General features: G+C 41.0%; 2 protein-coding genes and 1 long non-coding RNA gene across 19 annotated transcripts in view; 2 read left to right on the top strand and 1 right to left on the bottom strand.

Moving 5' to 3' along the window:
- LOC100494472 overlaps positions 1–22,027 on the top strand; it is a 34,585-nt gene extending 12,558 nt beyond the window's left edge. The window contains exons 4-14 of the mRNA XM_031892146.1: positions 131–193; positions 832–882; positions 4,593–4,643; positions 5,810–5,869; positions 6,505–6,555; positions 7,376–7,432; positions 10,765–10,866; positions 12,909–13,217; positions 16,854–17,105; positions 17,987–18,096; positions 20,157–22,027. Coding sequence (XP_031748006.1) covers positions 136–193; positions 832–882; positions 4,593–4,643; positions 5,810–5,869; positions 6,505–6,555; positions 7,376–7,432; positions 10,765–10,866; positions 12,909–13,217; positions 16,854–17,105; positions 17,987–18,096; positions 20,157–20,300 — 1,245 coding nt within the window. The 5' untranslated portion in view covers positions 131–135 and the 3' untranslated portion in view covers positions 20,301–22,027. The remainder of the gene's footprint in view (positions 1–130; positions 194–831; positions 883–4,592; positions 4,644–5,809; positions 5,870–6,504; positions 6,556–7,375; positions 7,433–10,764; positions 10,867–12,908; positions 13,218–16,853; positions 17,106–17,986; positions 18,097–20,156) is intronic.
- Positions 22,028–38,003: 15,976 nt separating this feature from the next.
- On the top strand, positions 38,004–113,337 carry LOC100496185. 17 transcript variants are annotated; one of them, XM_031892141.1, is made up of 30 exons: positions 38,004–38,528; positions 42,659–42,686; positions 50,053–50,115; positions 54,574–54,744; positions 54,863–54,925; positions 58,361–58,423; positions 65,862–65,900; positions 66,765–66,788; positions 67,339–67,362; positions 68,058–68,081; positions 69,933–69,956; positions 70,696–70,713; positions 73,230–73,253; positions 73,833–73,856; positions 75,267–75,290; positions 76,023–76,040; positions 77,135–77,158; positions 81,276–81,299; positions 82,032–82,055; positions 83,696–83,719; positions 86,078–86,224; positions 88,248–88,298; positions 91,192–91,254; positions 91,884–91,934; positions 101,293–101,355; positions 103,671–103,772; positions 105,870–106,178; positions 108,072–108,323; positions 109,685–109,785; positions 111,839–113,337. In XM_031892141.1, exons 3-30 carry the CDS (start codon positions 50,088–50,090, stop codon positions 111,980–111,982), a joined length of 1,947 nt encoding a protein of 648 aa, XP_031748001.1. In that variant the 5' UTR covers positions 38,004–38,528; positions 42,659–42,686; positions 50,053–50,087; the 3' UTR covers positions 111,983–113,337. The 17 variants fall into 17 exon arrangements, with proteins under 17 accessions (XP_031748001.1, XP_031747990.1, XP_031747999.1 ...); XM_031892130.1 differs by lacking the exon at positions 42,659–42,686 and having other exon boundaries at positions 38,393–38,528; XM_031892139.1 differs by lacking the exons at positions 42,659–42,686; positions 50,053–50,115 and having other exon boundaries at positions 38,393–38,528.
- Positions 113,338–123,839: 10,502 nt separating this feature from the next.
- On the bottom strand, positions 123,840–127,816 carry LOC116406772. The gene is made up of 3 exons (XR_004219809.1): positions 127,681–127,816; positions 125,893–125,936; positions 123,840–123,999 (listed from the first exon to the last, which is right to left on the bottom strand). It is a non-coding gene; the product is annotated as an uncharacterized LOC116406772 (long non-coding RNA).
- Positions 127,817–144,179: the final 16,363 nt, after the last annotated feature.

The following is a 144,179-nucleotide window of genomic DNA, read 5'->3' as shown; positions in this document are numbered from 1 at the left end:
ATTTCAGCATACACATACACACAGAGTAGAATTTATCGAATCAAACATAAACTTTGTAATGCAGAACACAATCCGTTTTTGCTGCCTGTTTTCTACTGTATTTGACTGTATTGTGTATTTTTTTCCCCAGGTCAAATGAAAAAAAGAAATAAGAGAAAAATTGACAAATTTTCATGGAACTCCCAATCAGAAGGTGGGTTTTAGAAGGTTCTGCATTCATTTTAAATGCAAGAAATCTGTACTTAGAGTTAGAAATGATCTTGCAAGGCAACGCGCAATTTTTGGAAGGTGGGAATCCCAAAAGGATATATTTCTTTAAGCATAATAAACTAGACAGGACACATATTACATCAGACACATTGGTATTATCCCAGACAGGCTGTTGATACAGTGCAAATAATCCAGCCCAAAAAGGATTCTTGTTTTCTCCCACCCAGTTATTTTCCTTACATCCACTCTACTTGCACACTAGTCTCCATGCACTAGTGGGGCGGGGTGGAACTACATTCTGTGGATCCTGTCTTTAGTCTAATTCACATTATTGTGTTTTTGTGCAAAATCTACCCAGTGTGTACACTGGCGGGCAGATATATTACAGATGGCAGATATATAGATGGGATCTTGTAGCAAGACAAACACACAACCCGATTACAAAGCCCCCTACTGGCATCTTTGATTAAAGGGCTTCTCTGTCTCTTGGGAAAAAATGTGCTTAGCTTAACCCCTTTCGTGCTAGAGCATCCCTCCTCTGGCCTGATATTAAGTATAGGATTATTTTTCTAAGCATGGACTATAATTTGAATTGTTCTTTAGATTTATAATTTTTTTCAGGGGACAAAAGAATTGCAGATCTGCTGTCTACTGATCCAAATGGAGAAAAGAGTAAGTTTGGATCTACTATTTGCACACCATTTGCAGCAACAAAACCTGGGTGCTAGTACAAAAAAATGCACTGGAATAAGGACAGCACTCCTAGGATTTAAAGAATTGTGAGCAAAATGTAAATGCAAAAATAGAAAGGTTTATTACTCAACGTTTCGGTCTCACACAGAAACCGAAACATTTTCACTCCAGATGAAGGTTTCTGTGTGAGACCGAAACGTTGAGTAATAAACCTTTCTATTTTTGCATTTACATTTTGCTCACAATTCTTTAAATCCTAGGAGTGCTGTACTTGTTCCAGTATATATATATATATATATATATATATATATAGTGAATAAAGTACCCCTTATTCTAAAATATATAGATATTATTAGTCACCAAGGAGTTCAATGCCCATATAAAGGGACGAAGCTGAATGCCAGGTGCTTGGAACTCAGAGGTGACTTCTAATATCCTCATATACTTTAACTAGCGTGTTATGAGGATGTAGCACTTTAGAATAAATGATTTAAACTGTAACTTGTCATTTTCTGATGTTGTTCTGATGAATTAATAAGCAGAAGCTGTGCTTTTCTGTATCACCTTGGGAGAGTAATTTAGCCAATCACCAAGAAGAGGCGGGGTTGTGAGTCCAGCAGACAACTTTTCTGTTGGTATTGTGTCAAGAGGACAAAGATGATCTCTGAAGAGAGGGAGTGGCGTGTTGCCTAGGGAAATCCATTTTAAGGCCTGCAGGCTAACTAATACATATATTTATAATTATGTAGGGACTCATAGGGTTAATATGCCCCTATGGCTTTAAACCCTACCATTTCCTTCATTATGCTGTTACTGGACTGAGGCCCATGTATCTAGTGTTCCGTTAGCACAGGGGTCCCCAACCTTTCTTACCCGTGAGCCACAGTCGAATGTAAAAAGACTTGGAGAGCAACACAAGCACCATAAAAGTTCATGGAGGTGCCAAATAAGGGCTACAATTGGCTATTAGGGGCCTCTATGCACCCTATCAGCTTACAGGGGGCTTTTATTGGGTGTAAATCTTGTTTTTATTCAACCAAAACTTGCCCCCAAGTCAGGAATTCAAAAATAACTACCTGGTTTGGGGGCACTGAGAGCAACATCCAAGGGGTTGGTGAGCAACATGTTACCCCCGAGCCACTGGTTGGGGATCACTGCATTAGCATATGTACCTTATTGGTTTATAGGTAGACCACTCCCTCTGCACTCTAATATTGTGTTGAGCAAAGGGGTGGGGTCTTCCTCTTTGGCTGCATCTGTTGACTCGGGTGGAAGTTCCACTGTTCCTGGGATCAACAGGGCCCCAGTAAACCATTTTACCCTAGAGAAACCTCTGACTCAAGTGAAAGTCAGGGAACAGGGACCCTGTGAACGAGGAAAAGCTAGAATAGAAAAACATCCTAAGAGCCCTTTCGAGTAAAGTGAGGCAGAAAGGTCTGATAGAAAGAGCAGTTTCTGGCTCCAACCAGGAGGGATTAGCTGGAAGTACTTTTCCTTACAGGCAAGTGCAGGACCACGGTTAAGACGCAGGATTCAGGTTAGTTCCAATCCCTGATCCATAGTCAGCTGTTTGGAATCCTTAACAGCTAAGGTGTACATCCTGAGATAAATGTCCAGACTACTCTCCATAGTGGTGCTGTGCTGTTTGGTGTCTTTACCCTGCCCAGACTCATTAGAGGTGGAATAAAGCGGTGGACATCCTCTCTTTCTATCCTCAGTGCTTCTAACTGCTATCTCCTCTGTGTGAGTATATGCAATAACCCTGACTGATAATTGTCTTGTACAATAAACAAGTTACATTCTGTTTCATCACAAAAGAACCTTCTGGCTCTCATTCTTTTATATTAATTTGCTCACAGCCTAAGTGAGTTTTACTTGCACTACACCCCAAGGATATTTCCACATAGCGAAAACCCATCTGATGTGTAGAGTCCTATGTACCCCATGCTCTAAATGCCAATCTAGCTGGTGTTGCCTGTTTTTACAGCCAAATAGGGGTTACAATTACTTGCATTACAAGAGATATGTGTTTTTCTTCTTACACTTGAAATACAATGTGAAACAAAATATGTTGCTGCAAGCCACAGCTTTCAATTTTCTGTCTGCATTATGCCGGAGCTTTCCTGAGAGACTCATTTGCAATGCCTTAGCAGCATTCTGTTGGGCCCCCCTGTTCTTAGCGTACCACCATTTGCAAAGCACCATACTGAAGCATTACATGTACCCTTAGGACAGTCAAAAGTTTGTATGAAAGGGGTAGTTCATTTTTAAATTAACCTTTAGTGTGATGTAGAGAGTGCTATTCTGAGACATTTTGCAATTGGCCTTTTCATTTTTTACTATTTGAGATTTTTTAATTATTATTAAGCTTTTTGTTCAGCAGTTCCCCAGTTGGGAATTTCAGCAGCTATCTGGTTGCTATTGTCCAATTCAACCTAGCAACCAGGCAGATGTTTGAAAGAGAGACAGGAATGTGAATAGAGGAGGGCCTAAATAAAAAAAGATAAGTACAGGTATGGCACCTGTTATCCAGAATGCTTGGGAACTGGGGTATTCCGAATAAGGGATCTTTCTGTAATTTGAATCTCCATATCTAAAAGGAGAAGGAAAGGTAAAAACTAAGTAAGCTTTATCAGAAAGGTCTATGTAAATACAGCATAAGCACTTACAGAAATGCTGCACTGACTTCTCTGTAAAAAGATTACTTGTGCCAGAGACATGCAGCTTTCTGCTCTCTCCTGCTCACCCCTCCTTCAAGAATGCTAAGAACTCACCCCCCCCCTTAGGAATGTGGATCTGAGCCAATCAGCAGGAAGCTTCCTCATAGTCTAACTCAGTGCTGTCCCCCCTCTGTGTGGCCCCCCACCTGTCTGGCTGCTTTGATGGCTTACCTTTGTGTAAGCTTTAAATGGTATCAGTACTGAGACTGACTGGCCCCCTGCATGGTTCTCACCTCAGATTCAGGCTGTAATCCCCCTGTATTCACACCTCAGGCTCAGGCTGTAATCATCCACATTGTTCCCCTGTTCACACCTCAGACATAGGTACTGCAGGGAATATAGGGTAGGCAGAGTATGGCACGTAGGCAGCATAGGGCATGGAGGGTATGGCACACACAGGCAGGGTAGGACAGGCAGAGTATGGCACACACAGGCAGCTAAGGGCAGGCAGAGTATTGATCCCAACTAAGATATAATTACCCCTTATTGGGGGCAGAACAGCCCTATTGGGTTTATTTCATGTTTTAGATGATTCCCTTTTCTCTGTAATAATAAAACAGTACCTGTACTTGATCCCAACTAAGATATAATTACCCCTTATTGGGGGCAGAACAGCCCTATTGGGTTTATTTCATGGCTAAATGATTCCCTTTTCTCTGTAATAATAAAACAGTACCTGTACTTGATCCCAACTAAGATATAATTACCCCTTATTGGGGGCAGAACAGTCCTATTGGGTTTATTTAATGGTTAAATGATTCCCTTTTCTCTGTAATAATAAAACAGTACCTGTACTTGATCCCAACTAAGATATAATTACCCCTTATTGGGGCAGAACAATAATAAAACAGTACCTGTACTCGATCTCAACTAAGATATAAATAATCCTTATTGGATATTAAGTATAGGATTATTTTTCTAAGCATGGACTATAATTTGAATTGTTGTTTAGATTTATTATTTTTTCAGGGGACAAAAAAATTGCGGATCTGCTGTTTACTGATCCAAACAGAAAAAAGAGTAAGTTTGGATCTACTATAAATTATATAATCATATTTATATATAGTGAATAAAGTACCCCCTATTCTAAAATATATAGATATTACCAAGTCACAGATGAGTTCCATGACCATATAAAGGGACAAAGCTGAATGCCAAGTGCTTTTATACAGGTCATGGAACTCAGAGGTGACTTCTAATATCCTCATATTTTACAACTAAGATATAAATAATCCTTATTGGATGCAAAATAATCCTATTGCGTTTAATTAATGTTTTATTGATTTTTTAGTAGACTTAAGGTATGGAGATCCAAATTACGGAAAGACCTCTTATCCAAAATACCCTTGGTCCCGAGCATTCTGGATAATGGGTCCTATACCTGTACTAAAAGTTTACCTGACGGTGAACCTCCCCTTTAAACAAACCAAACGAACAATGTGAAATATTTAATACTGCTGGAGCTTACAGAAGAGTTTGCTTTTATACTGAATAGAGTAAGCAGTACAACAGGCCCTTCTCTGATATTAGCAAATCACATGTAATATTACATTAAAAAAAAGTAAAAAAAAAACTAAAATGCTTATTAAACTAAAATGTTTAATTTGAATTTTTTTTTTCTTTTTGCCCTGTGCTCAGTCAGTGGTTTTGTTGAAGCGCTTTGGATACAGCAATAGTTGGGCAACTTAGGGAGTGTGGATTCCTGGCGCTGGTAATGCCCCTGAATGCTCCTCAGCTATAACTTATTTGATCCAACGAACAGAAAACCAGGCCCGGATTTGTGGTGAGGCCACAAAGGCCCGGGCCTAGGGCGGCATGCCCACCGCTGCAACAAAATTTTTAAATTTGGTTCCCATACGGACCAGTCGGGACCTCTCCCCACTGCTCCGTACGGGAGTTTAAAGGGGGCCAACAGGGGCGGCCTCAGGGCGCCCAGAAGACAAATCCGGCCCTGCAGAAAACTAAAGTTAAACAGCCAAATCTGTACATATTGACTGATTTGTATGATAAATCTTCTATCGGCCTGCAATCACATTGATGTCATGAAAGTTTTTCCGTGTAGGACCCACATTTCAGCATACACATACATTCAGAGTAGAATTTAGCAAATTAAATATAAACTTTGTAATGCAGAACACAATTCATTTTTACTGTATTTGACTGTATTGTGTATTTTTTTTCCCCAGGCCAAATGATAAAAAATAACAGAAAAATCGACAAATTTTCATGGAACTCCCAGTCAGAAGGTGGGTTTTAGAAGGTTCTGCATTCATTTTAAATGCAGGAAATCTGTACTTAGAGATAAAATGATCTTGCAAGGCAACGCGCAATTTTAGGAAGGTGGGTGTCAGGATCAGCCAGGATTTGAACACCACTTGGGGTGTTCCTGGCAGCATGTATTTGCCTCTAGCCACTGGAGGCATTTGGGCTGTCTGTCTGATTCTTCTCTTGTTTGTCTCCTACTTTCTGTCTGCTCTTTCCTCCGCCTACCTCATTAACCTCATGTGTTTCCCATCTCCTAATCTTCTCCCTTTATAAGCCTTTCCCTGACCATTGCCCCTTGCTTGGTCATTGATTGTTTCTCGTGACTCTGCCTCCGTGTTCCCTGTTCCTGTGACTTTCTTGTTCTTGCTGGTTCCAAGCTCCAGTTCCGTGTCCTGATCCTGCTTTCTGCCTTGTTCCTGTGCCCTTCCTAGTTCTGCCTTGATTTCCCGGTTTTGACCTTGGCCTGTCCTCGACTTCGCTTGACTGCCGCTTGCCCTGACCTTTTGCCTGTTTTGGATTCCGCCTCTGCGGATGGGATCTTGTAGCAAGTATAGGATTATTTTTTCTAAGCATGGACTATAATTTGAATTGTTGTTTAGATGTTTTACTTTTTCAGGGGACAAAAAAATTGCGGATCTGCTGTCTACTGATCCAAAGGGTGAAAAGAGTAAGTTTGGATCTACTATAAATTATATAATCATGTCTATATATAGTGAATATAGTACCCCCTATTCTAAAATATATAGATATTACCAAGTCACCAAGGAGTTCCATGACCATATAAAGGGACAAAGCTGAATGCCAAGTGCTTTTATACAGGTCATGGAACTCAGAGGTGACTTCTAATATCCTCATATTTTACAACAGGGGGTACTTTATTAAAGTTTACAAGTTTCAGTGAGTCATGTGACAGTAATTACACTAAGTAATTATCACTAAGCACTGTTTATAAAGATATAATGAATTTAAGGTATTCATGGCTCTTGTGTATTATATATAAATATAAACAAATAAAGCATCATCATATTCCACACCAGTTTATAGAGATTATGCATCATTCACATCAGTAGAGCTTAAAATCCATTTTAAGGCCTACAGGCTAACTAATACATATATTTATAATTATGTAAGGACCCATAGGGTTAATATGCCCCTATGGCTTTTTAAACCTTACCATTTCCTTCATTATCCTGTTACTGGGCAAAGATGCATGTATCTAGTGTTCCATTAGCATATGTGCCTTATTGGTTTATAGTTAGACCAGTCCCTCTGCACTTCAATATAGCGTTTAGCGAAGGGGTGGGCAACTCAGGGAGTGTGGATTCCTGGCGCTGGTAATGTTTGTGTAGGACCCACATTTCAGCATACACATACACTCAGAGTAGAATTAATCAAATCAAACATAAACTTTGTAATGCAGAACACAATCCATTTTTGCTGCCTGCTTTCTACTGTATTTGACTGCATTGTGTATTTTTTTTCCCCAGTCCAAATGATAAAAAGAAATAACAGAAAAATCAACAATTTTTCAAGGAAATCAGAAGGTGGGTTTTAGAAGTTTCTGCATTCATTTTAAATGCAGGAAATCTGTACTTAGAGCTGAGAATCATCTTGCAAGGAACACGCAATTTTGTTTTAAATTGCCAGCAACTGGCCAAAAGATAGGAATCGTTGTTGACATAATGAGCCTGATTCACTAAAGTGCGATAAAAATTATTGCACGCTTTTTTGCGTTAAATAAGTCGCGATAATTAGCGCGCGATTCACCATAGTATTATCGCGTGCGGTAAGTCGCCATTTTCGCATGCGGTATTTTTCGCGCTAGTTTTAACGCATGCATTAATTTCCGCGCTGAAAAGAATACTATCGCATGATTCACTATCACTTAGGCGCGCTAAATATCACATTCGGCTATGCGAAAATTAACACCTACTACAGGCAGGCGGCAGGCGAAAAATTATAGAAAAGTACAGTAAATGAGTTTTTGGCAATAAAATATGGACTTACAGTGTTATTTATTCAAGTCTGTGTCTTTTTACTCAATTTTACTAAAGTCTTGGCATGTATGGAATTTCGCTACTATTATACAGTACTATAGCGGTGAATATTTTGTCGCGATAATATACAGTACTATAGCGGTAAATATTTAGTTGCGATAATATACAGTACTATAGCGGTGGATATTTTGTCACGATAATATACAGTACAAAGCGGTGAATATTTTGTCGCGCAAAATACATTACTATGTATATTTTGGCGATTTTTTTTTTTTTTATTTGTTAAATTAAAAGTTTTTATTTTTCTACTTTTGAACTGAGTAATGTGTAATTATTTATCCTTCCTTGATATGGTATTCTATACTTTCATGTAGTTTCCCCTACACTCTTACATTTATCAGTAACAGCATCAATATGCTATATGGGTTAAATTTTTGCAAATATTCTGGCAACAATTTTATCTTTAGCCCATTTTGCTGAATAGTAAAACTTGCGTTAATTAGTACGTAGCGTATTTTCTGCCGAGTGTGATAACTGCCAATCCAATGTTTTGTTGCCAGAATAATTGCAATATTATATTTGTCCCCGTATAATAAAGTGCCCATAAAATATTTGCCATTTATTCTGTGTCTAAAACAGGGTCGGACTGGGGGGTGCAGGGCCCACTGGGGCTCCCGCCCCAGGGGCCCTGCAGGTGCCCCAGCCGCGTCCCCTAACCCCCCCCCAGGGGCCCCCCACCGGGATTTTTCCCGGTGTCCTGGCGGCCCAGTCCGACCCTGGTCTAAAATCTCCCACTTAATTTAAGCCACTTTAGCAAACGGACCCCTAAGTATTTGGCTAAATATTCTTAAATGCCCCCCCCCCATTTTATTATCTCTAGCACTTTTTTTTTTCTTACTTATATTTTTATTGGTTTTTGGGTTTTTTTTTTGCAAATAAACATTTATACAGCACCTCTGTAGCACTCTGTGCTCTCCCAGGGCAAAATGTCGCCAGTTTTATGCTGCCGATTGTCGCGTGCGTAATGTCGCGACAATTTGCGCATACGATAAATAGCGTGCATGCAAAAAATACAGCGCACGTTATTTATCGCGTCAAAAATATCGCATGAAATACCGCGCGTAAAATAGCGCAAGTATGATTATAGTGAATCGTGCGAAAAGTCGCGAAAATTAAGACGCGTTAAAACGCACTTTAGTGAATCGGCCCCAATATGTAGTTCAATCACTGACACAGTAGTCACATGACTGTATTTAATTTAATCATGAATCCTCCCACTATCCTAAATTCACAGATTCCCGTAGTTAGTAACATAGGCGTCCGTTTACTAAAGTGCATTAAAATTGTCTATGACTTTCTGCAGGTTATCACAGAGAATATTCGCCGTGTCAAAGTTTACTAAACAGCGATGTGTGTGGAAATCACTGCGATCATTTGCGTTAATTTTAGCAAGTTGAGAATATTCTGGCGACAAAATTAAGTTTGCGAATGTTTCTCCTTTTATGGCGTTTATTATGCCAATTTTTAATGACAAATATATATGGGCAGATATGCTTCTTCAAAACTAGAGCAACTTTCTTGAACTTTACACCCTGTCAATAAAATAGAAATCAAAAACAAAAATGCTTCTTAAAAACTTTATAAACTTGATTGAGTGAACTTACACTCTGCAAATAGAATCTAAACAAATGAAATATAAAAATTTTTACCAACCTTTTTGCATCATCTAAATGCGGAGTATAGCCAATCACTATGAAACCAAGCCCCTGCCAATAGAATCATACACATACATAAAAAAATAGTGGGTTGTGGGATATTTCCTGTCCCCTTGATAATTTTATGGCGAAAAAATAAATAAACGCCACTACATAAGGTCGCCTTTTAGTAAACTGGCGATAACATATTTGGCGTTTATTCTGTCTATAAATTGTGCAACTAATTTTAATGCACTTTAGTAAACGGACGCCATAGTGTGACGGTGCCTGAATCACTGACATAGCATGCTTGTACATAAAGGGCTAGTTTAAGCTATAAAGTGTCCTGCTCTTAGCAACTTTTTCAAATGTTCATTATGTTTTTATTATTATTTTTAATTCTTTATCTTCCCCTTCAGCCTATTTCCATTTTCCAGAGAGGGGTCACTGATTCTGGCCGCCAAAAACCTATAGCTCTATGAGGCTACAATTTTATAGTTGTTGTTACTTTCTATTACTTATCTTCCTATTCATGTTACAGTCTTCCACTCAAACTACTGCCTGGTTGCTAGGGTTAATGCAGCCTTAGTAACCAGAAAGCTGCTAAAATTACAAATTGGCGTTAATTCTCCAGTCCAAAAACTTGAATAGATATCTCAGAATATCACTGCCTACAGCATACTAAGAGTTCATTTAAAAGTACAGTACATGAATAACTGACATACAGTTCTGTAGTGTAATTACTGACATTGTATTCCATTGACTGTCCTTACAGTAGATAGGTACTATAATACCATCCAGCTAGACTAGACTAACTGGTAGAGTATGATGAAACCATATTTGATTCAAGATAGTTTGCCTCAGACCTTTCGATCCTCTTCTTCGATATTTACTCACACGCCTTTAGCTAATGTTTCCTGCAAGGTGATGTCCCCTTTTCCTTTGTGCTAAGGCAGGACATTTGATAATCAAAACTTATAATGCCAGGGTCATCCAAGTACAAGGGCAGAAAGCCGCAGAATTATCCTGCTAATGGTCAAAAAGTGAATTATATTCAGATTGGTCTGCGGACTGCGAATGAGATTACAGGGTTCTTCATAGGTGCAGGTTCTAAGCACAAAAATATATTTGGTTTCCTGGGACATTGATCCAGTATTTTTTCCATTTTTCACCTCTTTTACCTAGGTACCATTGGTATAGCGCATAAACTGAAGGGGCTTTTCCTTTTTATGAGAGACATAACATGGCTTTTATGTTTTCTTATTGCATCTTCACATGTGGTAGTCGGTGAGTATCTCCTTACTATATGGTTTTATAGACAGCTTTTCCTTTTTGTGAGTGCTGTGGCATCTTTCTCTTCCCTGCTCTCTCCCCATCTCTTTCTTTAAATCATATTAGTTACCTGATTTTTACCACCCTTTCTGGTTCTCTGGTTTCTGCCCATTTCAGCAGCTTGTAGTAAAGGACAAGTCTGCCATCTCATATTGATAATGTCCTTTTTACCCCCTAACATCACTAGTATGTCTGTAATTTCTTTCAGTGTGACCAGGTTAAACCCAGTGTAGAAATGTGTCTGCCTTGATTCTAGCAGGTGTATTCCCCCAATCCACCCAATTTTTCTGGTTGCATGTAATTCGAAGCAACTACAGGTATACAGTAATTACAAATTTTCACGGGTTTTTTGTCAATATAATTGCAATTGACCATCTCTTTCTATTGTTTACACTGACTCTTGAAACAATGTCTCAGAGGCCAGTTATTAACAGACCTGTGAAAAACCACACACAACTGGGAATTGGAAGAGGAGAGCTGGTTTACTACATTGCATTTAAGAGACAATACACCCACTTTTTCAACATTGGTTCAATAAATAGGATTTGTACCGAGCATAAGTTTTGCCTCTTGTTTTGATTAGGACATATCTACAATATTTGTTAAACTTTGAAAAAAACTAAAGCCACATTCAACTTCCTGATCCCAAAGACAAACAAACTAGTAGCCTCTGTAAAATGAGCATCTCTTCATCTAAAAAAAGGTAGGCTGTAGCTGGGAGAAGGGAAGGGTTTGTTTATACAGAAGCTTCTTAGCTGATTTGTTGAACTTTGCTCTTTGGGATCAGGAAGTAGATAGAGTGTGACGACCAAAAATGTAGATACTTTCTAATTAAAACATTAGGCATCTATATTCATGTTGAAAAATGGGGTATATTGCCCCTTTAAGGGTCAGAACCAACAGTGCTGATAAAAAAAAAGTTGATGATAAATTTGCCCTTTAAAAAGTCAGCTTAGTTCAATTCTTGCCATATACATTAGTTTGTAAAATATATTCAATGTCCCTCTTGTAGATTTTGACTTTAAAGGAAGGAAAAGTGAGATTCACTGGTGGGTGGCAATATGTTAGGCTCCGGCAGTTAATCCAGTTGCTAAGGTTTCCCCAGAATTGTGCACTGTCCCGGGGGAAAACATTTTCCTTTCCCAGACATCCCTTCTGCTGGTTTAAACTGACATTTGCACAGTAGAGTGAAATCAGAAAATCTTATTGTACTGTACAAGCCCAAGCCGTGGATGTACAGTGTGATGTTGGTGGGCACTTTTCCCCCCCGGCTGGTGAATTTTTCTTTTAAAAGGTCCAGGGGAAAATTGAATTCAAGGGGCGTTCCACACATTTTGGCACCCCTTCCCCATGGGAAATAGCTTTTCCTGGTCCTTTATATGTCTTCATCTACCTGTTTCTTTTCCTTACAAATTTACATTGGTTGGTGCTTTACCCTTTTATATTTATTTCTCATAGCAGTGAATAAAGAACAGGATTAGTTGGTCAGCATGTACCCAGGATGAACATTCAATAAATTAATACAATGATAAAAAGCTGGACCAAAATACACAAGTATATAAATAGGCAATGAGCAGGCAGCTGGGGGAGGAATACTGGCATGCTGAGAGTGCAGGCAGCCAGGGCTGAGTTTGGCCCAATACCTGCCACGTGGGTTTGGGCCATCCTGCACATTAATATTAATGACCCTAACTGTCTATTAGAGATGTACAGTTAGACCTGAACCCCGTGTTTTGGTCAGGTTCAGACTCACTATTTCCAACTCTAGTGGCGGTTGGCGGACCTGACACCATCAGCCCTTGCGACCTTCCCCACCCTGATCCAACCCACATCTGTCACCAGCAAAACTGGCTTTTGTGATGATTTATATAAGCAAGCCCACTCCAGTTATGTCTGATGTTCCTAAAGCTGATAGGTGTGTAAAAAAAAACTGGAAGGGGTAACTGGTACATGGTTTGTATACCCTAAACATTGTTGTTTGTTTTTTCTGTCTCAAGCGGAAACTGCCTTCACAAAGCAACTCTCAGTGGCTGTGTCCTCTGATATCGAGCTCTGTGGTCTGAACTGTGACAAGAGCGGTATGTACACTCTGGATCGGGCAGTTGGTGACCCTATTCTGGATTATTTTTGCCCAGAAAAATCTATTTTCTACCATGACTTCAACAGAGAGCGCCTGCGAGTGAATGTATCCACTGGCTGCTGCATCATCAAAAATGCTCTGAAGAATGATACTGGTAACTACCAATTGATGTTTCACGGCATAAAGAAGGAGGTGTGGGTCCAGGAAACATCATGCTTGGTTATGGGTAAGTCATCTGTGGCTCTAAGTAGGATGCAAGTAAAGTTCCCATGACCTTGGTTAATGGTTATCTTTATGTAAAATTCACTTGCCATGTAAAGAAGCACACAAAACTAATTTGTTAAATTGGGGATATTAGGGCTGATTCACTGAAGTGCGTTAAAACGTGCGCTATTTATAGCGTGCGTTAAAAATGTTATTGCGTCTAAATTTCCGCGACTTAACGCACGATTCACTATAAGCATACTTGCGTTAATTTACACGCGATGCTGCATGCGGCATTTACCGCATGCGCGCTAATTAACGCCTATTATTATGTGCAATATATGTATAAATAGTATGTAATAATGTATAATGTATAATGTAATAGTATAATATTATGTATAAATAGTAGCATGTAAATATTTATATGCGGCTACTATTTATATGCTACCATTTATATGCTACCATTTATATGCACTATTTATATGCTACTATTTATATGCGGCTACCATTTATATGCAGCTACTATTTATATGCGGCTACCATTTATATGCTACTATTTATATGCTACCATTTATATGCGGCTACTATTTATATGCTACCACTTATATGCTACTATTTATATGCTACCATTTATATGCGGCTACTATTTATATGCTACCATTTATATGCTACTATTTATATGCGGCTACCATTTATATGCTACTATTTATATGCAGCTACTATTTATATGCGGCTACTATTTATATGCTACTATTTATATGTGGCTACTATTTATATGCGGCTACTATTTATATGCTACTATTTATATGCGGCTACTATTGATATGCTACTATTTATATGCAGCTACTATTTAAATGCGGCTACTATTTATATGCTACTATTTATATGCTACCATTTATATGCTACCATTTATATGCTACCATTTATATGCTACTATTTATATGCTACCATTTATATGCTACTATTTATATGCAGCTACTATTTATATGCTACCATTTATATGCTACTATTTATATGCTACCATTTATATGCTACCATTTATATGCTACTATTTATATGTGGCTACCATTTATATGCTACTATTTATATGCTACCATTTATATGCTACTATTTATATGCTACCATTTATATGCTACCATTTATATGCTACCATTTATATGCTACTATTTATATGCAGCTACTATTTATATGCAGCTACTATTTATATGCTACCATTTATATGCTACCATTTATATGCTACCATTTATATGCTACTATTTATATGTGGCTACCATTTATATGCTACTATTTATATGCAGCTACTATTTATATGCTACCATTTATATGCTACTATTTATATGCTACCATTTATATGCACTATTTATATGCTACTATTTATATGCAGCTACTATTTAAATGCGGCTACTATTTATATGCTACTATTTATATGCTACCATTTATATGCTACCATTTATATGCTACTATTTATATGTGGCTACCATTTATATGCTACTATTTATATGCAGCTACTATTTATATGCTACTATTTATATGCTACCATTTATATGCTACCATTTATATGCTACCATTTATATGCTACCATTTATATGCTACCATTTATATGCTACCATTTATATGCTACTATTTATATGCAGCTACTATTTATATGCAGCTACTATTTATATGCAGCTACTATTTATATGCTACCATTTATATGCTACCATTTATATGCTACTATTTATATGTGGCTACCATTTATATGCTACTATTTATATGCAGCTACTATTTATATGCTACTATTTATATGCAGCTACTATTTATATGCTACTATTTATATGCTACCATTTATATGCTACCATTTATATGCTACCATTTATATGCTACTATTTATATGCAGCTACTATTTATATGCAGCTACTATTTATATGCAGCTACTATTTATATGCACTATTCATATGCTACTATTTATATGCTACTATTTATATGCTACCATATGCAAATTTTTTCATCCGTTTCGCGAAACAATCCGCTAATGGTGAAACACGGAAATTCGCCGCGAATCTATGCCTGGCAAAACATTTCGCCCATCACTAGTAGCCGCATATAAATAGTCGTGCGAATAAACGCACGCCATCTTAGCCATACATGCCAATACTTGCGGAACATTACTGTATTAAAAATGACCATTTCCCTGCAAACTGGCGGATGCATCACTCTGGGGCCAACACAGACTGAATAAATAACACTGCAAAGTCCATATTGTGTTGCCAAAAGCTCATTAACTGTACTTTTCTATAATTACCGCCTGCCCCAAGTAGGTGTTAATTTTCTCACAGACTAATGCGATATTTAGCGCATCTAAGTGTTTGTGAATCATGCGTTAGTGTTATTTTGGCGCGCGAATTAACGCATGCGTTAAAATTAATTGTTTGCGCGCAAATTAACGCACGCGGTAATATTGTAGTGTATCGCGCGCTAATTGTCGCGTCTATTTTAGCACAAAAAAACATGTGATAATAATTAACGCACTTTAGTGAATCAACCCTATTATGTTTTAAATTGAACCAGTTCAATTACAAATAGTAATCAGTTAGCAATTAGTTTTACTCAGTCTGCAGCAAGTTAGACTTTAAAAGCAGAGATTCTGATTTGTTGCTATGAGCAACTGCATTGGTGCAGTGTAGTGCAGTTTCTGGCTGTTCCCTTCTCTTTAATGCACTGGTGGTTTTGACTTTTGAAACCACATAGCAGTCACTATCTGATCTAGACCATCCTATTGAATTATATTTGGTATTTCCAGACATAAAAGTTTGATTGGCTGATGTATGCACTCTCTGGTGCATTGGCAAATGAAGACATGGGAGGAGCCTTGGTTCCTCTTCATTTTTTGTCAGATCCAATCGTTATGGCCATTGCCCAGAATTCTAGCTATCATGGTAACAAACTGTGCCTTCAGGAGTTCCAAACTGTTTGTGTGTGTGATGTCATGTCTTTGGTTAAGTGCTTAATATTACATTACATGTGTAAGATGTTTAGGAATACATTACATATGAAAAGTTTCCAGGCTTTTCTCAAATAGAGCAAATTTGTTCTACTAAGAAATACATAGGACAAAGGGCCCTAAGGCAGTGATCCCTAACCAGTGGCTCGGGGGCAGCATATTTTGCACCTTCCCCCCTTTGATGTTGCTCCCAGTGGCCCTAAAGTAGGTGCCATTTTTAAATTTCTGGCTTGGAGACAAGTTTTGGAAGCAAAGAGACAGTTTAACTCCAAGCAGAATGTCCAGCGGGCCTCATGGGGCCACCAAATAGCCAATCACAGCCCTTATTTGGCATTCCCAAAGAAGCTTATTCATTGCTTGTGTGGCTCACCAACATGTTTCACTTTTTTTTCACTAGTATAAAAGGTTGGGGATCCCAGCCCTAAGGGTTCCTGTGCTGAACAGTGCATTTCATATGTCATTGAGTAACAATGTGATAGCAAAGTGGCAACAAAAAATATGCAGATAGCAAAAAATGTAAAGGGGATATTAACAACGGCGATATGTGTATCCCTATAGCTTACATAGAAAAGGTTTACTTTTTAAAAAAAAAAACTTACCCTACAGTTAAATGAAACCCTGGGTTAGGTTATTTTTTATGATAAATTGAGATTTTCATGTACTGTTTTCCCTCCCCAGATCCAGTCTCTGTGTCCAACATAACTTCTAACCTTGATGAATCAGGGATGAAAACGATTCTGAGTGTTTCCTACAGTGGGGAAGAGGCGACAGTTGTGTGGGCATGGAACGGGGGAGCCCTGCCTGAGAGACACCAGCTGAGTGACAGTAACAAGACTCTCACTGTACCCAGTACTGACACCGGCACATTCACCGCCCATGTCTCCAACCCAGTCAGTGACGAGATAATTGAGTGTTTCTTCGAACCACTAGGTAAGCAGAACTGTTATATTTGAAATTCTAAGAGTATTTTGTGCAACTGTTAATTAAATGGTTACCTGTTTTTGAGTTTAATATGTATACATTACAAAGGAAGGGTGCAGTTTACAGTCTTTTTTTTGTATTTTATGAAAAAAAAGTTTTGTTGAATAGGATTTCATTAACATCCCCAACCTTATTTTATGGAGATATTATGAAGTGAATGTACAATTATTTACTTAAATGTCACACTGATCTCATTGCAAGGCAGTCCAGCACCCCGTAAGCAATAGTTTGTAATAATATCATAGCTTGAGAAGAACTGTAGCTTAAAGGACATGTAAACCCCCCCCCCTCCGAAATCTTTAAATATCTGCCTTCTGGTTGTTCAAAAGTAAGTAAGGCTGCAGCATCCCCTAAATGACTTAGATTTCCTAAGATTGGTTAATTAGTAGCCCAGTGGGGACTGGAAGACTACTAGAGGCTCTGTTGAGCAGTATACATGGTCTTTATGCCTCCAAAACTTGCCTCCAAGTCAGAAATTCAAAAATGGGCACCTTCTTTGAGGTCCCTGGGGGCAACATCAATGGGGTTGGGGAGCAACATGTTCCTCCCGAGCCACTGGTTGGGGATCACTGGTCTACAACATACTATAAGTTAATTTAAAGGTGAAAACTCCTTTAATTTGGCTATCTTGCCTTTTTATTATCTTTCCCTCTCCGTCCCACTATAAATCTCTGCCCACCTTTATCCAATATGTTACTAGATAAATTCCTCATTTTGTGTTAGTAGTAGTGGTAAGTTAGGTTGAATAAAGACATGTCCATCATGTTCAACCATAATGCCTATATGTAACCTGCCTAAACCCCATCTGAAGCCTCTCTAATTTGCCTCAGAGGAGGAAGGATTCCTTCGTGTATTACGTGAGAGAAAGTTGGAAATTGGAATTTGCGCTGCACTGACGATAGTTAATGGAATGGCTGCCGTGGCTCTCGTGGCTATCAAGGTGAGTTACATCTCATTCATTGATAAAATGTTAGGGAGACAGAAGTTATTAGCTCTGATCAGGCCCCATGGGAACAATATATTAAATCACCATAGAAGAATAGAAAATGCACGTCGCATTATATTATGAATCAATATATATTTGGTAAGTTAACATTAACCGCATTCAATAATTGATAAACCACAATCAAATCACAAGGACCCAGAGGAATGGGACAGCTAGGCACCTATATTAGTTTATATATACCCTTATCAGACAGGGTTTCTGGCAGGGAGAGATGTGAAAGACAATATTTTGAGAATACTGAAACTCATAGTAGTGTGTTGGAAAATGGAATCTCAAAAACATTTACAAGCTTTCGACAGGGTGAACTAGAATGAAAAATAAAACAGAGGGCGCCAGAGGTTCTTGCAAAGAACAAAACAACAAGTGTTTATTAAACACCCACAGGGTTACTCACAATACAGCTTCAGAGGCCAGTGGTACAGGCAACACCCACACAGAGTGTAATACAGACTGACACTCCCCTGCGGGCAGACTTGGCAGGAATCTCACTTCCCCTCTGCCACACCCCATAGTGGATCCCTTCAGGGAATTCTCTATCCTGATTCCCTATTCACTGGGATCCCTACACTACAGGCAATATGGCCTGGTAGAGATACCTCCAACTGCAAGTCCTATGAAGGAGCTCAGAACTGCTCTTTCTAGCTCAACCCTAACTGCCTTACACCCCTAGAGTGGTACTGATACAGGGAGCTACACCTGCCACTATCTAATGCCTCATTCACGGGGCCCTGTTCCCCGACTTCAACTCACAGCAACACCCTGTTCCTCAGGTGAAAGCAAACAGGAAGGTGCCACTCTTCCCAGCACTATACCAAAGTGAGGCAGGAAGTGGTCACCATCCCTGCTAGCCAATAGCAGACATATGTTAATGAACTCACTTAGATACACTCCCTTCTGCCCAGTAACTAAGGGAACTGAACCTGTAGGGATTTACAGCCATAGGGGCCTCTATGGGTCCCTACACATTTTACAGCAGAAAATACTGTTCTGTCATTAGTGGCCACCATTAGCTATTGGACACACAGACACAAAGTATTTTGGAGCAAATGTCATTGGGCAAATGTAATGTCATTACAAAGGACACTTAATAAAATAAAATACTTATTTTTTTATTCTAATTTTAGCTTTTCAATTTTTAAAGCATTTAAAAAATTCTAAAGTCAGAGTTAAACCTTTACCAGATTGAGGTACATTTTAAACAGCCTCTTTAAAATCTTTAAATACCTGCAACTCTGGTTGTTTAAAGGTTAATAGTATTTCCCTTAATCACTTGGGATTCCTTCTCCTCCTCTAACTCACTCGGCCTCCTCCAGGTTACCAACACACAGCCAATGAAGAGATGGCACTGCAGGTTTCAATAGAACCTCTGCCCTAGCTGTGCACTCTGCTGGGGAAACATGTGTTTTCTCCTAACCCCCTCTCCTGAGTTCAGTTTAAGCACTATAGGGCACAATCCAAGCAGGACTTTTTATCAAAGTAAGTTCTGCCTGTGTAAGCCAGCATTCATCATTGCATGAACTTTACAGAGCACATGTGCTGTATGTAGATGTAAATGTCTCTGATAATGTCAGAGGGAAAATGGCCAATTGGTGAAAGCTGCTATTTGTTTTAGGTGTTGGCAGTCTCCCTCTATTTATACACCCACTCCTGCCCCATCACTGACGTCACAAAGGGGGTGGGGCGGGCCGGCACTTGCTTATAAATAGAGGCTGCCAAAGGCAGAAGTGGGGCACAGTAAGGTTGCAGGTGGAAATGGCAGCTCAACCCAAACGCGCCTGCGATGTGCAAATATTGTGCGGATGTTGGCCCACACATTGGTGCACATCACTAGGTAATAATTCCAAGTCCCAACACAACAGGGAAATCCTGTTCCATAGGAACCAATAAGATGTTTGCTTTTAAACAGGTGACCAGTAAAGGCTCCCTGGCCAGTAGCAAATTTTATTATGTAACCCTATTCACTTAATATCTTGGCCTCTTTCCATTTGTTTTAGGGTGCAGCAAGGAAAAAATTTGAAAGGTTAAAGCGTAAGGCAGCAAATGAAAACTCGGCAACTGCTGAAAGTCTTGTGAGCCAACATTCCTGCGCAGTTTCAGTTGATGGTCCAACTAAGGAAAAATCAGATATGTTTCCGTGATTTACCAAAGAAGTTCTGTTTGTTCATAGGGTGAACCTTGACCTGCTAATCTTAATACATTAGATTAATTCTTAATTCTAATAAATAATCATTAGGTAATTAGGCAACAGAAGTAAGTTCATATAAGTATGTGTCTCTCTGTCCTTTTTATAACTGCCACTCCTATAATCCCTCCTGTTCAGATCATTCTGTACATGAATAAGAGAAATATATAAGATCGTATAGGTTGGGCATTAATAAGAGCAGAGATGATAGGATTAACATAAAAATTGCTTGTTATTACTAATTATAATGCATAGGGGATTATATATTTCATAATTGCAGAGATATATAATGGTTACATATATCTAGTGGTTTACTTACATTCACTTTCCTATTATATACTATGTGCTTATGATTAGTGATGAGCAAATCTGTCCATTTTGCAAAACAACAGCAAAATTCACCCCCCTTTTTTGATGTGCCCACGCCCATTTTGACGCGACCACGTCTATTTTGACATGCCCACGCCTATTTTGACACGACCAGATCTATTTTGACATGCCCACGCCTATTTTGACACGACCACGTCTATTTTGACATGCCCACACCTATTTTGACGTGACCACGCCTATTTTGACACAACCACGCCTATTTTGACACGACCATGCCTATTTAGACACGACCACGCCTATTTCGACACGACCACACCTATTTTGACAAGACCATGCATATTTTGACACGACCACGCCTATTTTGACGCGACCACACCTAGTTTGACACGCCCACGCCTATTTTGACACACCCACACCTAGTTTGACACGCCCATGCCTATTTTGACACGCCCACACCTGTTTTGACCAGACCATGCCTGTTTTGACACGACCACGCCTATTTTGACGCAACCACACCTAGTTTGACACGCCCACACCTAATTTGACAAGACCATGCCTATTTTGACACGACCATGCCTATTTTGACACAACCACACCTAGTTTGACACGCCCACACCTATTTTGACAAGACCATGCCTATTTTGACACGACCACACCTATTTTGACGCAACCACATCTAGTTTGACACGCCCACACCTATTTTGACAAGATCATGCCTATTTTGACACGACCACGCCTATTTTGACGCAACCACACGTAGTTTGACACGCCCACACCTAGTTTGACAAGACCATGCCTATTTTTACACGGCCACAGCTATTTTGACGCGACCACACCTAGTTTGACGAGACCACAACTTTTTTTGACACACAATGAATTTTACAGCAGCAAATTTTCTCAGAAGTTTCACGAAACAATTCGGCAATGGCGAAATGCGGAAATTCACTGAGAATCTATGCCTGGCAAAAAAATTTGCTCATCACTACCTATTCTCTTTTTATAAATAATCATTAGGTAATTAGGCAACAGAAGTAAGTTCATATAAGTATGTGCCTCTCTGTCCTTTTTATAATTGCCACTCCTATAATCCCTCCTGTCCAGATCATTCTGTACATGAATAAGAGAAATATATAAGATCGTATAGGTTGGGCATTAATAAGAGCAGAGATGATAGGATTAACATAAAAATTGCTCGTTATTACTAACTATAATGCATAGGGGATTATATATATGATTCCAGAGATTTGTAATGGTTACATACAGTATATCTAGTGTTTTACTGGCTTTCATTTTCCTATTATATACTGTGTGCCTGTGTTTACTTAAATCAAAATAAATTTTGTTTCAAAAATTGTTCATCTGATTTTACTGTGGAAGAGAGAAGTGTATGTTGGTTCTGGCATTGCCTGAATAGGAAATATCAAAAGGTCTATGTAAATACAGCCATAAGCGCTCACAGAAAAGCTGCATTGAGTCCTCTATCAAAAGAAACACAGGATTTCTTGTCTTCTTTTGTGTAAACATGTTCTTCTGTGTCAGACCTGCTTTTCTCAGAAAGGGCAGGGGCACCAATCTGCTTTAGTTTGTTACTCTTTCCCCCTCCCTTTTCCTGCTCCCCCTCCAAACAGAATGTATGATCTGAGCTACCAGCAGCTAGAGCTGCAGCACGGAACCTACTGAGACCAAGCTAAAATGGCAGCTGCAATCTTAAACAAACGGAGGGAGCTTCTTGGGCTCTTTACTCAGGTATAGTAAAGCTTTCTGCAGAATAAATATAGCGTTCTAGGCCAATTTGGCCAATCTATTGGCAGTAAAATGCCAAAAATGTCCTTCTCCTTTAAAGGGGGTGGTTCAACTTTAAGTATGTTATATAATGTCCTATTCCTAGAAACTGCAATTGGTCTTCATTAATCTTTATATTTTTGAGTTATTTTCCTTCTTCCTCTTTCCAGCTTTTAAGAAGCCAAAAACTATTACTCTGTGAGGCTGCAATTTTATTGTTATTGTTACTTTTATCACTTATCTTTCTATTTAGATATACATACATCTTTTATTCAAGACACTGCCTGGTTGCTAGGAAAAATAACACCCTGGCTACTGTCTACATCTTACTGAATGTTCATTTAAAGGTGAACTATGCCTTTAAACAAGGTAGTTTATCTTAAAGTGTTAATGTAATCTTGGCAGTGATATAAATATGTGCAACTGGTGTTCATTTTTTATAGCTTGTGTTTTTGAAATATTTAGCTTTATGTTCAGCAGCTTTCCAGTTAGGAACTTCAGCAGCTGTCTGGTTGCGATTTAACTTGGCAGTGGTTGGAGTAAGAGACTAAAAGACAAATAGAAGAGGACTCAATTGAAAGAAAAATAGTGAAAGCCTGTGACCATCAGCTGGATAGCATTTTAAACTCAAAAAGCAGAAAGGAAGGCAGATAATTACGTTGCAAGAATAGGACAAATAGCAATGTATTCAAATAGTCATAATAAGTGAATTATCTAATAACAGATATACAGTAGTGGACAGTTCATAATTCAGCATTTAAAACAGTAATGTATGTGGTGCATTGTCCCAAACCAAGTCCCTGTGTACAACCCTATTGGGCAATCCTGGTGTCCATTTAAGTTCAAGTTTCCAAACACAGCTCACCCTCGTATGGTCAAGTACTCAGACCCATCAATCTTACAGCCCCTGTTCTCAAATACAGCCAGACTAGTAGTGGCGCGGTACCAGCTCTGGGTGGGCAAAGAGTCAAACTCCCTGCAGCCCTTTAAAAAAGTATGTGTAATGCTACAGGTTGGGAGAAAACACATTCCATAAACAGTACAGATCATACATTAGTGCACAGATCATACCATTTTGTCTGTCCCTCTTTGTTTCCCTGCAGCCGCTGTGCATGGATTATTGACTCTATGGGGGGAATTCACAAAAGTGGTGATATTGAGACAAAATAAAAGTGGAGATAGATTTGTCGGATTTTCCACCTAATTCACAAACCTTTATCTCCACTTTTGTGAATTTGTCTTTTAAACAGACAGTTTTCAGATTTTGTCATTTTCCCAACATTTTTTAATAAATTTGCCTTTAGCTGTTAGTAAATGTGTCGGTGCCACAAACCCAGTCCCACAGCTAAAGGAGCCTCGGGATAAGGATTTTACCAGCAGGATTTTGCATTTCGTTTGCCATTTGCCATTTCACTTTGGGGGCATTTCCTGAGGGGTCATTTTACTTTGCCCAGGGAAACTATACATCATTTGTTTCAGGACAATCTGGGCTTTCTAATGTTTCCTATATTTCCACTTCTGTAACAAGATTTAAGGGTCTAAATACCTTCTTCTCTATCCCCTACTGATTACTGGGCAGCAGCAATCCGGCCCCCACACCAACATGCCCGGTGAATAGAGCTCCAACAGGACTACGGCCCACTGGGTTTATATTCAATGCCCTGTTGGGCCAGTCCAACCCTGTACCCCAATATCCCAGTTTGGGTGCCAGTGTGCATGTGCTGTTTACTAATCACCAAGATGGCGGCCAATGCTGTCAGGCAGCTCTGTAGTTCTGGGCACGCTATGGGGGCACAGATAAGTTGGGGTAAATGTCAGTGAAGTGGTTAAAGAGGGGGCACTGCTGCTAAAACTAAAAATTTGCCTGGGAGGCTTTACTTTTCCTTTTAATAAAAATGTTTACAATATATTCACACAAAATGCTACTATTGCCTCATTGATTAAGCTAAAACTAGCATAACAATGCAAATGTGAGGGGAAAACTTTTTATGTATAAGATAAAAATTAAACTTTTTTTAATCAGTGTTTTACTTGTTTATAAAATGTTAATGAGGCTTTTTGCACCTATTGTTCTAGGGTGAGACAGAAACTTGTCCCCTCACAATAGGCTGCTAATCCCCATTAATATGTTACTGATCCCCCAATGGGGCCCCTACCAGAGGTGTGAAATGGAGACTGGGGGGAAAATGTTGTTAAAATGTCGTATAAATGTCATTTAAACGACAAATTCACAAAAGTGTCTGTAAACTGTCTTTCTTTCACCAAAAACGGAAAAGTGTCAGTTGAGTCGGAATTTAGGCGGATTTCTGTTTGTGAATCTGGAGAAAGTGTTTTCCACCAGTTTTTCCACCACTTTTACTCCAAAAAAGGGCTCTCTCCACTTTTGTGAATTCCCCCCAGGGGTAAGTGACTTTTATTCACAGTCTTTGTTGCTCAATAGTTTACATAGTTAAAGTGGCCAGTCTGAAGCAGCCTAACACTGGGTACCCACCAGACATATTTCCATCACCAGTTAGACAAAACTGGCCAACATCTTTGCCTGGAAAGTGGAAACAATAGAATGAAACCCAACAGATTCCAGCTGAGCCGGTATGTGAGAGTACTCTGCTCATACACATTGACAAGTGTAAACAATAACACTGAATGGCTCTTTAGCCTCATTCTCTTGTTCAGAAAACTGCACCAGCTTCTTTTGCTTACGCTGACGTCTGGTCTATTGTTGTTATGTTTTTAGAGAGCACTGAGATGTATTATTTTTGATTTGCTATTATAAATAGACACTACCGCTGTTTTTTTTTTATTTGACCCACTAAAGCATCTTTGCCTTCCGGCTGCTCACTATTAAACTATGAAACCCACCTATTGTACAGCGCTGCGGAATATGTTGGGGCTTTATAAATAAATTTTATTAATAATAATAATGTAGATTGTAAGCTCTTTTGGGCAGGGCTCTCTTCACCTCTTGTATCGGTTATTGATTGCTTTATATGTTACTCTGTATGCCAAATGTATGAAACCCACTTATTGTACAGCGCTGCGGGATATGTTGGCGCTTTATAAATAAATGTCAATAATAACTAGAGAGGTACATTTCCTGAAGAAAATGTGAGTGGTGCTTGCCATGGCAAAACTCGTGCCCCTGCTGGGGCAATTAACCGCCCACCCCTCAGAAAAGTCATAGCACCCCATTCCCGAATAAGCCGCACGGTTTGACACCTCATTCATGGGTCTACAACAAACTAGTTATTCGCCAAAATCCCCATTATAAGTCAATGGGGCAATTCTGGGGACCTCTCTTGCCCCGGGGGTAAAACTTATACCCTTGTGCGGGGTATCTTCTGACACAGGTTGCAAACCTCTTCAAATGTGGTAAATTTCACGTTTCTAAAAAAAATCCCTCCCTGCGCTACAATCCATCAAAGTTGGCCTCAATGTTAAGTCAATGGGATTTTTGGCCCGGTTAATTGTCCCCTGCGGCACCCCATTCCCGAATAGGCCGCACGATTTGACACCTCACTCATGGGTCTACGACAAATGGTGCGGGACTAGTTATGCACCGAACTTTTGTACGGAAGAATAATAATAATAAGCCTGTGAGATAACAATAGCTCGCTTCGCAAGCACCACTAATAATAATGCTTGTGTTGCTCCCTATCTCTTTTTACATTTGAATGTGGCTCAGGGGTACAAAAGGTTGGGGATCCCTGATCTAGTTGTTCTGTGTATATTCTGTAGTAGTACAGGGATGCAAGGACAAGTCTGACATCTGAAGTCAGTAGGTTCCCTGTTGGAACTACCACTTAATGGTTGTCAGTGAGGACCAGTTCTGGCAGGGGTTTTCTGGACTCAAGGATAAGTAAAACAAGTACCAACATTTTCACCTTCTTCTTTTCCATCTCAGGTGAAAAAAAGTCAGCAGTACTGTATATATTTTGGGGGAAATAGATTTAGTGAGATGGGTACCTGAGCATCAGTTCTCCTGCTTCTTGACTGTTCTACTTCACAGTCTGAAAAAAATACAAGATTTGTGTATAAACAGTTTCCATGTGTTATTAAATTGTATTAATACATGAATCTAACATTTTAATGCAGATTTTCTTGCTGCCAAACAGCTAATAGCAATGTTATATACAATATATGTTGATAGAGTTCTGCAATCACGTGGTCATACAAACACAGACATTGGTCAAGTTCTGCAATGTTTTATAGAAATCATATTTTGCTAAACAAATTTTCACTTGCAATTTTGACCTCCGTTTGTAAAGAACTTTGAATTTAAAAATGCCTTCCCCATCTCATTGCTGGTAAAATTCATTACAGGTATGGGACCTGTTATCCAGAATTCTTGGGACCTGGGGTTTTCCAGAAAAGGGGTCTTTCATAATTTTGAGAGATATACCTTATGTCTACTAAAAAATTATATAAACATTAAATAAACCCAATAGGGCTGTTCTGCCCCAATAAGGGGTAATTATATCTTAGTTGGGATCAAGTACAGGTACTGTTTTATTATTACAGAGAAAAGGGAATCATTTAACCATTAAATAAACCCAATAGGGCTGTTCTGCCCCCAATAAGGGGTAATTATATCTTAGTTGGGATCAAGTACAGGTACTGTTTTATTATTACAGAGAAAAGGGAATCATTTAACCATGAAATAAACCCAATAGGGCTGTTCTGCCCCCAATAAGGGGTAATTATATCTTAGTTGGGATCAAGTACAGGTACTGTTTTATTATTACAGAGAAAAGGGAATCATTTAACCATGAAATAAACCCAATAGGGCTGTTCTGCCCCCAATAAGGGGTAATTACAGTGGTGTGAAAAACTATTTGCCCCCTTCCTGATTTCTTATTCTTTTGCATGTTTGTCACACAAAATGTTTCTGATCATCAAACACATTTAACTATTAGTCAAAGATAACACAAGTAAACACAAAATGCAGTTTTTAAATGAGGGTTTTTATTATTTAGGGAGAAAAAAAATCCAAACCTACATGGCCCTGTGTGAAAAAGTAATTGCCCCTTGAACCTAATAACTGGTTGGGCCACCCTTAGCAGCAATAACTGCAATCAAGCGTTTGCGATAACTTGCAACGAGTCTTTTACAGCGCTCTGGAGGAATTTCGGCCCACTCATCTTTGCAGAATTGTTGTAATTCAGGTTTATTTGAGGGTTTTCTAGCATGAACCGCCTTTTTAAGGTCATGCCACAACATTTCAATAGGATTCAGGTCAGGACTTTGACTAGGCCACTCCAAAGTCTTCATTTTGTTTTTCTTCAGCCATTCAGAGGTGGATTTGCTGGTGTGTTTTGGGTCATTGTCCTGCGGCAGCACCCAAGATCGCTTCAGCTTGAGTTGACGAACAGATGGCCGGACATTCTCCTTCAGGATTTTTTGGTAGACAGTAGAATTCATGTTTCAATCTATCACAGCAAGCCTTCCAGGTCCTGAAGTAGCAAAACAACCCCAGACCATCACACTACCACCACCATATTTTACTGTTGGTATGATGTTCTTTTTCTGAAATGCTGTGTTACTTTTACGCCAGATGTAACGGGACACGCACCTTCCAAAAAGTTCAACTTTTGTCTCGTCGGTCCACAAGGTATTTTCCCAAAAGTCTTGGCAATCATTGAGATGTTTTTTAGCAAAATTGAGACGAGCCATAATGTTCTTTTTGCTTAAAAGTGGTTTGCTCCTTGGAAATCTGCCATGCAGGCCGTTTTTGCCCAGTCTCTTTCTTATGGTGGAGTCGTGAACACTGACCTTAATTGAGGCAAGTGAGGCCTGCAGTTCTTTAGAAGTTGTCCTGGGGTTCACCACTGTTCCATGTTTTTGCCATTTGTGGATAATGGCTCTCACTGTGGTTCACTGGAGTCCCAAAGCTTTAGAAATGGCTTTATAACCTTTACCAGACTGATAGATCTCAATTACTTTTGTTCTCATTTGTTCCTCAATTTCTTTGGATTTTGGCATGATGTCTAGCTTTTGAGGTGCTTTTGGTCTACTTCTCTGTGTCAGGTAGCTCCTATTTAAGTGATTTCTTGATTGAAACAGGTGTGGCAGTAATCAGGCCTGGGGGTGACTACAGAAATTGAACTCAGGTGTGATAAACCACAGTTAAGTTATTTTTTAACAAGGGGGGCAATCACTTTTTCACACAGGGCCATGTAGATTTGGAGTTTTTTTTCTCCCTTAATAACGTAAACCTTCATTTAAAAACTGCATTTTGTGTTCAATTATGTTATCTTTGACTAATAGTTAACGGTTTTTGATGAGCAGAAACATTTAAGTGTGACAAACATGCAAAAGAATATTATTACAGGGAAAAGGGAATCATAACCATTAAATAAACCCAATAGGGCTGTTCTGCCCCCAATAAGGGGTAATTATATCTTAGTTGGTATCAAGTACAGGTACTGTTTTATTATTACAGAGAAAAGGGAATCATTTAACCATTAAATAAACCCAATAGGGCTGTTCTGCCCCCAATAAGGGGTAATTATATCTTAGTTGGGATCAAGTACAGGTACTGTTTTATTATTACAGAGAAAAGGGAATCATTTAAACGTGAAATAAACCCAATAGAATTGTTCTGCCCCAATAAGGGGTAATTATATCTTAGTTGGGATCAAGTACAGGTACTGTTTTATTATTACAGAGAAAAGGGAATCATTTAACCATGAAATAAACCCAATAGGGCTGTTCTGCCCCCAATAAGGGGTAATTATATCTTAGTTGGGATCAAGTACAGGTACTGTTTTATTATTACAGAGAAAAGGGAATCATTTAACCATTAAATAAACCCAATAGGGCTGTTCTGCCCCCAATAAGGGGTAATTATATCTTAGTTGGGATCAAGTACAGGTACTGTTTTATTATTACAGAGAAAAAGGAAACCATTTTTAAAAATGTGAATTATTTGATCAAAATGGAGTCTATGGGAGATGGCCTTTCCATAATTCTGAACTTTCTGGATAATGGGTTGCCGGATAAGGGGTCCAATACCTGTACTATAAACAAACATCCTCTTAGAGAGACCATAAAGGCATATGGGCCCCCCAATTCAGCCCCCTCCCCTTCTTCCACCTCTCTCTGTATCCTGCATTTCTGTCACACATAACCATCTGCTCCACACACACTGCCAGCATAGGGATAGTCACAGCAGCAGGCAAGAGGACTTGAACACATTCAGCAGAGATACCGTAACTTTATAACATTTTATTGATGTGCTCCTGTGGGGGGAGCTGTAAAACAGTAGGGAAAACGCTGCCACTCTCAGGGACATCACAAACCCACCAGCCTGCCTCTTCTGTGGGGCTAATGCACTGAGGAGGGACCAGACCAAATGACAGAACAAGGGGGGGGGGTTAGGGAAAGTCCATTAAGAGTTCCAGTCTGGCAAAGATTCTACTCAATGTTTGGCTATGATTTTTACACAGAAATTAGCCTATCTGTCAGAAACTATTCATAACTTAATTAGAATCTAATAAACAGTAAAACATAAAACTTATATGTTGCATTGCTGGTCAGTACATTGGTACAATCCAAATGGGTTTTTTTCCTGTCAGAAATCAGAGATATATAGGGGAATATTCATATATTTAAGTTAACTGTGTTACATCTTCATGTTATTCTAATATCTGTTTCTGGACTGTTTTTATCTATTGTGTTGTAAACTTTGAAAATGTAATAAAAACTATAATCAATTAAAAAAAAACAGATAACAGATGAAGCAAATTGGTCAGCTGGTAATAAAGGGTTAACAGGGAGATGGTGGGGCAGAAGCAGAGGGGCTTCACAGACACCACAGGGAGCACAAAAGCATATACCAACTCAGTGCTGCTACTGAGATAAATAAAATAAAGGAGTAAATTATGCAATTAGTGTGTTCTCTTCTTCTATAGGAAAGTGTGCACCCCAGTGATTGCGCCCCAGGTGCCTAACACTAGTTCCGGCACTGACCGTCAGTTATATTTACTTCTATATAATATGGCAGCAGTGAAGGAATGAAATGTGCTTAATGAAAAGGACCTGATCCTTAGGTGTACCACAGTGGAACAGCAGCCATGGGAGCAGATAAATTACAAAATGGGGAGACTGTCTTGTCACCTCCCCCTCAACACTTGCCCATTTTGACATCCCACCAAATTGAAAATATTTATTTTGCCAACGTACTGGACCTCCCTTGTCTTTGTCTCAAGACTCCCGAGTCTTTGTCGCAAGACAAAAAGAAGGATTTATTCAAATATATGACTAGATATAAGCATCAAGCCCCTTTTAAACCTTGCACCCCTTTAATTCTATAATCAGGAAGAGTTTTTCATGTCCCTGGTTTATGTTAAAACTGAATTTTATAAAACTAGCAAAATAATACAGAGCCAGAACAACTCACCAAGAACATCTAGTACTGCAATCTACCTTTTGAAGTCAACAGGAAATTTAAAATATATGCCATGCCGGCACCAGAGTTGGATTGGTGCACTACATACCATAGAATATGCTGTTGAGCCCTCTTTCCTACTTTATCCCACATTATAATGCCACAAACTCTCTCCGTGCTGTTTCATTTTGCTGTACACCAGTGATCTTAGCAGTGCAACACTGCTGCTCAATGACGTAAAGGGAAAGAATGCACAGAAATAGGAAGTATGCAGTTTAATTTTACAGTTTTTATAATAATTCTGTCCTATAACAAAAATAGTTTGTCAATTGTTATGTATTTGTAAATTCTTTGCCTTTCATTTCTGTCATTTTCCCTCCCCAGACCCAGTGTGTGTGAACAACATAAGCACCAGACACAATGGAGAAAATGTGAGTGTGAGTGTTTCCTACAGTGGGGAAGAGGCGACAGTTGTGTGGGCATGGAATGGGGGAGCCCTGCCTGAGAGACACCAGCTGAGTGACAGTAACAAGACTCTCACTGTACCCAGTACTGACACCGGCACATTCACCGCCCTTGTCTCCAACCCCGTCAGTCATAGCAGCGCTCAGTATACTGTCGTACTAAAGGATAAGGGTAACATGTTATTCCTTTATCTCACTTCCTTAATCACAGTAGACTGACTGGCCCTTTTTGTAACTCTTGGCCCTTCCGTCTAAAGGCTTTATTTTATAATTATATTCAGACGCTCTGATACACATGGCTGCTTCCCTGTTATGAGGCACATACTGTATATGTTTAGATGCAGCATAGCTAATCACTTGCCCCTAATCCCTCTGCGTGTGCATGTTATGCTCCTGTGTTGTCTTTGGGTTGAATGTTCCTAACCAATATATCCATTGTATTTACTGAGTGCATTTAGCAGATACACCCAGTGATGTGTAGATCCATATGTTTTGTTGCATTATTGCATTGTGCATTGCAGCAGAAGAAACATTCTGACTTTGGGGTCAAAAGCAAAACTGGAGTCATGGCTGGAATCATTTTTCCAGTAGCAGTTTCTTTGGGCCTCTTTTCCTTTGCTCTCTGGGTACATCCCCTATAGTGATCGGGAAAGTGCACTAGTGTCTGGGGAGTGAGGAAGCTTGTGTCCAACCTTCTAGCAAGGCAATAGCCGCTTTGCAAGGCTGAAGCTGTAAGCTAAGCCAGTAATACTTGTACAAAAGCCTAGGGGTTAAAGGGAAACTATACCCTTAACATAGGTCTCTATAACAATATATCACATTAAACAGTCCAAATTGAAAACTGAGAGCACACATACTTGCTAGGCCACATCAGCCAATGAATGGACAGCGCTGTGTACTTTACTCCCACACTTCTTCCTGTTACAGAACCTTCATTATTAACTGTCAGTTAGTGACACACAGAGCATCACAAAATGGTGACACAAGGGGAAAATAAAAGGGCCATATTTACTGATATGTACATATGTATGTGCCAATTTGGTAAGATTCTTTAGTAATTATTATAATAATATACATTATCTGTTGGTCAGGTTTTCACTCTGAAGGTATAGTTTTCCTTTAATAGAGCACACGTAGCCTAAATACTTATTCAGCTGTTAATATTACCATTGGGCAGAGACTAAAGCATAGTGGCTCATTAGGCACAAAGCTTGTTATGAGCTTAATGGGACACAAAATTAAAGTTTATATAAAAATATTTTTCTTTTTTTTATAGAGTTGCAATAAGAAGGCAAGGTTTTATTTAACCTAGTTTAGAAGGAAGAAAACCGTGGATTCTGTAGACGTGTGAAGCAGCTTAACCAATAAAACATTTTCCTGACGCATTTACCATGGACTCTAGGTCTTTGCACAAGAAGAATCTCACTGTTTGAGCAATACATTTATTTTCTATTCGATTTCTCTAGTGCAGATTAGTGCTAAAAGCTCAGAGAATCCTAGGGATTATACTGAGGGATACCAACACTGTTACTGGTGCCAGCAAGTTAATGGGAGTACGATCTTTTCTCAGTTCCAAGCCTTCACTTTAGTGAAAAGAGATATTCAGGGATATAAACAAGCTTTTATAATTCTAGTTTGTATTTAATTTAAATAGGATTATAACTGGTTGAATGGATGGACTTTATAGAAGTCACTTTTACATATTTTGCTCCTGTTCCAACTGGAGTTGGCAGTTTATTTTACAAGGGTATAAATACAAAGGGCACGGGCATAAAAAATGAGTTTTTGTGGACATCAGACTGTGTAAGTCTAAGCAGTTTCATTGGCTACTAAAGTAAGTAAACTGCCATCTTGTATAAAAAGAGCATTGACTCAAGGGATGAAAACATAATTTTGCCCCTTTATAGGTCCCTGGAAAGGCCTCACCTTGAGTATGGGGGGCAGTTTTTGGCTCCAGTCCTTAAGAAGGATATTAATGAGCTGGAGAGAGTGCAGAGACTGCAACTAAACTGGTAAAGGGGATGGAAGGGTTAAACTATGAGGTTAGACTGTCGAGGTTGGGGTTGTTTTCTCTGGAAAAGAGGAGCTTGCGAGGGGACATGATTACTCTGTACAAGTACATTAGGTGGGATTATAGGCAGATAGGGGGTGTTCTTTTTTCCCATAAAAACGATCAGCGCACCAGAGGCCCCCCCTTTAGATTGGAGGAACGGAGCTTCCATTTGAAGCAGTGTAGGAGGTTCCTCACGGTGAGGGCAGTGAGGTTGGGGAATGCCCTGCTGGGGGATGTTGGGTAGGGGGTTCCTCACGGTGAGGGCAGTGAGGGGGTTGGGGAATGCCCTGCCGGGGGATGTTGGGTAGGGGGTTCCTCACGGTGAGGGCAGTGAGGTTGGGGAATGCCCTGCTGGGGGATGTTGGGTAGGGGGTTCCTCACGGTGAGGGCAGTGAGGTTGGGGAATGCCCTGCCGGGGGATGTTGGGTAGGGGGTTCCTCATGGTGAGGGCAGTGAGGTTGGGGAATGCCCTGCCGGGGGATGTTGGGTAGGGGGTTCCTCACAGTTAGGGCAGTAAGGTTGGGGAATGCCCTGCCGGGGGATGTTGGGTAGGGGGTTCCTCACGGTGAGGGCAGTGAGGTTGGGGAATTCCCTGCCGGGGGATGTTGGGTAGGGGGTTCCTCACGGTGAGGGCAGTGAGGGGGTTGGGGTATGCCCTGCCGGGGGATGTTGGGTAGGGGGTTCCTCATGGTGAGGGCAGTGAGGTTGGGAAATGCCCTGCCGGGGGATGTTGGGTAGGGGGTTCCTCACGGTGAGGGCAGTGAGGGGGTTGGGGAATGCCCTGCCGGGGGATGTTGGGTAGGGGGTTCCTCACGGAGAGGGCAGTGAAGGGGTTGGGGAATGCCCTGCCGGGGGATGTTGGGTAGGGGGTTCCTCACGGTGAGGGCAGTGAGGGGGTTGGGGAATGCCCTGCGGGGGGATGTTGGGTAGGGGGTTCCTCATGGTGAGGGCAGTGAGGTTGGGGAATGCCCTGCTGGGGGATGTTGGGTAGGGGTTCCTCACGGTGAGGGCAGTAAGGTTGGGGAATGCCCTGCCGGGGGATGTTGGGTAGGGGGTTCCTCACGGTGAGGGCAGTGAGGGGGTTGGGGAATGCCCTGCCGGGGGATGTTGGGTAGGGGGTTCCTCACGGTGAGGGCAGTGAGGGGGTTGGGGAATGCCCTGCCGGGGGATGTTGGGTAGGGGGTTCCTCACGGTGAGAGCAGTGAGGGGGTTGGGGAATGCCCTGCCGGGGGATGTTGGGTAGGGGGTTCCTCACGGTGAGGGCAGTGAGGGGGTTGGGGAATGCCCTGCCGGGGGATGTTGGGTAGGGGTTCCTCACGGTGAGGGCAGTGAGGTTGGGGAATGCCCTGCCGGGGGATGTTGGGTAGGGGGTTCCTCACGGTGAGGGCAGTGAGGTGGTTGGCGAATGCCCTGCCGGGGGATGTTGGGTAGGGGGTTCCTCACGGTGAGGGCAGTGAGGGGGTTGGGGAATGCCCTGCCGGGGGATGTTGGGTAGGGGGTTCCTCACGGTGAGGGCAGTGAGGGGGTTGGGGGATGCCCTACCGGGGGATGTTGGGTAGGGGGTTCCTCACGGTGAGGGCAGTGAGGGGGTTGGGGAATGCCCTGCCAGGGGGATGTTGGGTAGGGGGTTCCTCACGGTGAGGGCAGTGAGGTTGGGGAATGCCCTGCCGGGGGATGTTGGGTAGGGGGTACCTCACGGTGAGGGCAGTGAGGTTGGGGAATGCCCTGCCGGGGATGTTGGGTAGGGGGTTCCTCACGGTGAGGGCAGTGAGGTTGGGGAATGCCCTGCCGGGGGATGTTGGGTAGGGGGTTCCTCATGGTGAGGGCAGTGAGGGGGTTGGGGAATGCCCTGCCGGGGGATGTTGGGTAGGGGGTTCCTCACGGTGAGGGCAGTGAGGTTGGGGAATGCCCTGCCGGGGGATGTTGGGTAGGGGGTTCCTCACGGTGAGGGCAGTGAGGTTGGGGAATGCCCTTCCTAGTGGTGCTGTAATGGCAGATTCTGTTAATGCCTTTAAGAGGGGCCTGGATGAATTCTTGAACAAGCATAATGTCCAAGGCTATCGTGATACTACAATTAACAATAGGTCTGTATAAGTTTGAGGGGTTGGACTTGAAGGTCTTTTTTTCAATCTAAATTAACTGTTCAGCTACCGTGTAAATATGAAGCACCAGAGAAGGGGACAACTGCAGTGTAACAAGCTTAATGCCAGGAGCTGCAGCTGTACAAATGGAAGGCAGCAGGCTGAACATCCCTGATTACTGTATGTGACACGACAACCTGTTTCTGTTTTACTCCTGAATGATACTGTGTAAATCCATGAATGCCCTGTAACAGTGTTGCCCTGGGGGTAGACATAGCAGGCTTATTAGTTCCTGCAACTCATGCCCCCCATGATAGATTTAGATATCCCCACAAGTCCCCAGAGTGCCATAAAGAGGGAGCCCTCTGATCTCCGTTGTTCCCCAGAAGCCATGTGTCTAAAGCTGGCCATACACGGGCAGATCCGCTCGCTTGGCGATGTCGCCAAGCGAGCGGATCTTCACCCGATATCCCCACCTACGGGTGGCGATATCGGGGAGGAATGTCAGTGAATTCGATCGTGGAAATGGTCGAATTATGCAAGCAGCAATGGGGCAGTCGGTTCGGGGACCGCATCAACGAGCCGATGAGGTCCCCGATCCGACGGGATTTTCTAACCTGGCCGACCGATATCTGGCCAATTTCAGGCCAGATATCGGTCGGCCAGTCCGATCGTTTCTGCCCCTACACGGGCCGATAAGCTGCCGAGTCCGTCCAAGGGACCGATATCAGCAGCTTCTATCGGCCCGTGTATAGGGACCTTAACCCAGCTAGACCTTATCCCAGTCACTGAAGGCAACAAATAACACTTAACAGGAGACTGTTTTCATAAAAGATGTCTGTCTATATAAGATCTGCATAAATATATTCTAATAAACATTTCTTATTTATACTAAACGTCCTTATTTAAACTCAGGATTTGTTGGTACATACCTGTATATATGAAAACAGAACTCTATTATGAAAGGAAGTCATGTAGCACTTAGAGGGGTCATTAGTATGTTATAGAATGGCCAATTCTTAGCAACTATTCAATTGGTCTCTATTATTTTCTATAATTTTTGAATGATGTGCCTTGACCCCGGCAGCCAAAAAAACTACTGCTGTGAGGCTAAAATTTTGTTGCTACTAGTTCTAGTGGTAAAATGGACGCACTGCTGCACCCCCATAATGACATGGTGCCAGCTACACAATATCCCTGTGCAGTAGGGGCAGCAGTATGTATGAAACTCACAGAGATCTGATCAAGTAGTGCAGGTATAGGGAGTAGCTTGGGGAATAGATTCAGGGTGCAGAACTAGGAGCCTATTTGCCAGGGAGAGTTATACACTTTATTTGCAATACTGCAACTCCCAGCGGGTCAGTGCCGGCAGTGGGACCCTAGTCCTAAAGGTCCAGTTCTCTGGTGGGTTTCAAGGTCTCCCAGTCCAGCACTGGAGCAGGGTGTGTCTGCCTTTTCACTATCATGATTACATGATAAATTGCTCATTATCAGCTTTTTGGACAGGAGACCCTTGGTGTTCGTATGCATTATATTATGGCACCATGGGGGGGTCATCCATTTATAAATAACTCTAACACCAACAGTTCATGCTGAAAGATGAATAAAGTAATATATACATTAAAAAAAGTATATGTAGATGCATCCCATAAGATTTGCCTTTTCCTATCTCTGTATGCTATACAAACTGACGCTAAAGTCCTCTGCCAACTATTCATGTGTATAGCCCATTGTTCTGTACCTGTCCATTTGGTCAACAGCAAACTTTCAAGGAAAAAGCACTGCTAAAAAAAAATGTATTAGTCTGTTATATAAAATATATAAACCCCACACATTCTTTTGCCTTACACGTTTCGTGCCCATATTACACCATATGACTATTACCAGAATTTAGTACATACATGATTATTACTATGTATTTACTGAATTCTAATAAATTCTGGTAATAGTCTTATAATGTAATATAAATGGTATTGGGGAGATAAATGTAACCCTGAAAGCTGTATAAATACTACCCCACTGGCCTTTTTGCCATTAACCTAAAATAATTGTACCACTATGTACCATCCTAAGGAGTTATTCCTATTGGAGTTTTTTAATTGGTGGGTGGGTGGTTTGCTTCTGTAAATGTGTTTGGGGATTTAGTACTGCCTATGCCTGCCACATGGGCAAAATTGAGGGGGTTGGAAATTTTATATGATGGTTTGCTGCGGCTCCCCTGCCATACTGGGGCTGTGTTTGCACTCCTTTTGAATAGTAAATATCCCTCAGTTCAAGAACTCTTTTTGTATAACTTATTTGGTCCATGGGATCAATTGGTTGGATACTGCATGGATTTGGCTGTGTATGGCTACCTTTAGCCCATGAGCCAAACAATCAGATCCAGAGATATGTCCCAGCGTGTGTGGTCAAAACAGGCAAAAAATCCACATGTTCAGCAACCTCACCAAACAAGGTCATCTTTAGGCGTATGGTCAGCAATGCTAGCTAGAAGCTGCAACACATAAAACTCCCACTAGATGTCACCATTTAGTTAAATATATGTGTAAGGCTGCCATTGCTAATCCAAGAGATTCCATTCTAGTACAACTGCGCCACTTTACCCGCCTCACGGCTTTCCCTTCATAAGCATTACTTGAAGAAAAAAGGGCGATAACGGATTCATTAGTTTCCTATTTCCGCAGCCGGACCCACAATGATACCGCTACTGCTGCGCAAACTGCTTCCTACTCTATGTGACTCGGCTTTTATAGTGACAGCCAGTGTAGCCGGGGCGGGGCCAGTGCGCTAAATGGCCGATGAGTTGTTGTGTTACACGGAAGCTATAGGCACTCGGTATAAGTGTTAAAACTTTGATTTGGCAGTCTTGGCCTTTCAGCCTCCTTTTCGCGGGTTGTTGTTACAAAATTAATTACATTGGCGGGGAGTGGGAGTGGGGCGGGGAGTGGGAGTGGGAGTGGGGCGGGGATGAGTTCCTTCTACTTTCTCTTTCTCTTTCTTTTTCTTTTTGTCTTTTAGTCTCCCCTGCTTCCCCAGAGCAGAAAAGAGGTAAAAATGGCCATCCTGTCGTTGGATTCCCCTTCATCGGGTAAGTGAGGCTCGGGCTAATGTTAGAGCTAAGGGGGTTATTTACTAACAGAAGTGCAAAGTGCCACTTTAAACACAATCCAGCGTACTTTCAGTCACAAAGGGTAAGTGTGCCTGACACAAGTGTGGCTAATGCTTCAAATTAAAAGAGAAGGACAGGTACAATCATTGGGGGGGTACGTTAGGCACCCCCAGAGGTTATAATCTCTTACCTGTTACCCCAGGTCTGTGCTCCTGTTAGGAGAAACCTGCATCAGCCTGGGGTACCTGAGTTCCAATTGGTCTTCATTTTTTTTTTTATAGTTTTGATAGTATTGTGCTTAATTCAAGCTCGATTATTATTATGGTGATAATGTGACTATTATGGCTTCAGTTAAACTCATAGGTGGATTTTCAATAAGGCTAGAGGCTAAGCCTCCTCAAACCTGCTTTGGCACCTTAAAAAAAACAAACAAAACCTCACTGTTTCTGCACTGTCCTGGAATCGTCTCCTGTTCCTGCAAGCTCTGTTCTGCTGTGCTGATTGGATCTTTCTTCTTGTGGATTCTCCAATCAGAACACAGCTTTCTTGACAGACAGTAAGGGCTCTGGCACACGGGGAGATTAGTCGCCCGCGACAAAACTCCCTGTTCGCGGGCGACTAATCTCCCCAAGTTGCCATGACCCGCCATCCTGTCGGCGAACATGTAAGTCGCTGGCGGGATGGCACACGCGGCGGCGCAATTTCCCGAAATCGCGCCGCTGCTGTGCCATCCCACCGGCTACTTACATGTTCACCGGTGGGATGGCAGGGGAAGGCAGCTCGGGGAGATTAGTCGCCCGCGAACAGGCAGTTTTGTCGCGGGCGACTAATCTCCCCGTGTGCCAGAGCCCTAAAACTGACCAATCAAGGCACAGATGCAGACAGGGCTGGGGAGATATTACAAACTGAAGGCAGTGCAGAAATGAAGACTGAAAACTCTGAGAACTTTTGCTGCAGATATCATCCCTCTCCCATATCTGCCATCAGTGCCCACTGCTTTTCCATGCAGGCCCCTTAACTATTCATATTCCCATCTCTTGTTTAAACCACTACCTGGTTGCTAGGGTAAAGACACTAGCAACCAGATAGCTGCTGAAATACCAAATGGAGAGCTGCTGAACAAAAAGCTAAATAACTGAAAAACCATTAAAAATAAAAGAGGACCAATTGCAAAGTGTCTCCTAATATCAATGTCTACATTATATTAAAAGTTAATGTAAAGGTGAACTACCCCTTTACGCTAACTGATCACAAACACAAATGTATGGAGAACCCCTCACAGAAGTGCCTGTATGAATACTTTTACATCCTAAGCATTTTAGGGTAAAAAAAGCCCTCACACCCGCACTTTTGTACAGAATCCCTTTAAGTCAGTGGGAACCGCCAGAAGTAGTTGGGAGGTTAATTTTTTACACCAGCAGCGAATCTCACATTAGCTGTAGGTCAGTCTATGTATGTCCCATCTTTAGCCTCCCCAAACAAAATATTCACCCTCCGCCTATAGTTAAACAGGAGTTTTCAGTAACACAGAACAATAGCTGAAATGTGTCACAGAAAGCTTCAAATGAGACCCTGAAAGTCTTAGCCTTTTATAGATCATAATATACCTTATCTCAAAAGTATATAACACCCCTGTTATAACTGTCTGTGCGCTCTGTGGTTATAGCTGTGCAAATAGCAAAGTGCACGTAGGGGCTTAGCTAGTCTGCACTATCATGTCTGGCCCTTGTAATTTTATAAGATGGTATACTAGGCTTTTATATTCTGTTTTATACCTTGCATATATAGCATATTTATACCTTTATCTCCTACCTCACCTGCCTTGGGTTGTTTTTATAGGGGACACTGGGGCTTTTATGTGCCCCTTTATACAGAACTTACCCGTCATAAGTCAGTGTCTCAACACCACTGCCTTGTTTGCTAGGTTAAATGGGAGCTTAGCAACCAGATAGCTTCTGAAATTCCAAAGTATAAAGCATGACAACCAATCACAAACTGTCACGGAGTAGCACTCTACATCATAAAGTTAATTTAAAGGCGAACAACCTCTTTAATTCCCCCATTTTCTTTTCAATTTAAACTAAGACAGAGAACTTTTAATATTCACATGCCTTGTTTTTAAACAGTGTATCTTATCAGTAAGTCACAGGTGCCTTTCACGTGTTCTTGAACAGGTTGTGTATCTTTTGATGGTATCAGTAAGAGTGTCAGCAGGGAACTGCATTTGTTCAACTGAAGCGTTGGATACATATTAAAATGTGATGGAATAAATGTATATTGTTATATTGTATATGTTCTGCCCCCAATAAGGGGTAATTATATCTTAGTTGGGATCAAGTACAGGTACTGTTTTATTATTACAGAGAAAAGGGAATCATTTAACCATGAAATAAACCCAATAGGGCTGTTCTGCCCCCAATAAGGGGTAATTATATCTTAGTTGGGATCAAGTACAGGTACTGTTTTATTATTACAGAGAAAAGGGAATCATTTAACCATTAAATAAACCCAATAGGATTGTTCTGTCCCAATAAGGGGTAATTATATTTTAGTTGGGATCAAGTACAGGTACTGTTTTATTATTACAGAGAAAAGGGAATCATTTAACCATTAAATAAACCCAATAGGGCTGTTCTGCCCCAATAAGGGGTAATTATATCTTAGTTGGGATCAAGTACAGGTACTGTTTTATTATTACAGAGAAAAGGGAATCATTTAACCATTAAATAAACCCAATAGGACTGTTCTGCCCCCAATAAGGGGTAATTATATCTTAGTTGGGATCAAGTACAGGTACTGTTTTATTATTACAGAGAAAAGGGAATCATTTTAACATGAAATAAACCCAATAGGGCTGTTCTGCCCCCAATAAGGGGTAATTATATCTTAGTTGGGATCAAGTACAGGTACTGTTTTATTATTACAGAGAAAAGGGAATCATTTAACCATTAAATATACCCAATAGGGCTGTTCTGCCCCCAATAAGGGGTAATTATATCTTAGTTGGGATCAAGTACAGGTACTGTTTTATTATTACAGAGAAAAGGGAATCATTTAACCATTAAATAAACCCAATAGGGCTGTTCTGCCCCCAATAAGGGGTAATTATATCTTAGTTGGGATCAAGTACAGGTACTGTTTTATTAATACAGAGAAAAGGGAAATCATTTTTAAAAATTAGAATTATTTGCTTATAATGGAGTCTATGGGAGATGGCCTTTCCGTAATTCAGAGCTTTCTGGATTTCCGGATAAGCGATCCCATACCTGTACTATTTTTATTTTCATTTCTGTTTTTATTTTTATGCTGTCTCAAAACTGTAGGTGCTAATATCTCATTTCAATGTTCTGTTCTTTTTGTAAATTAGTGGTAACTTTCCCGGTGCTACATTTTTCAGATGGGGATCATTTAATACTATTGGCAAATATTTTTCTATTGCCCTGATTGTTTCTTCTGATCTATAATGATATCTCGCCACCATCGGCAACTTGCCATACTCACAGGATGGCTCATTGGTGGTGGCCTGTCTGATTTCCGTTTCCCCTATTTCCGAGGTCGGGAACCTTTTTGGCTGAGAGAGCCATAAACACATATTTTAAAATGTAATTCTGTGAGAGCCATACAATATGTTTGGCTGCTGGGCAAGGTAGGGTGGGTGCCAAGGATGCCGCATGCGGATGCAATGCAGAGGAGGGTGTGGCCTGTGCTCGGCAGATGATAGAAGACATGTTCTAAGGCTTAGAACACGTCTTCTATCTGCCAAGGGCAAGGTAGGGTGGGTGCCAAGGATACCGGATGCGGATGTGATGAAGAGGAGGGCGTGGCCTGCGCTCGGTGGATAGAAGACGTGTTCTAAGGCTTAGAACACGTATTCTATTTGCCGAGCGCAGGCCACACCCTCCATTATTTTTTTTATTAAAGATTTGGCAGCGAGCCACATGCAGCCATCAAAAGAGCCACATCTGGCTCCCGAGCCATAGGTTCTCTACCCCTGCCCTATTTTGTTGACATAAAATTTCTTATGATTCAACCTATTTTTATTTTCTAAGCTTTATCTCTCCTTTTTATTATCTTCATTTGTCCTTTTTCCCATCTTTTGTATTTTACAGATTTTCCCCTTCTGGTCTCTAAGGGTTGGCAAGTAGTGGTCTTTAGATTTCTTATTTTCTTTAATTATATCATTCTCTTTATTCAGGAAATTGGTTAAATAATCGTCTCCTGATATTTCTTGACCTAATAATTGGAAAACCAGGTCAATCTGGTCTGTTCTATATATTTTTTCCAGTTTCAGTATATACACAAAAATCTTTCCCTGCTATTCTTAGAAATTCCCCTATTAGATGTCCTTAGATGTCCTTTTCCAAAAATCTATTATATTAAATCTATTATACAGTATATGTGACAACTTTGTTCAAAAAAATTTGTGGTACAGTTCCTACAAATTCTCATAACTTGTCCTCTAGGGACATTATCTAGCCATAATTCTGTATGATGGCTATTCTTCAGAATATAAGTATTCTAATCTGCCCCTTTAAAAAAGGTCCTGGTATATAATTTCTTTTTCTACATAGATCTCTATAGAAGTCTAGAAACTCTATGTTTTGGTCACTCCATTTATAGGTAAATTTCAGGCCTTCCTTATTTTTATTGATATTATCAAAAAAGGGGGCTATAGGAGAAATATCTGTGTCCCATATGATAAATAGATTATCTATATAGTGACGATAAACTTTCAGGCCTGGGGGCCAGTCAGCAGGGCTGTGGAGTCGGAGTCAATTTTGGGTACCTGGAGTCGGAGTCGGCAAAAAATGAACCGACTCCGACTCCTACTAAATTTAAATGGTAATAAAAAAAATAAAATAAAGCAAGATTAAATCTCCCAATTCACAAACAGTCATAATTAATTACTTCTCTGTTATAAGAATAAAGCCCAATGCACGCAGTGCATAAACGAACACGTTGAGCGACTATGAAGCTTTTTATTGACTGTATGCTTCACTAAATGGGACGTAATGCACAGTTAAGGTGCGGCAGCTCCACTGCGTCGGGTTCCTCTGTTACTGGGAACACAATGCCCACTGTGAACCTAGCCTAACTCTCACTGATGACTAATTAAGTAAAAAAAATTTGCAGGACTAGAAATACTTGTATATGTGAAGGGAATGTAGCCCCGGGGGCAGCCATTCCTGCACTGGTACAGCTGGGGTGTTTGCTACAGAAACCCTACTATAGTTTATATAAATACCCCGCTGTGTAGCCCTGGGGGCAGCTATTCCTGCACTGGTACAGCTGGGGTGTTTGCTACAGAAACCCTACTATAGTTTATATAAATACCCCGCTGTGTAGCCCCGGGGGCAGCCATTCCTGCACTGGTACAGCTGGGGTGTTTGCTACAGAAACCCTACTATAGTTTATATAAATACCCCGCTGTGTAGCCCTGGGGGCAGCTATTCCTGCACTGGTACAGCTGGGGTGTTTGCTACAGAAACCCTACTATAGTTTATATAAATACCCCGCTGTGTAGCCCCGGGGGCAGCCATTCCTACACTGGTACAGCTGGGGTGTTTGCTACAGAAACCCTACTATAGTTTATATAAATACCCCGCTGTGTAGCCACAGGGGCAGCCATTCCTGCACTGGTACAGCTGGGGTGTTTGCTACAGAAACCCTACTATAGTTTATATAAATACCCCGCTGTGTAGCCCCGGGGGCAGCCATTCCTGCACTGGTACAGCTGGGGTGTTTGCTACAGAAACCCTACTATAGTTTATATAAATACCCCTCTGTGTAGCCCCGGGGGCAGCCGTTCCTGCACCAGTACAGCTGGGGTGTTTGCTACAGAAACCCTACTATAGTTTATATAAATACCCCGCTGTGTAGCCCCGGGGGCAGCCATTCCTGCACTGGTACAGCTGGGGTGTTTGCTACAGAAACCCTACTATAGTTTATATAAATACCCTGCTGTGTAGCCCCGGGGGCAGCCGTTCCTGCACTGGTACAGCTGGGGTGTTTGCTACTGAAACCCTACTATAGTTTATATAAATACCCTGCTGTGTAGCCCTGGGGGCAGCCATTCCTGCACTGGTACAGCTGGAGTGTTTGCTACAGAAACCCTACTATAGTTTATATAAATACCCCGCTTAGTAGCCCCGGGGGCAGCCATTCCTGCACCGGTACAGCTGGGGTGTGTGCTACAGAAACCCTACTATAGTTTATATAAATACCCCGCTGTGTAGCCCCGGGGCAGCCATTCCTGCACTGGTACAGCTGGGGTGTTTGTTACAGAAACCCTACTATAGTTTATATAAATACCCTGCTGTGTAGCCCCGGGGGCAGCCATTCCTGCACTGGTACAGCTGGGGTGTTTGCTACAGAAACCCTACTATAGTTTATATAAATACCCTGCTGTGTAGCCCCGGGGGCAGCCATTCCTGCACTGGTACAGCTGGGGTGTTTGCTACAGAAACCCTACTATAGTTTATATAAGTTAGCTGCTATGTAGCCATGGGGGCAGCCATTCAAAGGAGAAAAGGCACAGGCACATAGCAGATAACAGATAAAACACTATTGTATTCTACAGAACTTATCTGTTATCTGCTATGTAACCTGTGCCTTTTCTCCTTTTTTCCAGCTTGAATGGCAGCCCCCGTGGCTTTACAGCAGCTTATTATATAAACTATAGTAGAGTTACTGTAGCAAACACACCAGTTTTACCAGTGCAGGGCAACAGTGCATTATATTTTTATTACTATAAAGCTCTTTTATTTTTTGGTGTTACTGTTCCTTTAAGACTGAAGCTTTAAAACATTTGAAAAACTGCTGTAATTCAGCTGTAATGTTAGCTTAAACTTTAAACATGACTATGGGATTCTAGGTAAATCATTAGGAGTATGAGTATAGATACAATTGTCTATCAGTTTATTATCAGCTCAGTTGTGTTTTAAGTGCCCCTTCCCCTTCCTGGATGTATAAAATACATTAGCATATTAAAACATCGGAGTCGGAAGTTTCAGAAACTGAGGAGTCAGAGTCGGAGAATTTATCTACCGACTCCACAGCCCTGCCAGTCAGGGCCCCAAATGTGCTGATCTTCCCAGTTCCCCAAATATAAATTTGCATAACTGGGAGCAATAATTGCATAATTGGGTCCCCTGGGTCTGAAGGTAGAAATTCTCGCCAAATTTGAAATAATTATGTTGTAAGATGAACATTATACTTTGACCTCTGGGAAATTATACTTATCTTATATATCCATTACTCCTTTTACTCCTCTAGAATATTCTATAGAAGTATAAGGGGCTAAAATATAAGCAGTTACCAGTATTAAACCTGGTTCCCACTTGATGTCATGTACCAATTTGATTACTGAACTCGAGTCTTTTAAATGTGAGGGTATACATGGTACTATCGGTTGTAAGAATAGAACAATAAATAATGACAATCGGGATGTTAAGGAGGCTATCCCAGATATTATGGGGTGGCCTTCTGGGTTTATTAGACTTTTATGGATTTTCGGTAGATGGTAAAATATTGCTATGCTCGGATGTCTTACCCTTTAAAATCCTTTTGTTGTATTATACCTTTACAATATGCCTTTCTCGGTATTGTAAATAATTCCATTTTAAACACCTCTGTAGGGTCACTTTTCAGTTTCAGTTTTCAGTTGACTCATCTCCCAACAGCCTATAGGCTTTGACTAAATAATTTCTGGCTCTGGATCACCACTCCTCCTCCCTTGTCTGCAGATCTAATAATAATCTCTTTCTCTTTCGTTTTAAAGAGAAGAGTGCTTCTCTTTATAGAGATGTTAAGTTGTCTCTCCAAAATATTTCCTTCATTCCTAATAGTTCCCCCATTGCTAGTTTCTCATACAATAAAATATGAGGGCCTTTATCTCCATTCGGAATGGATTTCTGCTTATTATTCTTAATGCAAAAAAATCATTTAAGATTAAGTTTCCTCACAAATAATTCAAAATCTATAAACAATTCAATAGACCCATCTCCTTAATAAATGAAGATGTCAAACTACTTGCATAAATCCTTTCCAACAGACTAAAAAACATACTACATAAAATAATAGACCCAGAACAAGTGGGCTTCACACCAGGCAGAGAAGGTAGAGTCAACACTAACAGACTAATAAATATCCTATATATGGCTAAAAAATAAAACACCAGGCTAATAATGCTACCAACAGATGCAGAAAAAGCCTTTGACAGGGTAAACTGGACTTATATGTTTACATGCCTGCAACACATTGGATTAGGTCCCAAAATAATAAAATGGATACAAGCACTATACAATAACCCCTCTGCCCGAATACGAGTAAACGGCACCCTATCTAACTAGTGCTGGGCGGTATACCGGTAAAAACCGATCACCGTTTTTTTTTTTGAAACCGATATGAATTTTCGACATACCGGTGTGCTGAATACTTCCGGGTGCGCACGTGACGTCAGCGCGCACGTGACGTCAGCGCGCACGTGACGTCAGCGCGCACGTGACGTCAGCGCGCACGTGACGTCAGCGCGCACACTCTACAAAAGCGCCATCGCTAGGACGCATTCAGAGTCGGATACCAATGTGAGCTGTCGGGGGTGCCTGGCCAGTAATTATATTTTATGTGAAGGGGATGGGTGGGTGGGTTATACTTATGTGAAGGGGATGGGGTTGTGTTTGGGGGGGGTGGGATGGGGTGGGGGGTTATATTTATGTGAAGGGGATGGGGGGGTGTGTTATATTTATGTGAAGGGGATGGGGGGGTGTTTGGGGTGGGGGTGGGTTATACTTATGTGAAGGGGATGGGGTTGTGTTTGGGGGGGGTGGGATGGGGTGGGGTGGGGGGTTATATTTATGTGAAGGGAATGGGGGGGTGTTTGGGGTGGGGTGGGGGGTGTGTGTGCGGATGGGGGGGTGTTTGGGGTGGGGGGGGGTGCGTGCGGATGGGGGGGTGCGTGCGGATGGGGGGGTGTTTGGGGTGGGGTGGGGGGGTGCGTGCGGGTGGGGGGGCTGCGTGCGGATGGGGGGGTGTTTGGGGTGGCGGGGGGGGGGTGCGGGTGGCGGGTGTTTGGGGTGGTCACCTAATCATGCATGGGGAAAAAAAAATACCGTCAAATACCGTGATACCGATATAATTTTGAAAAATACCGTGATATAAATTTTTGGTCATACCGCCCAGCACTATATCTAACTATATAAATATTCAAAACGGTACACGACAAGGGTGCCCTTTATCACCAACACTATTCATTATAGCACTAGAACCACTCTTAGGCCAAGTCCGCTTAAACCCTGATATACAAGGGATAACCATTGCCAACTGCCACCATAAAACGGCAGCATATGCAGATGATCTGCTATTCTTTATCACCCAACCTATCATATCTATACCAACGCTTAACCATCTACTAACAAATTTTGGTTACCTCAGCTATTTCAAAATAAACTTTGCAAAATCTATGGCCTTAAATATATCACTCACATCGCAAACTATACAGGCCTTATCCATGGGCCTCCCATACTTTAACATAGCTAGGAATAAAAATTTCCAAAGACTACGAAAATTGGACATCAAATAATTTAAAAAATCTCTTAGCATCCATTAAAAAAGACTTAGACAACTGGCTAAACAAACCCCTTTCATGGTTCGGACGGATGAATGTTATTAAAATGAACATAATACCTAGGATTTTATACGTATTCCAGAACCTCCCTCTACATATTCCAGAATCCATATTAGATTTAATTCAAACCACTATCACCAGATTCATATGGCAGGGCAAAAAACCTAGACTTCGCTACAAAACACTAACAAAAGATAAAACACAGCGAGGGGTATCGCTACCCGACCGTAGACTATACTACCTAGCCTCTGTACTGGGGCGTATTATTGATTGGTCCCACCATGCTGACACTAAGCTATGGATTACAATAGAACAACAAGCAACCTATAGCTATCTAATACATCTTCCATGGCTAGATAAAAGATACAGAAGAATCAGATATACAGACCACCCCTTACTAATGAATACCCTAGCAATCTGGGATAAGTGTCGCCTAAAACATAAACTTACGCAATTCCCGTCTCCCCTTCGGCCACTAATTAACAACCCAGCCTTCCCTGTGGGACAGCAACCAAATTACTTCACACACTGGTTGATAGAAGGAAACCTACAACTAATCCACTTTATTGATAAGGGAGGATTTATAGATAAACAGAAATTCCAAGCAATTAAACCATTCTCAAGCATAGACCACTTGAAATATGCACAGATAAAACACTATTACCAAAGCTTGGGAGGCACATCTACAATGAGTAGACCTTTATCCCCCTTTCGAAGCACTAACTGCTATGTCATTACCACCCACACATACCATCTCCCAATTATACAAAAACCTTAGACAATCACATACATTTACAAAACCTACCTTCCTTGAATCTTAGTCCATAGAGACCGGTATACAGTTTCAAGAGAAACAATTCAGCAACCTAATGAACAAATTACTTAAAAGCTCTAGATGCAGCAGAATTCAATAAACAAATTACAAAATCACCACAAGATGGTACTATACCCCCTCTAAATTGAAAATAATTTATAAACATACTAGTATATATGCTGGAGAGAGAAAAAGGCTCACTGCTATACATATTCTGGACGTGTTCACTTATCCAACCCTACTGGGAAAACACCAGAAAAGCAATATACCATATCATAAATATTGAAGTACCTAATGTTCCTGAATATGTTTTACTATTCCACATGGAAAAACCACTATCTTTAAAAACTCACTTGAACCGCACCTATTAAACGCAGCCAAAATACTGATTCCGCAAAGATGGAAACTACTACTCCGACACTACAAGACTGGTACAAGAAAGTAGAAGAAATATACAAATTCGAAGAAATGTCTCTTTCATCCCCAGAACACTACAACGCTTACAGCACAACCTGGTTCTACTGGCTTACCAAACAAACAGTCCACAAGCTAACCCGCTAGAGGGACATCCCCCCCCACCCCTATTCCTTCCTACACCTGCCCCCCCCCCTTCCCCCACATGTTCTGTTCTGACAATATTTAAACAATGTATAACTTGAAAGACTGCAACTTGTAAGACACAATTATATGTACCTGCCCCTCCCTGTTTACCACTGTTACTTAAATCAATAAAAATCATATTGAGAAAAAAAAACCTATAAACAATTCAAATTTGTCTAGATCTAGGGGCAAAATTCAGCCCCTTATTTAACAGACTAATTTGACCCAAGGTCAGGCATATCTGGGATAGATTGAAAATACCATATTTATACAGTTCCTCTGGATTAATATTTTTCGTATAGTCTCGTAACCTGACTCTGCGTCCAGGTCTGTTTCCTCTAGTTCGTAGTGTGGGTTGTTCTCCATTACTCTCATCCTCTTTAATTGTGGTTCCATTCTCCATGTTCTTTCTTTTCCTCCTTTCATATTTCCCATCCTTGATATTTTCTTTTTTTCCGGAAAAGGGGATGGTGTAATCGTCTTAGAATCATCTTGGGACATGGATCTCTGGAGTCTATCTGAAAGAGGTAAGTATCTATTAGATTTCCTCTTATTACTCGCCATATCCCAACTCCCCACCATTCTCAATTTTTCGTAGTAACCCTTTCTATTGTTTTTGTGTTTGTATCCCTTCTCTCCACTAATTCTATTTATATTGTGTGTGGACATATTGACTTGGTTTCCTTTCCGTTGATTCCAGTCAGATATACTGTATTTTCTTTTTTTATTTTCCTGTCCCAAATTTCTTTTGTTTCCTTTCTGCTATTTCCGTATCTACTCCATTTTTTTTTTCCAATTCTCTCTTGGAATCCTGATATTGTGACTTTTTCATCTCTACCATTTTTTCTTTCTGTTCGTTTAGTTCCTTCTCTATTTGTCTTAACCTACTTTGTTTTTCTTTAATGATTAATTCCATAAGTTGTATTGAGCTCTGATTAAGGATTTCATATTTTTATTGAAAATATATAGTAACATAGTAAGTTGGGTTGAAAAAAGACATACGTCCATCGCGTTCAACCATAATGCCTGTATATAACCTGCCTAACTACTAGTTGATCCAGAGGAAGGCAAAAAACCCCATCTGAAGCCTCTCTAATTTGCCTCAGAGGGGAAAAAATTCCTTCCTGACTCCAAGATGGCAATCGGACCAGTCCCTGGATCAACTTGTACTAAGAGCTATCTCCCATAACCCTGTATTCCCTCACTTGTACTGAGAGCTATCCCCCCTACCCCTGTATTCCCTCACTTGTACTGAGAGCTATCCCCCCTACCCCTGTATTCCCTCACTTGTACTGAGAGCTATCTCCCCTACCCCTGTATTCCCTCACTTGTACTGAGAGCTATCTCCCATACCCCTGTATTCCCTCACTTGTACTGAGAGCTATCTCCCATACCCCTTTATTCCTTCACTTGTACTGAGAGCTATCCCCCATACCCCTGTATTCCCTCACTTGTACTGAGAGCTATCCTTCTACCCCTGTATTCCCTCACTTGTACTGAGAGCTATCTCCCCTACCCCTGTATTCCCTCACTTGTACTGAGAGCTATCCCCCCTACCCCTGTATTCCCTCACTTGTACTGAGAGCTATCTCCCCTACCCCTGTATTCCCTCACTTGTACTGAGAGCTATCCTTCTACCCCTGTATTCCCTCACTTGTACTGAGAGCTATCTCCCCTACCCCTGTATTCCCTCACTTGTACTGAGAGCTATCTCCCATACCCCTGTATTCCCTCACTTGTACTGAGAGCTATCCTTCTACCCCTGTATTCCCTCACTTGTACTGAGAGCTATCTCCCCTACCCCTGTATTCCCTCACTTGTACTGAGAGCTATCCCCCCTACCCCTGTATTCCCTCACTTGTACTGAGAGCTATCTCCCATATCCCTGTATTCCCTCACTGGCTAAGAATCCATCCAGCCCCTTCTTAAAGCTATATAATGTATCAGGGGAGGGAATTCCAGAACTTCACAGCTCTCACTGTAAAAAATCCTTTCCGAATATTTAAATGGAACCTCCCTTCTTCTAAACGGAGTGGGTGCCCTCGTGTCCGTTGGAAGGACCTACTGGTAAATAAAACATTAGAAAGGTTATTATATGATCCCCTTATATATTTATACATAGTTATCATGTCACCTCTTAAGCGCCTCTTCTCCAGTGTAAACAGACCAAACTGGGCCAGTCTTTCCCCATAACTGAGACTTTCCATACCCTTTACCAGCTTAGTTGCCCTTCTCTGGACCCTCTCTAACTCAATAATGTCCCGTTTGAGCACTGGAGACCAAAACTGAACAGCATATTCTACCAGCGCTCTGTAAAGGGGAAGAATAACCCCCTCCTCCCGTGAATCTATACCCCTTTTAATACAGCTCAGAACCTTGTTTGCCCTTGCAGCTGCTGCCTGGCATTGCTTGCTACAGCCAAGTTTATTATCTACAAGGACTCCAAGGTCCTTCTCCATTATGGATTTGCCTAGTGCAGTCCCATTAAGGGTATACGGGGCTTGCATATTTTTACATCCCAGGTGCATGACCTTACATTTATCCACATTAAATCTCATCTGACACTATGGGGCGTATTTATTATGCTGTGTAAAACTAATTCGCCGAAAAAATGGAGTAAGATCGCCATCTGAACGCCGGATATTACGCCATTATTTTCCATAAGTTCCGGTGGAAGAAAAAACGCGTAAAACAATTACGCCGATTTTACGCCGTTTTTACGCCATTTTTACACGGTGAAGCCTGCCGATGTGGGGCGAATTTTCTCACCGTTTTTTACACAGCATAATAAATATGCCCCTATATGTGTCCCAGCACACTACTACAAAATATATATAAATATATATCAAGGAAGATTACCTATGCCTGTACTTGAGTAATTTCCAAGGCTATTGTGATCTTAAAGAGGAACTATCATGAAATTTATAATGACTGAAAAGACTCGAAAGACCATCAAATTATGAAACTTTCTAACATTTTTATACAGTTTTTAAAATATTCTAGTTATCATAGTGGTCCCTATCCAGCTGGTTCCCTCCTACCTAGCCTCTGGCCAGCTCTGAAGACGGGGTCAGGTTCATTTAACTGACAGGTCGGCCTCTCCCTCATTGGCTGTCAGTGCAGTCAATCATCAGCTCTGCAAAGCCTACATCAGTAGTTCAGTGGCTTCACAAGTTTTGTTCTTGGTCAGCTTTGCACACAGCTCCTTTCCTGTGTAGATCTGACCAAGAACGGAACTTTGGAAACCACTGAACCACCGATGCAGTCTGAACACATAATTTGGAAGGGGGGGGGGGGCTGGGTCTGTCTCTCAGGGAGTGTTGTCAGGCAGGGAACAGAGAACAAAGCCACTTTGCTCTGAGCTACCAGTGCTGGCTTTACATACAGCTTTGGAGGGCGGAGGTGGCTGGGTCAGGGCAGGGAGAGCAGGAGTTTAGGGTGAATCTATCAGAGAATGGAGCCTTTGGAAGTTGGTGGGAGGCAGGCAGGCAGGCCAGGAGAAAGCAGGAGTTTTGTGAGTGGGTCTGAGAAGGATAATGAGTTTTTATATTCATTCTTTATTTTGGTTATCCCCATTATATTGTGAATTTTAATTTTAAATTGTATATATTAAAGGTTAAGTTTTAAGTGGACAAAACTATATTCTGTGCATATTGGGAATACTGAGGCGGCAAACACCACGCACACATGATTCTCTCTTTGCACACGATAACTATTATCCAATAAGAAGGAAGCCACTGAACGGCAAGAAAATATAATACGCTACAAAACCTTAACCTTTGAAGTGCCATAGATAGCAGATTCTACGTTCTGCAGTACTTCCAGGTGGAGGTGCAGCTTTTAAAGGAGACATATCATAAAATTAAGAATGTACCTGTAATTTATACTCCTCCAAATATAGAAAGATTATGCTTAAAAGAGTTGTGTTTCGGACTGAAGGGTATATAGTTGGTGGGAAAATGCTTTGCATTCAGCATAAGGGAGGGCGGGGCATAGCTACTGGTTTTGTGACATCACAGCAAGGTGTTGCCCCTCCCATTCAGCAATGACTTGAACTGGCTCTCAGAGAAAGGATCCTAACAGTCTGTAATATTATTTAAAAAGTAAGAATATTTGGTCAACACATATATTTGAGTATATTATTATTTTTATCATATTTTTCCATCTGGACAATTTGATTTTCATGATAGTTCCCCATTAATATCTACAGTTCATTTAACGTATGCGTCTGTATATACTCATGTATATGCAGGTATACTGGATCTGTATGTGGGTATATGTGTGTGTGTGTGTGTGTATATATATATATATATATATATATATATATATATATATACAGTATATATATATAGCAAGAAAATGAGCTGCACTCACCAGGACTTGGCAAAAATATAGTAAGTTTATTTAAGAAAAGAGATCCAACGTTTCGAGCACAGTCCCTGAGGAAGAGCACAGTCAGTGCTCGAAACGTTGGATCTCTTTTCTTAAATAAACTTATTATATTTTTGCCAAGTCCTGGTGAGTGCAGCTCATTTTCTTGCTTTATATTTTTTAGCTAGCACCCTGGGCATTTGAATTTCAATAGGGTGTGCTCCTTTTGTTCTTGCTATATATATATATATATATATATATATATATATATATAGTATAAAACATATAGCAGGCGCACTCCAAGGACTTTCATAAAAAATCAAAAATCTTTATTTTCACATTTCACAATAAAGATTTTTGATTTTTTATGAAAGTCCTTGGAGTGCGCCTGCTATATGTTTTATACTATGTAATATTTCCCTGGCGGCACCCGGGCACTAAGAGACCGATTGGAGAGTTTGGAGTGCGGACCGTTATGTGGCTTTATATATATATATATATATATATATATATATATATATAATATATATATATACACATACAAGATACAAAAGATATTAATTATAAAATTATTAAATTATTTGAATCTAAATTGGCATTTTTTTCTCATAAAGGAACCGATAACACTGAAAATGCAAAGGATCCAACTGAAGAAGATGAATTTGGTTCTGGACAGCCAAAAGAGCCAATGGGAAGCCTCCAAAGATGGCAGGACAGCAGTGTTAGGAGTATACTCCTGACCAGGGAAGTTTTTAATGTAGAGGAGCACCCGCTCAAAGAACAAGGTCAGTGCCTGACAAATACTCACCCCCAGTGATTTTTTAGTTTCCTTGTCCTTTAATGTTTTAAGGCAAAGAAGAGAAATATGATTTAAATCTTAATTTAAATGTTCTTCTCTTACAGGAGAAATTAATATTGAAAATACAACTGAGAATGAGGCCCTAACGAAAGAATGCAACGACGGAGGTAGGAATGTGTATATTACAACCATCTTGCGAACGCCATAACATGAAAAAGGGCTTGTTCCCCTTCCAAACACTTATTTTGGTTCTGTTATTACAGAGAGTACACCAGAAATAAAGACTTTTTCAATTGCCTTCTGTTTTTTGTTTTTCTAATTTTAAGGTGAAGTACCCCTTTAAAAAATGTATGGGACCTGTTATCCAGAATGCTTGGGACCTGGGGTTTTCTGGATAAGGGATCTTTCTGTAATTTGAATCTCCATAACTTAAGTCTGCTAAAAATCATTTAAATATTGAATAAACCCAATAGGATTGTGTTTCCTCCAATAAGGGGTAATTATATCTTAGTTGGGATCAAGTACAGGTACTGTTTTATTATTACAGTATAGTGTGACATTTATATTGTATATATACAGTATAGTGTGCCATTTATATTGTATATATACAGTATAGTGTGCCATTTATATTCTATATATACAGTATAGTGTGCCATTTATATTGTATATATACAGTATAGTGTGCCATTTATAGTGTATATATACAGTATAGTGTGACATTTATATTGTATATATACAGTATAGTGTGGCATTTATATTGTATATATACAGTATAGTGTGCCATTTATATTGTATATATACAGTATAGTGTGGCATTTATATTGTATATATACAGTATAGTGTGGCATTTATATTGTATATATACAGTATAGTGTGACATTTATATTGTAAATATACAGCATAGTGTGACATTTATATTGTATATATACAGTATAGTGTGACATTTATATTGTATATATACAGTATAGTGTGACATTTATATTGTATATATACAGTATAGTGTGACATTTATATTGTATATATACAGTATAGTGTGCCATTTATATTGTATATATACAGTATAGTGTGTCATTTATATTGTATATATACAGTATAGTGTGACATTTATATTGTATATATACAGTATAGTGTGTCATTTATATTGTATATATACAGTATAGTGTGACATTTATATTCTATATATACAGTATAGTGTGACATTTATATTCTATATATACAGTATAGTGTGACATTTATATTCTATATATACAGTATATAGTGAGTGGGCCCCTAAGCTCAGGTAAGTGCCAGCAGTACAGAGTATGGGCAGGGAATCAGCAGAAAAGAAGATGGGGGGCTACTGGGGCATCTTTGTGGGCACAGAGCTTCCCTGCTAAAGGGCAGTGGGTGCCTTGGGCTGGTACCTCACGGTGAGGGCAGTGAGGGGGTTGGGGAATGCCCTGCCGGGGGATGTTGGGTAGGGGGTTCCTCACAGTGAGGGCAGTGAGGTTGGGGAATGCCCTGCCGGGGGATGTTGGGTAGGGGGTTCCTCACGGTGAGGGCAGTGAGGGGGTTGGGGAATGCCCTGCCGGGGGATGTTGGGTAGGGGGTTCCTCACGGTGAGGGCAGTGAGGGGGTTGGAGAATGCCCTGCCGGGGGATGTTGGGGTAGGGGGTTCCTCTCAGTGAGGGCAGTGAGGTTGGGGAATGCCCTGCTGGGGGATGTTGGGTAGGGGGTTCCTCACGGTGAGGGCAGTGAGGGGGTTGGGGAATGCCCTGCCGGGGGATGTTGGGTAGGGGGTTCCTCACAGTGAGGGGGTTGGGGAATGCCCTGCCGGGGGATGTTGGGTAGGGGGTTCCTCACGGTGAGGGGGTTGGGGAGTGCCCTGCCGGGGGATGTTGGGTAGGGGGTTCCTCACGGTGAGGGCAGTGAGGGGGTTGGGGAATGCCCTGCCGGGGGGATGTTGGGTAGGGGTTCCTCACGGTGAGGGGGTTGGGGAATGCCCTGCCGGGGGATGTTGGGTAGGGGGGTTCCTCACGGTGAGGGCAGTGAGGGGGTTGGGGAATGCCCTGCCGGGGGATGTTGGGTGGGGGTTCCTCACGGTGAGGGGGTTGGGGAATGCCCTGCCTGGGGATGTTGGGTAGGGGGTTCCTCACGGTGAGGGCAGTGAGGGGGTTGGGGAATGCCCTGCCGGGGGATGTTGGGTAGGGGGTTCCTCACGGTGAAGGGGTTGGGGAATGCCCTGCAGGGGGATGTTGGGTAGGGGGTTCCTCACGGTAAGGGGGTTGGGGAATGCCCTGCCGGGGGATGTTGGGTAGGGGGTTCCTCACGGTGAGGGCAGTGAGGGGGTTGGGGGATGCCCTGCCGGGGGATGTTGGGTAGGGGGTTCCTCACGGTGAGGGCAGTGAGGGGGTTGGGGAATGCCCTGCCGGGGGATGTTGGGTAGGGGGTTCCTCACGGTGAGGGCAGTGAGGGGGTTGGGGAATGCCCTGCCGGGGGATGTTGGGTAGGGGGTTCCTCACGGTGAGGGCAGTGAGGGGGTTGGGGAATGCCCTGCCTGGGGATGTTGGGTAGGGGGTTCCTCACGGTGAGGGCAGTGAGGGGGTTGGGGAATGCCCTACCAGGGGATGCTGGGTAGGGGGTTCCTCACGGTGAGGGCAGTGAGGGGGTTGGGGAATGCCCTGCCGGGGGATGTTGGGTAGGGGGTTCCTCACGGTGAGGGCAGTGAGGGGGTTGGGGAATGCCCTGCCGGGGGATGTTGGGTAGGGGGTTCCTCACGGTGAGGGCAGTGAGGTTGGGGAATGCCCTGCCGGGGGATGTTGGGTAGGGGGTTCCTCACGGTGAGGGCAGTGAGGTTGGGGAATGCCCTTCCTAGTGATGGGGTAATGGCAGATTCTGTTAATACCTATAAGAGGGGCCTGGATGAGTTCTTGAACAAGCATAGTATCCAAGGATATTGGGATATTATCTATTTAATTTAATATATGTATGTGTCTGTATAGGGCCTTGGATTTATGGCAAATTATTTAGATTAAGAACTGCCTGCACCCAGCCAGAAATACAAACATCTGTAGAGACACTGGGCCAGTTAATCACATGGAATTCCATTCACTTCACACCTCAGTTACTTACCCTAATTTATATCAAGTCACTTTGATCCACGTTATCCTGTACCTTATCTGTTTCTATCTATTTGTCCCTTGCAGCACCCCCCCCCCCCCCCCCCCCCCCGTTTATATGACTTTGTCAACACCTTCCACACAGATATTCCTTTTTTTCTGGTTATTTGATCTATGAGCTGAATGTTGTATATATATCAGCGAGCACCACAGCTTCTTTGTAATCAGCTTGAAAAAGGAACTAGAATGTTCTGAAAGCTTGCTATGGTTATCTTAGTTAGCCAATAAAGGTATCACTTTTATACCACTTTTGTTATTTTTTATTTCAAAAGGTTTACCCTGTAAACATTTTGACTGGCTAACACGGTACATCACCTTTTCCTGCATCTATAGTCTTATACATATATGTGTATATGTATATATGTAAGATACTTATGTATATGGTGTTTTTAGGAAAAAAAGATTTTTTTTAAATTTTAACTTGCGTTTTTTTATTTCTTACAGGAGTCAATACCATTGAAAATACAACTGAGAATGATGATCTAATCAAAAAAGATGATGCCAGAGGTAGGACTGTGTATATTAGAACCAAGTTGTGAAAGACTTAACATGAAAAATTAACCCTTTAGTTGCCAAGCATGTACCCCATATGTTCTTGGGTAGATAAAGGTTTCTCTCTTCAGAGGCAGCACACTATCGCGTCTGCTATTTGCTTGCTCTGCTCCGTCCTTCCCCCCCAGCACTGCCCACTCGCTTCCAATCTGACTATGCATGGAGTACCCTCCAGGATCCCCCAAGCGATCCCTGTGTCCTTCCTGCCCCAGAATAGGTAAGTGGTAATTATTTGCACTATTACACACACATACAGCACACAATTTAGCACAGGTTTTTTTCATTTTGCACACTTTAGCACACTTATAGACACTCATATACACACTTACACACTGTCACACCACTTTTAGATGGATACACAAACATTTTTTTTTTTTTACTTACTAACCCCTTTGTCTTTGGTTTTTCCCTGGAATCTGTTTATTTTGACAGCGTGACTATTGGATCAGATATTCTAACCACTAATTACGCTGTTGTGTTATTTTGTTATTTCATTGATTTGCACAGTTTTTGTGGTTATGTTGCAATTTTTCCTTGTATTAGTGTTCCTGATCTGATTTTTAGCATAGCTTTGCCTTGTGGTATTTTGATGTAGAAAAATATCTTTACCTATTTTGAATTCAGTAGAATGTGTACTTTTCAAAAATATTTGTTTTTCTGGGGGTCACTGTACAGGTAGAGGGTCTTACAACACATAATACACTGACAGGGGGCTCTGTGTGCAAAAGCTGAGCTGGTAGGCGAGAAATCCATATGCGCTATTTTCATTTTGGGTTCAGTACATACCGCAGACTTTGGTATATCTATGCATATTGGGCATCAAACTGTTCAGTAGGCCTCTGGTGTTCCTATTTGGGGTGATTTGTCTTTGTACGCAAGAAATTGTGTGAGATAAATGCGACAAATTGCAACATTTTTAGGTGATTTTCTGACATGTCATAAAAACCACTAACGTTAGGAAAGGTTTGCAGATTAGTACTCTGATGTAGAAAGGACTCTTTACTCATGTTGGATTTGTCAGAATGTGTGTATGTATATCTTTATTTATAAAGCTCTACTTATGTACCCAGCGCTGTACAGTAGAATACATTAATACAAACATGGTGTTAATAAGATAAATACAAAGTATAACAATAAATACAGATAAATACAGCAGCAATAAGTTAAGAGCCAAAGGCACAAGAGGAAGGAGGTCCCTGCCCCGTAGAGCTTACAATCTATGTGGGAGGGTAACTAACAGACACAAATAGGCAAATATAAGTGCTGTAGGTCACAGTGGGTGACACTACAATATAAGTGGCAGTTCCCAGATCAGGTGCTGGGTGAGTGCTCCAAAAGGGAGTCTTTAACCTTAATTTTAAAAAGACTGGGGGAGGATTCTCTCCGGAGGACATCAGGGAGGGCATTCCCAATGTAAGGGGCAGCCAGGCAGAAAGGTTTAAAGCGGACCTGTCACCTTAAGAAATAATTTCAAATTGTTTTCTATCGTGTTTGTCAAGCAAAATAAACTTTACTTACACTATATAAATTATTTTAATCTTATTTTCTTCAGCCTTGGAATTCACAATTGCAGCAAGCAGGCAGGCACCATTTTGTGGGCAGTGTTATCAAAGCAGGCATTGTATCCTGTCAAAATCTTGTTTCTGTGCCAGTATGGGGGGACCTGAGGCCCATGTCCATTCACTGGTTACACAATTACATGATGAGGAGGGAGGGGGAATGTGAGTAGTGCAGCAACATCTAAGAAGTTCTGAATTGAAAGTGAAAGTAACTGTCTGCCCCACCTCTATGCCTAAGGCATAGAGGCGGGGCAGGCATTATATGATTGACAGCTAGGATTTTAAAATGCTTTTATAATGGGTATGGATGTGGTAATAAAAAAATTATTTTGGGTTTCATGTTTAATTTGAAAAGGGCTTTTATTATACAGCTTTTTATATCTGGGTGACAGGTCTACTTTAAGGCGGGAAACCGCAGTAGTAGTGGGGGGCGCAACCAAACGATTGCTCTGTGAGGAACGAAGGAGTCGGCCAGGAACGTACAGAGACACAAGGGACGAGATGTAGTGAGGAGCAGAGGGATGGAGGGATTTGAAGGTTAAGAGAAGGAGTTTGTATGATATTCTTTGTTTGATAGGAAGCCACGATAAGGCCTTTAGCAGGGGAAGGGCCTGAACTCTCCTGGGTGAGAGGAGGAGAATTCTAGCAGCAGTGTTTAAAATAGACTGTAGGGGGGAGAGATGGGAGTTAGGGAGGCCGGTTAATAGCAGGTTGCAGTAGTCCAGTCGTGACAGGATGAGGGCATGCATGAGCAGCTTAGCTGTTGCAGTAGAAAGAAAGGGCCGGATTGTGGCAATATTGCGTAAGAAAAAGTGACAGGTTTTGACAGTGGAGTTAATGTGGTTAGAAAAGGAGAGACTGGAGTCAAAGATCCCCCCAAACAACGCGCCGAATCGACAGGGTTGATGAGGGTGCCATCAATAGAGATAGAAAAGGGGGGGTAGGACCAGGCTTAGGCAGAAAGATCATTAGTTCAGTTTTTGTTAGGTTGAGTTTGAGGTGGCGTTGGTTCATCCAGTTAGAGATGGCCAGGAGGCAGTTAGTGTACTTTCAAACATATATGGTTTTTAGGGTTTGCTGTACATTTAGGGGGTCTTACGGCACATAATACGTAACAGGGGGTCTTATTTGCAGATGCTTAGCAGCTGAGAAAATTCAAATGCACTAATTTTCATTTGGGGTCCAAATTCTGTGAGATAAATGTGGCAACTTGCAACAATGTTAGGCGATTTTTAGAAAAGTCATAAAAAACACAAATTTTAGGATAGCTTTGCAGATTAGAAAGGCTTCTTTACCAATGTTGGATTTGTCAGAATATGTGCTTTCCAAAAATATATGCTTTTCTGGGATTTTCTGTATAGTTAGGGCACATAATTACTGCACATAATACACTGTCATTGGGCCTTTTTTTGCAGAAACTCAGTTGGCAGCTGAGAAAATTCAAATGAACTATTTTCATTTGGGTGCCTCTGTACACCACATACATTGGTAAATCTTTGCATATTGGGCTTCAGACTGTTCAGTAGACCTCTGGCATTCATATTTAGGGTGATGTGTCACTGTATGTAAGAAACTTTGTAAGATAAATGCGTCAAATTGCAAGAATTTTAGGCAATTTTCAGAAAAGTCATAAAAACCGCTAACTTTAGGAAAGCTTTGCAGATTGGTATTTTGGTGTACAAAGGGGGGAGGGCAGATTAAATTAAAATGATCATGTCATACAGTAAGGTCTGTAGAGCCTTTAAGCTGACTGGGGACCAAAAAAATCCTTTGGAGGGCCACATCAGCCTATTAAAGGATCACACTACCTCCAGCCCATTTGATTGACGTAGCTGGCTCTCTGCCACCCAGGGCCTTAAGCAGCATCAGAGTGTCGCCTGCATTATGTACCACTAGGCTGGGGGCAACTTTGAAAAAAATAAATTTTTTGCATTTTGTAATACTGGCACATTCCTATGGATTGTCATAAGAAAGTGTCAGTATTAATTTAACTCTTTCCTGCTTTAATTGATCAAATGTATGCTTTACTGTCTAACCCAGATGCCCCATCTCTGATTCTTTTCACCTTCTCTGAATGAATTTATTAATCAATACCTTTCTGCATTGCATCTTGCTACTTTTGTTCTGTGGAAGCATTGCTTTTGATTCTATTAATCTGTCGTATGGGAAGCCCCTTAGTAACCACTGGTGGATAAAAGTGAATCTTTTAACTGGTTTATAATAAATATTTGTATCCAGATTCTTCACTATCACAAGTACATCAAGGTAATTTGTTTTCCTATAATTAACCACCCATGTAAATTGAATAATATTATGTATCATATAAATACATTCGCAAAACCCAATCATTTCATTATAACTTTCCTTCCAGATCAAAAAGATAACTTACACAAACCTTTTCTATAACCCTGTATACCAAATCTGGGATGATAAAGTTTATACATGGTGTTTAAATATACTAACATGTGCAGGAGCAATATAACATTCTTATACCCTGTGTTTGTAAGTAGTAATCATCTAAAATAGTTCCTAAAATAGTTTTGACCCAACAAATCTGCAAACGCTAAAAAGGGTTTTACATATGAGCTTTTATGTGATATTTTTTTATAGAGATCTACATTGTTTGGGCTATAGTTTTCCTTTAAAGGACAAGGAAAGGTTAATATAAATTAAAAGTAAGTCTAAAGGCATTCTTTTTAAGTACTTACTGCATATCTAAATCCCCAGATCCCTGCTTGCTTCTCTGAGATATGGTGCTGGCAGCCTACAGCAGTGTGAAGCCTACAGTGACATCACTGAAATCTCTCTCCCCTTCCTGTAGGTGCCAGCGGCAGCCTTCCTATTCTCTGAGCATGTGTGTAACTTGATCCTGTCTCCTGTTCTGAGCTACACATGCCCACCAGCCAATCAGAAGCGGATCTGCCAGAGGGGGGGAGGGAATGAAACACATGTGCAGTATGAAGCAAGGAGGGAAAGGAAGGGAGAATACCTTTTTAAAGATGGCTGCCTGTTGGGCAGTATGCTTTTTAAATTTTAACTTGCGGTCTCCTTTAAAGAGCAGGGTTTGAAGCCAGTTATATGTATATGGGATAGGATTCTGGGCTCTGCAGTGTAATTAGTGAAAAGAAGAAGAACATGTTTTGAATTGTAATTTTCTTTTATGGTATAAGATACATTTTAAAATCATGTGACATGTTATTATGTCTCAGGTAGAACTGAATATATTATAAACTTCTTTAGAAAACCCTGAACCAGGTATAAACATGTGGGAAAATTATTAACAGCATGACATAGAAGCCTGTATCACTTGGGGTCGGGCCTACCAATTGACCAGAAACCACTACCTTTCCCTCCAGGCCAGTGCTCCTTTTCTTTTAACACAGTTCTACCTTGGGGTACCTTCTAATTTTGTTTATCTCCCAGGTACCCCTCGCACCATGTGCACTACAGTCAGCAACAAAGAAATATCTACACTTGGCATTTTCCCACCCAGGGTGCAAGGGAGACCTGGGAGCCATATAAAATGGTGGCGCGGCACTCTAGAGAAAAGTATCTGTTACAGTTTTTAAAGAAGTGGTGAACAAGCCCAGGCATAGGAAGTGATTTTGGGCATCGGTGGGTGCCTAGCAAATTTGAACCCTCCAGTGTTTTAGGTTTTCTTTGTCCTTTAAACAAACAGCTTAAATGAATGAATGTAGGCGTCCCTCCTGCCAGTGCAGATGTCAAGAGTTTGTCTGCCTTTAGCTCAGGAGGCAGCCCTGAACAACCAAAACTCTTGACTCCTCCCTCATGATAAATGGGCTGGCTCTACTTTCTACCCCTAGAAAGTAGATGTCCTGCCAGAAATGAAGGACAGTTATTTCCTAGTTGGATAACTTTTTAAAAAAGTTTTGCTCTGGAGGCATGCAACTCTGTTTAATTCCCTGTTTGGGCTGCAGCAGCTGAAGTCAGTTTAGGTGGGATAAGCCCATTATCTATTTTACTTAATGATCATACTGGCTCATCTGGAGTTAATATGCTCGTTAACCATTTTCTGTAGTAATTATACTGGCACACCTGGGGTATGTTTTTTTTAAAAATAGGTGTAGTATTTAGGGATGTGTCACAAAGTACACACAACAACAAAAAATGTTGCAGTGCTGCTTACCTCAACAAATATGAAATGTTACTCTGGCTGTTTACGGTCTCATTTCCGTATAAAAAAAACCTCTCTTTGTACAACCAGGATTCCAAAAAAGTTGGGACACTAAACAAATTGTAAATAAAAACTGAACGCAATGATGTGGAGGTGCCAACTTCTAATATTTTATTCAGAATAGAACATAAATCACGGAACAAAAGTTTAAACTGAGAAAATGTACCATTTTAAGGGAAAAATATGTTGATTCAGAATTTCATGGTGTCAACAAATCCCAAAAAAGTTGGGACAAGGCCATTTTCCCCACTGTGTGGCATCTCCCCTTCTTCTTACAACACTCAACAGACGTCTGGGGACCGTGGAGACCAGTTTCTCAAGTTTAGGAATAGGAATGCTCTCCCATTCTTGTCTAATACAGGCCTCTAACTGTTCAATCGTCTTGGGCCTTCTTTGTCGCACCTTCCTCTTTATGATGCGCCAAATGTTCTCTATAGGTGAAAGATCTGGACTGCAGACTGGCCATTTCAGTACCCGGATCCTTCTCCTACGCAGCCATGATGTTGTGATTGATGCAGAATGTGGTCTGGCATTATCTTGTTGAAAAATGCAGGGTCTTCCCTGAAAGAGATGACGTCTGGATGGGAGCATATGTTGTTCTAGAACCTGAATATATTTTTCTGCATTGATGCTGCCTTTCCAGACATGCAAGCTGCCCATGCCACACGCACTCTTGCAACCCCATACCATCAGAGATGCAGGCTTCTGAACTGAGCGTTGATAACAACTTGGGTTGTCCTTGTCCTCTTTGGTCCGGATGACATGGCGTCCCATATTTCCAAAAAGAACTTCGAATCATGGCTCGTCTGACCACAGAACAGTCTTCCATTTTGCCACACTCCATTTTAAATGATCCCTGGCCCAGTGAAAACGCCTGAGCTTCTGGATCTTGCTTAGAAATGGCTTCTTCTTTGCACTGTAGACTTTCAGCTGGCAACGGCGGATGGCACGGTGGATTGTGTTCACTGACAATGGTTTCTGGAAGTATTCCTGAGCCCATTCTGTGATTTCCTTTACAGTAGCATTCCTGTTTGTGGTGCAGTGTCGTTTAAGGGCCCGGAGATCACGGGCATCCAGTATGGTTTTACGGCGTTGACTCTTACGCACAGAGATTGTTCCAGATTCTCTGAATCTTCGGATGATTTTATATACAGTTGATGATAATAGATGCAAAATCTTTGCAATTTTTCGCTGGGAAACACCTTTCTGATATTGCTCCACTATCTTTCTGCGCAACATTGTGGGAATTGGTGATCCTCTACCCATCTTGGCTTCTGAGAGACACTGCCACTCTGAGAAGCTCTTTTTATACCCAATCATGTTGCCAATTGACCTAATTAGTGTTATTTGGTCTTCCAGCTCAAATTTACTTTTTCCAGCCTCTTATTGCTACTTGTCCCAACTTTTTTGGGATTTGTTGACACCATGAAATTCTGAATCAACATATTTTTCCCTTAAAATGGTACATTTTCTCAGTTTAAACTTTTGTTCCATGATTTATGTTCTATTCTGAATAAAATATTAGAAGTTGGCACCTCCACATCATTGCGTTCAGTTTTTATTCACAATTTGTTTAGTGTCCCAACTTTTTTGGAATTTGGTTTGTAATAATATTTGCAATATCTATTCCTTCCCTTAGATATTGAAATAGAGCTCCTGTTTAATTCCCATCTATTTGGTAAGATAAAATAAGTAATCATTTTGAAAACAGTTGAAATTCCAATTTTCATTGTTTCATTGTTTACAGTCTAATTTTCAATCAAAAAAGCCTCTCTTTGTTATAATATTTGCAATATCTATTCCTTCCCTTAGATATAAAGCCCTGATACAGTCAGTTTCTTTTATACCCCATCTTGTCCTTCTCTTTTTATTTCCTCTCTTCAACTGTAACTTACCCCTTTTATATACAAAGGCAAATCTGTAACGGTTTTACCATAATACTTGTCCTTTTGTAATAGATGCCAGTACTTTTGACCACATTTTTATAGCATACACTGCTTTTTATTTTATTTGGTCACACTGGCCTGGGGGTGGAGCAATCCTTCCTTAGGCTGCAGTACAAATGAAATAAGTACAAACAGTACTGTAGGCTAGTGATGTGCGGGCCAGCTTGACACCTGTGGCTCAGGCAGGGTTGGGTTAGCTCTGCAAATCTTTAGCGCTGAATTCTGCCCTTGGCCTACCCTGCCCCATGACTTAACCCTTATATAGTCACTCCAGCCTGCCGCCTCTGGTGACATCACAGATAGGTGGGATAAGCCCGTTATCTATTTTATTAAGTGATTATACCGGCTCATCTGGGGTTAATATGATCGTTAACCATTTTCTGTAGTAATTATACTGGCACACCTGGGGAATGTTTTGTTAAAATAGGTGTAGTATTTAGGGATGTGTCACAAAGTGCACATAACAAAAAAAAAATGTAGCAGTGCTGCTTACCTCAACAAATATGAAATGTTACTTTGCCTGTTTACAGTCTCATTTTCAAATCCAAAAAGCCTCTCTTTGTAATAATATTTGTAATATCTATTCCTTCCCTTAGCTGTTGAAATGAAGAGCTTGTTCGGTAAGTCTCTCTTTTATACCCCATCTTGTCTTTTCTTTCCTCTAGCTTACCCCTTTTATATAAAAGGCAAATCTGTAATTTTTTTACCATAACAATTGCCTTTTGTAACAGATGCCAGTACTTTTTGACCATATTCTTTACTTTATACTTGTGTTGCTTGAAGATACTTGCAAAATTTAAATTTACAGCCCAAACTACTCTAGCGGCCCCCGATTTATATAGTCACTCCAGCCTGCCGCCTCTGGTAACATCACAGATAGGTGGGATAAGCCCGTTATCTATTTTATTTAATGATTATAACGGCTCATCTGGGGTTAATATGCTCGTTAACCATTTTCTGTAGTAATTATACTGGCACGTCTGGGGTATGTTTTGTAAAAATGGGTGTAGTATTTAGGGATGTGTCACAAAGGGCACATAATCAAAAACATTTAGCAGTGCTGCTTACCTCAACAAATATGAAATGTTACTTTGGCTGTTTACAGTCTCATTTCCAAATCAAAAAAGCCTCTCTTTGTAATATATTTGTAATATCTATTCCTTCCCTTAGATTTCCCAACACTGTTTGAGCTCAGTAAGTGTCTTTTATACCCCACCTTGTCTTTCTCTTTTTATTTCCTCTCTTCATCTGTAACTTACCCCTTTTATATACAAAGAAAAATCTGTAAATGTTTTACCATAAAACTTTTGTAACAGATGCCAGTACTTTTTGACCACATTCTTTACTTTATACTTGTGTTGCTTGAAGGTACTTACACACTTAAAGCGATACTGACATGTTCCTATGAAAATCCAAATGTGCCAGCATTACTAGAAAACTATATTCATAGTTTCACAGCTTGACACCTGCGGCTCAGGCAGGGTCAGTTTAGCTCAGCAAATCTTTAGCGCTGAATTCTGCCCTTGGCCTACCCCACCCCACGACTTAACCCTTATATAGTCACTCCAGCCTGCCGCCTCTTGAGACATCACATATAGGTGGGATAAGCCTGTTATTTATTTTATTTAGTGATTATACTGGCTCATCTGGGGTTAATATGCTCGTTATCCATTTTCTGTAGTAATTATACTGGCACACCTGGGGTATGTTCTGTTAAAATAGGTGTAGTATTTAGGGATGTGACACAAAGTGCGTATAACAAAAAAAAATGTTGCAGTGCTGCTTACCTCAACAAATATGAAATGTTACTTTGGCTGTTTACAGTCTCATTTCCAAATCAAAAAAGCCTCTCTTTGTAATATATTTGTAATATCTATTCCTTCCCTTAGATTTCCCAACACAGTTTGAGCTCAGTAAGTGTCTTTTATACCCCATCTTGTCTTTCTCTTTTTATTTCCTCTCTTCATCTGTAACTTACCCCTTTTATATACAAAGAAAAATCTGTAAATGTTTTACCATAATACTTGTCCTTTTGTAACAGATGCCAGTACTTTTTGACCACATTCTTTACTTTATACTTGTGTTGCTTGAAGGTACTTACACACTTAAAGCGATACTGACATGTTCCTATGAAAATCCAAATGAGCCAGCATTACTAGAAAACTATATTCATGGTTTCACAGCTTGACACCTGCAGCTCAGGCAGGGTCAGTTTAGCTCAGCAAATCTTTAGCACTGAATTCTGCCCTTGGCCTACCCCGCCCCACGACTTAACCCTGTCCCCAAACTGCTCTGGCGGCCCCCGATTTATATAGTCACTCCAGCCTGTTGCCTCTGGTGACATCACAGATAGGTGGGATAAGCCTGTTATCTATTTTATTTAGTGATTATACTGGCTCATCTGGGGTTAATATGCTCGTTAACCATTTTCTGTAGTAATTATACTGGCACGCCTGGGGTAGTTTTTTTTTAAAATAGGTGTAGAATTTAGGGATGTGTCACAAAGTGCACACAACAAAACAATTTTTTGCAGTGCTACTTACCTCAACAAATGTATAATGATGCTTTGGCTGTTTACAGTCTCTCCATATAAAAAAGCCTCTCTTTGTAATAATATTTGCAATATCTATTCCTTCCCTTAGATATAAAGCCCTGGTACAGTCAGTTTCTTTTATACCCCTTCTTGTCCTTCTCTTTTTATTTCCTCTCTTCAACTGTAACTTACCCCTTTTATATACAAAGGCAAATCTGTAACGGTTTTACCATAATACTTGTCCTTTTGTAATAGATGCCAGTACTTTTGATCACATTTTTATAGCATACACTACTTTTTATTTTATTTGGTCACACTGGCCTGGGGGGGGGGGCAATCCTTCCTAGGCTGCAGTACATATGAAATGAGTATAAACAGTACTGTAGCCTAGTGATGGGTGTTCCAGCTTTACACCTGTGGTTCAAGCAGGGTCAGGTTAGCTCAGCCCTTGGCCTACCCCACCCCATGACTTAAAGGAACAGTAACACCAAAAAATGAAAGTGTATAAAAATAATTAATATATTATGTACTATTGCCCTGCACTGGTAAAAGTTGTCTGTTTGCTTCTTAAACACTACTACAGTTTATATAAATACCCTGCTGTGTAGCCATGGGGGCAGCCATTTAAATTTAAAAAAGGAGAAAAGGCACAGGTTACTAAGCAGATAACAGATAAGTAGCATAGATTACCATTGTATTCTACACAGTTATCTGTTATCTTCTTATGTAACCTGTGCCTTTTCTCCTTTTTTCAATTTAAATGGCTGCCCCCATGCCTACACAACAGCTATTTCTATTAACTACAGTAGTCTTTCTGAAGCAAACACACAACTTTTACCAGTGCAGGTCAACAGTACATTATATTTTAATTATTTTAAAACTTTTTTATTTTTTAGTGTTACGGTTCCTTTAACCCTGTCCCCAAACTGCTCTGGGAGCCGCCGATTTATATAGTCACTCCAGCCTGCCGCCTCTGGTGACATCACAGATAGGTGGGATAAGCCCGTTAACCACTTTCTGTAGTAATTATACTGGCATGTCTGAGGTATGTTATGTTAAAATAGGTGTAGTATTTAGGGATGTTTCACAAAGTGCACATAACCCAAAAAATGTAGCAGTGCTGCTTAACCCAACAAATATGAAATGTTACTTTGGCTGTTTACAGTCTCATTTCCAAATCTAAAAGCCCTCTCTTTGTAATAATATTTGTAATATCTATTCCTTCCTTTAGGTTTACAAAGACTGTGCGAGCGCTGTAAGTGTCTTTTATACCCCTCCTTGTCTTTCTCTTTTTATTTCCTCTCTTCATCTGTAACTTACCCCTTTTATATACAAAGAAAAATCTGTAAATGTTTTACCATAATACTTGCCATTTGTAACAGATGCCAGTACTTTTTGACCACATTCTTTATTTTATACTTGTGTTGCTTGAAGGTACTTACACACTTACACACAAAGCGATACTGACATGTTCCTATGAAAATCCAAATGAGCCAGCATTACTAGAAACTATATTCATAGTTTCACAGCTTGACACCTGCGGCTCAGGCAGGGTCAGTTTAGCTCAGCAAATCTTTAGCATTGAATTCTGCCCTTGGCCTACCCCGCCCCACGACTTAACCCTGTCCCCAAACTGCTCTGGCGGCCCCCGATTTATATAGTCACTCCAGCCTGTTGCCTCTGGTGACATCACAGATAGGTGGGATAAGCCTGTTATCTATTTTATTTAGTGATTATACTGGCTCATCTGGGGTTAATATGCTCGTTAACCATTTTCTGTAGTAATTATACTGGCACGCCTGGGGTATGTTTTTTTTTTTAAAATAGGTGTAGAATTTAGGGATGTGTCACAAAGTGCACACAACAAAACAATTTTTTGCAGTGCTACTTACCTCAACAAATGTGAAATGATGCTTTGGCTGTTTACAGTCTAATTTCCAATCAAAAAAGCCTCTCTTTGTAATAATATTTGCAATATCTATTCCTTCCCTTAGATATAAAGCCCTGGTACAGTAAGTGTCTTTTATACCCCATCTTGTCCTTCTCTTTTTATTTCCTCTCTTCAACTGTAACTTACCCCTTTTATATACAAACAAATACAGATGTATGTATGTATGTTTAACTTTATTTATAAAGTGCCACAAGGGTACGCAGCGCTGTACAATCTTACAGAATACAAAATTACACACAGGGAGGACAAGTGATATAATAAATACATACAATAAATACATATATATATACAGTGGAGGAAATAATTATTTGACCCCTCACTGATTTTGTAAGTTTGTCCAATGACAAAGAAATGAAAAGTCTCAGAACAGTATCATTTCAATGGTAGGTTTATTTTAACAGTGGCAGATAGCACATCAAAAGGAAAATCGAAAAAATAACTTTAAATAAAAGATAGCAACTGATTTGCATTTCATTAAAGGAAAAATAAAGTCAAAGTCACTTGGGGGTGCCAAAATGTTAGGCACCCCCAAGTGACTTTGACCGCCTACCTTTTACCCCGGGCTGGTGCCCCTGTGAGGAAGGAACAGCACCAGCCCGGGGTAGCTGCCGGCGCTTCCTTGCTGCTGATTCGCTGCGCGCGCATGCGCAGTAGAGTGAAAAGCCGAACTTAAATGTTAAAGTCGGCTTTTCACTCTACTGCGCATGCGCCCACCGCTGGCACTCAGGAAATGGAAGCGAGGAAGACGGAAGCGCTGCGCTCCAGGTGCCCCGGGCTGGTGCTGTTTTCTCCTAACAGGGGCACCAGCCCGGGGTACGAGGTAAGCGGTTAAAGTCACTTGGGGGTGCCTAACATTTTGGCACCCCCAAGTGACTTTGACTTTCGTTTCCCTTTAAGTGAAATAAGTTTTTGAACCCCTACCAACCATTAAGAGTTCTGGCTCCCACAGAGTGGTTAGACACTTCTACTCAATTAGTCAACCTCATTAAGGACACCTGTCTTAACTAGTCACCTGTATAAAAGACACCTGTCCACAGAATCAATCAATCAAGCAGACTCCAAACTCTCCAACATGGGAAAGACCAAAGAGCTGTCCAAGGATGTCAGAGACAAAATTGTAGACCTGCACAAGGCTGGAATGGGCTACAAAACCATTAGCAAGAAGCTGGGAGAGAAGGTGACAACTGTTGGTGCGATTGTTCGAAAATGGAAGGAGCACAAAATGACCATCAATCGACCTCGCTCTGGGGCTCCACGCAAGATCTCACCTCGTGGGGTGTCAATGATTCTGAGAAAGGTGAAAAAGCATCCTAGAACTACACGGGAGGAGTTAGTTAATGACCTCAAATTAGCAGGGACCACAGTCACCAAGAAAACCATTGGAAACACATTACACCGCAATGGATTAAAATCCTGCAGGGCTCGCAAGGTCCCCCTGCTCAAGAAGGCACATGTGCAGGCCCGTCTGAAGTTTGCCAATGAACACCTGAATGATTCTGTGAGTGACTGGGAGAAGGTGCTGTAGTCTGATGAGACCAAAATAGAGCTCTTTGGCATTAACTCAACTCGCTGTGTTTGAAGGAAGAAAAATGCTGCCTATGACCCCCAAAACACTGTCCCCACCGTCAAGCATGGGGGTGGAAACATTTTGCTTTGGGGGTGTTTTTCTGCTAAGGGCACAGGACAACTTATTCGCATTAACGGGAAAATGGACGGAGCCATGTATCGTGAAATCCTGAACGACAACCTCCTTCCCTCTGCCAGGAAACTGAAAATGGGTCGTGGATGGGTGTTCCAGCACGACAATGACCCAAAACATACAGCAAAGGCAACAAAGGAGTGGCTCAAGAAGAAGCACATTAAGGTCATGGAGTGGCCTAGTCAGTCTCCGGACCTTAATCCAATAGAAAACCTATGGAGGGAGCTCAAGCTCAGAGTTGCACAGAGACAGCCTCGAAACCTTAGGGATTTAGAGATGATCTGCAAAGAGGAGTGGACCAACATTCCTCCTAAAAGCACAGCATTCATAGAAAACTATAAGCACTACATTTTTACTTGGAAATGTTCTCCAGAAGCCACCTGAGCCCAACAGTAGTTGTTAAATAAACAGTACATAAGGCAGCATGCACTCCTTTTTTTTTAATTTGGTCACACTGGCCTGAGGGTGGGGCAATACTTTCATAGCCTGGAGTACAAATGAAATGAGCATAAACAGTACTGTAGGCTAGTGATGTGCGGGCCAGCTTGACACCTGTGGCTCCCCCAAACTGCTCACTCCAGCCTGCTGCCTCTGGTTACATAACAGATAGGTGGGATTAGCCCATTGTCTATTTAATTTAGTGATTATACTGGCTTATCTGGGGTTAATATGCTCATTAACCATTTTCTGTAGTTATTATACTGAACGTCTGGGGTATGTTTTGTTATAATGTGTAGTATTTAGGGACGTGTAACATTCTTTCAGTGCTGCTTACCTCAACAAATATGAAATGTTACTTTGGCTATTTACAGTCTCATTTCCAAATCTAAAAGGCCTCTCTTTGTAATAATATTTGTAATATCTATTCCTTCCCTTAGCTGTAGGAAGACTGCAAATTTACTGTAAGTGTCTTTTATACCCCTCCTTGTCTATCTCTTTTTATTTTCTCTCTTCACCTGTAACTTACCCCTTTTATATACAAAAGAAAATCTGTAAATGTTTTACCATAATACTTGTCCTTTTGTAACATATGCCAGTACTTTTTGACCATATTCTTTACTTTATACTTGTGTTGCTTGAAGGTACTTACAAGTTTAAAGCAAAATTTAAATTTACAGCCCAAACTGCTCTGGTGGCCCCCGATTTATATAGTCACTCCAGCTTACCGCCTCTGTTAACATCACAGATAGGCGGGATAAGCCCGTTATCTATTTTATTTAGTGATTATACCGGCTCATCTGGGGATAATATGCTCATTAACCATTTTCTGTAGTAATTATACTGGTACGTCTGGGGTATGTTTTGTAAAAATGGGTATAGTATTTAGGGATGTGACACAAAGGGCACATAATCAAAAACATTCTTGCAGTGCTGCTTACCTCAACAAATATAAAATGTTACTTTGGCTGTTTACAGTCTCATTTCCAAATCAAAAAAGCCTCTCTTTGTAATATATTTGTAATATCTATTCCTTCCCTTAGATTTCCCAACACAGTTTGAGCTCAGTAAGTGTCTTTTATACCCCATCTTGTCTTTCTCTTTTCATTTCCTCTCTTCATCTGTAACTTACCCCTTTTATATACAAATAAAAATCTGTAAATGTTTTACCATAATACTTGTCCTTTTGTAACATATGCCAGTACTTTTTGACCACATTCTTTACTTTATACTTGTGTTGCTTGAAGGTACTTTTTTAAAGCGATACTGACATGTTCCTATGAAAATCCAAATGAGCCAGCATTACTAGAAAACTATATTCATGGTTTCACAGCTTGACACTTGCGGCTCAGGCAGGGTCAGTTTAGCTCAGCAAATCTTTAGCACTGAATTCTGCCCTTGGCCTACCCCGCCCCACGACTTAACCCTGTCCCCAAACTGCTCTGGCGGCCCCCGATTTATATAGTCACTCCAGCCTACCGCCTCTGGTAACATCACAGATAGGTGGGATAAGCCTGTTATCTATTTTATTTAGTGATTATACTGGCTCATCTGGGGTTAATATGCTCGTTAACCATTTTCTGTAGTAATTATACTGGCACGCCTGGGGTATGTTTTTTTTTTTAAAATAGGTGTAGAATTTAGGGATGTGTCACAAAGTGCACACAACAAAACAATTTTTTGCAGTGCTACTTACCTCAACAAATGTGAAATGATGCTTTGGCTGTTTACAGTCTCATTTCCATATAAAAAAGCCTCTCTTTGTAATAATATTTGCAATATCTATTCCTTCCCTTAGATATAAAGCCCTGGTACAGTCAGTTTCTTTTATACCCCTTCTTGTCCTTCTCTTTTTATTTCCTCTCTTCAACTGTAACTTACCCCTTTTATATACAAAGGCAAATCTGTAACGGTTTTACCATAATACTTGTCCTTTTGTAATAGATGCCAGTACTTTTGATCACATTTTTATAGCATACACTACTTTTTATTTTATTTGGTCACACTGGCCTGGGGGGGGGGCAATCCTTCCTAGGCTGCAGTACATATGAAATGAGTATAAACAGTACTGTAGGCTAGTGATGGGTGTTCCAGCTTTACACCTGTGGTTCAAGCAGGGTCAGGTTAGCTCAGCCCTTGGCCTACCCCACCCCACGTAACCCTGTCCCCAAACTGCTCTGGGAGCCCCCGATTTATATAGTCACTCCAGCCTGCCGCCTCTGGTGACATTACAGATAGGTGGGATAAGCCCATTAACCACTTTCTGTTGTAATTATACTGGCACACCTGGGGTATGTTATGTTAAAATAGGTGTAGTATTTAGGGATGTGACATAAAGTGCACATAACCCAAAAAATGTTGCAGTGCTGCTTAACCCAACAAATATGAAATGTTACTTTGGCTGTTTACAGTCTCATTTCCAAATCTAAAAGGCCTCTCTTTGTAATAATATTTGTAATATCTATTCCTTCCTTTAGGTTTACAAAGACTGTGCGAGCGCTGTAAGTGTCTTTTATACCCCTCCTTGTCTTTCTCTTTTTATTTCCTCTCTTCATCTGTAACTTACCCCTTTTATATACAAAGACAAATCTGTAAATGTTTTACCATAATACTTGCCATTTGTAACAGATGCCAGTACTTTTTGACCACATTCTTTACTTTATACTTGTGTTGCTTGAAGGTACTTACACACTTAAAGCGATACTGACATGTTCCTATGAAAATCCAAATGAGCCAGCATTACTAGAAAACTATATTCATGGTTTCACAGCTTGACACCTGCGGCTCAGGCAGGGTCAGTTTAGCTCAGCAAATCTTTAGCATTGAATTCTGCCCTTGGCCTACCCCGCCCCACGACTTAACCCTGTCCCCAAACTGCTCTGGCGGCCCCCGATTTATATAGTCACTCCTGCCTACCGCCTCTGGTAACATCACAGATAGGTGGGATAAGCCTGTTATCTATTTTATTTAGTTATTATACTGGCTCATCTGGGGTTAATATGCTCGTTAACCATTTTCTGTAGTAATTATACTGGCACGCCTGGGGTATGTTTTTTTTTAAAATAGGTGTAGAATTTAGGGATGTGTCACAAAGTGCACACAACAAAACAATTTTTTGCAGTGCTACTTACCTCAACAAATGTGAAATGATGCTTTGGCTGTTTACAGTCTCATTTCCATATAAAAAAGCCTCTCTTTGTAATAATATTTGCAATATCTATTCCTTCCCTTAGATATAAAGCCCTGGTACAGTCAGTTTCTTTTATACCCCTTCTTGTCCTTCTCTTTTTATTTCCTCTCTTCAACTGTAACTTACCCCTTTTATATACAAAGGCAAATCTGTAACGGTTTTACCATAATACTTGTCCTTTTGTAATAGATGCCAGTACTTTTGATCACATTTTTATAGCATACACTACTTTTTATTTTATTTGGTCACACTGGCCTGGGGGGGGGGGCAATCCTTCCTAGGCTGCAGTACATATGAAATGAGTATAAACAGTACTGTAGCCTAGTGATGGGTGTTCCAGCTTTACACCTGTGGTTCAAGCAGGGTCAGGTTAGCTCAGCCCTTGGCCTACCCCACCCCACGACTTAAAGGAACAGTAACACCAAAAAATGAAAGTGTATAAAAATAATTAATATATTATGTACTATTGCCCTGCACTGGTAAAAGTTGTCTGTTTGCTTCTTAAACACTACTGCGGTTTATATAAATACCCTGCTGTGTAGCCATGGGGGCAGCCATTTAAATTTAAAAAAGGAGAAAAGGCACAGGTTACTAAGCAGATAACAGATAAGTAGCATAGATTACCATTGTATTCTACACAGTTATCTGTTATCTTCTTATGTAACCTGTGCCTTTTCTCCTTTTTTCAATTTAAATGGCTGCCCCCATGCCTACACAAAAGCTATTTCTATTAACTACAGTAGTCTTTCTGAAGCAAACACACAACTTTTACCAGTGCAGGACAACAGTACATTATATTTTAATTATTTTAAAACATTTTTATATTTTAGTGTTACTGTTCCTTTAACCCTGTCCCCAAACTGCTCTGGGAGCCCCCGATTTATATAGTCACTCCAGCCTGCCGCCTCTGGTGACATCACAGATAGCCCATTAACCACTTTCTGTAGTAATTATACTGGCATGTCTGGGGTATGTTATGTTAAAATAGGTGTAGTATTTAGGGATGTGACACAAAGTGCACATAACCCAAAAAATGTTGCAGTGCTGCTTAACCCAACAAATATGAAATGTTACTTTGGCTGTTTACAGTCTCATTTCCAAATCTAAAAGCCCTCTCTTTGTAATAATATTTGTAATATCTATTCCTTCCTTTAGGTTTACAAAGACTGTACGAGCGCTGTAAGTGTCTTTTATACCCCTCCTTGTCTTTCTCTTTTTATTTCCTCTCTTCATCTGTAACTTACCCCTTTTATATACAAAGAAAAATCTGTAAATGTTTTACCATAATACTTGCCATTTGTAACAGATGCCAGTACTTTTTGACCACATTCTTTACTTTATACTTGTGTTGCTTGAAGGTACTTACAAATTTAAAGCGATACTGATATGTTCCTATGAAAATCCAAATGAGCCAGCATTACTAGAAAACTATATTCATAGTTTCACAGCTTGACACCTGCGGCTCAGGCAGGGTCAGTTTAGCTCAGCAAATCTTTAGCATTGAATTCTGCCCTTGGCCTACCCCGCCCCACGACTTAACCCTGTCCCCAAACTGCTCTGGGAGCCCCCGATTTATATAGTCACTCCTTCCTACCGCCCCTGGTAACATCACAGATAGGTGGGATAAGCCCATTATCTATTTTATTTAGTGATTATACTGGCTCATCTGGTGTTAATATGCTCGTTAACCATTTTCTGTAGTAATTATACTGGCACACCTGGGGTATGTTCTGTTAAAAATAGGTGTACTATTTAGGGATGTGACACAAAGTGCACACAAAAAATAAATTTAGCAGTGCTACTTACCTCAACAAATATGAAATGTTACTTTGGCTGTTTACAGTCTCATTTCCAAATCAAAAAAGCCTCTCTTTGTAATAATATTTGTAATATCTATTCCTTCCCTTAGATATTGAAATAGAGCTCCTGTTTAATTCCCATCTATTTGATAAGATTTTGAAAACAGTTGAAATTCCTATTTTCATTCAGTCTGTTTGGCTGTTTACAGTCTAATTTCCAATCAAAAAAGCCTCTCTTTGTAATAATATTTGCAATATCTATTCCTTCCCTTAGATATAAAGCCCTGGTACAGTCAGTTTCTTTTATACCCCATCTTGTCCTTCTCTTTTTATTTCCTCTCTTCAACTGTAACTTACCCCTTTTATATACAAACAAAGGAAAATCTGTATGTATGTATAACTTTATTTATAAAGTGCCACAAGGGTACGCAGCGCTGTACAATCTTACAGAATACAAAATTACACACAGGGAGGACAAGTGATATAATAAATACATACAATAAATACATATATTTTTATATATATATATATATATATATATATATATATATATATATATATATATATATACAGTGGAGGAAATACTTATTTGACCCCTCACTGATTTTGTAAGTTTGTCCAATGACAAAGAAATGAAAAGTCTCAGAACAGTATCATTTCAATGGTAGGTTTATTTTAACAGTGGCAGATAGCACATCAAAAGGAAAATCGAAAAAATAACTTTAAATAAAAGATAGCAACTGATTTGCATTTCATTGAGTGAAATAAGTTTTTGAACCCCTACCAACCATTAAGAGTTCTGGCTCCCACAGAGTGGTTAGACAATTCTACTCAATTAGTCAACCTCATTAAGGACACCTGTCTTAACTAGTCACCTGTATAAAAGACACCTGTCCACAGAATCAATCAATCAAGCAGACTCCAAACTCTCCAACATGGGAAAGACCAAAGAGCTGTCCAAGGATGTCAGAGACAAAATTGTAGACCTGCACAAGGCTGGAATGGGCTACAAAACCATTAGCAAGAAGCTGGGAGAGAAGGTGACAACTGTTGGTGCGATTGTTCGAAAATGGAAGGAGCACAAAATGACCATCAATCGACCTCGCTCTGGGGCTCCACGCAAGATCTCACCTCGTGGGGTGTCAATGATTCTGAGAAAGGTGAAAAAGCATCCTAGAACTACACGGGAGGAGTTAGTTAATGACCTCAAATTAGCAGGGACCACAGTCACCAAGAAAACCATTGGAAACACATTACACCGCAATGGATTAAAATCCTGCAGGGCTCGCAAGGTCCCCCTGCTCAAGAAGGCACATGTGCAGGCCCGTCTGAAGTTTGCCAATGAACACCTGAATGATTCTGTGAGTGACTGGGAGAAGGTGCTGTGGTCTGATGAGACCAAAATAGAGCTCTTTGGCATTATCTCAACTCGCTGTGTTTGGAGGAAGAAAAATGCTGCCTATGACCCCCAAAACACCGTCCCCACCGTCAAGCATGGGGGTGGAAACATTTTGCTTTGGGGGTGTTTTTCTGCTAAGGGCACAGGACAACTTATTCGCATTAACGGGAAAATGGATGGAGCCATGTATCGTGAAATCCTGAACGACAACCTCCTTCCCTCTGCCAGGAAACTGAAAATGGGTCGTGGATGGGTGTTCCAGCACGACAATGACCCAAAACATACAGCAAAGGCAACAAAGGAGTGGCTCAAGAAGAAGCACATTAAGGTCATGGAGTGGCCTAGTCAGTCTCCGTACCTTAATCCAATAGAAAACCTATGGAGGGAGCTCAAGCTCAGAGTTGCACAGAGACAGCCTCGAAACCTTAGGGATTTAGAGATGATCTGCAAAGAGGAGTGGGACCAACATTCCTCCTAAAATGTGCGCAAACTTGGTCATCAATTACAAGAAACTTTTGACCTCTGTGCTTGCAAACAAGGGTTTTTCCACTAAGTATTAAGTCTTTTTTTGTTAGAGGGTTCAAAAACTTATTTCACTCAATGAAATGCAAATCAGTTGCTATCTTTTATTTAAAGTTATTTTTTCGATTTTCCTTTTGATGTGCTATCTGCCACTGTTAAAATAAACCTACCATTGAAATGATACTGTTCTGAGACTTTTCATTTCTTTGTCATTGGACAAACTTACAAAATCAGTGAGGGGTCAAATAATTATTTCCTCCACTGTATATAAGTGCCATGTGGTATGAGACACAGTAGGAAGGAGGTCCCTGCCCCGTAGAGCTTACAATCTGAGTGGTTGGGTAACATACAGGCACAAACTGGAAGGTAAGAGTGCATCAGGTATGGGCATTTGCCCTTAAGCTCAGGACTGGGCAAAATAGTATCTTAGTGCTCCGAAGGTAACAGCTGAGTTTTTTCTTAAAGAGAGTGGGTGAGTTTTCCCTACGGAGGGATTCAGGGATAGAGTTCCAGAGGGAAGGAGCAGCGAGATAGAAAGGTTTAAGATGGAGGGATTCAGGGATAGAGTTCCAGAGGGAAGGAGCAGCAAGATAGAAAGGTTTAAGATGGAGGGATTCAGGGATAGAGTTCCAGAGGGAAGGAGCAGCGAGATAGAAAGGGTTAAGCCGAGAGAGCGCAGTGGGTGTGGATGGTGTAAAAAGACGGAGGCTCTGAGAGGAGCGGAGGAGATGACCAGGAACATGCAGGGAGACCAGTGAAGAAATGTAGTGAGGAGCAGAGGAGTGAAGGGCTTTGAATGTCGGTAGAGGGATTTTGTAAGCTATCCTTTGGCAGGCAGCCATGCTAGTGAGCTTAAACGAGGCTGAGCAGGATCCCTTTTAGGAGAGAGCAGGAGGATCCTGGCAGCAGAGTTTAAAATTGATTGCAGGGGAGAGAGGTGGGAGTCCGGGAGGATGGTTAGTAAAACCTGTAAAGGTTTTACCATAATATTTGTCCTTTTGTAATAGATGCCAGTACTTTTGACCACATTTTTGTAGCATACACTACTTTTTATTTTATTTGGTCACACTGGCCTGGGGGCGGAGCAATCCTTCATAGGCTGCAGTACAAATGAAATGAGTACAAACAGTACTGTAGGCTAGTGATGTGCGGGCCAGCTTGACACCTGCGGCTCAGGCAGGGTCAGTTTAGCTTGGAAAATCTTTAGCACTGAATTCTGCCCTTGGCCTACCCTTCCCCATGACTTAACCCTGTCCCCAAACTGCTCACTCCAGCCTGCCGCCTCTGGTGACATCACAGATAGGTGATTTAGTGATTATACCGGCTCATCTGGGGTTAATATGGTCGTTAACCATTTTCTGTAGTAATTATACTGGCACACCTGGGGTATGTTCTGTTAAAATAGGTGTAGTACTTAGGGATGTGACACAAAGTGCGCATAACAAAAAAAAATGTAGCAGTGCTGCTTAACCCAACAAATATGAAATGTTACTTTGGCTGTTTACAGTCTCATTTCCGTATAAAAAAAAAAGCCTCTCTTTGTAATAATATTTGTAATATCTATTCCTTCCCTTAGATTTCCGAACACTGTATGAGCACTGTAAGTGTCTTTTATACCCCATCTTGTCTTTCTCTTTTTATTTCCTCTCTTCATCTGTAACTTACCCCTTTTATATACAAAGAAAAATCTGTAAATGTTTTACCATAATACTTGTCCTTTTGTAACAGATGCCAGTACTTTTTGACCACATTCTTTACTTTATACTTGTGTTGCTTGAAGGTACTTACACACTTAAAGCGATACTGACATGTTCCTATGAAAATCCAAATGAGCCAGCATTACTAGAAAACTATATTCATAGTTTCACAGCTTGACACCTGCGGCTCAGGCAGGGTCAGTTTAGCTCAGCAAATCTTTAGCACTGAATTCTGCCCTTGGCCTACCCCGCCCCACGACTTAACCCTGTCCCCAAACTGCTCTGGCGGCCCCCGATTTTTATAGTCACTCCTGCCTACCGCCTCTGGTAACATCACAGATAGGTGGGATAAGCCCGTTATCTATTTTATTTAGTGATTATACCGGGTCATCTGGGGTTAATATGCTCATTAACCATTTTCTGTAGTAATTATACTGGCACGTCTGGGGTATGTTTTGTAAAAATGGGTGTAGTATTTAGGGATGTGTCACAAAGGGCACATAATCAAAAACATTCTTGCAGTGCTGCTTACCTCAACAAATATAAAATGTTACTTTTGCTGTTTACAGTCTCATATCCAAATCAAAAAAGCCTCTCTTTTTAATAATATTTGTAATATCTATTCCTTCCCTTAGATTTCCCAACACTTTTTAAGTCCAGTAAGTGTCTTTTATACCCCATCTTGTCTTTCTCTTTTTATTTCCTCTCTTCATCTGTAACTTACCCCTTTTATATACAAAGAAAAATCTGTAAATGTTTTACCATAATACTTGTCCTTTTGTAACAGATGCCAGTACTTTTTGACCACATTCTTTACTTTATACTTGTGTTGCTTGAAGGTACTTACACACTTAAAGCGATACTGACATGTTCCTATGAAAATCCAAATAAGCCAGCATTACTAGAAAACTATATTCATAGTTTCACAGCTTGACACCTGCGGCTCAGGCAGGGTCGGATAAGCTCAGCAAATCTTTAGCACTGAATTCTGCCCTTGGCCTACCCCGCCCCACGACTTAACCCTGTCCCCAAACTGCTCTGGGAGCCCCCGATTTATATAGTCACTCCAGCCTGCCGCCTCTGGTAACATCACAGATAGGTGGGATAAGCCTGTTATCTATTTTATTTAATGATTATACTGGCTCATCTGGGGTTAATATGCTCGTTAACCATTTTCTGTAGTAATTATACTGGCACGCCTGGGGTAGTTTTTTTTTTTTAAATAGGTGTAGTATTTAGGGATGTGTCACAAAGTGCACACAACAAAAATGTTTTTTGCAGTGCTACTTACCTCAACAAGTGTGAAATGTTACTTTGGCTGTTTACAGTCTCCTTTCTATATAAAAAAGCCTCTCTTTGTAATAATATTTGCAATATCTATTCCTTCCCTTAAATATTGAAATAGAGCTCCTGTTTAATTCCCATCTATTCAATAAGATAAAATAAGTAATCATTTCGAAAACTGTTGAAATTCCTATTTTCATTCAGTCTCTTTGGCTGTTTTCAGTCTAATTTCCAATCAAAAAAGCCTCTCTTTGTAATAATATTTGCAATATCTATTCCTTCCCTTAGATATAAAGCCCTGGTACAGTCAGTTTCTTTTATACCCCTTCTTGTCCTTCTCTTTTTATTTCCTCTCTTCAACTGTAACTTACCCCTTTTATATACAAAGGCAAATCTGTAATGGTTTTACCATAATACTTGTCCTTTTGTAATAGATGCCAGTACTTTTGATCACATTTTTATTAGCATACACTACTTTTTATTTTATTTGGTCACACTGGCCTGGGGGGGGGATCCTTCCTAGGCTGCAGTACATATGAAATAAGTACAAACAGTACTGTAGCCTAGTGATGTGCGGGCCAGCTTGACACCTGCGGCTCAGGCAGGGTCAGTTTAGCTCAGCAAATCTTTAGCGCTGAATTCTGCCCTTGGCCTACCCCGCCCCACGATTTAACCCTTATATCGTCACTCCAGCCTGCCACCTCTTGTGACATCACAGGTAGGTGGGATAAGCCCGTTATTTATTTTATTTAGTGATTTTACTGGCTCATCTGGGGTCAATATGCTTGTTAACCATTTTTTGTAGTGATTATACTGGCATGTCTGGGGTATGTTTTGTTAAAATAGGTGTAGTATTTAGGGATGTGTCACAAAGTGCACATAACCAAAAAAAATGTTGCAGTGCTGCTTACCTCAACAAATATGAAATGTTACTTTGGCTATTTACAGTCTCATTTCCAAATCCAAAAATCCTCTCTTTTTAATAATATTTGTAAATATCTATTCCTTCCCTTAGGATTACAAAGACAGGACGAGCGCTGTAAGTGTCTTTTATACCCCATCTTGTCTTTCTCTTTTTATTTCCTCTCTTCATCTGTAACTTACCCCTTTTATATACAAACAAAGGAAAATCTTTAAAGGTTTTACCATAATACTTGTCCATTTGTAACAGATGCCAGTACTTTTTGACCACATTCTTTGCTTTATACTTGTGTTGCTTGAAGGTACTTACAAATTTAAAGCGATACTGACATGTTCCTATGAAAATCCAAACGAGCCAGCATTACTAGAAAACTTTATGCACTACGTTGTTCCTAAGAAGTGTTTTCCCAAAGCCACCACAGCCCAGCAGTAAATGTGAAATAATCAGTACATAAGGCAGCATACACTCGTTTTTTTTTCTAATTTGTAATAGGTGTTGTATTTAGGGATGTGTCACCAAGTGCACATACATTATATGCACAATCCATCTCGCCACCATGTTAAAAATACGCAGCGTATTGCAGCAAAGTGTATTTCCAAACTTGTGGAGTTCAATAGTATGTCGTTTCCTTGACGTGTAGGCGCTTCTGCTAAAAAAACTCAAACATGGGGCAGATGTCAGCTTTAAAGCGCCCCATGGGAATTGCTATTGTGTGTATTCAATTATAATCAAAACTGCTCTGGTGGCCGCCGAGTTATATATATATATATAGTCACTCCAGCCTGTTGCCTCTGGTGACATCACAGATAGGTGGGATAAGGCTGATGCCACATGTGGCGTTTTTACACTGCGTATTTTCTAATTCTCTCGTCGGCTGAAAAACGCATGATATCATCATCCATAGAAGTAACTTGAAAAGACTCGAAGCAAACCACACAAAGCGTAAATACGCTAGAAAACGCCTTACCACAGATTTTTGAAGCGTTTGCCGAAATACGCCAGTAATTGCACAGCAAGCTATTCCTATGTATACACAAAGGCAACTGCCAGACCTAGTGGAAATATGCAGCGTTTTTTACTATTTCGCACTATTAGCACCATGGAAACGGGATTTGCTACGTCACCAGTACTTGGCTGAAAAACGCCATAGTCAGGGGCTGTGTGGCTTGTGCTGCGTTTTTAGGCTGAGAAAATACACAGCGTAAAAACGCCACGTGTGGCATCAGCCTAAGCCAGTTATCTATTTAGTGATTATACTGGCTCGTCTGGGGTTAATATGCTCGTTAACCATTTTCTTTTATGTGTTCACAAAGTGCAGTGCTGCTTACCTCAACAAATATGAAATGTTACTTTGGGCAGGACTTAGGGTGAGGTCACACAAGGCATTAAATACGCTAATAAAACCACACACAGCTGATTATATACGTTTCTCAGCCTGCAGTCTTCTTTTCCCAACATGTGTTTCAGATTTTTCTTATTCACCATAATTCCGCTATGCACGTGTTTGTAATGGTGCAAATGTGTCCCGTAATTTGTAAAGCGCCATTTCCCTTTCCTTTGTTGTTCCACATGCTCTGTACAATCTCTGTATCAAAAAAAGCCTTGGAGGAAGACATCTCAGAACAATTTTAGTAAACCTTTGCTAAAAACAAGCCAAGTGAAAAAGAAATTTAAATGCAAAATGTAGCTGGACTGATCATTAATACGTAACATAAAAACATCACTAGCATGCAACAGTGCAAGTTCGTATATGCACAATCCATCTCGCAAGAGTTTGGCCACCATATTGAATATACGCAGCATATTGCAGCAAAGTGTATTTCCAAACTTGTGGAGTTCAATAGTCGTTTCCTTGACGTGTAGTTGCTTCTGCTAAAATACGCAAACGTGGCGGATGTCAGCGCCCCGTGGGAATTTCTATTTTGTGCATTCCATTATAATCAATAGGGCTTCATTTTGTGCGTATTTACGCTCGAATCCACATTTTTAAAAACGCCAATTGTGACCTCACCCTTAGACAAAAAGACATAAATGAAATTGATTTTAGCAGAGAAAAGAGGCCGGTAGCAAGATTAAAGGTTATGAGAGAGAAGGCTGTTTCTGTGCAAATTTCACATTTCAGAAAAAAGAGACAGAGAATAGAGACAGAAAAAACAGCACTGGGTGCAGATGTGCAACCCACCTACCTACCAGCTTTTCCCTCCCCATCAAGAACAGACTCTGTGGTTCAGATTCCTGCTACTTACTTTGGTGCTGACTGTTTAGTTTGACAGATTGTTCCATGATAATTAACGTTTGCAGAGTTTTGTCTGCCTTCCTGACCTCTCTGGATGTTCCCATCCAGCACAATTGCAGATGTCTGTGAGGCACACTGAGTGATTCAGGGGCAGGTTAATGATTTAAACAGGTCATGTATTCTGTGTATAATAACCTAAAAATAATTTCACCACCTTTCATTATCCTCTCCAATTCCAGGTTCATTCAGTACTTACTATAGAATTTACAGGGCCCTGTCTGAGAGACACCCTCTGAGTGACAGTAACAAGACTTACACAGGGTGGGGAGTCACCTTCACTTATACTGGCAGGGATCACATTGCAAACTATTTCAACTCAAGCAAAGGTAAGGGGCAGTATGAAATATATATATATGTTATATATAGTTTTAAGAAAAATTTAGCAAAAGGAATATTCTGTAAATATTCAGAATTTATCTATGAAATGACTTGTAAAATGCTGTGCAGTGGGTAAGTTGGCAGCACTCTGGGTGCTTGATCTTTGATGTTGAGTTAATCTAGAGGAACAAGGATGCATTGTAGTGTAGTGTACAAAAGGGAGGAGTGTGGCGCTAAAGGACTTATATAAAACTGGTCCAGGAGTCTGTTCCAAACTAGGGTATAGGGCTTTAGTTCTGAGAAATGGAAAACAGGTATTTTTTTTAATGGTTTTTTTTTTAGGTATTATTGCTGCTTGTTAATTCTTCCTTCTCCTTACCTTTTAATGTTGCATTAGCAGAGATATAAAGAGAAATGGTAGGCAAAGAAGAGGTAAAAGTTGGCTCCTTGCAGGGCACTGTGACATAATTGCAATTTCCCAAGCACTCCTTCAGTGTTTCTTGGATGGTACAGTTTTTTGAATGGTGTCTGGCCAAACGCTGTAAATATAACAATAGTCTTTGTTATGCCTTTATTATATTGTGTGAGAAAATATATTCTCATTGTGTGCATAGGAGCTTTTTCTTCAAATGGAAGCTACATTACCCTGGTGATGATACAGAGGAAGATGGGAGAGAGAATTGTAGCAGTATTAGTCTGGGGCTTCGTGACAAGTGCAGCTTTAAATACCCTGGAATTGCTGTGCGCCCAGATAGGCGAATGTCATCCATTACAGTTTCCTATGGAAAACCGCAGGCAGCTTTTACGGAATAACATGCAATAGGCATTCAGCAATCACTGTTAATATCTGTAGAATAATCAGTATGGCTTTATATTTTAATGCATGGACTTTGGTACCTTAAGGTACTGATAAAGGGTTATTTTTCAGGTGAAATTGCTACAAAGTGGGGTTTGCGACCAACTCATCAAAAGGAAGAAAAATTTAAGTTTTCTTAGTTATGTAATGTTTTCTGTAAAATCAGAGGATCTTATACGCAAAATAAAGGATTGCATTCATTTCAAAGCTGACCGTAATTTGGCCTCCTGCTGTAACTTGATTTGGCAATAAAAATGCATTTCAGTCCAGGAACTTTTAGAGCCACAGCTTCACACTTTAAAAATGTAGTTCAGGTTCTGTTTAGTATCCAGAGGAGCTACAGCTATAGGTTCTTTTATCCAGAAGCCCGGTATCCAAAAATCCCTAAATTATGGAAAGGCTGTCTCCCATAGACTTCATTTTAAGCAAATAAAAAATGATTTACCCTTTCTCTGTAATAATAAATCGGTACCTTGCACTTGATGGGAGCTAAGCAGCATTAATCTATATTGGTGGCAAAATAATCCTGTTGGGTTTATTTCATTAGATTGTAGCAAACCTCATGTATGGTGATCCAAATTACAGAAAAACCCTTGGCTCCAAGTATTCTGGATAATAGGTCCCATATCTGTACCCCAAAAGGACATATTTCTTTAAGCATAATAAACTAGAAAGGACTCATTACATCAGACACAATAGTATTATACCAGACAGGCTGTTGATGCAAATAATGCAGTAATAAATAAAAAGTGCAAACAATCCAGCCCAAAAAGGATTTTTGTTTTTCCTTGCACCCACTCTACTTGCACACTAGTCTCCAGGCACTGGGGGCGGCAGATGGAACTGCATTCTGTGGATCCTGTCTTCAGTCTAATTCACATTATTGTGTTTTTGTACAAAATCTACCCAGTGTGTACACTGGCAGGCAGGTGTTTTACCCGTCCATGCATACTACAGATGGGATTGTCTTGTAGCAAGACAAACACACAACCTGATTACAAAGCCCCCTACTGACATCTTTGATTAAAGGGCTTCTCTGTCTCTTGGGAAAAAATGTGCTTAGGTTAACCCCTTTCGTGCTAGAGCATCCCTCTGGCCAGATATTAAGTATAGGATTATTTTTTCTAAGCATGGGCTATAATTTGAATTGATGTTTGGATTTATTATTTTTTCAGGGGACAAAAAAATTGCAGATCTGCTGTCTACTGATCCAAAGGGAGAAAAGAGTAAGTTTGGATCTACTATTTGCACACCATTTGCAGCAACAAAACCTGGGTGCTAGTACAAAAAAATGCACTGGAACAAGGACAGCACTCCTAGGATTTAAAGAATTGTGAGCAAAATGTAAATGCACACACAGAAACCGAAACATTTTCACTCCAGATGAAGGTTTCTGTGTGAGACCGAAACATTGAGTAATAAACCTTTCTATTTTTGCATTTACATTTTGCTCACAATTCTTTAAATCCTAGGAGTGCTGTACTTGTTCCAGTATATATATTTATATATATATATATATATATATATAGTGAATAAAGTACCCCCTATTCTAAAATATATAGATATTATTAGTCACCAAGGAGTTCAATGCCCATATAAAGGGACGAAGCTGAATGCCAGGTGCTTGGAACTCAGAGGTGACTTCTAATATCCTCATATTTTACAACAGGGGGTACTTTAACTAGCGTGTTATGAGGATGTAGTACTTTAGAATAAATGATTTAAACTGTAACTTGTCATTTTCTGATGTTGTTCTGATGAATTAATAAGCAGAAGCTGTGCTTTTCTGTATCACCTTGGGAGAGTAATTTAGCCAATCACCAAGAAGAGGCGGGGTTGTGACTCCAGCAGACAGCTTTTCTGTTGGTATTGTGTCAAGGGGACAAAGATGATCTCTGAAGGAAATCCATTTTAAGGCCTGCAGGCTAACTAATACATATATTTATAATTATGTAGGGACTCATAGGGTTAATATGCCCCTATGGCTTTAAACCCTACCATTTCCTTCATTATGCTGTTACTGGACTGAGGCCCATGTATCTAGTGTTCCGTTAGCACAGGGGTCCCCAACCTTTCTTACCCGTGAGCCACAGTCGAATGTAAAAAGACTTGGAGAGCAACACAAGCACCATAAAAGTTCATGGAGGAGCCAAATAAGGGCTAAAATTGGCTATTAGGCAGCCTCTATGCACCCTATCAGCTTACAGGGGGCTTTTATTGGGTGTAAATCTTGTTTTTATTCAACCAAAACTTGCCCCCAAGTCAGGAATTCAAAAATAACTCCCTGGTTTGAGGCCACTGAGAGCAACACCCATGGGGTTGGGGAGCAACATGTTGCCCCTGAGCCACTGGTTGGGGATCACTGCATTAGCATATGTACCTTATTGGTTTATAGGTAGACCACTCCCTCTGCACTCTAATATTGTGTTGAGCAAAGGGGTGGGGTCTTCCTCTTTGGCTGTATCTGTTGACTCGGGTGGAAGTTCCACTGATCCTGGGATCAACAGGGCCCCAGTAAACCATTTTACCCTAGAGAAACCTCTGACTCAAGTGAAAGTCAGGGAACAGGGACCCTGTGAACGAGGAAAAGCTAGAATAGAAAAACATCCTAAGAGCCCTTTCTAGGAAAGTGAGGCAGAAAGGTCAGGTAGAAAGAGCTGTTTCTGGCTCCAACCAGGAGGGATTAGCTGGAAGTACTTTTCCTTACAGGCAAGTGCAGGACCACGGTTGAGACACAGGATTCAGGTTAGTTCCAATCCCTGATCCATAGTCAGCTGTTTGGAATCCTTAACAGCTAAGGTGTACATCCTGAGATAAATGTCCAGACTACTCTCCATAGTGGTGCCGTGCTGTTTGGTGTCTTTACCCTGCCCAGACTCATTAGAGGTGGAATAAAGCGGTGGACATCCTCTCTTTCTAACCTCAGTGCTTCTAACTGCTATCTCCTCTGTGTGAGTATATGCAATAACCCTGACTGATAATTGTCTTGGACAATAAACAGGTTGCATTCTGTTTCATCACAAAAGAACCTTCTGGCACTCATTCTTTTATATTACTTTGGACACAGCTTTCCTGAGAGACTCATTTGCAATGCCTTAGCAGCATTCTGTTGGGCCCCCCTGTTCTTAGGGTACCACCATTTGCAAATAAACCCAATAGGGCTGTTCTGCCCCCAATAAGGGGTAATTATATCTTAGTTGGGATCAAGTACAGGTACTGTTTTATTATTACAGAGAAAAGGGAATCATTTAACCATGAAATAAACCCAATAGGGCTGTTCTGCCCCCAATAAGGGGTAATTATATCTTAGTTGGGATCAAGTACAGGTACTGTTTTATTATTACAGAGAAAAGGGAATCATTTAACCATGAAATAAACCCAATAGGGCTGTTCTGCCCCCAATAAGGGGTAATTATACCTTAGTTGGGATCAAGTACAGGTACTGTTTTAGCAAATCACATGTAATATTACATTAAAAAAAAAGCTAAAATGCTTATTAAACCTAAAATGTTTAATTTGAATATTTTTTTTTTTTGCTTCAGTCAGTGGTTTTGTTGAAGCGCTTTGGATACAGCAATAGTTGGGCAACTCAGGGAGTGTGGATTCGCTGGTAATGCCCCTGAATGCTCCTCAGCTATAACTTATTTGATCCAACGAACAGAAAACCAGGCCCGGATTTGTGGTGAGGCCATAGCGGCCCGGGCCTAGGGTGGCATGCCCACCGCTGCAACAAAATTTTTAAATTTGGCTCCCATACAGAGCAGTCAGGACCTCTCCCCACTACTCCGTATGGGAGTTTAAAGGTTTGCGCATGCGCACTTGTGCCTCCCGGAGGAAGGGGACCGACGGGGGCGGCCTCGGGGCGCCCAGAAGACGAATCCGGGCCTGCAGAAAACTAAGGTTAAACAGCCAAATCTGTACATATTGATTGATTTGTATGATAAATCTTCTATCGGCCTGCAATCACATTGATGTCATGAAAGTTTTTCCGTGTAGGACTCACATTTCAGCATACACATACATTCAGAGTAGAATTTATCAAATTAAATATAAACTTTGTAATGCAGAACACAATTCATTTTTACTGTATTTGACTGTATTGTGTATTTTTTGCCCCAGGCCAAATGATAAACAGAAATAACATAAAAATCAACAAATTTTCATGGAACTCCCAGTCAGAAGGTGGGTTTTAGAAGGTTCTGCATTCATTTTAAATGCAGGAAATCTGTACATAGAGCTAAAAATTATCTTGCAAGGCAACGCGAAATTTTAGGAAGGTGGGAATCCCAAAAGGATGTATTTCTTTAAGCATAATAAACTAGACAGAACTCTGTCATATTACATCAGACACATTAGTATTATCCTAGACAGGCTGTTGATACAGTGATAAAAGTGAAAAGCAAATTATCCAGCCCAAAAAAGATTATTGTTTTCTCCCACCCAGTTATTTTCCTTGCACCCACACTGCTTGCACACTAGTCTCCAGGCACTAAGGGGTGCGGGTGGAACTGTGGATCCTATCTTCAGTCTAATTTTTGTACAAAATGTACCCAGTGTGTACACTGGCAGGCAGGTGTTTTACCTGTCCATGCATACTACAGATGGGATCTTTTAGCAAGACAAACGCACAACCTGATTACAAATCCCCCTAATGACATCTTTGATTAAAGGGTTTCTCTGTCTTTTGGGAAAAAATGTGCTTAGGTTAACCCCTTTCGTGCTAGAGCATCCCTCCTCTGGCCTGATATTAAGTATAGGATTATTTTTCTAATCATGGACTATAATTTGAATTAGATTTATTATTTTTTCAGGGGACAAAAAACTTGCGGATCTGCTGTCTACTGATCCAAAGGGAGAAAAGAGTAAGTTTGGATCTACTATGAATTATATAATCATATCTATATATAGTGAATAAAGTACCCCCTATTCTAAAATATATAGATATTACCAAGTCACCAAGGAGTTCCATGACCATTTAAAGGGACAAAGCTGAATGCCAGGTGCTTTTATACAGGTCATGGAACTCAGAGGTGACTTCTAATATCCTCATATTTTACAACAGGGGGTAAATATACAAGTTTCAGTGAGTCATGTGAATTACACAAAGAAATTACACTAAGTAATTATCACTAAGCACTGTTTATAAAGATATAATTAATTTAAGGTATTCATGGCTCTTGTGTATTAAACAAAGTATATAAATATAAACATATAAAGCATCATCATATTCCACACCAGTTTATAGAGATTATGCATCATTCACATCAGTGGAGCTTAAAATCCATTTTAAGGCCTACAGGCTAACTAATACATATATTTATAATTATGTAAGGACCCATAGGGTTAATATGCCCCTATGGCTTTAAACCCTACCATTTCCTTCATTATCCTGTTACTGGGCAAAGATGCATGTATCTAGTGTTCCATTAGCAAATGTGCCTTATTGGTTTATAGTTAGACCACTCCCTCTGCACTTCAATATAGCGTTTAGCGAAGGGGTGGGTCTTCCTCTTTGGCTGCATCTATTGACTCAGGTGGAAGTTCCACTGATCCTGGGATCAACAGGGCCCCAGTAAACCATTTTACCCTAGAGAAACCTCTCTGACTCAAGTGAAAGTTGGGGAACAGGGACCCTGTAAATGAGGAATAGCTAGAATAGAAAAACATCCTAAGAGCCCTTTCTAGGAAAGTGAGGCAGAAAGGTCTGATAGAAAGAGCAGTTTCTGGCTCCAACCAGGAGGGATTAGCTGGAAGTACTTTTCCCTGGTCCTCTCCCTCTCAGCACTATCCGGGTTAGCTCCTCCCACTCCCCATTGAGAAGAACCCTCCCAACTAATAAATATCCGTCCTGCCCTCTTACCCGTGTCTTTTTGTTCTTCTCATTCCACTCCGTTGGGAAGGAGTAAGTTTTTGTCCTGAAGGTAGCATGGCCTGCTGAGAGCGGTCAGGGCTGGGGTTTTTCCGTGTGCCTTACAAATGTTTCCCCAGGTGTCAGGTCCTGCGTTGCCTAGCAACGCGAGTTCAGCAGGACCTGCATTGCCCACCCGCCTGGTCTGTCTTCCCGGTCTGCGGCCAACGCGACCGAAGACATCGGCACCTGAGCGGCTTCTGTGCCAGCGAGACCAGGCGGGGAGGGTGGCGGCGGTGGAACGCAAACCGGAACCGGCATGGCGGCACTTCCGGGTTTGCGTTCCAGCATTGGCGCGAGTGGCGGCGGGTGGTGATTGGCTGCAGGGGATTCAAATGGCGTGCCTGCAAGCACCGCGCGGCCCCTGATCCAGCACCCTGCCCGTGCCGGTCTCATCCTGCTCGCCCTGCTGACCCTGTAAGTACTAAGCTGGAAACTGCCTTGGTTAGACCTATTCACCTAACAAGCTGGATGTACCTGTTCATTATTGGGTTTTTTTTTTTTTTCTCTCTTTCTTTTTCCTGTGTTCTCATTTTTCGTGCATCCTCCTCCAGGCATTTCCTACAATCAGTACTACTACTTGCTGCCACCCTCATCCTAAGTCTACCTTCAGTTGAGGTAAAAAAAAAAAAAAAAAGCACACAAACTGGTATGCATGCTAGATGACTGCTTATCAGAATAATTGTTTTGTCAATTTGATTGTCTTGTAGATGAAGCCTGCTAGAACCAAACAAAAGGAGAAGGATCCTCAGAATGATACTCCAAGTGTTTCCGCAGAAGATTCCGGATCCTGCATGGCATGTCCGGAGATGCCTCTTCCAAACAAGAGGTTATGCCAGGCTTGCCTAGTATCGGCAGCAGGGGGACAACCTTTAGCCTCAGCAGACATCATATCCTTGATCAGACAAACGGTTTCTCAGGAAGTTCAAGCTCTAACAACTCCCAGAGTGGAACACTCAAGGGATGACTACCCGAGTGACAGAGGAGACATGACAGGATATTCGGATGCTTCTTCAGAGGAAGAGTCTGAAGAAGATTACAGAGCAGCCTTTGACTTTGCCATGGTGTCTCCCCTAGTCAAAGCGGTCAGAGAGGCATTGGACCTCCGAGAGGAAGATCAGCCTGGAACTTCTTCTTCTTTTCTGCCCGGGGGCAAGAAGAAATCTCAAATGTTTCCATTCCATGAGGAGGTGAGAACACTTATCAAGAATGAGTGGGAGGTGGTCTCCAGAAGGTCCGCAACACAATCCAAATTTCGTAGGTTGTATCCCTTCAAAGATGAAGATCTTAAGGATCTCTGCACAATACCGACAATAGATGCTCCCATAGTCAATCTGTCTAAAAATACAGTTCTGCCAATAGATGATCTCTCGTCCCTGAAAGATACAATGGATAAACGCATGGAAGCAGATCTCAAGAGAGCCTTTCTGTGTGCAGGAGAAGCAGCAAGGCCTGCAGTGGCATGTATCTCGGTAGCCAAAGCCATGGAAGTATGGCTGGAGAGCATGGAGATGGCTCTTAAGAATGGAGAGGAGAGAACAAGAATCGTTGAAGGTTTAACGGATCTCAAATTGGGAGCTTCTTTTCTAGTCAATGCGGCAGTAGATCTTACTCGTCTTGCCTCTAGGTCCCTTGTTCTCTCAGTCTCCGCCAGAAGGGCCCTCTGGCTCAGGGCTTGGGAGGCAGATTCTCCCTCCAAGGCGGCATTATGCGCATTGCCATTCCAGGGTCAGGTCCTGTTCGGAAAGAAACTTGAAGATCTGATTTCAAAGGCTTCCGGTGGGAAGAGCCAATTCTTACCTCAGAAGAGAAGGCAAAGGTTTCAGTCCAAGAGATCTCCTAAAAGGAAGTCTTCATTTCGGCCTAGGCCAGGCTCCACGGGGGACTCCAGACAATTTAGGAACAGAAGAGATGCTTCAAAGCCAAACTCTTGGCAGGGGAATCAGCAGGGTTCCTTCCGGCAATTCAGCCATAAATCAGCGGCTGGTCCCAGCAGGAAGAATTTCTGAAGGTGGTGGTCCCCAGGAACCAAGAGTTGGAGGAAGACTCAGCCAATTCAGGGGTGCCTGGGAAAGGTCCATAGAGGACAGATGGGTCTTGGAGATCATCCAGGGGGGGTACAGACTGGAGTTCATGGGGTCGGTACCTCCGAGAAGGTTTCATTCATCTCCCAAACCGGATTCAGCAGACAAGCTCCAGGCACTGGAAACCTGCATAAAGTCCATGTTGTGCCAGGGGGTCATAAGGCCAGTTCAGTTCCAGCAACAGGGAGAAGGGGTGTACTCACAGTTCTTCCTGATCAGGAAACAATCGGGGTCATGGCGCCCGATTTTGGATCTAAGATGGCTAAACAAGTTTCTGAAAATCCAAAGATTCAGAATGGAATCACTGGAGTCGGTGAGAGCAGAAGTATGTCCAAAAGACTGGATGTGCACCCTGGACATTCAAGATGCGTATCACCATGTTCCCATAGCAGAATCCCATCAGAAATTCTTGAGGTTCACGGTAGGGGAGAAGCATTTTCAATTCACATGTCTACCTTTCGGGCTCGCCACTGCACCAAGGGTATTCTCCAAAATCCTGGTCACCCTGGTGGCAACGTTAAGGTGGGAGAAGCTAAGGCTATTCCATTATTTAGACGACCTCATTCTCCTGTCAGGATCAAGGAGTCAGGCATTGATCCAAAGGGACAGAATCATCCAGGTATTGGAGCACAAAGCAGGAGGAATCAGCGATCCTTCAATTCAGATTCCGGTGGGTTCACCTCTCAGAAGAGCTCTAGGTTGGTGGTCACAACCAGGACGCCTATCTGCAGGGGTTCCTCTGTTCCCGAAAGAGTGGGTTATCTTAACAACAGATGCATCAGGATCAGGATGGGGAGCTGTACTACAAGGCCGAGCGGCTCAAGGATTGTGGCCACAGCCCTCCTTAAACGTGCCCTCAAACGTCTTGGAACTAAGAGGTATTCTTCAAGCTCTACAGTTCTTCAAAAACGATTTGAAGGACGAAAGAGTCAAGGTGAGATGCGACAACTGCACGGCAGTAGCTTATATAAGGAAGCAAGGGGGTACAAGAAGTGGTACCTTGCTACAGGAAGTAGAACCTATCTTCAGATGGGTAGAACAGAATTTGAAAGACATCACAGCTGTCTATCTCCCAGGTCGCCAAAACATCAGGGCAGACTTTCTAAGCAGGAACAGCTTAAACCCTCACGAGTGGCGATTGAACCCCAGAATCTTCAATCAGGTGGTGAGTCTGTGGGGGAGTCCATGCATGGACCTTATGGCAACAACTGTCAACACACAGTGCAGCCAGTATTTTTCGAGGATACAAGAACCACGGGCACAGGCAACGGATGCGATAGTCCAGGGTTGGCCGAAGAGATTATGTTACGTCTTTCCACCTCTTCCTCTGATTCAGAGGGTGCTACACAAACTGATCGAGGAGAAGGCAGAAATAATATGCATAGCTCCAGCATGGCCCAGACGGCCATGGTTCCCAACGTTACTGAGACTATCCATCAGTCCTCCATGGAAGTTACCATGCTCCAGGAATCTGTTAACTCAGGGACCATTTGTCCATCCGGACCCAGGTCAGTTGGCCCTGACGGCCTGGAGACTGAGCGGCAAGGCCTAGAAGCACAAGGGTTGTCGGATGGGGTGATCCGTATTCTGATGAAGTCCAGGAAAGCCTCTACCAATGCCAGGTATTGCAAAGTATGGGAAACCTTCATGGACTGGAAGTCCAAAAGACCTGGTGAGGGTTCGGTCACAGTCGCAGAATTGTTGGAGTTCCTCCAAACAGGGCTAGTAAAGGGATTAAGAGTCAGTACACTTAAAACCCAAGTGTCAGCTATTTCGGCCTTCTCAGAGACTAGATGGGCACTACATCCTCTGATTATCAGATTCTTCAGAGCAGCCATCCGGATCTTGCCAGCAAAGAGATCCTCATGTCCCCAATGGGACCTTCCATTGGTTTTAGAGTTCCTATCTTCATCACCGTTTGAGCCAATAGAGGAGAGTTCGGTCTGGCACCTGACGTTAAAAACAGTATTCCTAGTGGCGGTCACCTCAGCTAAAAGAGTAGGGGAACTACAAGCCCTCAAATATGCTGAAGATAGTCCCATGTTTTTTCCAGAGAAGGTAGTCCTGAAGTTCGTTCCTTCATTCAAACCCAAGGTAGTCACGGAATACCACATCAGGGATGAATTGTGCTTGCCATCCACTGGGGAAGGGGCATCGGAAAGACAGGGGCATCTCCCAAGTTATTTGGACGTCGGCAGATGCATCAAGGCTTATTGCCGGGCCACGGAAGATTTTAGGAAAGCTGACAGACTCTTCATCCTTCCGAATGGAACTAGGAAAGGAGAGAGGGCTTCCAATGCTACTATTTCAAAATGGATAAAGAGGATCATCAAGGAGGCTTACATATCCAAACAACTTAGCCTTCCACAATCAATATCGGCTCATTCAACAAGGGGCCAGGCAGCATCATGGGCAGCGGAAGCAGGGACATCCCTAGAGGTGATATGCAGGGCAGCGTCTTGGGCATCACCAAACACTTTCATATCTCATTACCGGCTAGACGTATCTGCTGCAAACCAGGCTGAGTTTGGTTACAGTGTCTTAAAGGCAGCTTCTTCTCAGAATAAATAACATGTTAACTGCACGTTGTGGTGTTTTATTCCCACCCAGTTATCGGGAGCTTGTTACATCCCGGATAGTGCTGAGAGGGAGAGGACCAGGGAAAAGGGAAAATTGTTTCATACTTACCGTGATTTTCCTTTCCTGGTCCTCTCCATATCAGCACTTCCCTCCCCAAAATATTCGAACTTGCTACCAGACACGGGTAAGAGGGCAGGACGGATATTTATTAGTTGGGAGGGTTCTTCTCAATGGGGAGTGGGAGGAGCTAACCCGGATAGTGCTGATATGGAGAGGACCAGGAAAGGAAAATCACGGTAAGTATGAAACAATTTTCCCTTTTCCCTACAGTCACTGTTGCCTTAGTGCAGGACCACGGTTAAGACGCAGGATTCAGGTTAGTTCCAATCCCTGATCCATAGTCGGCTGTTTGGAATCCTTAACAGCTAAGGTACACATCCCAACTTGTCCATAATCTCCCGAATCTCCATATCTTAAGTTTACTAAAAAAATCATTTACACGTTAAATAAACCCAATAGGGCTGTTCTGCCCCCAATAAGGGGTAATTATATCTTAGTTGGGATCAAGTACAGGTACTGTTTTATTTTTACAGAGAAAAGGGAATCATTTAAACATGAAATAAACCCAATAGGGCTGTTCTGCCCCCAATAAGGGGTAATTATATCTTAGTTGGGATCAAGTACAGGTACTGTTTTATTATTACAGAGAAAAGGGAATCATTTAACCATTAAATAAACCCAATAGGGCTGTTCTGCCCCCAATAAGGGGTAATTATATCTTAGTTGGGATCAAGTACAGGTACTGTTTTATTATTACAGAGAAAAGGGAATCATTTAACCATTAAATAAACCCAATAGGACTGTTCTGCCCCCAATAAGGGGTAATTATATCTTAGTTGGGATCAAGTACAGGTACTGTTTTATTATTACAGAGAAAAGGGAATCATTTAACCATGAAATAAACCCAATAGGGCTGTTCTGCCCCCAATAAAGGGTAATTATATCTTAGTTGGGATCAAGTACAGGTACTGTTTTATTATTACAGAGAAAAGGGAATCATTTAACCATGAAATAAACCCAATAGGGCTGTTCTGCCCCCAATAAGGGGTAATTATATCTTAGTTGGGATCAAGTACAGGTACTGTTTTATTATTACAGAGAAAAGGGAATCATTTAACCATGAAATAAACCCAATAGGACTGTTCTGCCCCCATTAAGGGGTAATTATATCTTAGTCAGGATCAAGTACAAGCTACTGTTTTATTAGTACAGAGAAAAAACAAATCATTATTTGATTAAAATTGAGTCTATAGGAGATGACCTTCCTTTCTGGATAATGGGTTTCCCATCCTTGTATTAAAAAGTAACAATAAAAGTGTAGCCTCACAGAGCAACAGTTTTTTGGCTGCTGGGGTCAGTGACCCCCATTTGAAAGCTGGAAAGAGTCAAGAGTCAAAAACTATAAAAAACAAAATAGAAAATGAAGACCAACAGAAAACTTGCTAGGAATAGGCCATTTCATAACATACTAAAAGTTTACCTGACTGTGAACCACCCCTCTAAACAAACCAAATGAACAATGTGAAATATTTAATGATATTGTGGCCTATGTTAATACTGCTGGAGCTTACAGAAGAGTTTGCTTTTATACTGAATAGAGTAAGCAGTACAACAGGCCCTTCTCTGATATTAGTAAATCACATGTAATATTACATTTAAAAAAAAGTAAAAAAAAAAAGTAAAATGCTTAATAAACCTAAAATGTTTGATTTGAATAATATATTTTTTTTTTTGCCCCGTGCTTCAGTGTTTTTGTTGAAGCCCTTTGGAGACAGCAATAGTTGGGCAACTCAGGGAGTGTGGATTCCTGGCGCTGGTAATGTTTGTGTAGGACCCACATTTTAGCATACACATACAGTGGTGTGAAAAACTATTTGCCCCCTTCCTGATTTCTTATTCTTTTGCATGTTTGTCACACAAAATGTTTCTGATCATCAAACACATTTAACTATTAGTCAAAGATAACACAAGTAAACACAAAATGCAGTTTTTAAATGAGGGTTTTTATTATTTAGGGAGAAAAAAAATCCAAACCTACATGGCCCTGTGTGAAAAAGTAATTGCCCCCTGAACCTAATAACTGGTTGGGCCACCCTTAGCAGCAATAACTGCAATCAAGCGTTTGCGATAACTTGCAACGAGTCTTTTACAGCGCTCTGGAGGAATTTTGGCCCACTCATCTTTGCAGAATTGTTGTAATTCAGCTTTATTTGAAGGTTTTCTAGCATGAACCGCCTTTTTAAGGTCATGCCACAACATCTCAATAGGATTCAGGTCAGGACTTTGACTAGGCCACTCCAAAGTCTTCATTTTGTTTTTCTTCAGCCATTCAGAGGTGGATTTGCTGGTGTGTTTTGGGTCATTGTCCTGCTGCAGCACCCAAGATCGCTTCAGCTTGAGTTGACGAACAGATGGCCGGACATTCTCCTTCAGGATTTTTTGGTAGACAGTAGAATTCATGGTTCCATCTATCACAGCAAGCCTTCCAGGTCCTGAAGCAGCAAAACAACCCCAGAAAATCACACTACCACCACCATATTTTACTGTTGGTATGATGTTCTTTTTCTGAAATGCTGTGTTACTTTTACGCCAGATGTAACGGGACACGCACCTTCCAAAAAGTTCAACTTTTGTCTCGTCGGTCCACAAGGTATTTTCCCAAAAGTCTTGGCAATCATTGAGATGTTTTTTAGCAAAATTGAGACGAGCCATAATGTTCTTTTTGCTTAAAAGTGGCTTGCACCTTGGAAATCTGCCATGCAGGCCGTATTTGCCCAGTCTCTTTCTTATGGTGGAGTCGTGAACACTGACCTTAATTGAGGCAAGTGAGGCCTGCAGTTCTTTAGATGTTGTCCTGGGGTCTTTTGTGGCCTCTCGGATGAGTTGTCTCTGCGCTCTTGGGGTAATTTTGGTCGGCCGGCCACTCCTGGGAAGGTTCACCACTGTTCCATGTTTTTGCCATTTGTGGATAATGGCTCTCACTGTGGTTCGCTGGAGTCCCAAAGCTTTAGAAATGGCTTTATAACCTTTACCAGACTAATAGATCACAATTACTTTTGTTCTCATTTGTTCCTGAATTTCTTTGGATCTTGGCATGATGTCTAGCTTTTGAGGTGCTTTTGGTCTACTTCTCTGTGTCAGGTAGCTCCTATTTAAGTGATTTCTTGATTGAAACAGGTGTGGCAGTAATCAGGCCTGGGGGTGACTACAGAAATTGATATTGAAATTGAAAATTGAAATTGATAAACCACAGTTAAGTCATTTTTTAACAAGGGGGGCAATCACTTTTTCACACAGGGCCATGTAGATTTGGAGTTTTTTTTCTCCCTTAATAACGTGAACCTTCATTTAAAAACTGCATTTTGTGTTCAATTATATTATCTTTGACTAATAGTTGACGGTTTTTGATGAGCAGAAACATTTAAGTGTGACAAACATGCAAAAGAATAAGAAATCAGGAAGGGGGCAAATAGTTTTTCACACCACTGTACACTCAGAGTAGAATTAATCAAATTAAAATAAACTTTGTAATGCAGAACACAATTCATTTTTACTGTATTTGACTGTATTGTGTATTTTTTTCCCCAGGCCAAATGATAAAAAGAAATAACAGAAAAATCGACAAATTTTCATGGAACTCCCAGTCAGAAGGTGGGTTTTAGAAGGTTCTGCATTCATTTTAATGCAGGAAATCTGTACTTAGAGCTGAGAATCATCTTGCAAGGAACACGCAATTTTGTTTTAAATTGCCAGCAACTGGCCAAAAGATAGGAATCGTTGTTGACATAATATGTAGTTACTATTTACATACTATTGACTATGTTGACATAATATGCAGTCACTGACACAGTAGTCACATGACTGTATTTAAAGTGGACCTGTCACCCAGACATAAAAAGCTGTATAATAAAAGCCCTTTTCAAATTAAACAAGAAACCCAAAATAATTTTTTATTACCACATCCATAACCATTATAAAAGCATTTAAAAATCCCAGCTGTCAATCATATAATGCCTGCCCCGCCTCTATGCCTTAGGCATAGAGGTGGGGCAGAGAGTTACTTTTACTTTTAATTCAGAACTTTTTAGATGTTGCTGCACCCCTAACATTCCCCCTCCCTTTGCACCATGTAATTGTGTAACCAGTGCATGGACATGGGTATCAGGGCCCCCCATACTGGCACAGAAACAAGATATTGGCAGGATGCAATGCCTGCTTTGATAAGTGTCCACAAAATGGCCCCTGCCTGCTTGCTGCAATTGTGAATTCCAAGGCTGAAGAATATAAGATTAAAATAATTTATATAGTGTAAGTAAAGTTTATTTTGCTTGACAAACACAATAGAAAACAATTTGGAATTAATTCTTAAGGTGACAGGTCCCCTTTAATTTAATCATGAATCCTCCCACTATCCTAAATTCACAGATTCCCGTAGTTACTAACATAGGCGTCCGTTTACTAAATTGCATTAAAATTGTCTATGACTTTCTGCAGGTTATCACAGAGAATATTCGCAGTGTCAAAGTTTACTAAACAGCGATGTGTGTGGAAATCACTGCGATCATTTGCGTTAATTTTAGTTTGCGAATATTTCTCCTTTTATGGTGTTTATTATGCCAATTTTTAATGACAAATATATGGGCAGATATACTTCTTCAAAACTAGAGCAACTTTCTTGAACTTTACACCCTGCCAATAAAATAGAAATCAAAAACAAAAATGCTTCTTAAAAACTTTATAAACTTGATTGAGTGAACTTACACTCTGCAAATAGAATCTAAACAAAGGAAATATAAAAATTTTTACCAACCTGTTTGCATCATCTAAATGCGGAGTATAGCCAATCACTATGAAACCAAGCCCCTGCCAATAGAATCATACACATACATAAAAAAAATAGTGGGTTGTGGGATATTTCCTGTCCCCTTGAGAATTTTATGGCGAAAAAATGAATAAATGCCACTACATAAAGGTCGCCTTTTAGTAAACTGGCGATAACATAGTTGGCGTTTTATTCTGTCTATAAATTTAGCAACTAATTTTAATGCACTTTAGTAAACGGACGCCATAGTATGACGGTGCCTGAATCACTGACATAGCATGCTTGTACATAAAGGGCTAGTTTAAGCTATAAAGTGCCCTGCTCTTAGCAACTTTTTCAAATGTTCATTATGTTTTTATTATCATTTTTAATTCTTTATCTTCCCCTTCAGCCTATTTCCATTTTCCAGAGAGGGGTCACTGATTCTGGCCGCCAAAAACCTATAGCTCTATGAGGCTACAATTTTATAGTTGTTGTTACTTTCTATTACTTATCTTCCTATTCATGTTACAGTCTTCCACTCAAACTACTGCCTGGTTGCTAGGGTAAATGCAGCCTTAGTAACCAGAAAGCTGCTAAAATTACAAATTGGTGTTAATTCTCCAGTCCAAAAACTTGAATAGATATCTCAGAATATCACTGCCTACAGCATACTAAGAGTTCATTTAAAAGTACAGTACATGAATAACTGACATACAATTCTGTAGTGTACTTACTGACATTGTATTCCATTCACTGTCCAGTAGATAGGTACTATAATACCATCCAGCTAGACTAGATTAACGGGTAGAGTATGATGAAACCATATTTGATTCAAGATAGTTTGCCTCAGACCTTCCGATCCATATTTACTCACACGCCTTCAGCTAATGTTTCCTGCAAGGTGATGTCCTCTTTTCCTTTGTGCTAAGGCAGGACATTCGATAATCAAAACTTATAATGCCAGGGTCATCCAAGTACAAGGGCAGAAAGCCGCAGAATTATCCTGCTAATGGTCAAAAAGTGAATTATATTCAGATTGGTCTGCGGACTGCGAATGAGATTACAGGGTTCTTCATAGGTGCAGGTTCTAAGCACAAAAATATATTTGGTTTCCTGGGACATTGATCCAGTATTTTTTCCATTTTTCACCTCTTTTACCTAGGTACCAATGGTATAGCGCATAAACTGAAGGGGCTTTTCATTTTTATGAGAGACATAACATGGTTTTTATGTTTTCTTATTGCATCTTCACATGTGGTAGTCGGTGAGTACCTCCTTACTATATGGTTTTATAGACAGCTTTTCCTTTTTGTGAGTGCTGACCTTCTGTGACATCTTTCCCCTCCCTGCTCTCTCCCCATCTCTTTCTTTAAATCATATCAGTTACCTGTTTTTTCCACCCTGTCTGGTTCTCTGGTTTCTGCCCATTTCAGCAGCTTGTAGTAAAGGACAAGTCTGCCATCTCATATTGATAATGTCCTTTTTACCCCCTAACATCACTAGTATGTCTGTAATTTCTTTCAGTGTGACCAGGTTAAACCCAGTGTAGAAATGTGTCTGCCTTGATTCTAGCAGGTGTATTCCCCCAATCCACCCAATTTTTCTGGTTGCATGTAATTCGAAGCAACTACAGGTATACAGTAATTACAAATTTTCACGGGTTTTTTGTCAATATAATTGCAATTGACCATCTCTTTCTATTGTTTACACTGACTCTTGAAACAATGTCTCAGAGGCCAGTTATTAACAGATCTGTGAAAAACCACACACAACTGGGAATTGGAAGAGGAGAGCTGGTTTACTACATTGCATTTAAGAGACAATACACCCGCTTTTTCAACATTGGTTCAATAAATAGGATTTGTACCGAGCATAAGTTTTTCCTCTTGTTTTGATTAGGACATATCTACAATATTTGTTAAACTTTGAAAAAAACTAAAGCCACATTCAACTTCCTGATCCTAAAGAGCAAAGACAAACAAACTAGTAGCCTCTGTAAAATGAGCATCTCTTCATCTAAAAAAAGGTAGGCTGTAGCTGGGAGAAGGGAAGGGTTTGTTTATACAGAAGCTTCTTAGTGAACTGCTGATTTGTTTAACTTTGCTCTTTGGGATCAGGAAGTAGATAGAGTGTGATGACCAAAAATGTAGATACTTTCTAATTAAAACATTAGGCATCTATATTCATGTTGAAAAATGGGGTATATTGCCCCTTTAAGGGTCAGAACCAACAGTGCTGATAAAAAAAAAAGTTGATGATAAATTTGCCCTTTAAAAATGTCAGCTTAGTTCAATGCTTGCCATATACATTAGTTTCTAAAATATATTCAATGTCCCTCTTGTAGATTTTGACTTTAAAGGAAGGAAAAGTAAGATTCACTGGTGGGTGGCAATATGTTAGGCTCCGGCAGTTAATCCAGTTGCTAAGGTTTCCCCAAAATTGTGCACTGTCCCGGGGGAAAACATTTTCCTTTCCCAGACATCCCTTCTGCTGGTTTAAACTGACATTTGCACAGTAGAGTGAAATCAGAAAATCTTATTGTACTGTACAAGCCCAAGCCGTGGATGTACAGTGTGATGTTGGTGGGCACTTCCCCCCCAAAACCCCCCCCGGCCGGTGAGTTTTTCTTTTAAAAGGTCCAGGGGAAAATTGAATTCAAGGGGGCGTTCCACACATTTTGGCACCCCTTCCCCATGGGAAATAGCTTTTCCTGGTCCTTTATATGTCTTCATCTACCTGTTTCTTTTCCTTACAAATTTACATTGGTTGGTGCTTTACACTTTTATATTATTTCTCATAGCAGTGAATAAAGAACAGGATTAGTTGGTCAGCATGTACCCAGGATGAACCTTCAATAAATTAATACAATGATAAAAAGCTGGACCAAAATACACAAGTATATAAATAGACAATGAGCAGGCAGCTGGGGGAGGAATACTGGAATGCTGAGAGTGCAGGCAGCCAGGGCTGAGTTTGGCCCAATACCTGCCTGATAGAGTAGTTTTTTTCACGTGGGTTTGGGCCATCCTGCACATTAATATTAATGACCCTAACTGTCTATTAGAGATGTGCAGTTAGACCTGAACCCCGTGTTTTGGTCAGGTTCAGACTCACTATTTCCAACTCTAGTGGCGGTTGGCGGACCTGACTCACCATCAGCCCTTGCGACCTTCCCCACCCTGATCTAACCCACATCTGTCACCAGCAAAACTGGCTTTCGTGATGATTTATATAAGCAAGCCCACTCCAGTTATGTCTGATGTTCCTAAAGCTGATAGGTGTGTACAAAAAAAACTGGAAGTGGTAACTTGTACATTGTTTGTATGCCCTAAACCTGGTTGTTTGTTTTTTCTGTCTCAAGCGGATACTGCCGTTACTAAGGAACTCTCGGTGGCTGTGTCCTCTGACATCGAGCTCTGTGGTCTGAAATGTGACAAGAGCGGCATATACACTCTGGATCGGGCAGTTGGTGTCCCTATTTTGGATTATTTTTGCCCAGAAAAATCCATTCATTACCATGACTTCAACAGAGAGCGCCTGCAAGTGAACATATCCACTGGCTGCTGCATCATCAAAAATGCTATGAAGAGTGATACTGGTGACTACGACTTGATTTTTCAAGGCACAAAGAAGGAGGTGTGGGTCCAGAAAACATCATGCTTGGTTATGGGTAAGTCATCTGTGGCTCTAAGTAGGATGCAAGTAAAGTTCCCATGACCTTGGTTAACGGGTATCTTTATGTAAAATTCACTTGCCATGTAAAGAAGCACACAAAACTAATTTGTTAAATTGGGGATAATATGTTTTAAATTGAACCAGTACAATTACAAATAGTAATCAATTAGCAATTAGTTTTACTCAGTCTGCAGCAAGTAAAGCTGGCCATACACGCACCGATAATATCGTACGAAACCTTCCGCGCTGAATTGGCAGAAGAAGGTAGAAATCCTATTGTTTCTACCTCCTTATCTGCCGTTTCAGCCCTGAATGGTTTGTGGCTGATTGTACGATCTTTGCACGAAAGATCGCAAATCGCCACGTGTGTGGCCACCTTTAGACTTTAAAAGCAGATATTCTGATTTGTTGCTATGTGCAACTGCATTGGTGCAGTGCAGTTTCTGGCTGTCCCCTTCTCTTTAATGCACTGGTGGTTTTGACTTTTGAAACCACATAGCAGTCACTATCTGATCTAGACCATCCTATTGAATTATATTTGGTATTTCCAGACATAAAAGTTTGATTGGCTGATGTATGCACTCTCTGGTGCACTGGCAAATGAAGACATGGGAGGAGCCTTAGTTCCTCTTCATTTTTTGTCAGATCCAATCATTATGGCTATTGCCCAGAATTCTAGCTATCATGGTAACAAACTGTGCCTTCAGGAGTTCCAAACTGTTTGTGTGTGTGTGATGTCTTTAGTTAAGTGCTAAATATTACACTACATGGGGCTGATTTACTTACCCACGAACGGGTCGAATGGAGTCCGATTGCGTTTTTTTCGTAATGATCGGTATTTTGCGATTTTTTCGTATGTTTTGTGATTTTTTCGGATTCTGTACGAATTTTTCGTTACCAATACGATTTTTGCGTAAAAACGCGAGTTTTCCTATCCATTACGAAAGTTGCGTAAAAAGTTGCGCATTTTTCGTAGCGTTAAAACTTACGCGAAAAATGCGCAACTTTTCGCGTAAGTTTTAACGCTACGAAAAATGCGCAACTTTTTACGCAACTTTCGTAATGGATACGAAAAACTCGCGTTTTTACGCAAAAATCGTATTGGTAACGAAAAATTCGTACAGAATCCGAAAAAATCGCAAAACATACGAAAAAGTCGCAAAATGTTCGTTTTCAAGTCGGAACTTTTCCAATTCGGGTCGGATTCGTGGGTTAGTAAATCAGCCCCCATGTGTAAGATGTTTAGGAATACATTACATATGAAAAGTTTCCAGGCTTTTCTCAAATAGAGCAAATTTGTTCTACTAAAAAATACATAGGACAAAGGGCCCTAAGGCAGTGATCCCCAACCAGTGGGTCGGGGGCAGCATATTTTGCACCTTCCCCCCTTTGATGTTGCTCCCAGTGGCCCTAAAGTAGGTGCCATTTTTAAATTTCTGGCTTGGAGACAAGTTTTGGAAGCAAAGAGACAGTTTAACTCCAAGCAGAATGTCCAGCGGGCCTCATGGGGCCACCAAATAGCCAATCACAGCCCTTATTTGGCATTCCCAAAGAAGCTTATTCATTGCTTGTGTGGCTCACCAACATGTTTCACTTTTTTCTCCCTAGTATAAAAGGTTGGGGATCCCAGCCCTAAGGGTTCCTGTGCTGAACAGTGCATTTCATATGTCATTGAGTAACAATGTGATAGCAAAGTGGCAACAAAAAATATGCAGATAGCAACAAATGTAAAGGGGATATTAACAATGGCGATATGTGTATCCCTATAGCTTACATAGAAAAGGTTTACCGTAATTAAAAAAAAACTTACCCTACAGTTAAATGAAACCCTGGGTTAGGTTATTTTTTATGATAATTGAGATTTTCCTGTAATGTTTTCCCTCCCCAGATCCAGTCTCTGTGTCCAACATAACTTCTAACCTTGATGAATCAGGGATGAAAACGATTCTGAGTGTTTCCTACAGTGGGGAAGAGGCGACAGTTGTGTGGGCATGGAACGGGGGAGCCCTGCCTGAGAGACACCAGCTGAGTGACAGTAACAAGACTCTCACTGTACCCAGTACTGACACCGGCACATTCACCGCCCTTGTCTCCAACCCCGTCAGTGACGAGATAATTGAGTGTGTCCTCCCACGACCAGGTAAGCAGAACTGTTATATTTGAAATTCTAAGAGTATTTTGTGCAACTGTTAATTAAATGGTTATCTGTTTTTGAGTTTAATATGTATACATTACAAAGGAAGGGTGCAGTTTACAGTCTTTTTTTTTGTATTTCATGAAAAAAAAGTTTTGTTGAATAGGATTTCATTAACATCCCCAACCTTATTTTATGGAGATATGAAGTGAATGTACAATTATTTACTTAAATGTCACTGATCTCATTGCAAGGCAATCCAGCACCCCCGTAAGCAATCGTTTGTAATAATATCATAGCTTGAGAAGAACTGGAGCTTAAAGGACATGTAAACCCCCCCCCCCCTCCGAAATCTTTAAATATCTGCCTTCTGGTTGTTCAAAAGTAAGTAAGGCTGCAGCATCCCCTAAATGACTTAGATTTCCTTCTCCTCCTGTAACCCACTAGGCCCCCTCCCTCGGGAATTTACTTTGGCTCTTGGCTCCTGGGCATGCTCAGTTCTTCTCAACTTACGTTGCCCAGGGCAACCAATCAGCAATTAGATTTCAACAGTTAGAAAAGCAAAGCATCTGATTGGCTGCTTTGAGCAATAACACCAGTAATGTTTTACTCCACTTTTTACACAGTATTATTCTTCTATTCAGTCCCTCTGCTATTCATATCCCCATATCTCGTTCAAACCACCGCCTGGTTGCTAGGGTAAATAGCAAATTCCAAACTGGAGAACTGCTGAACAAAAGGTTAAATAACCAAAGAAATGAAGGCCAATTGCAAATTGTCTCAGAGTATTACTGTCTACAACAGAGATCCCCCAACCTTTTTTACCCGTGGGCAACATTTCAATGAAAAAAAAGCTGGGGAGCAATACAAGCACAAAAGCATTTCTAGTAGGTGACCAATAAGAACTAAGATTGGTTAATTAGTAGCCCAGTGGGGACTGGAAGACTACTAGAGGCTCTGTTGAGCAGTATACATGGTCTTTATGCCTCCAAAACTTGCCTCCAAGTCAGAAATTCAAAAATGGGCACCTTCTTTGAGGTCCCTGGGGGCAACATCAATGGGGTTGGGGAGCAACATGTTCCTCCCGAGCCACTGGTTGGGGATCACTGGTCTACAACATACTATAAGTTAATTTAAAGGTGAAAACTCCTTTAATTTGGCTATCTTGCCTTTTTATTATCTTTCCCTCTCAGTCCCACTATAAATTTCTGCCCACCTTTATCCAATATGTTACTAGATAAATTCCTCATTTTGTGTTAATAGTAGTGGTAAGTTAGGTTGAATAAAGACATGTCCATCATGTTCAACCATAATGCCTATATGTAACCTGCCTAAACCCCATCTGAAGCCTCTCTAATTTGCCTCAGAGGAGGAAGAATTCCTTCCTGAATTACGTGAGAGAAAGGTGGAAATTGGACTTTGCGCTGCACTGTCAATAATTACTGGAGTGGCTGTCGTGGCTCTCAAGGTGAGTTACATATCTTTCATTGATAAAATGTTAGGGAGACAGAAGTTATTAGCTCTGATCAGGCCCCATGGGAACAATATATTAAATCACCATAGAAGAATAGAAATTGCACGTCGCATTATATTATGAATCAGTATATATTTGGTAAGTTAACATTAACCGCATTCAATAATTGATAAACCACAATCAAATCACAAGGACCCAGAGGAATGGGACAGCTGGGCACCTATATTAGTTTATATATACCCTTATCAGACAGGGTTTCTGGCAGGTAGAGATGTGAAAGACAATATTTTGAGAATACTGAAACTCATAGTAGTGTGTTGGAAAATGGAATCTCAAGAACATTTACAAGCTTTCGACAGGGTGAACTAGAATGAAAAATAAAACAGAGGGAGCCAGAGGTTCTTGCAAAAAACAAAATAACAGTGTTAACACCCACAGGGTTACTCACAATACAGCTTCAGGGGCCAGTGGTACAGGCAACACCCACACAGAGTGTAATACAGACTGACACTCCCCTGCGGGCAGACTGGCAGGAGTCTCACTTCCCCTCTGCCAAACCCCGTAGGGAATTCTCTATCCTGATTCCCTATTCACTGGGATCCCTACACTACAGGCAATATGGCCTGGGAGAGATACCTCCAAAACTGCCAGTCCTATGTAGGAGCTCAGAACTGCTCATTCTAGCTCAGCCCTAACTGCCTTACACCCCTAGAGTGGTACTATAAAGGGAGCTACACCTGCCACTAATGCCTCACGGGGCCCTGTTCCCCGACTTCAACTCACAGCAACACCCTGTTCCTCAGGTGGAAGCAAACAGGAAGGTGCCACCCTTTTCCCAGCACTATACCAAAGTGAGGCAGGAAGTGGTCACCATCCCTGCTAGCCAATAGCACACATATGTTAATGAACTCACTTAGATACACTCCCTTCTGCCCAGTAACTAAGGGAACTGAACCTGTAGGGATTTACAGCCATAGGGGCCTCTATGGGTCCCTACACATTTTACAGCAGAAAATACTGTTCTGTCATTAGTGGCCACCATTAGCTATTGGACACACAGACACAAAGTATTTTGGAGCAAGTGTCATTGAGCAAATGTAATGTCATTACAAAGGACACTTAATAAAATAAAATACTTATTTTTTTATTCTAATTTTAGCTTTTCAGTTTTTAAAGCATTTAAAAAATTCTAAAGTCAGAGTTAAACCTTTACCAGATTGAGGTACATTTTAAACAGCCTCTTTAAAATCTTTAAATACCTGCAACTCTGGTTGTTTAAAGGTTAATAGTATTTCCCTTAATCACTTGGGATTCCTTCTCCTCCTCTAACTCACTCGGCCTCCTCCAGGTTACCAACACACAGCCAATGAAGAGATGGCACTGCAGGTTTCAATAGAAACTCTGCCCTAGCTGTGCACTCTGCTGGGGAAACATGTTTTTTCTCCTAACCCCCTCTCCTGAGTTCAGTTTAAGCACTATAGGGCACAATACAAGCAGGACTTTTTATCAAAGTAAGTTCTGCCTGTGTAAGCCTGCATTCATCATTGCATGAACTTTACAGAGCACATGTGCTGTATGTAGATGTAAATGTCTCTGATAATGTCAGAGGGGAAATGGCCACCTGGTGAAAGCTGCTATTTGGTTTAGGTGTTGGCAGTCTCCCTCTATTTATACACCCACTCCTGCCCCATCACTGATGTCACAAAGGGGGTGGGGCGGGCCGGCACTTGCTTATAAATAGAGGCTGCCAAAGGCAGAAGTGGGGCACAGTAAGGTTGCAGGGGGAAAGGGCAGCAGGAAGAGCTCAACCCCAACGCACCTGCGATGTGCAAATATTGTGCGGATGTTGGCCCACACATTGGTGCACATCACTAGGTAATAATTCCAAGTCCCAACACAACAGGGAAATCCTGTTCCATAGGAACCAATAAGATGTTTGCTTTTAAACAGGTGACCAGTAAAGGCTCCCTGGCCAGTAGCAAATGTTGCACATTTTATTATGTAACCCTATTCACTTAATATCTTGGCCTCTTTCCATTTGTTTTAGGGCGCAGCAAGGAAAAAATTTGAAGGGTTGAAGTGTAAGGCAGCAAATGAAAACTCGGCAACTGCTGAAAGTCTTGTGAGCCAACATTCCTGCGCAGTTTCAGTTGATGGTCCAACTAAGGAAAAATCAGATATGTTTCCGTGATTTACCAAAGAAGTTCTGTTTGGTCATAGGGTGAACCTTGACCTGCTAATCTTAATACATTAGATTAATTCTTCCTATATCTCTACTAGATCTTTTCATAAATAATCATTAGGTAATTAGGCAACAGAAGTAAGTTCATATAAGTATGTACCTCTCTGTCCTTTTTATAATTGCCGCTCCTATAATCTCTCCTGTTCAGATCATTCTGTACATGAATAAGAGAAATATATAAGATCGTATAGGTTGGGCATTAATAAGAGCAGAGATGATAGGATTAACATAAAAATTGCTCGTTATTACTAATTATAATGCATAGGGGATTATATATTTCATAATTGCAGAGATATATAATGGTTACATATATCTAGTGTTTTACTTACATTCACTTTCCTATTATATACTATGTGCTTATGATTAGTGATGAGCAAATCTGTCCATTTTTCTTCTCCGAAAATTTCTCGAAACAACAGCAAAATTCCCCCCCTTTTTTGACGTGACCACTCCTATTTTGACGCGTTTGCGCCTATTTTTACATGACCACGCCTATTTCGACACGACCAAGCCTATTTTGATGCGTTTGTGCCTATTTTGACACGACCACGCCTATTTCGACATGACCACACCTATTTTGACGCAACCACACCTATTTTGACACGACCACGCCTATTTCGACATGACCACACCTATTTTTACGCAACCACACCTAGTTTGACACGCCCATGCCTATTTTGACACGCCCACGCCTATTTTGACAAGCCCGTGCCTATTTTGACACGGACACGCCTATTTCGACACGGACACGCCTATTTTGACGCGACCACACCAAGTTTGACACGCCCACGCCTATTTTGACAAGACCACAATTTTTTTGACACGCAATGAATTTTACAGCAGCAAATTTTCTCAGAAGTTTCGCTAAACAATTCGGCAATGGCGAAATGCGGAAATTCACTGAGAATCTATGCCTGGCAAAAAAATTTGCTCATCACTATCTATTATCTTTTTATAAATAATCATTAGGTAATTAGGCAACAGAAGTAAGTTCATATAAGTATGTGCCTCTCTGTCCTTTTTATAATTGCCACTCCTATAATCCCTCCTGTCCAGATCATTCTGTACATGAATAAGAGAAATATATAAGATCGTATAGGTTGGGCATTAATAAGAGCAGAGATGATAGGATTAACATAAAAATTGCTTGTTATTACTAATTATAATGCATAGGGGATTATATATATGATTCCAGAGATTTGTAATGGTTACATATATCTAGTGTTTTACTGGCTTTCATTTTCCTATTATATACTGTGTGCCTGTGTTTACTTAAATCAAAATAAATTTTCCTGAGCATCGCACTGTTGTTCATCTGATTTTACTGTGGAAGAGAGAAGTGTATGTTGGTTCTGGCATTGCCTGAATGGGAAATATCAAAAGAAGGAGTTGATGCAGTTCTAAGACAAGATTAAAGGAGAAGGAAAGGTAAATACTAGTTTATCAGAAAGGTCTATGTAAATACAACCATAAGCACTCACAGAAAAGCTGCACTGACTTCTCTATCAAAAGAAACACAGGATTTCTTGTCTTCTTTTGTGTAAACATGTTCTTCTGTGTCAGACCTCCTTTTCTCAGAAAAATCTTTAGGGCCAGGGGCACCAATCTGCTTAGATTGTTACTCTTTCCCCCCTCCCTTTTCCTGCTCCCCCTCCCATAAAATTGTACTCCCCCTCCGAACAGAATGTGTGATCTGAGCTACCAGCAGCTAGAGCTGCAGCATGGAACCTACTGAGACCAACTAAAATGGCAGCTGCAGAGGGAGCTTCTTGGGCTCTTTACTCAGGCATAGTAAAGCTTTCTGCTGCATAAATATAGCGTTCTAGGTGGCACTAATGTGGCAAATCTATTGGCAGTAAAATTTCCTTCTCCTTTAAAGGGGGTGGTTCAACTTTAAGTATGTTATAGGTGTATGTTGGTTCTGGCATTGCCTGAATGGGAAATATCAAAAGAAGGAGTTGATGCAGTTCTAAGACAAGATTAAAGGAGAAGGAAAGGTAAATACTAGTTTATCAGAAAGGTCTATGTAAATACAACCATAAGCACTCACAGAAAAGCTGCACTGACTTCTCTATCAAAAGAAACACAGGATTTCTTGTCTTCTTTTGTGTAAACATGTTCTTCTGTGTCAGACCTCCTTTTCTCAGAAAAATCTTTAGGGCCAGGGGCACCAATCTGCTTAGATTGTTACTCTTTCCCCCCTCCCTTTTCCTGCTCCCCCTCCCATAAAATTGTACTCCCCCTCCGAACAGAATGTGTGATCTGAGCTACCAGCAGCTAGAGCTGCAGCATGGAACCTACTGAGACCAACTAAAATGGCAGCTGCAGAGGGAGCTTCTTGGGCTCTTTACTCAGGCATAGTAAAGCTTTCTGCTGCATAAATATAGCGTTCTAGGTGGCACTAATGTGGCAAATCTATTGGCAGTAAAATTTCCTTCTCCTTTAAAGGGGGTGGTTCAACTTTAAGTATGTTATAGAATGTGCTATTCCTAGAAACTGCAATTGGTCCTCAATAATCTTTATATTTTTGAGTTATTTGCCTTCTTTCTCTTTCCAGCTTTTAAATGGGGGTCACTGACCCCAGCAGCCAAAAACTATTACTCTGTGAAGCTGCAATTTTATTGTTATTGTTACTTGTATCACTTATCTTTCTATTCAGATATACATACATCTTTTATTCAAGCCACTGCCTGGTTGCTAGGGAAAATAACACCCTGGCTACTCTCTACATCTTACTAAATTTAATTTAAAGGTGACCTATGCCTTTAAACAAGGTAGTTTATCTTAAAATTAAGTGTCAATGTAATGTTGGCAGTGATATAAATATGTGCAACTGGTGTTCATTTTTTATAGCTTGTGTTTTTGAAATATTTAGCTTTATGTTCAGCTTTGCAGTTAGGAACTTCAGCAGCTGTCTGGTTGTGATTTAACTTGGCAGTGGTTGGAATAAGAGACTAAAAGACAAATAGAAGAGGACTCGAATAGAAAGAAAAATAGTGAAAGCCTGTGACCATCAGCTGGATAGCATTTTAAACTCAAAAAGCAGAAAGGAATGCAGACAAGTTGCAAGAATAAGACAAATAGCAATGTATCCAAATAGTCATAATACCGTATATACTCGAGTATAAGCCGACCCGAATATAAGCTGAGGTACCTAATTTTACCTAAGAAAACTGGAAAAACTTATTGACTCGAGTATAAGCCTAGGGTGGGAAATACAGCAGCAACTGCTAAATTTCAATAATCAAAATAAATACAAATAAAATGACAGCCCCCCTCAGCGTCCTCCCCAACATCCTCCAGCTCCCCTCAGCGTCCTCCTCACCATACTCCAGCTCCCCCCAGCATCCTCCCCAACATCATCCAGCTCCACCCAGCATCCTCCCCAACATCATCCAGCTCCCCCCAGCATCCTCCCCAACATCCCCCGGCATTCTCCCCAACATTCTCCAGCTCCTCCCAGCATCCTCCCCAACATCATTCAGCTCTCCCCAACATCCCCCAGCGTTCTCCTCAACATCCTCCAGCTCCCCCCAGCATTCTCCTCAACATCCTCCAGCTCCCCCCAGCGTTCTCCACAACATCCTCCAGCTCCCCCCAGCATTCTCCCCAACATCCCCCAGCTCCCCACAACATCCTTCCCCGCCTCTCCTGCTCGCCTGCCTGTCTGCCTCCCTGCTTGCCTGCTGCGTCCGGCTGCTGCTGCTGCTTCCGCCTGCGTGCTGCCTCCACCTGCGTGTTGCCTCCGCCTGAGTCCGGCCGCTGTTTCCCCCGTCTTTCTAATTTTGCAGCTCAGATCTTTTATAAGTTTGCGCCCCATGCGTGCTGACGTCACAGGTATGCACGGGGCGCAACCAATAAAATTACCCGCTGACCACCAATGAGCCAACGGAGTGTAACACTTTAAAGGGGCCTCCTTTAAATCCACGATCTTTCAGGCCTGGGGCAACTGTGCCCCCCTGGAATATTAATCGCGATTGCAGGCAAGTGAGACCTCTCTGAAAATCTGCTTTTAATCCGACTCGAGTATAAGCCGAGGGTGAATTTTTCAGCACATTTTTGGTGCTGAAAAACTCGGCTTATACTCGAGTATATACGGTAAGTGAAATATCTAATAACAGATATACAGTAGTGGACAGTTCATAATTCAGCATATAAAACAGTAATGTATGTGGTGCATTGTCCCAAACCAAGTCCCTGTGTACAACCCTATTGGGCAATCCTGGTGTCCATCTAAGTTCCAGTTTCCAAACACAGCTCACCCTCGTATGGTCAAGTACTCAGACCCATCAATCTTACAGCCCCTGTTCTCAAATACAGCCAGACTAGTAGTGGCGCGGTACCAGCTCTGGGTGGGCAAAGAGTCAAACTCCCTGCAGCCAAGTATGTGTAATGCTATAGGTTGGGAGAAAACACATTGCATAAGCAGTACAGATCATACATTAGTGCACAGATCATACCATTTTGTCTGTTCCTCTTTGTTTCCCTGCAGCCGCTGTGCATGGATTATTGACTCTTATGGGGGGAATTCACAAGAGTGATGATATTGAGACAAAATAAAAGTGGAGATAGATTTGTCAGATTTTCCACCTAATTCACAAACCTCTATCTCCACTTTTATGAATTTGTCTTTTAAAGAGCAAGGAAAGGCTACTACTGGAGCCCTTAACATAGTGTAGAGCCCCTTGTCCATAGCAAATCGCCAAATTAATTTTTTTAAAATAATGCTTACTTCTCCCAAAAATTGGGATTAACTTTCACGGCCACCATCTTGGATTCCCGCGCTCGATTAAACAGGCCCCCCCCCCCGCTCACACACCCCCTCCCCGGCGATCGAACAGGCCCCCACTCGCACCTCTCCCGCGAACAGCACCCCGATTGCAACCCTCCCGCTCGCTCCCCGTTGCTTGCTTGCCTGTGCTTCGGCTGTCTGCATGTCACAGGGGAGGGGGGAGCGCGCCTGCTTGTCACACTGAAAATGAGCAGAGCGCATGCGCCGCCTTCAGTGTCCCGGTCACACAGTCAATGGAGGAGCGAGGCATTATGGGAATCCGCTTTACACAGCTCAGTGTTTTTTCTTCTTGATTGGCTTCAGATCTTCTGAATAGGTGAAATATGGGGAGACTTAAGAGCACTATTGAGAGAACTGAAGGTATGCCTGCAGCTTGAGATTAACTCTTTACTAGCCAGATTTTGTCATTTTCCCGACATTTTTTTATTAATTTTTTTATGAACCCAGTCCCACAGCTACAGGAGCCTCGGGGTAAGGATTTTACCTGCAGGATTTTGCATTTCGTTTGCCATTTGCCATTTCACTTTGGGGCATTTCCTGAGGGGTAATTTTACTTTGCCCAGGGAAACTATACATCATTTGTTTCAGGACAATCTGGGCTTTCTAATGTTTCCTATATTTCTGTGTAATTCCACTTCTGTAACAAGATTTAAGGGTCTAAATACCTTCTTCTCTATCCCCTACTCATTACTGGGCAGCAGCAATCCGGCCCCCACACCAACATGCCCGGTGAATAGAGCTCCAACAGGACTAGGGCCCAGCGGGTTTTTATCCAGCGCCCTGTTGGGCCGGTCCGACCCTGTACCCCAATATCCCAGTTTGGGTGCCAGTGTGTATGTGCTGTTTGCTGATCCCCAAGATGGCTGCTGGGAACAGGTGGGGACCAATGCTGTCAGGCAGCTCTGTAGTTCAGGACATGCTATGGGGGCACAGATTAGTTGGGGCAAATGTCAGTGAAGTGATTAAAGAGGGGGCACTGCTGCTAAAACTAAACATTTGCCTGAGAGGCTTTACTAATAAAAATGTTTACAATATACTCACACAAAATGTTATTATTGCCTCAAAATGTAAAAAGCATAGTGCCCAATAGTCCTCCTATTGTTTAGTAAAAACGCCACACTTTTGGCTCACCTAATCAAATATTTACTCAGTCACACTTACTCACATTTTCTAGAACAGGCAGCCATCTCTAAAAAGGTATTCTCCCTTCCTTTCCCTCCTTGCTTCATACTGCACATGTGTTTCATTCCCTCCCCCCCTCCCCTTTGGCAGATCCGCTTCTGATTGGCTGGTGGGTATGTGTAGCTCAGAACAGCAGACAGGATCAAGGTACCAACATGCTCAGAGAATAGGAAGGCTGCCGCTGGCACCTACAGGAAGGGGAGAGAGATTTCAGTGATGTCACTGTAGGCTTCACACTGCTGTAGGCTGCCAGCACCATATCTCAGAGAAGCAAGCAGGGATCTGGGAATTTAGATATGCAGTAAGTACTTAAAAAGAATGCCTTTAGACTTACTTTTAATGTATATTAACCTTTCATTGTCCTTTAAGCTAAAACTAGCATAATCATGCAAATGTGAGGTAAACACTTTTTATATATAAGATAAAAATTTAACTTTTTTTAATCAGTGTTTTACTTGTTTATAAATTGTTAATGAGACTTTTGCACTTATTGTACTAGGGTGAGACAGAAACTTGTCCCCTCACAATAGGCTGCTAATCCCCATTAATATGTTACTGATCCCCCAATGGGGCCCCTACCAGAGGTATGAAATGGAGACTGGGGGAAACAAAACAGAAGAGCTTAGAATTGGTCTGACAGTTACACTGAGCTTTACTCCATTTTGAAAATGTCGGGGAAAAATGTTGTTAAAACGTTGTATAAATGTGGTTTAAACGACAAATTCACAAAAGTGTCTGTAAACTGTCTTTCTTTCACCAAAAACGAGAAAGTGGTGGTTGAGTCGGAATTTAGGCGGATTTCTGTTTGTGAATCTGGAGAAAGTGTTTTCCACCAGTTTTTCCACCACTTTTACTCCAAAAAAGGGCTCTCTCCACTTTTGTGAATTCCCCCCAGGGGTAAGTGTCTTTTATTCACAGTCTTTGTTGCTCAATAGTTTACATAGTTAAAGTGGCCAGTCTGAAGCAGCCTAACACTGGGTACCCACCAGACATATTTCCATCACCAGTTAGACAAAACTGGCCAACATCTTTGCCTGGAAAGTGGAAACAATAGAATGAAACCCAACAGATTCCAGCTGAGCCGGTATGTGAGAGTAGTCTGCTCATACACATTGACAAGTGTAAACAATAACACTGAATGGCTCTTTAGCCTCATTCTCTTGTTCAGAAAACTGCACCAGCTTCTTTTGCTTACGCTGACGTCTGGTCTATTGTTGTTATGTTTTCAGGGAGCACTGAGATGTATTATTTTTGATTTGCTATTATAAATAGACACTACTGCTGTTTTTTTTTTTATTTGACCCACTAAAGCATCTTTGCCTTCCGGCTGCTCGCTATTCTGGTTTTGCAACATGAGCACTGCTTCCTCTGATTCTGTTTAGAGGGTTATAAATCTTGTTTCTTATGTGGGTTTGGTGGGTGTTTCTTTTCTTTATTTCACCATAGGTTCATTTCTTTGTCGGTTATAAACTGCAGGTTCTGCTGTCTGACCCCAGCCTGGTTGCTCACACCTCTGGTTCCTTGGCACTCTACCATTTCATCCATCATAAACTGAATTAGGTGAATGTAGGCAACAGAGTTAGGTGCCCATCACCCCCTCACCATTGCACCCTAGGCCTCTTCTGCCTACGCCGTATTGTCGGCCCTGTTCTTATGATCAGTAGGAACTAGTATTGCTAGTATTGAACCACCACCATCCTGCTTTTAGCCACAGCTGACCCTATGTTGTCCCTAACCCAACACTGACCAGGCTTACTGTGTCTGCATGTTTATAATGCCTTGGCATTTCAAATACTTTAAAGGCCCAATAGCCCATCACAGGCCCTATATATAGTGGCTGTCTATGGCAGCTTTTCTGGAATTTGCAAGAATATAGAGATTTCCATATAGACATTGACAGTCTGGGCTTGGGTGCCTGCACCAAGAGCTGGCTCTTTTACTCACAATTAGGGTTGGTGCCTTTCCTTTCCCTGAAGACCGGAAAGGGGACAGGATGGATGTCGTTGAGGGCTGACAGGTGACGTAGAGACTGGGCAATGATATTTAACAGGTGTAATGTCAGAGTCCTGTCCTAATAGATTAGAGGAACAGAACTTCCATTTGAAGCAGCGTAGGGGGTTCCTCACGGTGAGGGCAGTGAGGGGGTTGGGGAATGCCCTGCCGGGGGATGTTGGGTAGGGGGTTCCTCACGGTGAGGGCAGTGAGGTTGGGGAATGCCCTGCCGGGGGATGTTGGGTAGGGGGTTCCTCACGGTGAGGGCAGTGAGGTTGGGGAATGCCCTGCCGGGGGATGTTGGGTAGGGGGTTCCTCACGGTGAGGGTAGTGAGGGGGTTGGGGAATGCCCTGCCGGGGGATGTTGGGTAGGGGGTTCCTCACGGTGAGGGCAGTGAGGGGGTTGGGGAATGCCCTGCCGGGGGATGTTGGGTAGGGGGTTCCTCACGGTGAGGGCAGTGAGGGGGTTGGGGAATGCCCTGCCGGGGGATGTTGGGTAGGGGGTTCCTCACGGTGAGGGCAGTGAGGGGGTTGGGGAATGCCCTGCCGGGGGATGTTGGGTAGGGGGTTCCTCACGGTGAGGGCAGTGAGGTTGGGGAATGCCCTGCCGGGGGATGTTGGGTAGGGGGTTCCTCACGGTGAGGGCAGTGAGGTTGGGGAATGCCCTGCCGGGGGATGTTGGGTAGGGGGTTCCTCATGGTGAGGGCAGTGAGGTTGGGGAATGCCCTTCCTAGTGATGTGGTAATGGCAGATTCTGTTAATGCCTATAAGAGGGGCCTGGATGAGTTTTTGAACAATCAGAATATCCAAGGCTATTGTGATACTAATATCTACAGTTAGTACTAGTGGTTGTATATATAGTTTATGTATGTGAGTGTATAGATTGGTAGGTGTGGGTTAGGTGTGCTGGGTTTACTTGGCTGGGTTGAACTTGATGGACACTGGTCTTTTTTCAACCCTATGTAACTATGTAACTATGTAATATGAAAATTCGGACATGCAGTTTTGGCCCAAAGACCAGGTTGCCAAGGTGGCAACCCTACTCACAATAAGTGCAGCCCAGTAAGTCCATAAGCTGGAGTGCTGCTTACATTTGTAATTGAGGCAATAGAATGATAGTCTCCCCCCTATGGCCAGCATAACTGACTAATGTTCCTCTCTCTCTCCAAATTGTTACCTCAGAGACTGGAGGGCTAGGCACCACTGGGCAGGGGCAGGTTTGTTGGGTCATAGTGTCTTTTCACTTTCAGAAACTCTTCCCTATATAGTTACACTGCTGTCTTCATTTCTTCTTAATGTATGTACTCTTTGGTTTGGTTGTTATATGAGCTCATGGTGTAAAACCACCAATAACTGATATTTAGTAAGCAAGTAAATAACCTGACCATATTCAAGGGTGCAATTATTCTTTTGCACATAAATTCAAAAGACGCCCTGCTGAACTGCAGAACTTTATTCGTTTTCTTTTGCTTTTTCCTTTCAAACCATTTGACCAATGAATACTGAGAAACCACTGTGGGAGACATGTCAGTTTTGTGCCCAATGCTTATTTTTAGGCCGTGTGGTGTGCAGTATTCTTGCTGACAGGAAGGCTGATGCACAGCAATCGGTTTGCGAAAGACCTTTACATTTAAAGGAACAGTTCATTGTGAAAATGAAACTGGGTAAAATAGACAGACTGCCCAAAATAAAACATGTTTTCAAAATAGTTAGGCAAAAATGTAACCTATAAAGGCTGGAGTGGGCTGATGTCTAACATAATAGCCAGAACACTACTTCCTGCTTTCAGCTCTCTAACCTCTTAGTTATTCAGTGACTTTAGGGGGGGCCACATGGGACATAACTGCTCAGTTAGTGTGTGAGCACGCAGGTCTGATTCAGATGCAAACTAACTGAGCAATTATGTCCCATATGGCCCCCCTGTCAAGTCACTGGTTGGTTACTAACAGCTTAGAGAGCTGAAAGCAGGAAGTAGTGTTCTGGCTATTATGTTAGACATCTGCTCACTCCAGCCTTTATAAATTACATTTTTGCCTAACTAACTAACTATATTGAAAACATTTTTTTTATTTTGTGCAGTCAAAATCATAATTACAAATGTTCATAAGTCGACCCCTAAGTTATTTAAAAAAAAAAGCCTAGAGGGATTATTTATTATTAATGCAGCTGCAAAGTGCAGTTCTTTATGTTTTCTGTGCATAATGCAGAATCTTTTTCCCACAGTTCCAGCATAATTTTGGCCGCTGCAGTTGTGTCAGATACATTAAAGCGCAGACAGTTGGGGATCAAGTACAAACTACTGTTTTATTATTACAGAGAAAAGGGAATCATTTAACCATGAAATAAACCCAATAGGGCTGTTCTGCCCCCCATAAGGGGTAATTATATCTTAGTTGGGATCAAGTACAGGTATTGTTTTATTATTACAGAGAAAAGGGAATCATTTAACCATTAAATAAACCCAATAGGGCTGTTCTGCCCCAATAAGGGGTAATTATATCTTAGTTGGGATCAAGTACAGGTACTGTTTTATTATTACAGAGAAAAGGGAATCATTTAACCATGAAATAAACCCAATAGGGCTGTTCTGCCCCAATAAGGGGTAATTATATCTTAGTTGGGATCAAGTACAGGTATTGTTTTATTATTACAGAGAAAAGGGAATCATTTAACCATTAAATAAACCCAATAGGGCTGTTCTGCCCCAATAAGGGGTAATTATATCTTAGTTGGGATCAAGTACAGGTACTGTTTTATTATTACAGAGAAAAGGGAATCATTTAACCATTAAATAAACCCAATAGGGCTGTTCTGCCCCAATAAGGGGTAATTATATCTTAGTTGGGATCAAGTACAGGTACTGTTTTATTATTACAGAGAAAAGGGAATCATTTAACCATGAAATAAACCCAATAGGACTGTTCTGCCCCCAATAAGGGGTAATTATATCTTAGTTGGAATCAAGTACAGGTACTGTTTTATTATTACAGAGAAAAGGGAATCATTTAACCATGAAATAAACCCAATAGGGCTGTTCTGCCCCAATAAGGGGTAATTATATCTTAGTTGGAATCAAGTACAGGTACTGTTTTATTATTACAGAGAAAAGGGAATCATTTAACCATGAAATAAACCCAATAGGACTGTTCTGCCCCAATAAGGGGTAATTATATCTTAGTTGGGATCAAGTACAGATACTGTTTTATTATTACAGAGAAAAGGGAATCATTTAACCATTAAATAAACCCAATAGGGCTGTTCTGCCCCCAATAAGGGGTAATTATATCTTAGTTGGGATCAAGTACAGGTACTGTTTTATTATTACAGAGAAAAGGGAATCATTTAACCATGAAATAAACCCAATAGGACTGTTCTGCCCCAATAAGGGGTAATTATATCTTAGTTGGAATCAAGTACAGGTACTGTTTTATTAATACAGAGAAAAGGGAATCATTTAACCATGAAATAAACCCAATAGGACTGTTCTGCCCCCAATAAGGGGTAATTATATCTTAGTTGGAATCAAGTACAGGTACTGTTTTATTAATACAGAGAAAAGGGAATCATTTAACCATGAAATAAACCCAATAGGACTGTTCTGCCCCCAATAAGGGGTAATTATATCTTAGTTGGGATCAAGTACAGATACTGTTTTATTATTACAGAGAAAAGGGAATCATTTAACCATGAAATAAACCCAATAGGGCTGTTCTGCCCCCAATAAGGGGTAATTATATCTTAGTTGGGATCAAGTACAAACTACTGTTTTATTATTACAGAGAAAAAGGAAATATGTTTTTGAATTGTGATTAAAATGGAGTCAATGAGAGATGGCTTTCCCGTAATTTGAAGCTTTCTGGATAACAGGTTTCCCGATAAAGGATCCCATACCTGTACTTATTTTGTATGGCTATTTGTACTCCATATATCGTCTATTGGTGGGTTATTTTCTGCCACGGGAAAGTGCTTGAAGATCCAGAGAAGCATAAACGATATCCTGCTAAAATAAAAAGTGACAGATAAAATGACTGATGCTCCCAGTCCATCACAAATGTGCCCTGTTTCTTAAAAAGATATATGAGCGCTAGGCAATGTGCATATATAGCATAGAAATGAAATAACTGTACTATGTACATAGGTTATAATAAAATGAAAGCCCCCCTTTGCTATAGCATACCTGATCAAAGCATTCCTACCATAAACACTTGCCACAGTGCTGGACTTCTAATACGGTACATAAATAAAGCTTATAACATGCACATTTGCTGATCTTTGCCCAGTTTGGTTACCCAAGTGGCGGGCCAGTTAAGGCTGATCTGATTGTTTGGCCTATATATGTGCCTATGCAGACCCAACAGGGAAGAACCACATCAACGGTCTAAAGTGGTTAATTAATTAACAGGATTTTTGCTAGGGATGCACCATATCCAGGTTTATGTTTGGGATTTGGCTGAATTCCAAAATAGTGTATTTGGTGCATCTCTAATATTTACACATGCCCAATAGATATCTGGTTAAACACATGACAGAGATTAGTGGGGCAGGCTATCACTTTAGGCTCATACACAAAACCATAATGTTGGCCTCTGTATGGCCAGCTCAGTGGTGTGTCGTTAATACAGTCCTACATATTAAACCACACAGCAATGCATATGTCTGATCTGTGTTAAACTGTAGCCTGTGTAGATGAAATATCTTACATTGAAAATGCCTTAAATGCTGATAAATAGGGGACAGAATGTATTTCATATACCTAACAGGTCATTATTCCTATTGAAGTTGTCCATCAGCCTAAATTAGTGCTACAAACCCCAGCTGCAGCTAATATTGGCAGAGGCAACCCCACCTAGATGAGTCCTTATTGGTGTAGGGGCAATGCTATCTAAAGCAGGGTCACCATTATATTATGTAGAGACCGGACATAAAATAGCAACCAATACTCATTGGTCCATCCCTATAAAGAGTGTGTGAGGTGAAAGTTTATATGTTACTCTGTATGTCCAATGTATGAAACCCACTTATTGTACAGCGCTGCGGGATATGTTGGCGCTTTATAAATAAATGTTAATAATAATAATAATAATGTAGATTGTAAGCTCTTTTGGGCAGGGCCCTCTTCACCTCTTGTATCGGTTATTGATTGCTTTATATGTTACTCTGTATGTCCAATGTATGTAACCCACTTATTGTACAGCGCTGCGGGATATGTTGGCGCTTTATAAATAAATGTTAATAATAATAATGTAGATTGTAAGCTCTTTTGGGCAGGGCCCTCTTCACCTCTTGTATCGGTTATTGATTGCTTTATATGTTACTCTGTATGTCCAATGTATGTAACCCACTTATTGTACAGCGCTGCGGGATATGTTGGCGCTTTATAAATAAATGTTAATAATAATAATAATGTAGATTGTAAGCTCTTTTGGGCAGGGCTCTCTTCACCTCTTGTATCGGTTATTGATTGCTTTATATGTTACTCTGTATGCCCAATGTATGTAACCCACTTATTGTACAGCGCTGCGGAATATGTTGGTGCTTTATAAATAAATGTTAATAATAATAATAATGCTTGTGTTGCTCCCTATCTCTTTTTACATTTGAATGTGGCTCAGGGGTACAAAAGGTTGGGGATCCCTGATCTAGCTGTTCTGTGTATATTCTGTAGTAGTACAGGGATATAAGGACAAGTCTGACATCTGAAGTCAGTAGGTTCCCTGTTGGAACTACCACTTAATGGTTGTCAGTGAGGACCAGTTCTGGCAGGGGTTTTCTGGTCTCAGGGATAAGTAAAACAAGTACCAACATTTTCACCCTCTTCTTTTCCATCTCAGGTGAAAAAAAGGCAGCAGTACTGTATATATTTTGGGGGAAATAGATTTAGTGAGATGGGTACCTGAGCATCAGTTCTCCTGCTTCTTGACTGTTCTACTTCACAATCTGAAAAAGTACAAGATTTGTGTATAAACAGTTTCCATGTGTTATTAAATTGTATTAGTGCAGACACGTGAGCCCTTATACATGGGAAATAGCCAATTACCAGTAAATTAATCTAACAATTTAATGCAGATTTTCTTGCTGCCAAACAGCTAATAGCAATGTTATATACAGTATATGTTGATAGAGTTCTGCAATCACGTGGTCATACAAACACAGACATTGGTCAAGTTCTGCAATGTTTTATAGAAATCATATTTTGCTAAACAAATTTTCACTTGCAATTTTGACCTCCGTTTGTAAAGAACTTTGAATTTAAAAATGCCTTCCCCATCTCATTGCTGGTAAAATTCATTACAGGTATGGGACCTGTTATCCAGAATTCTTGGGACCTGGGGTTTTCCAGAAAAGGGGTCTTTTATAATTTTGAGAGATATACCTTATGTCTACTAAAAAATTATATAAACATTAAATAAACCCAATAGGGCTGTTCTGCCCCCAATAAGGGGTAATTATATCTTAGTTGGGATCAAGTACAGGTACTGTTTTATTATTACAGAGAAAAGGGAATCATTTAACCATGAAATAAACCCAATAGGACTGTTCTGCCCCCAATAAGGGGTAATTATATCTTAGTTGGGATCAAGTACAGGTACTGTTTTATTATTACAGAGAAAAGGGAATCATTTAACCATGAAATAAACCCAATAGGGCTGTTCTGCCCCCAATAAAGGGTAATTATATCTTAGTTGGGATCAAGTACAGGTACTGTTTTATTATTACAGAGAAAAGGGAATCATTTAACCATGAAATAAACCCAATAGGGCTGTTCTGCCCCCAATAAGGGGTAATTATATCTTAGTTGGGATCAAGTACAGGTACTGTTTTATTATTACAGAGAAAAGGGAATCATTTAACCATGAAATAAACCCAATAGGGCTGTTCTGCCCCCAATAAGGGGTAATTATATCTTAGTTGGGATCAAGTACAGGTACTGTTTTATTATTACAGAGAAAAGGGAATCATTTAACCATTAAATAAACCCAATAGGGCTGTTCTGCCCCAATAAGGGTAATTATATCTTAGTTGGGATCAAGTACAGGTACTGTTTTATTATTACAGAGAAAAGGGAATCATTTAACCATTAAATAAACCCAATAGGGCTGTTCTGCCCCAATAAGGGGTAATTATATCTTAGTTGGGATCAAGTACAGGTACTGTTTTATTATTACAGAGAAAAGGGAATCATTTAACCATTAAATAAACCCAATAGGGCTGTTCTGCCCCCAATAAGGGGTAATTATATCTTAGTTGGGATCAAGTACAGGTACTGTTTTATTATTACAGAGAAAAGGGAATCATTTAACCATGAAATAAACCCAATAGGGCTGTTCTGCCCCCAATAAGGGGTAATTATATCTTAGTTGGGATCAAGTACAGGTACTGTTTTATTAATACAGAGAAAAGGGAATCATTTAAACATGAAATAAACCCAACAGGGCTGTTCATTTTTAAATATTTGAATTATTGAATAAAATGGTGTCTATAGGACTTGACCTGTAATTCGGAGCTTTCTGGATAAAGTATACGATACCTGGATTATCTTTGGGATAATTAAATCTTACTGTTAATAACTGTATTAAGGTTTCTGAAATGCAGTTACAATAATGGGAATTAGTTTTCCTTTTACCATTTTTACAGTCACAGTGGTTCCACTTTAAAGCTGCCCAAATAAAGGTGTACTTACCTCTAGTGTTTGCTGGTTTGGTAAGTGGCCGTTTCAGAGTCCAGAAGAGATGCGCTGAGAGGCCCAACACAAGCAGAAAACTCACAGTCAGTGAAGGTATGAGAAAGGCTGAGCAGGCAGAAGTAAACGATCCACGTGCTGCGGCTGTCACAAATCCAGAACACAGTCGTTAGGATAACAATGATGATTTGTTGATTTAATGAACCCAAATATGAAACCAAAAATGTTTGTTTTTAAGCAAGGTTTAAGGACAAAGCTAAATGCAAAATTAAAGGAAAACTATACCCCCGAACAATGTAGGTCTCTATAAAAATATATTGCATAAACAGCTCATATGTAAAACCCTGCTTCATCTAAATAAACCATTTTTATAACAATATAATATGTGCCATAATACTAAAAAGAAAACTGCCATTTTAAGTACTAAGGGCCGCCTCCCTAAGACCATACAATTCACGGAGCACACAAACAAACCAAAGGCACACATACAGGACCTGATTTGAGATAAATAGCTATTTGTGGATGCAATTTTAGCTTTGCCTTTAAATAGAATATGTATTCCAAGGTGTGATGTAGTTGTTTGGGGTGATGAAAATGACGAGAGGCGACTTTATCCAATGGTGATTAACGAACTCGCATTTAAAGACAAAGCGTCCAAAACCTCACTTTCACTGATCCCTTGAGAAAGCACGTATGCGCGGAACGCATGGGGTTACCATTACACCAATGCTACTGACTCAAAGCATTTATCAAAGCACGATTGTGTACAATTAAGAAAAATTAGTATTATTTCTAATTTACAGAACCTTGCGTATTTTCCACAATTTTTACAATTGTTCGGATACGAAAATTTCGGATCGTACGATATTTTCGTACGCCCACAATACGAACTGTCGCACAATTAACACACATCCGAAAATATCGTATTTACTCCCAATTTTTGCCATTTCGTGATTCGAATTCGGACTTTGATAAATGGGCCCGTTACCTTTCATTTTGTAGATAAATGGCCTCTGTATATTGCTGAATTTGTATATTGCCCTTTATTCTGTAGCCGAATGTCTTTTATGCTGAATTTGTATATAAAATCAAGTGAGTCCATATAAGACATTCAGTCTTTAGTGTAATTAACTATTTAATAAAAGAGGAACAACTGTTCAGCACTGTTACAGGTATGGGATCCCTTATCCGGAAACGTGTTATCCAGGAAGTTCTGAATTAAGGCAAGGCCATCTCCCATAGACTCCATTTTAATCTAATAATTCACATTTTTAAAAATGGTTTCCTTTTTCTCTGTAATAATAAAACAGTACCTGTACTTGATCCCAACTAAGATATAATTACCCCTTATTGGGGCAGAACAGTCCTATTGGGTTTATTTAATGGTTAAATGATTCCCTTTTCTCTGTAATAATAAAACAGTACCTGTACTTGATCCCAACTAAGATATAATTACCCCTTATTGGGGGCAGAACAGCCCTATTGGGTTTATTTCATGGTTAAATGATTCCCTTTTCTCTGTAGTAATAAAACAGTACCTGTACTTGATCCCAACTAAGATATAATTACCCCTTATTGGGGGCAGAACAGCCCTATTGGGTTTATTTCATGGTTAAATGATTCCCTTTTCTCTGCAATAATAAAACAGTACCTGTACTTGATCCCAACTAAGATATAATTACCCCTTATTGGGGGCAGAACAGCCCTATTGGGTTTATTTCATGGTTAAATGATTCCCTTTTCTCTGTAGTAATAAAACAGTACCTGTACTTGATCCCAACTAAGATATAATTACCCCTTATTGGGGGCAGAACAGTCCTATTGGGTTTATTTCATGGTTAAATGATTCCCTTTTCTCTGTAGTAATAAAACAGTACCTGTACTTGATCCCAACTAAGATATAATTACCCCTTATTGGGGCAAAACAGCCCTATTGGGTTTATTTCATGGTTAAATGATTCCCTTTTCTCTGTAATAATAAAACAGTACCTGTACTTGATCCCAACTAAGATATAATTACCCCTTATTGGGGCAGAACAGCCCTATTGGGTTTATTTAATGGTTAAATGATTCCCTTTTCTCTGTAATAATAAAACAGTACCTGTACTTGATCCCAACTAAGATATAATTACCCCTTATTGGGGCAGAACAGCCCTATTGGGTTTATTTCATGGTTAAATGATTCCCTTTTCTCTGTAATAATAAAACAGTACCTGTACTTGATCCCAACTAAGATATAATTACCCCTTATTGGGGCAGAACAGCCCTATTGGGTTTATTTAATGGTTAAATGATTCCCTTTTCTCTGTAATAATAAAACAGTACCTGTACTTGATCCCAACTAAGATATAATTACCCCTTATTGGAGGCAAAACAATCCTATTGGGTTTATTCAATATTTAAATGATTTTTAGAAGACTTAAGGTATGGAGATCCAAATTACGGAAAGATCCCTTATCTGGAAAACCCCAGGTCCCAAGCATTATGAAATTGTAGACTTTCATATTAGCTTATTTGTTTATTTTCCCAATACTCTGTGGTATCTGGCAGATCAGTAAGCGGGGTGGTGGTTTCTTTCCAATTGTAAGAAGAATGTGACTTTACTTTCAATTTCAGTTTGCCCTGTTTTCCATATAAAGGTAATAAAAACACAGTTAAAGCTTTATGTTAATCATAAGTCTCATTCGTTAAGTTATTTTTAATATTTGTAGATTGTAAGCTCTTTTGGGCAGGGCTCCCTTCCCCTCTTGTATCGGTTATTGATTGCTTTATATGTTACTCTGTATGTCCAGTGTATGTAACCCACTTATTGTACAGCGCTGCGGGATATGTTGGCACTTAAATAAATGTTAATAATAATAATAATGTAGATTGTAAGCTCTTTTGGGCAGGGCTCTCTTCCCCTCTTGTATCGGTTATTGATTGCTTTATATGTTACTCTGTATGCCCAATGTATGTAACCCACTTATTGTACAGCACTGCGGGATATGTTGGCGCTTAAATAAATGTTAATAATAATAATTAATGGTTAATATTTCTCACATAAAAGTTGGTTATCACTCTTTCTTGTGACTTTCCCAGATACGTTGATAGCAGGGACATTATCCCAAACTTCACAAGCCAGCGGTTCCAGACGATCCCCCTCATACAAGGCAACTCTGGGAACCACGATATGATACCCGCCAGACTGATTTATAGAATTTATCCTGTTCTTGAGATGCACACTGATGTTCCAAACCAAAGGCCAGTCTGCATATACCGCACAGGCCAGCCGGAGAGATGGGTTAGGTTTCGAAACCCCAAAATGGACTGCACTTTTAGAAATAGAATTGTCTGAAAATAGAAACAAAACTGGAGCTAAAGCGATTGGCCAGTAAAGACAATTACAGTATAATACAATTTAACCACTGAACACTTACCTGAAACAATGAGAGTTATTCCATTACTAAATGTCAAATGCCTTGAATAAGGATATATGCAGTAATACACCCCGGAGTCATTCCTCTGAACAGCAAGTATTTCAAGTGTTATATTCTGCTTATCAGATTGTACAATACATTTATGCCTGGTGCTGTTTTCATCACAAGACAGGAATGCCTTGAATGGCTCATTCATTCTCCAGGGCCTTTTGAACAAGGAAATCCTGAAGCTTGAATTTATTTCTTTCTTGAACTTAAAAGAGATTCTTGCTGTGTCACCAACAGTAACAACCAGGACATCCCGGGGCGGCTGCGGAGCCATCCAAGCACCTAGCGCTGCAAAATAATATGTTTGCAATGTTAATATTATCCATATTTTGTCAAAATAAACACCCAAGGTGGAAACATAATATACTACCCTTAACAATACAGTGTTTCCTAATGCCTGTAAAAGGGGATGCTTCAGCCTTACTATTAACCTTTGAACAAATGCAGTGGCAGGTACTGAAGATTTAAAAGAGGCTATTTAGAGGCTATTTTTGGGTGTAGGTTTAATTCTACTAGATACATTCTATAAAAAGAAACAACCCAGAAACCTTGCTTGCTCATAGGAAATGTCGTGCTAGGTATTAACTGGAAACAACAAAACCATTTTCACAATTACAGGTAGTCAGACCCCAAGGCTGTAGGGTGGTGAAGGTGAAGAAAAAAACAAGTTAAAAATAGAAGTGAATGAAAAGTAGAAGAGGAAATAGAAGGCTTGAGAGTGACAGTCTATCTGAGCAAAGGGATATGTGATGTCTCACTGCAGAGACCCCGGACTGCAACTTGAGCATTTGGGACAAAAAACATAAAAATTAGCGAAGAGGCATTTTGGACATGCCACAATCAGCCCATAGACAACAATGGATAAATACCTGACTGGTTGTTTTTTTTAATCAGGGAAAAATGCTCGTGAAGTTTGAGGCTATGATAAACGTTACCTGATACCTTTACTACTAGTGATAAAATATGAAAGCCTTTATCCTGACCTCTGGTAAATCTGCATAGAATTTAGGGTAATAGAGGGCACTCTGGGCTAGAATAACCACAAAAAAATACAAAATGTATACAAAGTATATAATATCCAGCTGCTAGGGTTTTAGCAATCCCCCCATAAGAGGATTGTATATACCAGTAAAACCCCATATAAACCCTGCACACCAGAAAAAACTTCCTTAGGGAGGTATTATAGTTAAAAAAGCATTTTATTCATCAAAAGCATGATGTCAAAAAGTTTTTATACTTTAACAATATATATCCATCAAGACACAAGTACAATTTGATCGAAAAAAAAAGAGATATGAAGGCAGATACTCTAAACGCCTTTGTCAAGGGAGCTCTTTCAATCAAATTGCGGGGTGGTATGTATGTACATGTTTCTTGATGGATATATATTGTTAAAGTATAAAAACTTTTTAACATCATGCTTTTGATGAATAAAATGCTTTTTTAACTATAATACCTCCCTAAGGAAGTTTTTTTTCTGGTGTGCAGGGTTTATATGGGTTATTTCTCTGATAAATCTGCCCCATAGAGTGTTTGATTATTCTACCTTCTGATCCCTGCATTAAAGTGAGAATAAAAAAAGGCTCAGTCATTAGTGGGGGTGGTTTATATAGTGAATAATATACCCCCTATTGTAAAATATAAGGATATTATAAGTCACTGAGGAGTTCCACGACCATATATAGGCCAGGTGCAAGATACAAAGATAAAGGCACTTTGGAAAGTAATGGTTGGTGCAGGGAAGGGGGCAGATAGAAGGCGCCTGGGGCTTGGGGGAGTTTCATTCTCCTTCAATAATATATTAATTTAAGTTGCACTCCAAAGACCTTTGTGCCCATTTCTGATGGATCTAATATGTAGAACTGTGCAGTCAAACTAGTGTTCTGGGGTCTACAGGCGGTTCTGGGGTCTACACGACTTTGTGTCCCCCAGCCACTTAGAGGCTTTTTATGGACATGTAATGCTTAATAAATATTATAGCTGATCCAAAGAAAGAGTAACAAATCCTATTTAGAGAGTTCTGCAATGTGCCTTAGATTGGGAAATTCTTTTCTGACTCTATAATGGCAATCACACACCTTGTTTGGTTAAGAGCTAATTTCAAGTACCCAGTATTTTCTCACTTGCAATGCACATATCCAACCCTTGCTTGAAGCTATAGAATATATCTGCCAGTGTGACTAATTAAGTACTGTTCTCCTGCCAGTTAAATCTGTAAGTCTGTCTGTCTGCCTATCTATCTATGTATCTATCTGTCTATTTATGTACCTATTTGTGTATGTATCTATCATCATCAGTATATACAGTGTCTGTCTGTTAGTAATCTATCATCTATCTATATCTAATCATATCTTTTTATCTAGCAGTTATGTATCAATCTGTATGAATTCTCTATCTATAGCTGGTTACTGGTCTATTTATAATTAACCTTCTATAATCTTTTCATCTCTTTATCTCAATCTAATTTATCTCTGTCTCTATCCACCTACAGACCTTTCTACCCACAGCAAAACTAAAAAGCCTTATATATATATATATATATGCTCTCCCTTCACAAGATAATGAATGGTTATTCTTACCTTGCAAAAGCAGTAATAAAATGAGAATGTTCATGTTCAGATGTCCATAGCAATCCTATGACCTAGTTCTGCTCTGTACCCTCAGACAGAAGGGTCTGTAACACTTCCTTTGCACAAGGGTCACCTCTATAGACTGACGCCACCCAGAGCTTATAGCTGTGAGCCCTGCCTGTCGGTGGTTAGTGCAGGGGCTTAACGGAACTTTGAGTTTCTCCTAGCACAGGGGTAAGAGGCCCCACCTCAGTGGTAGTCTTGGATAGCACAAAGAAGATTTTTAATGGTGTTTTTATCTTATCATTTCATGTATTTGGATTCTAAAAACAATCTTGATAATTAAAGTAGCATCATCGGCTGCATTTCTGATGGAGATGAGTCGGCATACAGGGCAGAGGTGGGAGCCCTGACATCATGGTGCCGGGACAACAACCTGCTGCTCAAGGTCAGCAAAAGTAAGGAATAGTTTCATTACAGATTTGTTTCATTACATTTGACCCAAGAGTGTATTTTCTTTCCCTCATATGCGCACAGATTGTTCAGGCTTTTTACCAGATCTGTACATCCCTTTTCCTTTCCAACTTTCCCATATAGCACTTTTTAAACACTTCTTTTTCTGTGTTATATTACTAAGAGCTATCATAGATTTTTCATTTCTGGCTCTTCTGTAAAATACATCTGGTTTCCCCCTATTACACCCCATATTACAGGACACGTGCCACTGCTTGTGTAGAATCTTTTCTATTTTATTATGATCCCTGTTATTTAGTGCTATGAATCTGGATTTACTTTCTTTCTTCTCCCTATATTTTAACATTTTCTTCCTTGGAACTTTCTTTGCTCCTCTTCTAAATTCTAAATTACCCCCTCTGATCTGCAGTATCATCTCTCTTACAATTCCTTCTTAAGGTCCCCATACACGGGCACCTATGGGTGGGCGATATCGGGAGAATCCAGGGTAATTCGATCGTTTGGCCCTGGGGTGGGGTATAGGAAGAGTTGGTCCGGGGACCGCATCAACGAGCTGATGGGGTCCCTGATCCGACTAGATTTTTTAACCTGCCCGATCGAGATCTGGCCAGTGTCAGTCCAGATATCGGTCTGGCAGGCCCGTCGGTAGTCCCCATACACGGGCCGATTAGCTGCCGAGTTGGTCTAAGGCAGTGTTTTTCAACCTTTTTTGGGCCAAGGCACACTTGTTTCATGAAAAAAATCACGAGGCACACCACCATTAGAAAATGTTAAAAAATTTAACTCTGTGCCCAGCAGCAGTGCCCCTCTAGTACATTGGTGCCAAGAGCAGTGCCCCCCTAGTACATTGGTGCCCAGCAGCAGTGCCCCCCTAGTACATTGGTGCCAAGAGCAGTGCCCCCCTAGTACATTGGTGCCCAGCAGCTGTGCCCCCCAGTACATTGGTGCCAAGAGCAGTGCCCCCCTAGTACATTGGTGCCCAGCAGCAGTGCCCCCCAGTACATTGGTGCCAAGAGCCAGCCCCCCTAGTACATTGGTGCCCAGCAGCAGTGCCCCCATAAGTCAGTGTGCCCCGTGGCCCCCCCTAATACATTGGTGCCCAGCAGCATTTTACTTCTGCTCTTCGGCGGCTTCTCCGGTGGCTTCAGCAGCATCTTCGTATCCCTCAGGCGCGCCGCCTCTGCACTTCTGCCTACACGCGACCGCACACAGGCCCTTTTATAACGTTGCGCCCCGTGCGTACTGACGTCACCCGTACACACGGGGCGCAACCAATGACAGGGCCCGGATTTTATTAAAGGGGGCCCGAGGTACTAAGAAAAACTGTAGCATCGCCGGGCCCCCTTTGAAAGTAAAAATTGCGGCCCTGCCTACGGCACACCAGTCAACATCTGGCACTAGTGTGCCGCGGAACAGCGGTTGAAAAACGCTGGTCTAAGGGACTGATATCAGCAGCTAGAATCAGCCCGTGTATGGGGGCCTTAACTCACATATTCTGTAGCCACCTTTTCTAATGATAGCTTGTGGCGTGCAAGTATCCCATTATTTCTTATCACTATCTCCGTCCGTTATAATATATAAATGTCCATATCCAGATAACTTAGAGTCTGATTATCATAACTCATTGTAAGCTTTAAACTCCAATTATTCTTGTTTATTTCCACTAAAGAATCATCTATTTGTTCAGAGGAACCCTGCCATATGAATATTAAAGGTGAAGGAAAGGTAAAACCTAAAGCTGGCCATACACGCACCAATATTATCGTATGAAACCTCGTTTCGTATGATATTCGGTGTGTGTATGGCAACTCTGCGAGATGACCGATATTGCAGGAGGCTGCTGATATCGGTCAACTCTTCGATCGGCCAGGTTAAAAGATTTTGATCGAATGCGTCTGAGCAAAATCTGCCTTCAGAGCTGAATCGGCAGAAGGAGGTAGAAATCCTATTGTTTCTATCTCCATATCTGACGATTCAGCCCTGAACGTTAGTGGAGGGCTGGAACGATCTTTCGTGCGACCATCGAAAATCGCCACGTGTGGCCAGCCTAAGTAAGCTTTATCAGAAACGCCTATGTAAATATAGCCATAAGCACTCACAGAAACGCTGCACTGAGTCCTCTATCAAAATAAACACTGGATCTCTTGTCTCCTTTTTTGTAAGTCAGGTATCTGACTTCCTCTCTCAGAAATATCCTTCATTCCTGGGCTGGAGTCTGCACAGCTCTCTCCTCTCTCCCTTCTCCTGCTCCCCCCTCCCATAAGAATAGATAAAACTCACTCCCCCCTCCCATTGGAAGTGTGATCTGAGCTATAACAACTAGCGCTACAGCAGGAAGCTATGAAGACCAAGCTAAAATAGCAGCTGCAATCTTAAACAAATGGAGGGAGCTTCTAGGGTTCTTTACTCAGGGATGGTAAAGCTTTCCGCAGAATAAATATAGCGCTCTAGGTGGCACTAATGTGGTGAATCTATTGGTAGTAAAATGCCAAAATGACTTTCCTTCTCCTAATAAATATGCCTCCATGTTGCCTAAAGATTGTATGCATGGACCTACTAGCCAACCAGACCAGCAATCCAATGCACTGCCTGCAGCGAAGCACTGAAGTGATGTCATAATAAATGTGGAAGTGACATCATCTGAGGGGTGGGACCAGTCCGATTTCTTTTTTGATATCAGACAGTACATGGTTCTGAGAATGACAAGTATTCAATGAATCATTTCCATCCTGTGCTCCCTGCTGCCTGGTGTGGCTGTGCGGGACCAGTTTCCGGTGTCCCTAGAGTACTGGGTCTGTGGGCAGAGAGGGCAACACTAGTGGAACAAGGAACAGGCAATGTAACACTTTGGGGCTGGAATGAACCAACAACAAAATGCCCAAGTAGAGGGAATATAAACATTTATCAGACACAAACTTTTGCTCAGAGAACTCTTCCTTTGCTTTACTGCAACCCTGCTCACTTTATTTTATTTTAATTCTGGCATCTGATACTGATATGATATTACATCATTATGCAGCAAAAAACTGTGCTTCTTTCACTTTCCTGTAAGTCACGGCATTATAGAAAGACTGTGCATTCCAGCAACCCAACCAATTATCCTCTCTCTGACCATGCATTCTGAGTAAATTACCAGTAAATTAAAACTAGTAAACTAACCAAATCGGCTTAAGGACCTGTCACCTTAAGAAATAATTCTAAATTGTTTTCTATTTGGCATAGAGGCGGGGCAGGCAATATATGACTGACAGCTGGGATTTTTAAATGCCTTTATAATGGGTATGGATGTGTTAATAAAAAAATGATTTGGGGTTTAATGTTTAATTTGAAAAGGACTTTTATTATACAGCTTTTTATGTCTGGGTGACGGGTCCACTTTATAGAAACATTGACATCTAAAAATGAAAGTGTTTTAAAGAAATGACAATATAATGTACTGTTGCCCTGCACTGGTACAACTCGGGTGTTTGCTTCAAAAATAGTGGTATAAATAGGCTGCTGTGTAGCCATGGGGGCAGCCATTAAAGCACAGGATACTTAATAGATAATCTGTGCCGAATCCTATTGTATACAACAGAATGTATCTGTTATCTGCTATGTAACCTGATTATTTTCCACGTGTTAATGACCAGGAATTATCTTTCTGTGGCAGTTAACTCTGCAGCCTTTATTAATTAATAAGAGAGGGCTATAACAGTGTAACCCTTTCTTGGCACACTCACTTTATTTTGGGCTGTATACAGGAGATTGGGTTCCCTTATGCAGATAAAAGGTACTGGGATTTTAGCGCAGTGCCGCCACCTAGTGGACACTGAGGAGCACACCTCAAGGGGATTTCCACTAGGAATAATCACACAAACAGTTTGCAGCAAATATCAACTTCATAAAATGAAGTGAAAATGAAATAGCATTAACATGCAAACAGTAATAACCCTGCATTGGAAACCTGCGGGGGTTTAGCCACTACTGGCTCAGTCTCTCTAGGGACTCAGTTCCACACTCCACTCCTGGAGGAAATACCCTTTCCCAGTTCAGTCCCTTCCCCAGAGCTCTTTCAGTTTCCCCAGGTAGCACTATCTGCCCAAAAGTACCTCTCCCTTTGGAATAGGCAGTTGCTCCCATGTAGCAGGCCCCCGAGAAACACCTGCCCTCACCCAGGGGACACCAGTGTCGGACTGGGACCCCAGAGGCCCACCAGAAAACCTTAGAGCCTAGGCCCACTCTCCAAACTTTACTGTATTTCCTCCATTCCTTACTGGTGCTGGTTTCACTTTGAGCTTAAAATTAATCCTATCTGTTAAAAATGGCCCCTTTATTGGAGCTCCCTATAGATCCTATCAGGTCTCTGTCCGTGTTTCAAATAAAAGGGGGGGCGTGTCCTAACGGTCCCTGCCAGAAGCACAGTAGGAGGGGGAGAGCCAATCACAGCCCTGCACTCACACAAGCACAGACAGGCTTCAGTTCCCTATCAGGTCAGCCTAGCTGCTGATTGGTTCCTATCCTACAGTGCAGGGTACTGAGGGCAGCCGGCCCCCCTGCACATCCAGAGAATTCAGCCAGCAGGAAGTGGCACAGATGGGCGGGACTAGTGGGGTTTTGGTGGAATTTCTCAATAAATCAGCAAGAAACACAACTTTTTTAAGCACAATCCTATGTTTAGAAGAGTATAATAAGAGTATAATTCAATAGTACAGCGGTTTTCAACTTGTGGGTCAGGACCCCTTTGGGGGTCGAACGACCCTTTCACAGGGGTCGCCTAAGACCATCGGAAAACACATATTTCTGATGGTTTTAGGAATAATTTTATGGTTGGGGGTCACCACAACATGAGGAACTGTATTAAAGGGTCACGGCATTAGGAAGGTTGAGAACCACTGCACCAGTACATTCTTAATTTTTATAGGATATGTCTCCTTTAAGAAAATAGAATGACAGCCATGAGAGATGGAGCAGCAGGGAATGAGGGCCCCAAAGCAAAGTTGTAATGCGGGGGTCCTGCCCTTGTACTGCCAGTGTAGCGCCTCTCTCAGACTCACAGCCATTGGTGGTCTTAGCTGTAGGGGGCGGTGATTGCTGGGACCAATAAAACTATTTCACCTTAGTTCAGAAGACAAATGGCCCACCCAATGTAACGACTGTACAGAGCGCCACAGGGAAACGGGTGCGGCCCTCCTGCTGCTGCCGTGATTGGGGGCCCAAATAAATAAGGGGACACTAGGCAGGACATATAAAAAAAATCAGCTGCAATAATAACAGCCCTAATACTCACTGGGCATAACCGTGAATAACTGCATAGAGTTACTAACATGGTAACGTCGGAACGTATTGTAGATTGTAAGCTCTTTTGGGCAGGGCTCTCTTCCCCTCTTGTATCTGTTACTGATTGCTTTATATGTTACTCTGTATGCCCAATGTATGAAACCCACTTATTGTACAGCGCTGCGGGATATGTTGGCGCTTTATAAATAAATGTTAATAAAAATAATAATAATGTAGATTGTAAGCTCTTTTGGGCAGGGCCCTCTTCACCTCTTGTATCGGTTATTGATTGCTTTATATGTTACTCTGTATGTCCAATGTATGAAACCCACTTATTGTACAGCGCTGCGGGATATGTTGGTGCTTTATAAATAAATGTTAATAATAATAATAATGTAGATTGTAAGCTCTTTTGGACAGGGATCTCTTCCCCTCTTGTATCGGTTACTGATTGCTTTATATGTTACTCTGTATGCCCAATGTATGAAACCCACTTATTGTACAGCGCTGCGGGATATGTTGGCGCTTTATAAATAAATGTTAATAAAAATAATAATAATGTAGATTGTAAGCTCTTTTGGGCAGGGCCCTCTTCACCTCTTGTATCGGTTATTGATTGCTTTATATGTTACTCTGTATGTCCAATGTATGTAACCCACTTATTGTACAGCGCTGCGGGATATGTTGGCGCTTTATAAATAAATGTTAATAATAATAATAATGTAGATTGTAAGCTCTTTTGGGCAGGGCTCTCTTCCCCTCTTGTATCGGTTACTGATTGCTTTATATGTTACTCTGTATGCCCAATGTATGTAACCCACTTATTGTACAGCGCTGCGGAATATGTTGGCGCTTTATAAATAAATGTTAATGTAATGTATTGCCCAGTATTTTCTAGTAACGCTATATATAAAATATATATATCCCCCCATACCCAGTATGTGCGCTGCTTATATTAAATCCCACTCCATTACCGTGTCCCAGGCAGCCCAGCAACGAGTCACTAGGAAACCAGGAAACGGTAATTAACACAGGGCAAGGCACTGCCACCAATGCTTATAGTTCCCACAACTAGAAAAATTAAATCTAAAACAACTGGAGGTTTTTGAGTTTTTCTTGAAAACCTTTCACCACTCATCCGAGTGGCTTCTTCAGGAACTGAAGAAGCCACTCGGATGAGTGGTGAAAAGTTTTCAAGAAAAACTCAAAAACCTCCAGTTGTTTTAGATTTAATTCTTCTAGATACTGCATAGCATGACCTGGATGAATGAGAATATTCATAGAACTAGAAAGTGAAACTGCAGGCAGTGGGCGGGTACAGGAGTACAGTATATATAGGGCTGTTCCACTGCAGTTTATCACAGAGTGATTCTGCTCCGTTGGAAGGAAGGATACCGGTATCCTAGCGCCCCCTGCCGGCCGTATGTGTGTCCCGCAGCAGCTATGGGCAATCGGTAGGTACAGAGCTCAGAGCAGGGGGGGTCAGTGCTGGCTGTGGGGCTGAATGGGCGTCAGAGTGCTGGGCGATATAACTAAGGGGACAACATTGCTGCCATAGTGTTATGTGTAAAACGTTGTAATTTGCTTTACCTGTAGCAACCAATCAATGGGCCGCTTTAACCAATTCAGCGCCTGGGGAGACTGAGCGCAACCAAGGGGGCAGCTTGCAAAGTCAAGGGGGAAATATATGTATCATATTGTTTTTTTTTATTAATATACATAAATAATATTGCAGGAGGCAGCTCCTGCAATGCTGTCCCCAGTGCTGGAGGAAGGGGTGCATCACTAGCGCTGCTGCCTGAGGCGAGTTTCACCCCTGATTATATTCAATATATTTATATATAATGCAGAAGAACCATGAATATCCTGCAAATGATATCCTTATAATATACAGTTTGGTCATTACCCTATGGGACTAAACCATAAATGATATGCTTATAAACAGTGAGTAGTGATGTCATAAGTATAATCAGAGCTTAGTGATGTAATTTCTGTCACATGACTCACTAAAACTTGTAAATTATAATAAAGTACCCCCTGTTCCATGTTCCATGACCTGTATATATATGCATATACATATATATATGTATGTATATGGTATATGGCCATGGAACTCCTCCGGGACTTATAATGTTCCTATATTTTACAATAGGGGGTACTTCACTATATAAACAATGCCTAGTGATGTCATAAGTTATTATTGGTGCTTAGTAATTTCTGTCACATGACTCACTGAAACTTATTTTAATAAGTAATGTACCCCCTGTAAAATAAGTCGATATTAGAAGTCACCTTGGCGTTCCATGACTTCAGCCTTGTGCCTTTATATGGTCATGGAACGCCTCAGTGACTTATAATATACTTTTATTTTACATTAGGGGGTACATTATTCACTATTTTATGTACAAGATGGGCATGATACGCTATGCCATGTTGAAATGATATAGCCTTATAAATGGCAGGTTCTGACTTAGGAAATGCCAATTAAAAATGAGTATGTTCATTATCAGAGAACTGTGAATATGAACAGCTTTCACTGTAAATACTTTTTGTCGTTTTTTTTTTAATGACCTTTATAATTTGCTATCCCCTCATGTAACATAGTAAGTTGGGTTGAAAAAAGACATACGTCCATCACGTTCAACATACGTCCATCACGTTCAGCTGTCCAAGTTCCACCTTGGCCCGGGGGCCGCTGACTGCTGAGGGAGGGAAGTGCGGGCATCAAACACCTTTGCAGGGACATGAGGAGACCGTATTGGGGGTCCGGTGGAAACTGGACAGCTGAGGATTGGGGGAGTGAAATTTAGAAAGGTACGTAACCCAGAATCAAAAGCTTTGCAGCTCTGAATGTAAAGTGAAAGGAAGCATTGCTGGTGTGTGAGAACCCTGAGGGGGCAAGGTGGGAGTTTCACAGTTAAATTCCCCCCCTTCACTCCAACACACAGAGCGTTCCTTGATGCTCCATGGAGGGATCTGTTCTTAGATTGCACCTAGTCACCTAACTGCCACATGTGCTCCAGGGAAACTGAAAGATGCATTGCCTTTAGAAAATTGCCATTTTAAGTACTTAGGGACGGGGGGGGTCATTCCTATCACTCATGTATTATAAGGCATAATGTACCCCCTACTGTAAATGATAAGGATATTAGAAGTCACTGAGGGGTTCTGTGCCCATATAAAGGCACAAGGCTGCAGGCTGAGTTATACAGGGAACTCTGAGTATCACTCATGTATTATAAGGGATAATGTAGCCCCTACTGTAAATGATAAGGATATTAGCAGTCACTGAGGGGTTCTGTGCCCATATAAAGGCACAAGGCTGCAGGCTGAGTTATACAGGGAACTCTGAGTATCACTCATGTATTATAAGGGATAATGTACCCCCTACTGTAAATGATAAGGATATCAGAAGACATTGAGGGGTTCTGTGACTATATAAGGCACAAGCACAACTCTATATGACTATATATACACCCACTTATACAGCCCTATCTATCCACTCACATACAGACCCATACTGACCTATCTATCCACTCACATACAGACCCACACTGACCTATCTATACACTCACATACAGACCCATACTGACCTATCTATACACTCACATACAGACCCATACTGACCTATCTATCCACTCACATACAGACCCATACTGACCTATCTATCCACTCACATACAGACCCATACTGACCTATCTATACACTCACATACAGACCCACACTGACCTATCTATCCACTCACATACAGACCCACACTGACCTATCTATACACTCACATACAGACCCATACTGACCTATCTATCCACTCACATACAGACCCATACTGACCTATCTATCCACTCACATACAGACCCATACTGACCTATCTATCCACTCACATACAGACCCACACTGACCTATCTATCCACTCACATACAGACCTATACTGACCTATCTATCCACTCACATACAGACCTATACTGACCTATCTATCCACTCACATACAGACCTATAATGACCTATCTATCCACTCACATACAGACCCACACTGACCTATCTATCCACTCACATACAGACCTATACTGACCTATCTATCCACTCACATACAGACCTATACTGACCTATCTATCCACTCACATACAGACCTATACTGACCTATCTATCCACTCACATACAGACCCATACTGACCTATCTATCCACTCACATACAGACCCATACTGACCTATCTATCCACTCACATAGAGACCCATACTGACCTATCTATCCACTCACATACAGACCCACACTGACCTATCTATCCACTCACATACAGACCTATACTGACCTATCTACCACACATATACAGACCCACACTGACCTATCTATCCACTCACATACAGACCCATACTGACCTATCTATCCACTCACATACAGACCCACACTGACCTATCTATCCACACATATACAGACCCACACTGACCTATCTATCCACACATATACAGACCCATACTGACCTATCTATCCACTCACATACAGACCCACACTGACCTATCTATCCACACATATACAGACCCATACTGACCTATCTATCCACTCACATACAGACCCACACTGACCTATCTATCCACACATATACAGACCCATACTGACCTATCTATCCACTCACATACAGACCCATACTGACCTATCTATCCACTCACATACAGACCCATACTGACCTATCTATCCACTCACATACAGACCCACACTGACCTATCTATACACTCA

This window comes from Xenopus tropicalis, chromosome 8 (assembly GCF_000004195.4).
Source record: "Xenopus tropicalis strain Nigerian chromosome 8, UCB_Xtro_10.0, whole genome shotgun sequence".
Classification (NCBI taxonomy): Eukaryota; Metazoa; Chordata; class Amphibia; order Anura; family Pipidae; genus Xenopus; species Xenopus tropicalis.
The sequence above is the reverse complement of the archived record's forward strand: the minus strand, read 5'-3'. Positions and strand labels throughout refer to the sequence as shown.

Excerpts from the sequence above, each read along its gene's own strand:
- LOC100496185 (XM_031892130.1), top strand. The coding sequence starts at position 38,495 with ATGGCCATCCTGTCGTTGGATTCCCCTTCATCGG. Across the intron at positions 50,116-54,573 it reads CTGGAGTCTATCTGAAAGAG|GAACCGATAACACTGAAAAT; the intron begins GTAAGTATCTAT and ends TTTCTCATAAAG. Across the intron at positions 65,901-66,764 it reads GTTTAATTCCCATCTATTTG|CTGTTGAAATGAAGAGCTTG; the intron begins GTAAGATAAAAT and ends TCCTTCCCTTAG.